The sequence below is a fragment of the Vulpes lagopus genome, chromosome 2 (genome assembly GCF_018345385.1).
Source record: "Vulpes lagopus strain Blue_001 chromosome 2, ASM1834538v1, whole genome shotgun sequence".
Lineage (NCBI taxonomy): Eukaryota > Metazoa > Chordata > Mammalia > Carnivora > Canidae > Vulpes > Vulpes lagopus.
Window position 1 is genome coordinate 106,317,065 of NC_054825.1, and position 119,813 is coordinate 106,436,877.

The following is a 119,813-nucleotide window of genomic DNA, read 5'->3' on the forward strand; positions in this document are numbered from 1 at the left end:
CATGATCTGAGCCAAAACCAAGAGTCAGGCACTTAACTGCCTGAGCCACCCAGGCACCCCAGATATTTATCATATTCAAAATTAACACTGAGAAAATTAAAAAACACAGGAATCCCCAAACTCTTTTGCCATCAGCTGAGACAGATACATCATCACACCTCAGGTATCCTTTGGAAAATAATACTTTACAAGTGAAAAAGGCAAAAGCGCATCTTATTTTTATAAAAATAGCTTTGACTTTCCCAGACACGTTGAAAGGGTCTCTGGTCCACACTTTGAGAACCTCTGATATAGAGAAATGCACCCCTTTGGAGACAACTGAAGAACTGAATTCTGTGTTCAGGGGATACTCAATTAGTGTTGTTTAGTTTTCAATCTATAGCCTGAAGAAGAGGGTGCAGCGCAAGGTGGAAAAGAAGATCCTCATTTTACAGGGGTTAAAAATATGTTCCCCAGAACAGGTTTGCAGCCAGTTAGCAGCAAAGTTGAATGCCAACTTTATTTCTACTAATTCTTAGTGTACTTTTTTTTAAAAAAAGATTTTTTTTTTAAAGATGTTTCTGCGTGGAGGAATTTTTTTTTTAAGATTTTATTTATTTATTCATGAGAGACACACACACAGAGAGAGAGAGAGAGAGAGAGAGAGAGAGAGAGGCAGAGACACAGGCAGAGGGAGAAGCAGGCTCCCCGCAAAGAGCCCCATGCGGGACTTGATCCCAGACCCTGGGATCACGCCCTGAGCTAAGGCAGACGCTCAACTGCTGAGCCACCCAGGCGTCCCTTAGTCTACTTTTTTATGTGCATTCAACAAATGTTTCGGTCACTGATATTTAAAAAGTGTCACAAGGCACTGATGAGAGAAACATTCTCTGAAGGCCTGATATATGAGGGGAGCCAGTTTAGATTTCTTTCTAAGTCAACAGGACTGTGTATAAATTTTGTTTAAACCAAAAGCCTGATTTATGGTTGCCGTGCATGCCCTGTATGTCTGCTTTGTGAATGAGCTGTCGAGAGGAAAACCATCTTGTCCTTGACATATGGACCAACACTCCTACTCCCTGCATTCCTTTACAATAAAACTTGTGATTCCTGCCTATACGCTCATCTATAATCTTTAGAACTGTTACAAGATGTAAAAAGTATATAACCCTGTAAAAACTGTTCATTCTCTGGAGCACCTTCTTCTCTGTGAAGAGCATGTTCCCAGGCAGCTGTCCTAACTTGGGCTCAAATAAAACTCTCTTTCTTACTTGTAGAGATTCTAAAAGGTGTGTTCAATTTGCATCGACAACATATACCATTTATTGAGCACTTAATGGGTATGAAGCATATGGAAGTTCTTTGTCAACTGCTCTCTGTGTGTTGAGGACAGTGCTGGGCACTTTACAGCTATTTATTATTACTCGTATTTTACAGATTAAGAAATAGGAGTTGGAGAAGTAAATCATCCAGATGGCCCAGCTAGAATGTAGGAGGGCAGGATTTCAAACCCAGGCTGCCTTTTTGAAAGTCCAGGTGCTTACCCACAGAACCATATTGTATCTCATAAACAGCTCTGTGCACTCAAGGGTCTGTGGGAAAAGGTTGGCACATGTAGACACATGTCCCCGGTCCATCTCTATTGTTACATCAGTCCAACATCCGGTGAGTATTATTGTGTGCTTGGCATCGTGCTAGATCCTGTGAGGGGCACAAAAAAATATGTACCATCAATAAAATAAAAAAAAATAATAAAATAATAAAATAAATAAAATAAAATAAAATAAAATAAAATAAAATAAAATAATAAAATAAATAACAGGCCCAAGGTGAAGTCACTTGTCCCAGGACAGAAAACCAAGACTTAATTGCAGTTTCAACCTCTCCCAGGAGTGGATTTTAAACCAATCCATCTGAAATTTCTGGTTCAGCACTAGGGAGTTCATCTGCCTGATAAGACCCCTTACCCTTCCCCCTAAGGGAAGGTGACCTTGACTGAAATGATCCTTTCTTCTGCTGATAATTTCCTTGTCCCACTCCCCTTCCTGCCTATAAAATCCTTCCATCTTCCTTAAAGAGCTCCTCAGAGCTCTTTTCTACTCCCTTCATGAGATGTTCCCCGAGTCATGAATATTGAATAAAGCCAGTTAGATCTTTAAACTCACTCAACTGAGTTTTGTTTTTTACAGTGGGCACACACACACAAAATCATAAAATACAGCTCCTGTCTTTGACTTTGCCAAAATAAATGCACATTAATGGAAAGCTAACGAACGATATAAGTTAATTAGTTATGGCAAATGCCAAATGAGAGGAGCGTTCTTGGCATTCAGAGTGGGGATGCCAGGGGGCCCAGAGGGGTCGACCAAGGCACAATGGAGAAAGGAGAGTTTTATGCAGGGCTTAATAAAGGGAAGGTGTTTTGTTGTTTTGCTTTTGGGTTTTTGTTTTGTTGGGGTTTGTTTTTGTTTTTAACAGAAAAAGGAATGGGATAGGAGTCAGGAGCTAGCCTTCAGTTGGCGTTCAGGTTCTGTCACATGTGAATTTGAGCCTGGTACAGAGCTTCTTGGGTTTGAGGTCTGTGGCACAGCAGGGAGAGCCCAGCCCACCAGACTCCCCCTGGGCAGCTTGCCTCCTTCCTCACTCATGTTCAGCATTTGCGTCTCCAGAGTCCTGCCGCCCAATGTGGCACGCCCACCCTTGGAGTGGTCTCAGCCAGGAGCCCTGCATAACATGAGCTTCTGGCAGACTCACAATTTTCAAGCTTTCTGAGTTGAGTTGTTTTCCCCAAATACCCTTTGTAATCCTCCAGGTGTGTATCCACCTCCAGGTCCCCCACTTTCTTGTTCTACAGCCTTGGGCAAGTTTCCTTACCCTCTTGGGAACCTCAGTTTCCTCACATGTAAGATGCAGATAATAATGCCTTACAAGGTTGCGATAAAGGTTAATGACTGTCAAGCACTCAGTGCCTTTCTTCAGACGTCCTTGGTACTTGGTAAATTAGAACAGCAACTTATTGACCACCTCTGGTATACCGTACCTATGACATAGTCACAAGCAGCACAGGTTATGAAATGTTATATTGGATATATTTATTTCCTTGTTACACATTTTCAAATCATCACAAAACTGGGTCATCATGGAAAGATAAAAAAAGCAATAGAAAAAAACATACTGCTGGTTGTGCTAAATCTCTCCAGAGGGAAGGAGAGAGAATAAGACTGTTTTCACTCTGTAAGGTACTCAGCATTTTTTATTTTAACAAATAACCACAAATCCCTGGTTATACCTTTTTGATACGAGATAATATTATTTATGAGGACTAGTAACATCTAGTATGTAAGAATCTACTTAGGGACAGAAGTTGGGTAGCCAAAGAAGACGAATTGTTCACTCCAGTCTGACATCCCTCAAACTCAAGTTTCTGCATTGCTACTTTCCAGAAAAGGAAGGGGGGGGCGGTGGAGAGAAAGAGAGACAGAAAGAAAGACTGCTTTGTAAGCACCTTCACCAGCCCCTGTGGTTGTCGTCAGGATGCCACTACTTCATCACTTTGACAAGCTAATAATTATTGTTGGTTTCTTTCCACTAAGTTTTTTCTTATGTGGGTTGGGAATCTCAATCTAAGAGAAGTGATAGTTTGCAGGGTTTTTTTTTATTATTATTATTATTGAAGAGAAATGAAGGGCTTTTCAATGGAATACGGGTCTCAAAGGCATGTGTATACAGTCAACATGACTGAGACCCAATGATGATTGGGGGAGGGGTTCTTGGCAATTATTCCAATATTAGCAACATTCATATGGTAGAATTTAAACTTACATGCCAGTCACACACATCTGTCCCACTTAGATTTCATAAGTATACTTGATGAGGTTTCCACTTAGGATGACTTTAGCTGAAATAACAGATGATCCAACCCAGAGTTTATAAGAGAGAGGTTGGAAATTTCTTTTTTTTTTTCAAAGATTTTATTTATTTATTTATTTATTCGTGAGACACACACACACACACATATAGAGAGAGAGAGAGAGAGAGAGAGAGAGAGGCAGAGACACAGGCAGAGGAAGAAGCAGGCTCCCTATGGGGAGCCTGATGCAGGACTTGATCCCAGGACCCGGGGATCACGACCTGAGCCAAAGGCAGACGCTCAACTACTGAGCCACCCAGAAGGGTGAAGCTCCCAGAAGGTCCCAGAAGTTGGAAATTTCTTTAGTTCTATGAAAGGAAGTCTAGATAAAGGCTTCTCTCTGCCATCCACATTGTACAATTGATCCTAAAGCTGTTAGTGGCAATTCAGCTTGTAGTTTCTTGTCCATGATTGGGGTACCGAGAGGCTATCCTTGTGCAGCAGGATTTTTCTTTTTCTTTCTTTCTTTTTTTTTTTTTTCAGGATTTTTCTAAGAGCAAGGTTGTTGATTGCCCTGAAACTTCCAGTAATCTCCTCATGTTTCACTGGCACAGAATGGCTTGGGCATGCCCACTTCTGAGCTAATATGGCCCAAGGGATCAACATCTTAGATCGACTTAATCAGCTGGGATATAATAGGTATCCAGCACTCAACTATAACTTTTTTTTTCATGTGTTTGTTTTCTAGATTGGGGGTTGGCAGACTATAGTCCTTGAAGCAAATCTGGCTAACTACCTGTTTTTGTAAATAAAGTTTTATTGGAACATAACCATGCTCATTTGCTCATATTTACAGCTGCTTTTATGCTGCAAAATTGTGTTGAATAGTTGTGTTAGAGACCATGTGGTTCACAAAACCTAAAATACTGGCCCTTAATAAGAAGTTTGTTGGCCCTTGTTCTAAATGAAGGAAGTGGAGTTGAGGTTAAATGACCTGTCTGAAGTCAAAGAGCTAACAAGACACAGAGGCTGGATTCTAACCCATATGCCCAACTCTTGCTACCCTCAGGAACTTGGAAAGAATTTCTTGGGATAGGCTTGCATTTTTTTTTGTGTTGTGTGCCAATTCAGCCTCTCATACACAGCAACATTGACATAGGCTTGATGAATAAATATGTTAATAATGACTAATACAATTCCTAGAAACAATGAATGAATTCACAGGCTACTATAAATAAAGGAATAGTTTGGGGCATGAGAAAATTGAAGGGATATTTTAATATCCCCGTTCACTCAGTAACCATCTGTTCCAGGTGTCTTAAGTGACACCCCACTTAAGAATACAGAAACACCAACTGGAATAGGATTAAAAATTTTCAATGACCATAGGGTTAAAATTATGGATTTTCAAAAAATAACTTCCCATAGATGAAATGTTGATTCATATTAATTTTAAATGAAGGGAAAACAGTGAATGACTAAATATAGTATTCATAAAAAAGACACAACTATGATATCTATTTTTTCTTTATTATATTTCAATACCCCCTCCTCATCTTCCTCTCTGACTTTCCATGGTAGCCAATCTCCAAGATGGCCCCCAGTCACCTTCACCTTCTGGCATTATGCTTTCCCACAGTTTCCTTCCATATTATATAAGGGTTGGTCTTTGTGCAGTGTTAAAGTGTGCAGCTCTAAAGCTTTGCCACAGGGGCGCTGCAACCTCTAACTTAGCTTCCCATATTGCTTGCTCTGGTGGAAACCCAGTCACTGTGCAGGGAGGATGCTCAAGGGGCCCTGTGGAGAAACCCCCATGGTGGGGAACTAGAACTTCCAACCAACAGCCACGCCAACTTGCAATCCATGTGAGTGCCATCTTGGAGGCAGAGCCACCTCAGTCAGACCTTCAGATGATGACGATCTTAGGAGAGAGCTGAGCCAGCCCTGCCCTGCTCACCCACAGAAGTGCGGGAGAACATTAATACCTATTGTTATTTTGAGTCGTGAAGTTTTGGGATGATTCACTAAGCTGCAGTAGATAACTAATATGTTTCATCCATATTAGGTCAAAAGAGTGGTGGTACATGGGGTACACAGGTCAGAATGAAGGATTAGCCATGAAATAAAGGACAAAGAATGAGGCAAGTAAGAAATAAAATGAAGTGAAAAGAAGGAAAAAAAGAGAAGATATGTCCAGGTTTATCAGAGAAGTACAAGTTCACTATTTAGATAACAAAATAGGTAACTTCTATGGAGCACTTGCTTTGGTCAAGCACTGTGGTGGAATCTGTTAAGTATGCTTTCGTTAGGGGATCATAGACCCTGATTTCTTTGGTTAGAGAATTTGCACTTTAGCAGAAGGGAAGAGGGAAAAGGAGGGAATGGTAGGTAGGAGGGCTAAAAAAGCAAGACAATAGAGAACACTGAAAAGAAGGCTGCACACAAAATGGATTTGTATGGAACTTTAAAAACTTGGTGGGGAAACATTGAAAATGTCTATACATGTGTTATAGACATAAAACAGATAATTTTCCTCTTCTCTCTATTTCATTTGGTTCCCCGTTCACTCAGTAACCATCTGTTCCAGGTACTGAGCTGTTACTGTTCTGGACACTAGGAGTCACACTGAGCAAAACATAGCCACTGAGCTTGTGTTCTGGGAGGATTTTCTCTTTTTCAATGGATGGTGCCAACAAATACTCAGTCCTCCTACAAGACTGGGGAGCTGTCCTAACTCCTCTCTTCCAACCTCCATAAGGAGCCCCCGAATCTGATGAGTACTTCCTGCTGCTCTCTGTCCTCAGTGTGACTGTCTTACCTGAACCCTCATTGCCCTCTCCAGGTGGATCAGTTTCCTGGGACTGCACAATAAACTATCACAAGGAGTTGGATGGCTTAGAGCAACGGAAATTTCTGAAGGCCCCAAGTCCCAGATTAAGGTATTGGTGAGGCCATGCTCCCTTTGAAGGCTCCAGACCTCTCTTCCAGGTTCTGGTGGTTCTTTGGCCCATGGCAGCAGAACTCCAACCTGCACGTGGCATCCTTCTTGTATGTGGGTCCGCCTCCCTCTGATTCCTCCTGGTTCAGTGAGACTTAGAGGAAACTCTGTTTCCTTTGGTTTCCTGTAGGCAAGTATTTCCCTACTTATCACGCTGAGTGGGAAATTGTTTACTTGTGTCTCTTCTTAAATCTGTGAGTCCTTGGAGGCGCGGACTGTGCCTTATTTGCTCCCCCAAGGCTGAGTATAGTTATCAATTGAAAAACATCAATATTCAATATGTGTTTGTTGAATTAACTTTACTGTCTTCTCTTGGGATTACACCTTTTGTGGAGAGTGAGAAGAGAAAGACGGTGGCCCAAAGAGTCACCTCGATCCCGTTCTAGTTCTGTGAGAGAATGCACGGAGGTGGATTCTTGCTAATGTGGATCCCATGGTTTGTTTTTATTTTATTTTTTAAAAAAGATTTTGTGTATTTATTCATGAGAGACACAGAGAGAGAGGCAGAGACACAGACAGAGGGAGAAGCAGGCTCCATGTGGGGAGCCCGACGTGGGACTCGATCCTAGGTCTCCAGGATCACGCCTGGGCCGAAGGCAGGTGCTCAACCGCTGAGCCACACAGGTGTCCCAGACGGTTTGTATTTATTCATGAGCTCCTAACTCTCATGGCAGGGAACATTACAAACTAAAGGAAAGGCAGCCAGAGAATGGTTTGTTTAAAAGGGCACTTCTATTCTCTCATCTCCTCACTTCCATGAGGTTGTCTTACTTCTTAGTAGGACAACCTAAAGAATGGATGTCTTTAATCTAAGGACTTGACTTTCCAACCACCAACCTGAAAGTAGAGGTTGCCCACAACACACCCACCACCTTCCATTTTCATATGTGCTTCTCATAACTGAACTCCACACCATCCTCACGTGGAACTTCACAGGAACTTTCCCTTCCCTCTTGGCTCTTGTGATTCCTCTCTGCTCTCTTTCTACACCTCCATTCCTTTTCTGGTGTATTCTCTCTTCCCCCATGAATAATGGTGCTTCCCAAGGGTGGCAAATTGCCCTTTCCAGAGATGCCCACTCCTTAATATTTATCTCATTCCACTTTCTCTTCTTGTGGTGTAACTGACAGTCTCCCCCTGAGAACGGGGGTCTAGGATTCCTCCCCTTGAAACTGGACAGGGTCTGGTGACTGCCCTGATCAACTGCGCATGACCAAACTGGTGTTAATGTGACTTCCAAGTTGAGTCCACCTCTCTCCCTCTTCTCCCCCTTTCTCTTTCTCTGTTTGACTTGGAGCCCAGCCACCATATTTGAAGGAGCTCAGGCCACATGTGGAGGCCACACACAGGCACTCCAGCTAAAGTCTCAGTCGACAGCCAGCACTGACCATCAGATGTGGGGGTGAATGAGTGTTCAGATGACTCCAGCATGAACCCTTGAATATTCCAGCTGAGGGCCAGAAGTCATGGAGCAGAAAGGAGCCATCCCTACTGGGCTCTGTCTGAATTCCTGACCCACAACAACTTGTGAGAATTAATAAATGATGATTGTTATTTTAAGTCACCACATTTGAGGGTAATTTGTTACATTCAATAGATCTCTAATATGCCAAGAATCTCTTTTTTGTTCTTTCCCTGGGTGATTTCATTTACTTTGCTGATGTCCAGTTATCTCTCCCATCACCAGCTCTCTTCTCTTTGCAAGTGTCTCCTCCATACTTTCTTCTGGGTCCAACTTCTTGTCCATGTTCAGCATTGTACTGTCAGCTTTCTCTGTCAGGGTACCTTTCTCTGGGTATGCCTCACACTCACTCATGCACAGAAAGGCACTTAGCCTCTTTCTCCTCAAGTTCATGTCTCTTCTCCTGTTCCCTCTTTCTGTTCTTGGCAGCATCAATCTTCCCATCTAGAAATTTTAATCATCATTGATGCTATCTTTGTCTGTCCTATCCAGCAAGGTGCTAAGGTGTTGCATTGGGTCAGTTGATACATTTTTGGCTACAATACAAAGGCCAACTAAATATGGTATAGCAGTCTGGGTCCAATCAGAAGACAGAAATAGAGATGTTTAATATAGAAACATATTATTATTTGTTAAAGGTTTTATTTATTTATTCATGAGAGACACAAAGAGGGAAGCAGAGATATAGGCAGAGAGAGAGAGGCAGGCTCCCTGTGGGGAGCCCGATATGGGACTCGATCCCTGGACTCCAGGATCATGACCTGAACCAATGGCAGACACTCAACTGCTGAGCCACCCAGGGGTCCCTAATATAGAAAATTATTAACTGTGACAAAAGAGCAGCTATGAGATAGGAAGAAACTCTCCATGGTACACTAGGGCTGAGGAAGAGGACCCAGGGAAAGACAGGCTTGGAAGGGGTTCAGATTGTATAGGAGGTGAGATTCAGGTGATTGAATTGTAGAGAAGTTCTCTGGATTGGCAAGGCTGGAGTTGGTCTGCAGTTGCAATAGGTCCTCCTTTAGAGTGTGTGTGGGGAGGGTGGCAGATAATCAGCAACCAGTGTCATGGATGTGCTGGAAAAGCCTGAAGAACCTGTCTCCCACAGCATCCCTCCAGGGTGCCTTCTACTCAGAAAGCTTAACAGCATGCTCCCTTTAAAGGAGGACTGCTGTAAAAAAATTCCTTTATCACAGAACATATATTAGACGGTGCCTTTGGAACTGAGAGGCAATAAATGATTAACTAACACAGATGGCTTAAGCAAATTTATTTATTGTGTCACAAAGCAAATGATCAGATACTGGCCAGTTCCAGAGTTTTCTTGAATGTCAATGTCATCAAAGATCCCGATGTTTTCCATCGTTCTCCCACTGTGTTGGACATATCTTCCCTCAGAGTTACAAAGGGCTATAGCACCTAAAGGTATCTTCAACAAAGAGCGTTCCATCCACCAAAAAAAGAGGTGGCGAATTTCCTCCTTTGTCTCGCTTTAACAGTTTTTTAAAAATATTTTTTTATTTATTTATGAGAGAGAGAGAGAGAGATAGATAGATAGATAGAGAGAGAGAGGCAAAGACACAGGCAGAGGGAGAAGCAGGCTCCATGCACCGGGAGCCTGACGTGGGATTCGATCCCGGGTCTTCAGGATCGCGCCCTGGGCCAAAGGCAGGCGCCAAACTGCTGCGCCACCCAGGGATCCCTCGCTTTAACAATTTTTAATTTTATTTTTTACTTATTTTATTTAAATTCAATTAGTTAAGATATAATGTAACATTAGTTTCAGTTGTAGAGTTCAATAATTCATCAGTTGTATATAACACCTAGTGCTCATTACATCATGTACCCTCCCTCCACTCACCTCCCTTCCAGCAGCCCTCAGCTTGTTTCCTATGGTTAAGAGTCTCTTCTGGTTTGTCTCCATCTCTGATTTCATCTTGTTTTATTTGCCTCTTGGTCTCACTTTTTATTGAAGAGGAAAATATTTTGCAGAAGGTCTTAGGAGACGTCCCATTAATTTCCATCTTAAGAATTGTGTTTTATGCTCTCCCTCTGATTGTAAGAATGGCTGAGATGCAGGGTCTTAAGCCTTCAGTGAAAGATGGGCTTTGCCAGTACAGAAAAGAATGCCTACAGGAAGATGGTAACCCTACCCACCTCACACCTCTATCCCCATTCCCCCTCCCTCTGGGTAGTCACAATGAACCCAGGTGCCCTGGATAGTGACAAGCCCTGAGTTCTACTCTTGGCCAAATGTTAAACAGTTCTTGAGGAAGGACAAAAGGCTTTCTATGGTCTCTTCATCACCTTAATTTTGATACTTTTACAGAAGCCATTTCCAGGGCATCCTGTAACCAGATGGATTTTCCTGAAGGGTTAACCGTGACCATCTCTCTCTCAGGCTCCAAACCTCTCAATGAGGGGGAAGTTTCTGAGTTAAAAAAATGGACTTTCATATCAGGTCATACAACTTACACTGAAGTTCTAATTGCACGACTAATTGCACGACCCTGGGCAAGGAATTTAATTTCTTTATGTCTAAATTTCTCATCTTTTAAATGAGGGTAATAAAAGTACCTATCTCATAGGTATGCTATGAAGAGTAAATGATATAATACAAAATGGCTTTTGGCACAGAGTGAGTCTTCAATAGATATTACTTTTGTCAGCTATTATTGTTCCTCACTTTATATCCAATTGAATCTAAATTTCTTAAGCGACCATTTAAAATCCTGTAGGAGCTGACCCCAATAAAATTTTTCCAAACTTACATTAAAATGGATGATCTTCTGTACTGTGTCATGGGCTACTTGAGGGAAGGATTATATTTTATAAGGCCAGGATTTAGCACAATCTTTGGCCAAAGTAGTTTCTCTCTATTCCTATGTGCTTCTCACTTGTGGAAAAGGTCTTGCTCATTATACAGCTTCTGTCTTTTTCTACCTATGCCTTGCTCTTGCTGTTGTCCTGTCTGCAATGTCCTTTCTCTGTATCCACATGCCCCCCTCACCCCATCCAACTTCCTTCCAGGCTCATCTCAGAAGCAGTCTCTTCCCTGGTGGGATCTCTTTTCCAACTCATGTTTGAAAAATGTCAAGCTTCTGAAAAACGGAAAGAATAGTGAAGAGCACTGATACACTCTTCACTTACATGTGGCAATTGTTAATATTTTTGACATATGCTTTTTTTTTTTTTAAGAGAGAGAGATGTGAGGAGGGACAGAGGGAGAGAGAGAGAATCTCAAGCAGGCTCCATACCCAGCTCAGCGTCCAATGCAGGGCTCAATTTCACCACCCTGAGATCATGACCTGAGCTAAAACCAAGAATCAGATGCTCCACTGAACCACTCAGGCACCCTGATACCTGTTTTCTCTCTATACATATCCTTCTTTTTAGAGCCATATGAAAGTTGCTGACATCATGATACTTTACATTCAGCATGTATCACGTAAGAGCAAGGATGTTTGCCTACAAAATTACAATATTGTGATCTCATCTCCCAAAATTTAACATTGATTTGATAATACTATTTACTGTACAGTCCCCCCCCCTCCGCCCCCCGCCGCCCGCCCACCCCGGAAAGCAGATTACTTCGCTTATTGTTGTGAGGATCAGGAAATTACAATGTGACTTCAAGGTCTTTTATTTAGTAGCAGCTGTAGACAATACATAAACAAATAGGTATGACTACATTCCAATAAAACTTTATTTACAAAAGATCTCTCTGGCCAGATTTGGCCCTTAGTGTGTTGTTTGTAACCCTGATTTGGAATAGTACTCTTGCTTTTTTTGGGAGGGGGTGCCTTACAGAGCATTGACTTTTTAATTAATTAATTAATTAATTAATTAGAGCATGAGCAGGGAGAGAGGCAGGAGGAGTGGGAGAGGGAGGATCTCAAGCAGATTCCACGTGGAGCACAGAGCCCAACTTGAAGCTTGATCCCACGAGACCATGACCTGAGCCAACACCAAGAGTCCGATGCTCAAGAGTCACTCAGGGGCCCTGAGCATTGCCATATTTTAATTGTCTAATTCAGTTTTCTTGTAGAATGCTTCATAACTGGATTCAATGGTTTTATTCTGATTTAAATTAAACATCATGATGAGAAGAATATACAAGTGATATTGCTTACTATAGGGGAAAATTATGGAAGACTTTGAAATAGACCAAAAATAATATGGAGCAACCTCAGCTGAAGGCTAAGCACCATCTAATAATGCTCCCTGCTGTGCTGATTTTATGGGGTTTTGTATCTTTCATTGTCTTTGAGCTATTTTACAGCTTTGGAAATTGTAGAATACTGTTGATAATCTATGATTCTTGTCTTTAGAAATGCAAATTATGTCCATTGAAATGCAATTGATTTTTGACTTATGGATAGTGACCAACCCTCCATCTATTAGGCAATTTAACTTCAGCATTCCTGACTACCTGATGTATGTGTTGGACTCTGTCTTTGGATTCCCAAAGTTAATTGAGTCAATTGTTACGTGCTACTCGTTCTTATGTTAATTAATGATTTAAATAACATCTTTAACACGTGTTCATTTTACATCTGCGTCTGAGTCATAATTATACTCTCTTTTAAATATTACCTTTAGCAGTATTTTTCATTGTGTCACTATAGGATGCATAAAAGGTTAGTTTTTCCACATATTGGTGATAGTAATTTTAATCACCTAAGGTGGATCTATCGGATCTTTCCATTGTAAAGATATATTTCCCTTGTATTCGGGAAATACACTTTGAGGGTGATACTTTGAGACAAAGTGAATATTCCAGTTGTAATAATTTTTCACCTGCTGGTTTCAGTATGCCCTGAAGATCTTTGCCCGTGTCAGTTATAACACTGGAGTTGCAAAATACGTACCCTTTCTAGATACCCACCGTTGGACACCCGAGCTCCTCCTTTGAGCCACTCCAGCATTTTCCTTTCTTAGGTTATATTACTCTTTCAAAAGCATGGTGAGTAAGACTGAGACTCGGGGCACTGCCTGACTTGGCTCAAACCCAGGCTCTTTCTTACTAGCTGCATGACTGGCAAGTCATTTACTCTCTCTTGTCTCGGTTTCCTTATCTGTGAAGTAGGTGCAATAAAGGTACCGTTTTTTGCAGGATCGTGTTGGAATTAAGTGAGCTGCACCAAAGCGCCAGAATGCTCCTTTGCGCGCAATTACCTGCTTAGTAAATGTCAGCGGCTATTGGGTCATAATTATATGTATCTATTTGCTTCCTTTTTATTTTGAGATTTTATTTATTCACGAGAGACTCACAGAGAGGGAGAGGCACGGGCAGAGGGAGAAGCAGGCTCCACGCAGGGAGCCCGACGCGGGACTCGATCCCGGGTCTCCAGGGTCACGCCCTGGGGCTGAAGGTGGTGCTAAGCCGCTGAGCCACCCGGGGATCCCGTGTGTCTGTTTGAGCCCCAGCTTTGCCACATCTCAGAGTGTCCCTGGGTAAGCCACTCGGCATCTCCGAGTCTGGGGCTCATCTGTCACGAGGGTGCAGCCTCGCGGTTTCCAGCCCATGCGTCAGGGCTGGCTCGTGGCGCCGGGCACGCAGTGAGCCTTGAAGACGAGCGGTCCCCGCCGCGGGAGTCGGGGTCGTGTTATTCGCTGTAAGGGGAGGTGCATGCTTTGAGCTCCGGACCGCAGACGTCTTTTCACTTTCGCAGCGAGCCCGGCTGGAGCCATCCACCTGGTCTGGGCTGGAGAGAACACGTGAACGGAGGAATCCCCAGGGCCTCGCCGCGGGGCACTCGCTTCCCAGCCGCACCTCTGCCTGCCTCCCCTCCGCGCCCCCGCTGGGAGCTGCCCTCCTGCCCGGGCAAGCGACCTTCCCAGGGGCGGCCTCGGGCGAGCCCTGGGACCCCGCGCCCGCGCCGCTGCGTGACGGCATCCGCCGCGCGGCACCGAGGTCCGACCCCTCTCCGCCCCCGGCCGTCGGCCGAGGCTGAGGTGCGGGGGCTCCCAGCTGGGGGGGCCGCCGCCGGGACGCGGGCCCCGGCCGCGCACCTGCGCCCCGCGCCCCGCCGCGCCGCTTCCTGCCCCGCGCGTGCCGCGCTCACGTGACCGGGCCTGGGCGGAGCCGGGGCGGGCGGGGATCACCTGAACAAGGGAGTCATGTGAGCGGGGCGGGGCGGGGGCGGGGCCGGCGCGGTCACGTGACGCGGTTCCGGGGCTGCCGCCGCCGCCGCCGCCGCCGCCGCCGAGCCCAGCCGAGCCGAGCCGCGCGCCCCTCGGGCTCCCGCTCCGCTCCCGCTCCTGTCGTGCTCCTCCGCTCCTCCTCGGCCCCAGCTCAGCCTCCGCCCTGGCGGTGCGACCATGTCCCGGGCGCGGCCCCCGGCAGCCGCGCGCCGCTAGCTCCGCGCTCGCCGCGCAGCCCGGGCCGGGCGCGATGGGGGCCGCCGCCGGCCGGAGCGCCCACCTGGGGCCCGCGCCCGCCGCGCGCCCGCTGCGCTCCCTGGTCCTGCTGCAGCTGCTGCTGCTGGTCGGGGCCCCGGGCGCCGCGCGGGCCCAGGGCGCCGACTTCCCCGAGCTGTGCAGGTGGGTGGCCCCGGCGGGGCGCGGGCTTGGCTCGCGGTGCCCGGGGCGCGCGGCGGGGCTGGGTGGGGGCGGGGGCGCCCCGGGGAGGGGCTGGGCCCCCCGAGTCTCCCGCCGTCCGGGGCTGGGTCCCGCGGGCCCCGAGGGAAAGTTGCCCGCGTGGTGGCGGGGACGGGGGTCGTGCGCGCGCGGGCGGGGGGCGCGGGGTTCCCGCCGCGGCGCTGCCCCGGGGGCGGGGGGGGGCGGGGGCGGGGGGGGCGCTGCCCGGGCACTTGTGGCTGTCACTGGGTCCGGGCGGCTTTGTGTGCGAGCCGCCGGCCGCCGCCACCCAGCCGGTGGCACGCTGCGGGCACCCTCCGCCCAGCCCTTGCCCTCTCCCAGCGGTGCGCCGGCGAAGTTGGAGGACGCGGGGCTGCAGCTTCGCTTTGTTCCCACTGCACGTTTTCCTCCAAGTTGCAGCAGCGGGACCTTGGCGAGGCCCCTCAGTGTGGGAGGACACGGCACGAGTGGCCTCAGAGTTGGGGGGCGTCGGTTTCACTTGCTGATTGGTTTCCTCCCTGTAGGTTTTCCATTTCTCTCTCTAAAGTGGCTTTTCTGCAGAAGGTGACTCCCCCCGCCACCTCCGCCCCGATCGGGAATGGAGGGTGGTCGCCCCGTATTGGCTTTCAAGACTTTACCCTTCACTTCTCCGAGCCTAACTTCCTGTCTAGTTGCTCACATGATGTCATTGTCTCTGGGGTGGATTATTCTAGTGGAGGCTTTCGCTCTGGGAATCATGATTGTATAATCGCGAGTCCCGTCGAGGGCTGAGAGTGCCCTGCGCCGGCGAGGATAGGAGTCCCCCGGCTGGGGAACCACCAGCCACCAGAGAATTTTCTGACCAACCTTTCGTGGACTGTTTAGGATGATGGAAAATCCAACTTATACTATTTTTTTTTTTTTGAACTTTGGTAAAAAGGAAGCAGGATGAAGGGTTCAGAAAGACCAGTGGACCGGCGCTAGCAAGTTACTTCTCAGAATGAAGTTGAGCCCCGCTTTGAGCTGAACTTTGAGCTTTTGGTGGGGTTTATGGGATTCTTAGTTTTTTCCTTTGGATCAGACATGGTCTGATTCGTACCCCTGAGTTTAGGACTTGCAGATACCACTATTCTAAGGAGAAAAAGGCTGAGCTCACAATAGAAATTCCTTGCAAGGTCCGTGTTCTTTATTTCTTTTCCCCTCTTTTGGGGAGAGGGGAGGATGGCAGGCTGGGGAATTTACTGCACATTAGTTTATAGTTAGTTGGCTGCCCTAAGATACACAGAAAAAGGGGGTCAATTTCTGCCAGGTGGAGGTGTGGCTTACATTCAAAGGAAGGAGGTTTTGGAATAATGGCTAATGTGACCAGCCCTATCCATGAGAAATTAGCTCAGCGGGGCTAGTGGTGTCGAAGTCTTGGTCTTGTTAGTTAGCAAATTGGAATTTATTTTTTAATAGTTAGGGTTAAAGTTGGCTTCGAGGGCAGACACATATTTAGTGGCTGATGCATAGGGGGGGGATGCTCAGTTTCGCATTACGTGAGTCCTCTCAGCGTCTTGAATTTGAATCTGCATTTGTTCACCTCATTTGCGAGTGGAACATGGCCTCTGGGTCCAGTAGGAAATGGCCTTTGTATCTTCAGCTTCGAAAATGCTAGAGAGCGCTCTAGGGGGATATGCATTGTTAGTGTGACAAATGTGTCTTCTGCAATCTTAGAATATCTTTAAAGTTGGCGCTTTTACTCTTTCTGCCAGATTTCCTTAGGACAGCAAATCTCCCAGTCCATTCAGGGGTGGGCTTGCACACATTTCTTTTCTCTCTCAGCACTCTGCGGTTTTGCATTGAGATTGCTCCAGAGCTGTGCATAATCTCAACTTTAAACTCAATTATTCCGCCAAATGAAATTCTTCCTATTTATTCCCATTTTAAATGAATACCTTGGCTTAAATACTTAAGTTTTTTTTTTTTTTTTTGGCTGGGGGGGAATGTAAAAAATCTGTGTTCTTTTATTAGGTAACCCTGGCTAAAAGTTCTTTAGCATATATTTGAAGAACAGGAATGTGAGCTGATAATTTTTTAAATACAGTATGAAAAGTTCTACTTAGTATCACCAAAGCCAGGATGTGTTAAGCTGCCTTTTTATTCTATCTCTGAGAGTCCATTTGTCTGAAATGTGAATAACCCACCCAGATCCACCCCACTTCTCCCAGGAGCATGAAAAGCAGACTTTACAAGTGTTAACGTTTGTGTAGTTTGGTCAAGTGGCAGCAGACCCCAGGTAGACATCCGCTGTAGACCCAAGGATCACATCCCAAATATTTGTAAATTGCTTGTTTGTAATACAGAACATATTTTTCTATTGAGAATCGTCTTGCTCGTTGTGGTTTGGTGCCCAGGGCAGTCACCAGAAACCCGTCATCCACACCACAGCTTTGGAGTGCCCAGACACTGCACAGCCTTAATTGGAGCCCTGGTGGTAAATGTTCATTGTCTCTCAATAATAGAGTTGGATCCTAGGAAGCAACTTCTCTCAAGCCAGCTTTCTAGAACCAAAGAGGTCCCTTAGAACCCACTGGAGGGAAGTCGAGTCTGCTTCAGTCGACCTGCTGCCTGCAGGTCACCAGGTGAGGGCAAAGCCAAGGGCCAGCTCTCTCCTGGGGTAAGGAGGTGGCAGGGGTGTGGTTTCTGGTGTGGTTAGTTATTGGGAGGGGTGAAGAAAACAGTAGAGAACTATTTCAGCAGCAGCTTTAACTATATTTGTGCACATGGAGGAGAGCACAGGTCTCTGAGTTGTGTACTGAAAAGCAGGGACAGAAAAGGTGATTTTCCCTAAGTGTATCTGGCCCCCTGCAGCACTTATTAGCACACTGTTTCTTAGAGTACCTCGGTCGTCTGTTCTCTAAGATACAAGATGACTGTGCCAGGTGAGACGTGTGCTGTAGAAGTTGGTGTATTCTTAGTCACCAGCCGTTTCTTGGGGAGGGTTGGGGAGGGTGGTGGGGTGGTGGTGGTGGTGGTGGTGGTGCTAGGAGAAGGAACGTGTTTCCTGAGGCCACTGTGCCTGGCTGTGGGTCTGGCGGGTACCGAGGTTCTGAGGAAGGAGGAGTGTTAGTGCTGGTGAGGGATGTCTGGAGGTCAGTGGGGCTGGAGCAGTGAAAGCCAAGTGGCCATGCAGAGTCACCAAAAGTCACCAAGGTACTCTCTGCTGGTCAGTAGCTTTACTTATCACTGTGTGATTTACACCTCAGAAAATATCATTTTACATCCTATGTAGTAGGTGAGTTTCCATTTTATTTAGATGTTAACATCATTGGTTAGGTGAGTGAGATCTTAACAGTTTGTACTAGTTATAAAATAGTGCACTGGACTGCTTGATCTAAGTAAAGTACTTTATAATTTATTCAGAACAAGTTTCCCCCCAATCATTTGGGTACCAATGCTGGAAAGTTTTTATTATATTGAGAACAAGAGAATAATGAAGCCAGCTGGGAGTTGAGGTTGGTTTAGTTGCTGTCTCTAAAGAGATTTTTTTTCCTGAGGTTTTTTTTTTTTTCCTGAGATTTTTCTGAAGGAACAATGCTTATATGCTTAATTTGGGCCACATGTTAAACCTGGACCACATCCATTTGTGTGTGTACATTTCTTGCAACACTAAGTGTGTGTAGAAGCCCACAATTGTTAATTATGGGTACATTAGATCTCATGCATTAATTCTTAGAAGAGTGTTCCTGATAAATTCCCAGAAAATGAATTCCTGAATGGATTTCACGTTTTTTATCAGTGTTACATAGAAGGATTTTTAAAAGATGGAGTTGAGAAAAATAATTCAGATGTTCTCATCTTTATTTTGATCTCGGCATGTAAAACTATTGCGTTGGTCAGAGGTTTCGTAGGGTCTCAGAACTGGGACTGAGTGACAGGAAGTAGCTCATTACTTTGCAGGTAATGTTCTTTCTCTTTCTTTTCTTCTTCTTTCTTCTTCTCCCCCCACCCCCCTCCTCCTCTTTCCCATTTCTTCCTTTTTGTTTTCCCAGCCACGGGGATCTGTCTCTTGGTAATGGCACCCGCCATTGTGGTGTGTGAGAAGGTGGAAGTAGCTGAGATTGGGTATGCCTATGGATCCTTTGTGTCTTCCTTATAGCTAACTCATGACCACTGAGGGACAGAGGCCTGAACTTATGCTTATTATGTTCTCCTCATCTTTAATCCTGGCAAGGTGACGCAGGATTCATTTATTCTCCAATAATTTCTTAAGCAGAGGGAACAGTGGGAGAGGCCAAAGCTGGAATTGGAGACCCCAGGAATGGAACATCATGTTGGAAGAAGATTGTGCTGGCCACGACAGCAGCAACCATGACACCCTTCTCGCGTTATGTTTGTTAATTTTAAACAGTGTAATCTTCCTATTGGTTTTCCCTTTGATTTAAAAATAATCTAAGATGTTAACTCATTTTTTGCTCTTTTGAATAAAGCTTTTGAGTACTTACGTACAAGATTTTGCGTGGACTTGTGCATTCCTTTTTTTCTTGAGTAGATACGTAGGAGTGGAATTGTTCATTGAATGGTGAGTGTTTAACTATGGGGGCTGTCAAACTGTATTCAGAAGTGGATGCCCATTGTGCATTCCCATCAGTAGGATAAGAGTTTCAGTTCTGCGTCCTTGCTAACACTTGGTCTTAAAAGTCTTTTTAATTTTGGCCATTCTGGTGGGTTTGTAGTGGTACCTCAGTGCCATCTTAATTTCCATATCCCTGACTTCGTGACGTTGACTATCTTTTTTGTGCATTTGTTGGGATGTCTAATGATGAGCATCTTCCATGTGTTTATTGACCATTTGGACAATCTTCAGTAATGTCTGTTAAAACCAGTCTTTTGCCACTCTCCTCTCCAGTTTTTCTGGGGGAAGGGTCATCTTAATGAGTTTTAAGGACTCTCTCTGTTTTCTGAGTACAAGTCCTTTTGTAGGTATGTGTAATGTGTACTATGAATATTTTTTCCCAGTTCCTGGCTTGCCTTTTTATTTCCTTGATGTATACTTTGATCAACAAATACTTTAAAATTTTGCTGAACTTCAATTTATTATTATCTTTTAGTGATTCCTGGTGTTTGTAGCTTAAGAAATATTTACCTGTGTTAAGGTTTCTCAATTTCAGCCCTATTGACATTTAGCCTGGGTAATTCTCTGTTGTGGGGACTGCATTGTGCATGGAGGATGTTAAGTAGCATCTCTGGCCTCTACCCATTAGATGCCAGGAGGGAACCACTTGCCCCCACCCTGGTCATGACTAACAGAAATGACTTCAGACAGTTTAAATGGCCCCTGGTGGACAAAATTACCTCCTGTTGAGAACCACTGATTGACTCAAAGCTCAAACAGACTTTCTTTTATGGTTGTCTAGAAGTTTTGTAGTTTTAACTTTTATGTTTGGCCCTGTGATCAATTTTTTGGGTTAATTTTTATGTATGATGTGAGGACAGGGTGAAAGTTTACTTTTTCCACGCATATATCTAGTTATGTTTACTAATATTTTATGTAGGATGCTTATAGCTTTTTTTTTTTAAAGATTTTTTTTATTCATGAAAGACACACACACAGAGGCAGAGACACACAGGCAGAGGGAGAAGCAGGCTCCATGCAGGGAGCCTGACATGGGACTCAATCCTGGGTCTCCAGGCTGAAGGTGGTGCTAAATCACAGAGCCACCTGGGCTGCCCACTTATAGCTTTTTTAAAAGTGAGATTGGACTATAATTTTCTTTGCCATGGTGGTCTTGGCTGAATTTAGCATCAAGGATGTGTTTGCTTTGTGGAAAGAGCTAATTAGCTTTTACTATTTTATATGCCATGGAATAGTTTTGTATAAGATAGATGTTTTCGCTTTCTTAAATTTTGGTAGAACTCACCAGTAAAACTATCTGGGCCTGGAGTCTTTGAGAAAGTAGAGTACAGTGGAGGAGTTGTTTTGATTATGGTTTCAGTTTTAGTTTCTTTATGTATCTCGTCAGATTTTCTATTTATTCTTGATCCAGTTTAACCAAAACTATATTTTCTGGAAAATTGTCATTTTAATTTTGCATTCACGTATAAATATGTAGTGTGCTACTCTTACATTTTTGAAAATACTCTTTGTATCTCTAGGTAAATTTTTAAAAACTTCTGATGTTTGTACATTTTTTTTTCTTCATCATTTTTATTAAAGATTTTTTTACCTTTGTTCACAAGCTCTATCACCATGTATTGTCAATTTTGTTAACTTTTGCTCTCTCCTAGTAACTTTGTCAAAAAGCTTAGATCTTTTATTTTAAATAATTTTACATAATATGAGATAAATTTAAAGCAATAGGTTTCTTTGTTCCAAGGACTGTACTACTCAGAGCTTTGTTACATAGTTTTTTATTTTTATGCTCTAAATAGTTTGTTTCAGGACCTAAATTCTAACTATTTCAACTCTCTGAACTCACTAATTTTTTAGAATCATTTTTTCCCTAGAATGGATCCCTTCCACCCGTGGTGGCTAGTAAATGTGGTGGAATTTATTGACATTTCCCTTGTGGCCTAGCACCTAGTCAAATTGGGAGTGTTCTGTGTTTGGAAAAACTGTTCTTCATTTGGGTCAAAGTTTCTATAATTGTGCTGTTCAGCTTTTCTTCATTGTAACTTATTCTTTGTCCTGCTTGACTTGTCTTTAATACTTTGTATCTGGCTACCACTTAGAGTTCCAGAAGAATGCCTTGTCTTCCATTCCCAGCTTAGCCATTCTGTTGCTCGTAGCTCTTAAACTTTTCTGTTTTTTTTTTTTTTTTTTAATTTTGATTTCAGCAAGGTCTCCAGTTGATGTATATTCACAGCTGCCTGTGAATCCATCTTTGTGGCTGCCACAGCTTTCATCATTCCTAGTAAGATAGGTTGTAAAGTTCGGTTCTGATTGCTCTATTAATTCTCTTTCCTTGGGCCCAGTTTCTTTTGTTGGGGGAGTTTGTCCTCGTTTTCATGGCGTTGGCGCCCTTTTGATAACTGGTGATTCTTGATTGTGGTCTTGGCGGTAAGTCTCCTTTTGGACATTTGTTGCCTGTCCTAGTGCAGCTGTGCAGGGTAGGGCTGGAAGCAGTTGTTGGCTCTTGGCTCTAAATGGTTTCTGGGGAGTCTGGGGGATGGGCAAGGCGGGCCTCTGGCTGATGCATCTCGAGCCTGCTCTGTGAATCTCGAATCTCTCGAGACTTTTCTGCCCTTCTAGGTATCACCCCTCCCAGCCTGTGCCTGCCCAGAGATATCTGATAAGCCCGTGTTGATCACAACTGGCCAAGTGCAACGTGTCCTGCTTGCAGCTGGACACAGGAGAGCTGGGTTGTTGAGTTGGCTGTGGCACATCTCCTTTCTCTGGATCTCAGTTTCCTCCACATGAGAGGGCAGTGGCTGTCTTGGGTTTGAATTTGGACCCCTCCCTTTACTATTAGGTCTCAGGCCAGGTACTGGTCCTGATAGACCTTAATTTCTGTTTGTGTCAAACCAGGGTGCTAGTCAAGCTTCTAGGGGTGGTGTGAGGATCAGAATGCATTTCAGTGCCTGCCCCTACCCTTCATGTTCATCCACTGGGGCAGTGACGGTGATTCCTTTTGTCTATAAGTTAGAGTTCCTGCATTAGCTTCCTGATATTTTTAGCCTGTTACCCTGTACCCCCTGGGCTCTCTATTAGTGCCTTGGGGCTTCTGCCTCAACCAGAGAGCATTTCTTCTTTAGCTGCTTTATACATTGGCACTCCACCCAAAGAGTCCTTTTGAGAAAGAAACGTTTCCATCATTTGAAAAAGTCTAGAAACCACTGGGCTGTGTGATTCTCGGGGTCCATTTTGCATCCAAAATTCTGTGGTTCTGAGGTATGCATCCTTCAGGATTCCTCCAGTTGTGAGTTGCAGAAAGCCCAACTCAAATTCCCTTAAACAAGGAGGAGTTTGATGATAGGAGGTGGAGGCTTTGGGCGGATGCCAGATGCCATATGTCAGGCCGGCCCTGGGCCCCTTCCTGCAGCTTTCTTGGCTTGTCTTCCTTCCTGGGGTGGCTGCAGCAGTTCCACCGTCCAAGGAAAGAGAGAGAGCCTCCTTGTTTCTCTCCTGTAGGGGTTAAGGAGCCCCAGCTGACTTGTGCATGGGTGTCAGTGGTCAGCAGGGGCCCCTTCTCTGCCCTCGCAGGGCTTCCCTGGAAGGGGGAATGGGTGCTGGATTGCAGGCTGTCTGTCGTAGGTGGGAACAGGGAGCCAGGAGGCAAGGCGGGGGTGGGGTGGGGTGGTGGTGGATGTGCAAGTACTTCCTCAGCTCCACCGTGCTGCTCAGCTTAGACAGCTGCTGCTGGAGAGGATTTGGAGGTGCCCGAAGCCCTGTGTCATCTGCCTATTTTCGTCTCTATGTTAGCCAGCGCAGGGGGGCGGCACGGCGCCAGCCCTTCACAGCAGGGGAGGGGGGGAGGCTGGTTGCTCCGGTCCCCAGGAGCATGAAACTTACCTTTCAGAGCAGCTAGAGACCTTTGGTGGGGTTTTTCTGTTAGCTTTGGTGTGCTCTTAGCTCTGCTGGGGCAGCTGTCCTTGAGCAGACATACGGAGGGTAGCTTCCTTGGATGGAGGGAGCGGATTCTGACAAGTATTTCGGTTTACAGAGGGCGAGGAGAGTTGCAGGAAGTTAGATGTGAAGGTGTTACTCCTGGTTTTATTTTAACCAATGGAGGGAAAGATGGTGGCATGTGGGAACAGTGGAAGGTGGCCTTTGAAATGTGGTTGGCAGTGGGCAGCCTGGGAGGAAAGTTCAGGAGCTGGCTTTTCAATCAGAGCCTTTGTGCCCGAGCGCTGTCAGTATCCTTCATGCACATGTGTGTGTTGCAGCAATGTGTGCATGCAGAGAGCCCTTCGAGGAGCCAGGGGACTGTTGGATTTTGGTTGTGTGTCACATGCAGTTGTTGCTGTCTGTAGGTTCTCTCCACTCTGCAACCAGTCACAGTTGTAAAATGGTGTTTTGTACCGAAAACCCAAAACTTCCCCCAACGCTCCCTGCTGTTTGCCCCTGGTCTGAAAATAGAAAACCAAACCACCAAACTGGAAGTGCCGAAGAAGTGAATTCCTAGAAGTGACAAGGGTGCATCTCCACTGAGTCACCCTTGTTGTCTCTCTGAAACTCCTTCACCTGCTGTGAGCTGTACATGTGTTCCTCACCACAAGCAAAGTGAGAAGCCGCGTAGCTCTTTTCTGTCTCTGTACAGTTCGCCTTTGGTTGATACCAAGGGAGGGAAGAGCTGTGGGCAGGGCCCTTCTCTAAGGCAGGACAAACTTTTCCAAGGCCTTTCTGTAGGATGATGTGAAAACATAGACCATGCAGGAAGTGGGTCAAACTGGGGACCCTGTATCAGGTGCTCTGGCTGGGAGCACGCTGGTGGGGCTAGGACATGGTAGAGGGACTCTTGTGGCTGGAAAAACATGAGTGTCCAAGGGAACAGAAGGAGGGAACCAGAGGGAAGGTGATGTAGCTGGGTGCCAGGTCCCATAGGCCATTGCAGTGACTCTGGCTTCTATTCCTAGGGCGGTGCGAGCCCTGGGAAGATTTTGAGCAGAGGAGTGACATAGGGTGGGGGTGGCCAAAGGGGGAAGCTGGGTTTTTTTGATAGACTGGGTAAGAAGTTACAGTAATTGGACCAGGGTTATAGCAAAGGGTGTGGTGAAGAGTAGTCAGAGTTGGATATTTTGAAGGTGGAGCTGATGGATTTTCTGACGATTGTGTCCGGGATATGAGGTGAGAAAGACTAGTGCAGGGTTTAGTTGGTGCAATTGGAAGTTGCATTGCAAATGGAATTGCTGTTTTCAGAGATGGGGGAAAAGCCAGTTTAGGGGGAAGACAAGGAGTTTGGCTTAGCCATGTTGATGTTGGGTTACATCTAGCATCTGAGTGGGAGCTCGGGTGGGCAGCTAGAGCAGTGTCTTTGGGTTGAGGGCAATGTCCGAGCCTGGGAATGTCAGTTTGGGAGCTGCTGTTGCATAGCTAGAAAGCACTTGAGTGAGTCCTTAGGGAGTGGCGGAGGCAAATTCTGAGGAACCCTGTTCTCAGAGGTCTGCCGGATGCTGGGAACCTGTAGGGGAAGCTGACAAAGAGCTGCCAGGGAGATGGGATGAGAATCAAGAGAGCGCAATGTCCTGGAAACCCAGGGAAGGCAGGGTTGTAGGAAGAAAGTGGCCAGGTGTGTCACATGTGGAGCACCGAGTACCACGACACTAAGCGACCAGTGGATTTGGCAGCACAGAGGTCTTTGATGAGGATACCAAGGTTTTGGTGGAGAGGTGGGTAAAAGCCCAGTTGGCTTTAAGGGAATGAGAGGGCATGATAGGACGAACAAACAGTACGTTTGGGGTTTGCTGTAAAGGGATCAGAGCAGTGTGTGGGGGGGTACTGCACTGGTGTGTGGGGTCAAGGGAGAGGGTTGTAAAAAGTAGGATCTATTATAAAGGGTTGGTATGCTGAAGGGAGTGAACCAGCACAGAGAAAGATTGGTGATCCACGGTGAAGGGAGAGAAGGAAGGAAAAGAGAGAGAGGACACAAAACCTGGGTGCTGTCCCCAAATAGGGGACAGGTCTGGCAGCCAGGGCACCAGGAAGGTTGGGCCTTAGTGATGGGAGTGTGTGAGGACGATGCAGGTAGACTGGTAGATATGATGGAAATCTGGAAGTTTCTATTTTAATTTCCGTAGTGAAGCAAGAAGCAAGATCTCTGCTGAGGGTGGCAGTTCAGCAAGTGGCTGCCTCTTCTCTCAGGCCATCATTCTGTGCCGGAAAGGGGAACGGCACCCCCCCCCCCCCCAGGGATTGGGGGCAGCTGAGTATTTGCAGACCACTCAGCAAAAGTGTGAGCCACGAAGTCGCTCGATAGATGTTTCCCTTATTCTTCATAAGAGCTCTTGAAGTTGAGGTGAGATAATGCTGTCATTTTAAAATGAACTCATAAAGGTGATACCTGTCCTGGCACTAAAGGAGTGCCCTGTGTGTTTCCTTTTCCCAGTTGGGTGTTAGGTTTTGCTGAGCTGTCTTCACCAGTCTGACATTTGACCCCGGCATCTTCAAAGCAGAGATTTTTCTCCTGTGTCAGCCTCACCAGCCTGGAGAAGATTTAGCACCTGAGAGCAGCCTCAGGGGCGTCACGCTGCAGAGGGCAGATCTGCCCTTGGGGTTATGTCTCTGCAGGAATTGCACTGAGTCTGGGAGGGGTTTCTGGGACACTGGTGACAGCTTACAAGGGGACTGAGCATTATGGTGTGAATTCTATGCCGTGGGCTGGTGGGTTGGCTTTAAAAGCAGTTGAATTCAGGCATCCATATAATTAAGGAGGTTTAGCCTGTAATCCAACTTTTCTTTATGCACATGAGGAACAAAGTATGGGAACATCCAGGTAATTACTCTGATTTTTAAAAAAATCCTCGCAGAGGGATTAGGGTTGAAATACAGGCCTGCATCCTGACACCACAGAGTTGACCTGAGCAAAAAAGTGCCATGGTCGTAGCAGAGGAAGGACAAGCAGTCTTTTGGGGAACTTTGTGTTGTGGAGGGGCCCTTGCCAATTTACTAAGAATTCCACCTCTTGCATTGCAGTGGAACCTCCTTAGGAAGGTCTCATGTTTTTTCCCCCTGCTCCTCTGCCAGAAATTCAGATTCATCAGACCTCTGTTCTGGTGGCAACTGGTGGCTATGGGGCCCAGGCATGTGTAGGTCCAAAGTGGATCTCTTGTCCTGAGAGAACCTAGGAGGCAGCAGGGTTTGTGTGTGTGTGTGTGTGTGTGTGTACACACATGCGTTGTCCTGAGGGACCCCCATCTCCAGCTCCATGGAGATGGCCCAAGACAGGGGCCTGTTCCCTCCACTTCCTGACCTGTGTTACGTGACATTCCTTTAGGAGGCTCCAAGCCAATGTACCTTTTTTTGTAAACTCCATTTTTAAGCAGCCTGAAGCTTTCTATTGATCAGATGAAAGCCTTAAATCCTAGTTTCTCAAAAGTTCTACATTCCTGGTCATGATTTTCCTCGCAATGACTTTGTGTAGCAGCTGAGTTTCATAGATGAGGAAGTCGGGGCTCGGGAGATTAAGCGTGTCCCACGCAGCTGCTCAGGGTGGGGTGGGAGTTGGAGCCATGTCTCTGGGCTCCTTCTACTTGCCATGGCACCTTTCCGAGTGCAGCTCACCTCCCTCTCTATTTCACATGACCTTTGTTAGTCACTCTTGGTGATGGTTTGAAAACTTTGCTGCCCCCCACCCCCCCAACCATCCCCTAGCGCCTTAGGCTCTGGTGTGGACTTAGAGCCTTGCTTCCAGCTGGATCCCTCTCTAGCCAACTGGCTTCTTGCTCCCGGACCCTGTGTAACCACCCGGGAAAACCAAAGACTAATGTCTGGCTTCGCTTCGCTTCGCTTCTTTTCTTTTCTTTTCTTTTTTCTTTTCTTTTCTTTTCTTTTCTTTTCTTTTCTTTTCTTTTCTTTTCTTTTCTTTTCTTTTCCTTTCTTTTCATTTCTTTTCCTTCCTTTCTTTTCTTTTCTTTTCTTTCTTTCTTGCAGGCCTCATATCTTTATCCACAGCTTTGTGGGTTTGTTAGAATAGGAAGTGAAGTACTTCCTATATATGCTTTTGCCATGCTGTGTCAAACTCATGTGTCTCCTGGCCTTCAGATCAGGGCGCAGATTTATCATGCCAAATCAGATTCTTCTCTTTTCGTGTCAGCCACAGAAAGGCGTCCACAACGGTGGTTCCATTAAGCTCTTGACATTCTGCTGCAATGTCCATTTTGGAAATCCTGCTTCTTTCCGCGCCCTCCTTTCCCCCCCTGCCTGCCCCCTCCCCCTTCTGAAGTTTGGGAGACTGTTCCAGATTTTTGAAGGTTAGCAAGCTGGATATACGAGCTGAGAAACTATCTGGTAATGATAAGGGGCAGAAGTGAGCCAAACGATTTCCTGAATGTTCTGCAAGAGGACTTGGATGCAGGCCAAAAATAGGAAAGTCTTTTTTTGATGTTCAGGTTGGAAAGACTTTTCCCTTGTCCCTAAAATTTTAGATTTGCTGCTCGCTCCGGATTCAGAAAAACATTCCTCTAGCCCCGTTACTGTGCTGTGTGAATTTAGCCTGTTTTACTGAGCTTTGTGTGTTTTTTTTTCTTTTAAGAAACCAAATTATAGATTCACACATGCTTATTAATTTTATTACCGATTCCATCATGCTTCTATACTGCTTTATAAACCAATAATTAATTGTAGGCCAGTAATAAAAAGTTTAATAGCTACATGACCATTACCATAACCCCAAGACTCAGGGAGTGTGAGGGAACTAAGGTATATTTCAAAAGTGTGTGGCTTTGTGGCAGTACATGTGAAGAAGAGGAGTGCATGGGGCTGTTTTGTGTTGGAGGGAGGGAACTCAAGTTTTCTAAGATTTTTTTTTTTTTTCTCTAGGAGGTTGGGCACATCTTACATTGTATAACTGAATTTTATATCCTTTACTTTAGACATTAGCAGTTTTAAAAATGAGAGAAACCCAAGTTCTATTTTGCAAGATATTGCAGTTTTGCAGATATTCAGTGATGACAGTTACGAAAACCTGAGAGGTGTCCCAGGAAGACATTACCCTCAAATAATTTACACATTTTGTCCAGTTGTACCTCTCTGGCTTTTTCTTTGGAATTTTCTTTCTTTCGGACAGACATATCGACCTCGTTCAGAGGAGATGGCCTTGCATTTCTTCATTAAGCTTTCTGAACTCTAGGCAGTTGTGTTGGCCAGCTGGCTTTGCTTCTTCATTGCTGCCCGTACATGGGTTTATTCTTGACCAGGATGGGTTCTGCCAGTGGCATTTGCTGGAGCAGTATTGGGAAAGTAGAAATGCCTTCCTGTCTCTGGCTTGGTTGACAGTATGCTACTTGTGTGCCTCTTTCTCGCTGGTAATCTGCCAACACCTTTCAGGATATTATGAAATTTAAACCAAATGAGGTTAAAATGGAACCTCTGTGCCACTGGACAGACACCGACTGACTTTCGGCAGAGGCCGTGGGATTGCAGTCGGGGCCAGACAGTTTTAAGCGTCCTTTAAAGGGAGAACTCAGCCTGTGTGCTCAGTTTTTATGGTGAAATTAATTGTCCATGTTTAGGGCATATTTCAGGCTCAGAATTCACTTTAAAATCAGAGACATCTTAAAGTCATTTGCCTTGTGTGTGACTTCTGCCCCTGCTCCCCACTGGATCTGCAGGAGTGATGGCACGGTGTTTCTGAGCTCCTGGTGACACTCTTGGACTCTGGGTTTGGGTGTGAAAGGGCTACTCGCTGCCGAGCTAAGTGCTCACTTTGAAGGAGAGTGAATCAGAGATGAGTCCCTTCTCCATGAAGTCCTCAACCGGCTCCACAAGTGGGGTGAGGGTAGCGCTGGGAAAGGGGGCTAAGGGGATTGATATCCTTTCCTTAGAAACCACTGGGTGAGGGAAGAGAGGTTGCAGAAGGTGGCACCTTTGGCATTTGGCCATTCAAACTGTGCAAGAGGGCAGCAGAAATGGAAAACGAGGAGAACTTGAGTTCAGAAAGTTACAGTCTCTTGGGCCATGTGGCACGGGGCAGCCTAGATCTTGCACAGGTTCCTTCCCAGCGTTTCCGCAGGTGGATTCGCTTACCCTGGGAATCTCCGTGATGCGGAATCTCTCATTTTAGTTCTGTGGGGTGTTTTGTCAGTTGTGGCATTGTAATTGAAACTATTTTCTGGGAAGTTAAAAAAAAAACTTTTAAGAATTAAAAATAAATGAGGCAATTCACGTTGGTGGTTAAGCACTTGCCCTTGGAGCTGAGCTGGACTTGGCACATTTCATAACTGCGTGACGTTGGGCAAGGAGCTTGATATTCTGAGCCTTGGTATCTTTGGCTCCCAGGCCGAGGTGCTCGGAACAGTGGAAGAAGGGTGGGGTGGCTCTGCTGGGAGAGCTGTGCTGTGCTGCCATCCTGGCCCACTGCAGCTTTCTTCCTAGTGGCCCAGGGGCTGTGGTCATCATTCTGGGAGGGGAGGCCCTGACTGCCCTGTGTGGCTGGGGACACCTAAGGAGATCCAGCATTGTGTGTGGGGCAGTGCTGGTGCTGTGGCATTACAGCTGTGGATCATGGGGGACTTTCTGGGTCTACGTGTGTATCTAGAAGTGTCAGGTGTGCATTGAAGTAAATTTAAATTTTTTTGAGAGTGGGAGGGGGACGTTGGCCTACTGCATTTTACACACTGGAAAATGCGGTAGAATGGCAAGGACCTTACTTACCTTTGCTAATTTTCAGAGCCAGGGTTCTCACGCAGATGGTGGTGTGTCCAGAAGAGCAGTTCAACTGGGAATTGGCTGCCTCCTCTGAGGATGTTGGCCGAATTTCGCAAGGCTAGTGGGCAGGGCTGCTGGATGCTATTTCCCATTGACCAACTGCTTCCTTAGGCCTTTGCGGGTCTCCCCATTCCACCTCCTTGTGTCCTGTCATTTCCTTCTGAGGGGCTGGAAGATAGCATAGAGCCACAGTGACCTAGAAGACTTGATACTGCTTTGAGTGTTACAGATTCAAGGAAATGCCCACTGGGCTTTCACACCTGACTTGATGCAGGAGATCTTTGTGTAGCAGATATATTTAAAACACACACATGAGCACTGTTGTGAGGGTGTGTGTGTGTGTGTGTGTGTGTGTGCGGAGTACATTTCTACGTGGCTTGCAAATACTTTTTTCCAGAAGTTTGGTAGTATAGATTAGAAACATGCTCTGGCCATTCCTTCATTTTTACGTGAGATGATGAAGAACTCTACACCCAGGTATTTGAGGTTGGGATTGTGAGTGGCATTGAAGGTGCCAGCATGGAGGGTCTATTCTGTGGTAAGTGGTTATATCAACCCCCGGCAGAAAGCCAGCACTCAAATACTTTCATAGGATCCTCTTTACTCCTCATTCCCATAACCACTGATCGTTTTGTTAAGTCTTGACTAAGTATCAAATGCAAATAGAGAAAAGAAAAGAATATTGAATAGAGCAACATTTTTCTTTCTAGGGACACTGATTAGATAAGACAGTATTCCCCAGTTTCTTTTTTTCATCTCTTTTCTGCTCCTGAAACACACACTCTTTACAGCTACCTTATTTAAATATCACTTCTGCAAAATCAGCAGTGGATTTCTGTTTTAAGAAAAGCATAGCATTTTAGGTCCTGTGTGGATTTCCTAGTTGTTGATTCATTCTAAAATGATACCTCTATGTACCTCTCTCATATACTTAGGATTGGGAAACACTTTCATGATGCCACTATTAAGGTTTTAGATTCAATGTCTAGTATCCCAGAAAAACATAGTCATGGCTCTTGAATAAGAGATTTAGCTATAATTAATAGAAAAGTTTTACTAGTACTCTGCAAATAAAACCCCTAGCTTAACATTTTAAAATAAGATCCACAGTGTCTTTGGCCTTCCTTTGTTTCAAGCACAAAATCAAAACTGCCTCGTTGAATCTGTGAAGCCCCCAGTGTAGGGTGTAGTCGGCTTTCCTCATCTCCTTGACCTCACCCACCTTGCTGCCCCCACACTGCCCTCTTTTCCATCAGGCTGCTAAGTCCTTTTTTCCGCAGGGCCCAACAGTGGCTAATCTATCTTCTGGAATATGCTTCCCACCATCTCTTCCCCTGAGTTGCCCCTTTTTCGTTGTTCGAGTCCCCGGGCACATGCTATCTCAGAAGACTTGCCAGTCTAAAGTAGGTCCTTGCTCATTTCCTAGTACAGGCGATCTTGTTTTTTTGCCGGGAGCGCTCAGCGAAGTATGTGAATTTATGTACCTGCTTATTTTCTGTAGTCCCCTGGAGCACACGCTCCAGGGGGGCAGGGATTTTCTGGTTGGCTTTGATCATCGATGCACCCCTCAGTGCCCCTGCAGGAAGTACTTAAATATTTGTGAAGCAAATGAATAAAGGTTAGTGAAGGTCAAAGGAAACAGGCCTTTATTGATGACTTTCTCATGCCTGGGAATACTTGGGTTATTTTCTTTTGCCTTTAGCCTTCCTGACTTTAGGAGATAAATCTAAAGGGTTGCTGATAAAGCAGCTGAATTCAAAACTGGTGGTTGCCAGACGGAAGAGGGGTAGGGGGATAGGTGGAGGGGAGTGGGAGGACTCCAGTTCCGGAGTGAAGAATCACGGGGATAAAAGGCCTAGCCTAGGGAGTTTGTGGTCAGTAGCCTTGTAGGCTGGCGGGCAGGGGCTGCACTTGTGAACACAGCCTAAGGAGTAGAGATATTGAATCACTATGTTGCACACTTGGAACTAAGGTAACACTGTGTCAGCTATACTTGAAGAAAGAAAAAGAAAAAAGAAACATAGTTCCATGGTCACTGCTATGAGCCTGGCTTTACCGCAAGGCCTGTACTGCAAGGCCTGCACTGTGCCCAGCACAGCAGCCTGTTTTTCAGGTTTTCCAGTAGTGGCTGTCAGAGCCTTCTAGGGGAGCATCCTGCCACCCTGCCTGAGTGCTTCCGTGTGCTTATGTCCCTATGCTTCCCCGGTAAATTCAATCATCCCCCAGCCCTAAATTCAGGAGAATGCTTGGCTCCTTGCCAGCCAACAACCCTACTTTTGGGGCTCCTCCCTTACTGGGGAGGAGGGGAGGGAGAGGCATATTGCCTGGTGTTCTGTGCTCTGTGCGGGCCTTTGTCCTGAGGCCCTGTGGAAATGGGGCCCTGGGAAGTGCGCTGCTATGCCTGGGAGCCATGCCTGGGAGCCTGGAGCCTAGTGCTTTCTAAGTTCTGTCCTCGAGGTGGTATTGCTTTGGGGGAGATACACTCCTGCTACACTTGAGTGGTCTCAGAGCTTAGCAACCTCAAGCACCCCCCCTTCACCCCCCACAACTCCTGACTAGGCTGAACCTAAGCAGTTCATATTTAACTTCTCTTCAGGGATGCTATTGAATTGATACAGTATCTTTGCATTTTGCAAAGGAGCTTTTTAGTCAACTTTCCTCATTTCCTGTCTTTAGCTTTGCTGAGGATATGACCCCTATTTTACAAAATGGACAAAACATTCTCCCCAGGAAGAGTGGAGGATTGAGAATAATTGTTTTGACAGAACTGACAAACCATTATTTTGTCCCAAGTATGCATGCAGATCAACTCCTTAACAATTACTCAGTATTTACTTTGCCCGAGGCTTGAACGGAGAGTGAGTTTTAATGCATGTTAAATGCTTGATTGAGTGGATCAAACTAAAGTAAATTTTGTCTGATTTTGAATCAGATAGTGGATCCATTGCACAAGTCTCTCTTGTCAGCTTGGGTCTCAACTGTGGCCGTAAAAGGTAAAACCAGAAGAGAACTATCTTTCATGCTGTAACTAGTTTTTATATAACATAAAGTTAAAAACGGTCCTTTGGTTTTTCAGCATTCCAGTGTGATTGGAAAGGTTACTATCTTATATTCAACATGATTCTTGAGTAGTTACTTATGTGAGTTGATATTCTTAAATTAATGGTAGAATTTTTAAGTATTTTGATGATGGTCAGTCTTGTGGCAGCTCAGGGTGGATGGAACCAGAGCGAGGAGGTATTTAGTGGTTTCTGCCCTGGCTTCTGTTCAACGTAACATAGTTTGCGTTTAGATTTTTGGCGAATGGAAGTATGTCTTCTAGGTTGTGGTAGTCCTGGAGTAAATGGCTTGCATGTGAAACTAGGGAGAAGTTTAATTATTGGCAGATCAGTGACAGTGACAAATTGTTTTTCTTCCTTTCTAGTTATACATGGGAAGCTGTTGATACCAAAAATAACATGCTTTATAAGATCAACATCTGTGGAAACATGAATATTGATCAGTGTGGATTTTCAAGTGCTGTTTGTATGTACGACGTGAAGACAAACAGCTATCGTTCCGTGGGTAAGTACAACTACCCTTAAATCACTGAATGTACAAGATCCCAATTTTTAAAAAATGACTCTAGCTATCTACGTGCAGGCTTATATATCGCTTATAATATATACATTTCATTTTTGATGGTTACAAGTGGTAACAATTTAAATGTGTGCAACATGAGATTAAATTAGATTACTTCCATCTAGTGGAATAGTAATCATGAAAAATCATGAAGAATTATGCAACTTTCTATTCATTAGTATGGAAGGAGGTTTCCTGGATGACTCTTCTTGCCCTCTCATGTTTTTCTTGAACCCAGTCTTTACCTTTCTCCCTCCTTCACACTCATTTCTTCCAGTGCTCAGTCCCTCTTCACCCCCTCCTACGATTCTGCTTTATTCTGTGCTTGAGTCTCAGGCTGTCAGTATTTACATGGGATCAAAGATGGTCATTGGTTTTAAGCTTACCTTAAAAATTTAATGGTCCTAAGGACTGCCAATCCCAGAGGAAAAAAAGTGCAAACTTTCATTTCATTTCCCCAGATGCCCTCTTTTTGGGTTAGGATCCCTTTCTTCTGGTGAGGATGATGGGTTCAAGTTGGCCAACAGCGGCAGGCCTACTGAGTTATGTGGAGCAGGCAAGGGGGAGATGCATAAAGGATGGAGGCGGAGGGCAGACCTAAAAGCAGTGGGTATTTCCCTGGGTTTGGTGGCATGAATGTCTGTGGTGACCTTTGACCAGCGCAATTTGAACAGTAAGATGTGATGGTGAAGGATAGTCATGAAGTGAAGATGTGTGTGGTAGCTGGGAGAGGCTCCTGGGCAGGTTTTTGGAGTTTGGGAGGGTTGTCTTGCTGTGGTAGTTCTGTCTGTCATTTTGAATGAAAATTCCTAAACACGGCTAAAAAGGATTTTGAGGAAGTAACGTTTAGAGGGTTAAGAGTAAGGTCAGTGTGACAAGTGACTTCTCTTGGCTCCCCTCTCTCCCGACAAGGGCATTGTCTAGACTAGAAACAGTGGTAAAAAGGAGTTAAGGCTCAGGACAGAGATCTGAGAAAGCACCAGGTTTTTCTGAACTCTTGGGTGGGACAAATTTCATTTTGTGTTCTGCTTAAAAACATGCAAATGAGGTGGCCAACGTCCTGCTGTAGGACACAGGTGGGCCTGTTGGTCATTGTTCCTCAGATTTTCAGAGAGAGAAAAGGTAGTCTTCCTCTTAACTTGATTCTAATATTTGACTACAGTATTTCTGGCTGATGAAAGTACAGATGGACACTGAATGCAGATAAGTCACTAGGAGGATGATTTGTGAAGTTGGGGTGGCTGGACAGAATTTGAGAATAACCAAGTTGGGGTGGCTTTGAAAGCCAGGCAGGAGAATTGATATCTTCTGAGATGTAGGTAGTGGATCCATCATAGATTCTTTGTGACAGTAATGGGGGAGGTAATCCGGCAAAATGCCTTTTTTGTTTTGTTTTGTTTTGTTTTGTTTTTAAGAAAGCTGGGTAGAATGGAATAGGAAAGGCTGGTTAAAGGGAAGAGGCCAAAGGTAACTAGAGGAGTTAAAAGCTAAGTTACAGGTTGATGTCACGTAGCAGTTTCTAGGCTCGTTTTACTCACACTTTTCCCAGAGTTTCACACTCCTGAAGGGAGAGAATGGTGTGCTAGATGGTGGCTACTTCCCACACTGACCCACTTCTTCAGCTCAAGAGAGCAAACTCTCGTTTAGAATGAATGCGAATGACCTTCCAGTAAGACAGTCTTGAGTCAGATCTAATTTTGCTAGTTTGTGTTGTATAATAGAAATAATGGAATTTGTTATTATAAATTTGGTTTCATAACTAAATAATAACTAATTTTTTGTGCATTTATGTGCCAGCCATATTTTTAAGTAAAATATCTTATTTAGCTTATTCACCAACTTCTTGAAGTACATGACTTCATTTTCTCTTGTTTTTATAAATGGAGAAACTGAAGCACAAAATGGATACAGAAGCTGGTTAGAGGTTGCACGATTATGGATTCGAATGTTGACAGGTGGACTCCAGAGCCTGGGTACTTATTCTGGGCTAGAGTCATAGGGTCATGTTGGACAGTTGCAGAGCTAAAATGGGAACCCTGATGGGAAATCTGAACTCCTGGCTGTGAGAGGACAACTGAGAAACTAACTTCTTATGTATGAACTTGCTAGAAAGGAAACAATGTGAATTTTGAAAACAGCCACAAAAATTGGAGCTCTCAATAGGTCAGAGGAATGGAAAAGCTATATAGCTGTAGTAGATTAAAATACATATGAAAACTTAATGTATAACCAAAAGTTGGGGTGCAGTTTTGCTATTTATCTGCTACAACAGCTTTAGACCTCTCCTTCATACCCTACAACAGAAATTTCATATCAGTTAAAATTAAAAGTAAAACGACAATAGAACATTGGGAAGAAACCTGGCAAAACAGAAATATAATCTAGGGGAGGTAGGAGTTTCTCTTAGTAAATGATAACGAAGACAGACAACCCGAGGAAAAATGGCAAAGTCTGAAGATAGGCAGTTAGTTCACAAAAGAAGAAATCCCATATGGTCAATACAACTTCATTAGTAAGCCAGGTGTAAATGCAAATCAAAGCAATAATGAAATCTCATTTTTCTTCTATCAAATTGACAGAAGTTTAAATGGTTGAATCAGAGAGTGTTGGCACAGAGCCTAGAAAGGGCACATGCCTGTATTGCTACAGGAGGATGGTTGTCTGTAACTCTTTTGGGAAGATCATTGTTGATAGGAGTTTTATGGTGCCCACAAAGGCTGTTTTTGTTCTTAGAAATGAATATTAAGGCCTCAACTTTGGTTTAAACAATACTACATTATTTTTAATTTAAAAAAAGTCATGTGTTCTTCCTTAGGCAAATTATATTGTTACAAATATCAGTCTAGCAGAGTTTAGCAATCATTTTTCTGGGACCTGTGAACATTTGGTTCTTTTTACTACCTAGTGGAGCCATCTTCACCACAGTTTAAGATGGTTTTTACATTTGACCTACATGATTTCCTTTTAAAGTGCTTCATATGTCTGATCTGACCATTAGAGCTTAAGTACTACTACTAATAATTATAAATTTAATAGTTTAAACATAAATATAATAAGCCTGAAATTCTCTTAGGTGTTCTAAATACTGTGTCACAAGTTTCAATCAATTGCTCAGTTATAACCTGTGGATTGATTGCAGTCCTAACATTGAACATTGCCATTATGTAAAAATACTGAATATATTCACTTTCCTCCTGACATCCTAAATGTTAATTCTTTGGTCTTAATGTCATTAATCTTTCTGAGGGTTAAAAGCTGTAGATCTACTTCAGGAAGCCTGTTACCTGCCCACAGAACTGAGGTAACATACGCATCAGGAAAGACTGGTCATTGTGGTTACTTACCGCCAAAGCCTGGGGTTCTGATCGGCGTCTTGTTGGTGACCTGGATAGGACACAGAGGATCCCGTTGTAGTTGCTGCATCAGGTGACTTCATTTACTGTACAGAGGCTGGCCCCTGACTTTAGATGACATTGTTATTTGTTGATTCTTGTATGTGGTCAGAGAAATCTAGAACAGCCATTCCAGGTTGTTCACGGGGTTCAGTTTTGCATCTCTGACTCTTAAGATGTGAACATCTCTTTTCCTTTCAAGCCGTGTATTCTTTCCTTTTCTTAAAACCATGTAATTCTTTTGGTTATTTAAGATGATAATCTGGTTGAGACTTAGATATAATTTATGTCTCTCCTGATAGTCTGGCAATAGCTGTTAAATTTTAAAGCCTCTATTCCCATAACCTACTTTTGTAAGTCTTACCAGTAGAGGAATTAGCACTGTACACAGATTTTGATACACGGTAGTTTTTCTGGTAGCATTGGTAACTGTGGCAGATATGCTGGCACCACCTTACTGCTGGAAGGGTTCCATAAACTGTAGTATATTGTATTCTGATTCACTTGGTTAAGTCACATCTTAAAAGATACATGTATAAATTATATTTTGAAACAGCCAACATTTAATCATTTATTTATTTATAACAAATACTTGAATGACTCACTCAGCACTAAAACAGACAAAAATCCCTTTTCTTGTGGATCTTACATACTAATAGTGTTGTGGGGGACAGACCGAAATAGTGACTAGATAGTGCGCTAGAATGTGACAAGTGCTGTAAAAAAAGAAAAGGAAGGAAAATCAGGAGTGCTGGAGGTCTCAGGAGTGTGTGTTCAAGAATATTAAAGGGGGTAAGTATCGCTGAGAAAGTGACATTTAAGCAAAGACTTGGAGTGGAGGGAGTGAGTCAGGTAGCTCTGGGGGGAGCAGCCAGTGCAGGGGACAAGGGGCAGTATTTGGGGAGGGTAATTGGTGGTAGCAAGAATAGAAATCTCTCTCTCTCTCTCTCTCTCTCTCTCTCTTTTTAAAGTGTTAATATAAAGAGGAGCAGAAAAATGAGGCAGCAGCTGGAGGGAAAAATTGGGTGGAGAGGATTCTTTTCTTCATTTGGTGAAAGAACACGTGAATAGTACACGTTGAAGGACACGACACAATAAAGAAAGGGAAGTGGGGAAGAGGGAAGCCTTGCTGGAGCACATTGGTGACTAGCACGGGGAGGGCTGCCTGCCTGCCTGACAGGCTCTGAGCGATGTGTTGGGGAGGCCCGGTGGCCGCACGGTGGGCCCTGAGGCTGCCTGCGAAGTCGGGATCGCCAGGGCTTGCAGCCTCAGCGAGGCCGAGTTGCGAGCTCGGCTGGGCTCGGCCGGGGACGCCGAGGGTTGCAGGCGAGGCCTGGTAGGCCTGGAGCGTGGCCTGGTCTGGCGGGCTCTGGTGAGTGCGGCCTGGCGCGCAGGGTCTGCAGGACCCTGCGCGGCCTGGCCTGTAGAGCGTGGCCGGGTCTGGCGGGTACGGGCGAGCGCGCCCTGGCGGGCCTGGCGCGCAGGGTCTGCAGGACCCGGCGCGGCCTGGCCTGTGGAGCGTGGCCGGGTCTGGCGGGTACGGGCGAGTGTGGCCTGGCGGGCCCCCTGGCGCGCAGGGTCGGGAGGACCGGGCGCGGCCTGGCCTGTGGAGCGTGGCCGGGTCTGGCGGGTCCGGGTGAGTGCAGCCTGGTCTGGCGGGCCCGGGTGAGCGCGGCCTGGAGGGCCCGGCCTGGAGAGCGCTGTCTGGCGGGCCCAGCGCGTGGTCTGGTGCACCCGGTGCGGTCTGGCGGACCTGGCCTGGAGACCGAGGTCTGGCAGACTCGCCACGGCCTGGCGGGCCCGGCAAGCGCGGTTTGGTCTGGCGGGCCCAGGCGAGCGCGGCCTGGTCTGGCGGGCCCGGCCGGGAGCCCGCGGTCTGGCGGGCCCGGCGCGCGCAGCCTGGTCTGGAGGACCCGGCCTGGAGAGCGCGGCCTGGAGGACCCGGCGCGGTCTAGTCTGGTGGGGCCCCGCCAACGCGGTCTGGTCTGGTGGGCCCGGGCGAGCTCGGCCGGGTGGGGCGGACCTGGCCTGGAGAGCGCGGTCTGGAGGACCCGGCGCGGTCTGGCGGGCCCTGGTGAGCGTGGCCTGGCGGGCCTGGTGCGCAGGGTCTGTAGGACCCGGCGCGGCCTGGCCTGGAGAGCGCGGCCCGGTCTGGCGGACCCGGCCTGGAGAGCGCCGTCTGGTGGGCCTGGCGCGCGCGGCGGGGTTTGCAGGACCCGGCCTGGAGACCGGGGTCTGGAGGGCCTGGCGCGCGCGGCCCGGCGCGGCCCGGAGGACCCGGCGCGGTCTGGCGGGCCCGGCGAGCGCGGCCTGGTCTGGCGGGCCCAGCGAGCGCGGCCTGGCCTGGCGGACCCGGCTTGGAGAGCGCGGTCTGGAGGACCGGGGGCGCGCGGTCTGGCGGGCCTGGCGCGGTCGGGCGGGCCCGGCGCGCGGCCTGGAGGACCCGGCGCGCGGTCGGGCGGGCCCGGCGCGGTCGGGCGGACCCGGCCTGGAGAGCGCGGTCTGGAGGACCCGGCGCGGCCTGGCGGGCCTGGCGGGCCTGGCGGGCCTGGCGGGCCTGGGCGAGCGCGGCCTGGTCTGGCGGGCCCGGCCGGGAGCCCGCGGTCCGGCGGGCCCGGCGCGCGCAGCCTGGTCTGCAGGACCCGGCCTGGAGAGCGCGGCCTGGAGGGCCCTGCGCGGTCCGGTCTGGTGGGGCCGCGCCAGTGCGGTCTGGTCTGGCGGGCCCGGCCTGGAGAGCGTGGTCTGGCGGGCCCGGCGCGCGGTCTGGAGGACCCGGCGCGGTCTGGCGGGCCCGGCGAGCGCGGCCCAGCCCATTTGGCGCCGTCCTCGGGAGCTGGCCGTGGGCCTGGCGTGCTGGCCGCCGCCCCGCAGTCCTCGCCCGGCGCTCGCCCGGGGAGGACGGCCAGGCTGGCCGGTTGCCGCGGTTGTCTGCCGCGGTCCGCTGCGGCCTCTCCCCGGGCCCGGGCCGGCCGCCGGGCGGAGCGGGCGGAGCAAGACGGCGAGGCGGGCAGGCGGCTGCGGTGCTGGTGCGGGCCGGCGCCTGGGGATGCCGGTGCCCCGTGCCGCGGCGGCGGAGGTCGGCTGGATCCCGCCCGCCCGAGGCCAGGGCCCTCCGCGGTTCCGTCTCGGGCGGGCCCAGCTGCTACGAGGAGCCCCGGGAGCTCTGGGCACGGGCCGGCAGGGGCCGCCGCGTGGGGGGCGGGGGCGGGGGCGGGGGCGGGGGCGGGGGCGTGGGGGAGGGTCTTCACGGCGGGGGGCGCGGCCTGTGGGCGCCCCCTTCTGGCCGCGGCGCGTGCCGCCTCCTGCCGCCTCCTGCCGCCTCCTGCCGCGTCCTGCCGCGTCCTGCCGCCTCGCCCGCCCTCCGCGGCTCCCGGAGCGCGGCGCTGCGGGCGCGCGTGGAAGCCCCGCCCCCGGCCCCGCCCCCGGCCCAGCCCCGCCCCCGGCCCAGCCACGCCCCCTGTGGGCGGGGCCACGGCGCTGTCCGCGGGCGCTGTCCTCGGTCCCGGAGCCTGCGGGGCTGCTGCGCTCCCGGCGACAAAGGGATTTCCGGATAGATCTCGGGAGTTTTAGGGCGAGCGATTCGCGCAGACCTTTGCGCAGTGGCGGGCGGGCATCGGGAGAAAGAGCCAGTGGGCGGTGAGCCTGGTGCTGCGGGGGCAGCCCCGGACCCGTGACTCCCTCTCCGCTGGCGCCTTGATTTTGACCCCTCCTCCTCCTCTTTCTTTCTTGGAAAAAAAAAAAAAAAAGATCTCAGGTGTTTGTATCGGCTCGTGATACAGTCCTAACTGGTCCGTGGACTAACCTTTTCCTGTTTTCTCCCCTGGCTGTTCTGGGCGACGTAATGAGCCCCATCCCTGATGAACCTAGTAATCTGGGAATAGCCAGGATCTGTGTGTCTCCCCCATCCTTAGCCCGTGTTTAAATTTTTCTTCCCTTTCTTTGTCTCTTTCTCAAAAGTCTGCGTGTGTGTGATTTTTTTTTTATCTTTATAGAAAATGTGTGCACATGCTATGTGTGATTTTCTGGGCCTTAGAGTGGTTAACAGCAATATCATGTTGCTAAAGATCCACCATGTTGTTACCTGTCACTGTGGTTTGCTCCTGTGAACTCTGATATAATGTTGTGTCGGCTCTCCCAAAGGTAGGTTGTCCACCCTTCTACTGATGGGCATTTGAGTTGTTTCCAGGTTTTTTGCTCATGCTTCATGTGTTTCTTGCTTTTTACGTTTATGATTTTTGTATGTAAAACCACATATATGGGTACATTTATAGAGTCATGTGTATGTATGCGTATTGCATATATGTATGTACACATGCACATGGTCTTCTTTTGTGTGTATACCTGAGACTTGAATATGTAGCCCACGAGGTACATGAAAGTTCAATTTTAGGACCTAATGCCATGCTGAAGCAACAAAGGAGAGCTAGACCATTTCTCCTCCAACACTTGGTATTTGACTTGTGTCCGTGGAATGGTTGTAATTGGTATGTCATGTGGTCTCGGTGTGCAATTCCTTGATTACCAGTAGTGTTGAACATCTATCACTTCATGTATTTACTGACATATCTTTCTTCCCTTTGGTGGCATCTTATCCATTTTATATTGAGTTATCTATTGCGTGTGACTGTTCTATCTCGCTAGAAGCCTTAGAATTTTCTCTTTGGCTTTGATATTAAAATTCACCGAGACATGACTAGTTGGTGGGTTTTCCCTTATCTCTTCATTTTGTGTGTGTGTGTGTGTGTGTGTGTGTTCCTTCAGTTCAGAGATCATTTTGTTTCACTTTCTAGTAATATAAAAAAGTTTTTAATTATTCTTTTGTGTGTAAGTGTCTATATTCTTGGTGCCAGTTCTTTGCCAGCTCTGTATATCTCCCAGCTTATAATTAGTTTTTGTTTTCCTTAAGCTATTTTTTTAAAGAATGTAAACTTTTAGATTTAGGAAGTCAAATATACTGATAATTTTGGAGTTAATGGTTTTTAAGTCTTAAATATTTTTTCTACATTAAGGTATGAAAGATACACTATTTTCTGAAAGTTCTAAAGTTTGATTTTTATGTCTTTAATTGTTTTAGAGTTGATTTTCACATATAGTGATAGGTAGGGAAGGATCCAATTTTTATCTCTTTTTCATATAGGTTGTCATTTTGTTGTCAGTTCCTTTTATTGAGTAGTCTCTTTTTTGCCCTCTGATCTGTTACTGTCATATAGTAAGATTTGATTCACACATTATATCTCTGTGCCTCTGTTCTAATCTGCTTTCAGTTTATCTGTTCCTATACCAACAATCACTATATTGATGTGATGTAGACATATTATACTTCCGTTACCTACGGTGACATACCAGGCAAATGAGTTGTAATCACCCTCGTGCCATTCTTAAGAGTTTTGATTTTATAGCCTGTATGATGGGAAGTCATTGAACTTCAGCAGTTGAGTTAAATATTCTGATTTGTGTTTTCAAAGGTCACATTGGTTGAGGTATAGATTGGGTTGGGGGGTGATGGTGAGGGACAAGAGTGGAGCCAAGGGGACCGATCCTACGCTATCACCAGAGTATAGATGAGAGGTAATAGTGGTTTTAGTAGTAGCAGTAGTAGAGGTGGAGAGATGTGGATGGATTTGACATGGAGGTAAAACCATTAGAACTTTCTGATTTATTGAATGTGGTAGATGAGAGAAAGATAAGACTCACATGTAATGTATTTGGGGCTTGAAAAGCAACTGGGTGGATGGAGATGTTGTTCATCAGATGAGAATTCTGGGGAAGGGACAGTTTGTAAGCTTATAAGCTTTAGATGAATTATGTACCACTTTTAATTTGCTTATGCTTGGAGATGGCTTTATGGTTATGAATGTTTTATCACTGGTTCATGCTTTTCCTTTCCAAATAGGTGATTTTTCTTCAAAAACTGCAACCAGATCCCTGCTGGAATTCAGCACAACACAGAGTTGTAAGCAAAACCCAAGTCACAAAATCCAAAGTAGCATCACCTTCTTATGTGGGAAAACCTTGGTGAGTCCACAGCAAGTACTTTATATAATGTTCCTTTTGTTAAAAATGTTTGCCTGTTAGGCATTCTTGCTATAGTGTTTTTCCAGGAAGAATAAGTGAGCAAAGTTAAAAATACAAACAGAACCATCAAACCAGCAACCAAAACACCATCACCATTACGAACCAATATGTAAACAAACCCTACCCCATAGTTACAACTTTTAAGTGAAACTTGACCTACATCCTGTATAAAACTACAATTCAAGGTGATTAGTGTGTTTAAATTCAAAACACTGTTGAGTGTTTACATTGTAGGCCTATTTTTTTTTTTCTTTTTAAAACTTCTTTTCTTAGCGTTTTTATCTTGGTAGTTTTTAGGGCAATGCATTTATTTTTTTAAAAAATTGTTTTTGTTTCCTCGTTTATATTAAATTGGAGAGACCAACATCTATCTAGGAGAAGTCTTGGCCAGTAGGTAATGGCCCCTAATCATACCTTTTTTGAGTGCAACAGCTTTGGAGCAGTTGCAAGAGGGCATCATTACTTAAAGCATGTTGTTTGTTCTTACTCGTCCATATTGCATGTGAGTTGTTGGTTTTAATCTCTGGTATTTAGAAAGGGACTTTCAGTAAATAATTGCTAGCTTTTAGGAGAAGCAATTTACATACAGATCCTGTGAATGTTCTCTAATCAGAGTAAGAACCCAAGTGTTTAGAAAAATAAGGTTGAGTGAGCTCGTGTGGGCTACCAGATTGCTTTAAAGTATCTTTTTAGAATTTGGTGCTGTGACTGTGGCATCTTCAGGCCCATTCTGTCTCCTCTGAAGAACTTTAAAAATAGAACTTAAAATTGTTAATTTTGGACCAGCCTGTCAGATACACTCTTGTCTATGTTGAAACCTTAGAAAACGATCTGTTTGTAGTGGTATGAAATATGGAGGTCTGTGTTACAGAGTAAGCTAGCTGCTGCTTTAATTTTAACTGATTTCCTTCAAGAATTCTGTATTCATCACACAAGAGCCAGAATTGCAAAGAACCCCCTAGATTTGCACACGGGAGTGTGGAGGTAAATTCAGTGTCACGTATCAATCACCCGGCAGCGCTGTGGTTGACCATTTTGGAGTCGACCCGGGTTGCAGTCTGTGTGGAGGGGCTTCCCTTGAGTGTGGGGGTGTCTAAAGCGAGGCTGGTGTGTGAACTCGGTCGGGTCCAGATGGGCCTCCGTCCTCAGCTTACAGGAAGTATGAGGTCACATTTTCTGGCTTTGATTTTGTTGGCATTTGGTTAAGAGAACATTTGGAGTTTGAGAGTGGAAGGGCTCCGAGGATTGCATCCCATGAGTTTACTGTGCTTGCATAGTTGGGGCAGTAGAACAGCTTTGGACCAGTTATACCAAAATTCCAACGTGATTTCACGAAGCTTTTGTCTCATAATTTCTGGGTTTGGGAACTTCTTGATGACCTTGATTAACTAAAACAGTTGGTGTCCTCCCTCCTCCCCCTTCTTGCTGCTTTTAAAATTTTCATTAGCCCTTGCTGTTTCTAACTTTAAAGGGAGGGGGGAACCCTTACAATATGCAGTATGGTAACTTATTTTTACTTTTTTTTAAATAGGGAACTCCTGAATTTGTAACTGCAACAGACTGTGTGCATTACTTCGAGTGGAGGACTACTGCTGCCTGCAAGAAAGACACATTTAAAGCTAAAAAAGAGGTAATAAGGGGACTCAAAGTCATGTGCTTTATAAAGGACATTCTGAGACCCTTAAGAATTGAAATCCTGGCCCAAACCTGTTGGGGTGAAAATCTTTTTTAGTTTTCAAATTCCATTTGAGTAGAGATACCATGTGATATAATTGTTAAAATGTGGCTGGGTGGTTTTTATTTTTAGGACAGGGCATTTAAAATCACAGGATGTGATTGGATGTAGACTAGCTCACTGTCTACTCAGTTAGTTCTTGGTTTCTGGTGCTGTGCAACCCAGTGGCTGACATGGTTGAGCTTGTGTTTATATTATTCACTCTCCGTACTGGCACCCATCTCCTCGGCCTTGGAGTGGCTTCTGGATGCTTTGTGAGTCTAGGCCAGGTGTCCCTAAGCCATTCAGTTCTTTGCTGTTCACCTTGGAGACTAGATGTCTCCTGGAATTCCTTCTACTCTTTTCCTGGTGTTTGGTCAAGTCATCTTTGGTGATTAATGAACCATCCTCTCCCCGGGCCCAGGGCCTCTGAGGTTGGCTCCGCTGTATGGCGTTTCCCCTCTCACCACCTCAGGTCTGAAAGTGGTTTTCTGTGCTGGCTTAGACGACAGGCTTTATGGGTTGGTTATTCTCACATCACTCCATTAGTTTTATGTTCTGAAGGGTTGATTTCAAAGACTCTTTTAGGATCTAGGAACTGAAAATGGGAGCAATCCGTTATTTTCACTGATGGCCCAATACGATGTCATTTAAGAAGGGTAAAAAGGGAGGAGTTTGTTTTTAAAAAATAAAGCTAAATTAAGTTATAAATAATAAATGATCAGTGGTTTTTCAAATGTGGCAGTTTGATACGGGAGTAGAAGAGGCAAAATGTTGCCTCCCAGAAAAGAGCATAAGGAACATTCAGTGAGAAAGAAGTTTCAAGTGTGGAAAGGGTGAAGGTATAATATACGATGACACCGATCTGGAGGTGACAGTGTCAAATGAGACCTTGAATTTTAACACTTCGGTTAATGAGTCTCCTGGTATATGGTTAGTGGCAGGAAAAGCATCTGAGAACCACGGAGGGGTGTGCTTCCAGGTCTCCTGTGGGACCTCAGACCTCTCCGTGCCCCACAGATGTCCTCCTGGGCACTGGTTCTCCAGCTCGGTAGTGAAACCCATTTTTCCTGTTTGGACTGAGCGTCCCGTTGCCTTGCTGCTTTGCTGAACTGACAGTTGTGTCTCCCACTACCTGGGGGGTGGATATTGCTTTGCAAAATAAATCCACAAATAGTTACTTGTTTTCTCTTTCTTTGTGTTGGAGGTCAGAAGTCACAGACTACAGCCCCTGGGCCACAGCCTGCCCCTTGCCCATGTTTGTACAGCCCTAGAACTAAGAACACTTTTTACATTTTTACAGGATTGTGAAAAAAGCAAAGAACAGCAACAAGAGAGACCTGTGTGACTCACAGAGCCTAAACTAATTTACTTTGTTGCTCTTTGGAGGGAAGTGAACAGGGGCCTCTTGCTCTAAATCAGTTTTTGGTATATGAGGCGAGAGAGATGGTCTGTGTGTTTTCTCAAAACAGTGACATTTAATTTCTCTTCGAAGCTGACCTAAAGATGCACAAGAAATGTGTGCTTTGTTCTCAGGGATACTCCCTTTAGGTCTGCGGGGCAACCGGGGCTCTTTATTCCTGCAGTTTTCATTTATTGAGGGCCTGTCGTGGGCTCAGAAGTAGGATTTTCATTAAAGTTGGAGAGGGCTCTTGCTTTTGGAGAACCCACAGACTGAGGCCACAGAAGGCAAGTCCTCGCTCACGACCTGGGTCCGTTCTGCCTCAGGGACAGAGAAATTGAGCCGGGAGGAGCCGGAGAGCGTGGTTGCCGCTGAACAGCCGCCCGGCACCCGCAGCAGATCGAGAGGGAGCAGATTTCCTCTTGTCTGTCTTCAGCAAGATTTGGTTACATCGTTACACCTCGCAGGCTCTGGTAGCACTTCAAAAACTGTAGTAAATGTTTTATGTTAGAAAAAAAAAAACCAAACAAACCCAGATTTGGTTTAGTGTCCCTAGAGTCTTGATTTCTGCACCTCATTTCTGTTGTCAGTGGTTTTGTCCGATTTAGAGTAATTGGGCGGGCAAAGCTCGTGATGGTTCCAGACGCTGCCTTTACAGACTGCCCGTATAATGCTTGTTTAGTTGATTCTGGTAGGGTTGTTGTTGTGTGTGTTTTTTTGTTTTTGTTTTTTAAGATAATAATTTCTCTAAAATATTTTGGACATACGTCCCCTTACCGTAGCGCTCTGGGGAACACAGAGAATTCAGGACTGACATGCTAGTGTTCTTACCAGAGTTACATAAATACAGTTAATATACGTACAGCACTAACTAGGTTGATTCACTGTGTGGTGTGTGAAGCTGGCAAACGACCTCCTTCCCCGGCGGCTACATTCCTGCTCTTATGAATGTCTCCATTGCTCTACTCAGTGGAGCAGGAAGTGGGGAGGACTTTCCCCAGGAGCCTTGACTGTTTTTCCGATGCATGCTCCAATTCTGTGGGGTGCTGTGTTAGGCGTGTCTTCTGTTCCTTCCTGGAGGAGAGAGCCGGCCAGAAGTTGCTAAAACTGCCTCGAGTGGGGGGTCTGTGGACCTTGCTTACTGGAATCTCTTTAAGTCTTTTGGTGAAATCGAGCTAGTTTAGAACTACGAGCTCTTTCACACGTGGTCCCGGCTTTCCTTCCCAGCCTGCTCCCTCCTCTCAGAGGCCTTGGTCTTGTAGCTAGAGACTTGCTCCTTGCATTGTGTCCCACACGCCACCCGGGTCGGGTCGCTCCCTGCTGGAGTTGATGTTTCTGTGTGATGATGGCAGACTTTACATTTGCAGGACATTGGAACCTGGTCCCAGTCTGCAGTAATACCTTTAATTTTGGTTGCTTTTCTGCAGGATGCAGTGTTAGGCTTGGTGCCTGGCTTTCTGACCTTGCTGGCTTTGTGTGCCTGTGCACCCCCCGCCCTGGGATAGACGCCAGCCTCTTCAGTCATCCTCGGGACCACTGATCCGCTGTGGATGTTGGGAGAGATTGCTTTAAGGGTCTGGTTGAAATGAGTTCATGAGTCCCCTGGGGCCGGGAGGAGGTGCCGGTTGACTCGATCCATTAGATCACTGTGAAATCGCTGAGAACCAGACTGCGGAAAAGGGTTAGTAGGTCAGAGCATTCCTGCAGATTTGATAGCATCTTTCTAAGAAAAACTTGTTAGCTAAATAGTAAGCAGTTAACTTTTGTTATATATTTAGATCTGCCTGTGAATAGCTTCAGTCTAACAGACAAAATTTTAGGAAAATCATCCTTAGATAGTGATGAAACAAATTAGTTTGAAATGATTGCTGAGAACATGAAGTTTGGGATACCCTCTGGCAGGGTGATTAAAATGATAGTGTATTATTTTTGAAATAAGATTTAAAGGGATGTTTCCCTAAAGACATAGCAGTAGGTGGTGTTAACCACATGAGCAGGGTCTTTTTTATTCTTGAGCACATCTCTGGACTTGACTGCTTTGCCTTCAGAAATAGACTTTGTAAAGCATAGGCTCTTCCAACTGTGATGGGTTCCTTGAAATTTTAAAAATGAGAGGACAATGTCAGTTCATAGAGCTGAGAGATCATAAGTTGGAATCCAGTAAGGGCTGGATTAGATGACCAGAGGGGGAACTTGTCTTCATGTGTTACTAAACAGGTGTTTGAGGCACCCCTGTGAGGTTCTAGGCATTATCCTAAGCCCCTTGCTTGGGACTACAGGAGTGACTAAGTCCCTGTCTTCAGGGAGCTTACCCACTCGTGGGAGGAAGCTGACAAGTCAGCAAATGGCAGTGCCTGGAAATACACATCAGTGCTATGAAGGAACATCGCAGCATAGCCGGGCCCGCCTTGAACATGCTCAGGACACTTACATTAGCCTCTAGTTGGGCAGAATCATCTAGCACAAAGCCTATTCTATAGTAAAGTGTTGAACATCTGATGTAATTTATTGAATGTAGTATGGGTGCAGAATCGTTGTCAGTGTGCTGTTTACCCCTGTGGTCGCCCACTGATGGAGCCGCTGCTGCCCAGAATCAGAGACAGGGTCCACCTGCAGATCATCAGCCTGGAGACAAGGCTCAAATTCAAAATTCCAAGTATGGTTTCTACTGAATGCATATCGCTTTCATGCCATTGCAAAGTTGAAGAACCATAAGGTGAAGCACTGTAGGTCAGAGACCGTCTGTTGATCAAGGATTCAGAACTGACAGGACTTGCTGATGGTTTGGAAGGTAGAATGTTAGGGTCTAGGGTGATCTTAAGGTTTTAGCTTGAGCAGCCGGCTGAATGCTGAGATGGAGAACCCTGGAGTAAGAGTAGGTTTTAGGGGAGAAATCAAAGGCCCATTTATTTTTTTAATTATTATTTTTTGGTTTATTACTTATTTTTTAATTTTTATTCAATATTAGTTAACATAAAATATATTATTAGTTTCAAGGGTAGAATTTTTTATATTTTATTCAATTTAGTTAACATATAGTGTATTATTAGTTTCAGGGGTAGAATTTAGTGATTCATCAGTTGCATGTAACACCCAGTGCTTTAAATGTTAAATTTAAGATGCTTTTGGGTATGTAAGTGATAATGGGAAATAACAGTAACAACAGTTATGTGGGCTTGATGGGAACTGCACCCAGAATTTTACAGACATTAACTCATTGAGTCCTTACAACAACCCTCTGAGCTATGACTGTTATTTCCATTTGACACATGGGGAAGCGGAGGCACAGAGGTCAGATTGGCTCATGGTCATGTTAAGTGTCAGCAACCAGAGTTTGGATCCAAGCATCCTGTCTCCAGAGTCTGCTGATAAACAAGATCTACTGTGGTTGGCTAGGAAGTCTGGAGTTGGGCAAGAGACATACATTTGGGAATCATTGGTTGCTGTCAAATGCCATGCAGGACATCACTAGGGGGATGGGTGTAGACAGGGAAATGGCCTGAGAAGTCAGGTGTGGAGTGCCTGCCTCTGCATTAAGAGTTAGAAGGGAGATGAGGAACGTTCCCAGGAGGATGAGAAGGAGCAGCCAGCAGGTGGAAGGAAACCAGGAGTCTCTAGGGGACCAGGCAGCAAAGGGAAGAACTGGGATGGGTGGTAGGGAAGGGCCAGTGGCATTTGAATGCTGCTGTGAGCAAGGCCAGGGGGAGGCTGAGAATGCACATCAGGTCTGACATCAGGTGGTCAGTGGTGATGTGGTGGGAGTGGTTTTGGTGTGGTGGGAACAGCAACCTCCCATGCCCACGTGCAGGAGAGAATGGAAGAGAAGGAAGGGGGGTGGATGAGGAGGAACCAGTCAAGTAATTTCACTGTAAATGGCAGATTTCTGGCATGAGGGCCATGGGCAGTGTAGAGGGGAGGGAGGACATCCGTAAGCTGGCAGTTACTATAGCATGCCAGTGGAGATGGGACAGAAGGGAGGGAAAGATGGTGGTGCTAAATGCAGAGCAGCTGAAGCTCTCAATGGCCTTTGCTTTGTTTCTTTTGTCTCCGGGTGATCTCATGGCCTCCCCTAAGCAGTGAAGACTGGTGTTAGATGACATTGGTCAGAGGCTCTGCCGAGCTGGTAGCCCAAGGAGGTGCATATTGAAGACTCACTTTTTCTCTTCTCTTCTAGGTGCCATGCTATGCATTTGATGGAGAGCTCAAGAAGCATGATTTAAATCCACTGATCAAGATTAGTGGGGGTTACTTGGTGGATGACTCTGACCCGGACACTTCTCTGTTCATCAACGTTTGTAGAGACATAGGTAGGTTTGGCAGTGGTGGTGGTGAAGGATTTCTTAGAAGGCTTTAGTATCTTTGCCTTTCCACTGTTATTCCATTTGGATATCCATGTCCCTGAGTAGGTGCTCTAAGGAGGCAGGAAGATACTCTTTGTGCATAACCCCACCCCTCAGCGCCCAGTCAGTTTTGGTTCCAGTGCAGATTTTATGTAGTCTGTTGGTCCATTTCAGTGAGTTCTCTTTGCCAGACATTTTGATTCCAGGATTCTCAGGTAACTGACTTCCAGTGAGATGGTGGGAGAATGAACCCGGTGGGTGTGCTGGGCGCCCCAGACCTGCCACAGCATGCTGAGTCAGCCTTCCAGGGAGGGGCCGTGAGGAGGATGGCTTAGAAGCTGGGCGTTGTGTAACTTATGTCTGTGGGCTTTGAGTTGCAGGCCTGCCTGCGAAAGGGAGAGAAGAATGGTCGAGGGACCTTGGGAACTTGGTTGTGTTGCGTATTTTGGCCTAAGCCAACTTCTTGCCTGGCATTCTCCTTAGGTGCTAGAAGTGGTGGGAGAAGCTTGGGTGTCTTTGCTAAATGAACTGAAGACTGTAAATGATCTTTATCTAAATAGAGCCCTAAGGAATTTTACCAAGTCTTTGTTCTGTCAGAACTTTCTAGAACCTAGCTTTATGTGTTTTTTCAGGGCTAGGGGTTGTTAGTCCCGTAGGCCAAGACTTTCCATTACTCTAGCAGCAGTTGTGTCACAAGTCAATCTTGCTGGTAATTAGCAAATAAAAAGATCATTTTTAGTGTTTTCTTTATGTCCCTGTTTCTCACATAGTACATGGAACTTTGGCCTTAGGAAAGTTTGGAAAAAACACTAAAAATAAACTCAGTACAGGAGGGTGTGGCTGGGTGGTAGGTACAGGAGTTTACAGTGATTCTTTGAATTGTACAAGTACGTTGTGTACCATTTTGATTATTTCTTAACAGTTTTAAAACGTGAGTATACGACATACGTGGTTCAGTAAAAGTGACCAGTGATAATCTTAGATTTTTTTTTGTGTGTGTCAGCTCTTCGCATCATTCTTTTTTTCTCCAAGGACAGCTTTTAATGTTCTTTTGGAAAAAAGCGGGGAGACAAAGTCTGTGTCTTAAGTGGGTCCATAGCTCAAATTGGATTATAAAGCTGAAGAATCTTGCAGATTATTGGATTCATTTTAGTTTAGGAAACCTTTAGATTCCTGTTTTTTTTTTTTTTTTTAAATCATTTTGAAGATTGTCTGAAATTGGTGGAGATAATTCTTTTTTTTTTTTTTTTTTAAGATTTTATTTATTTGTTTATTCATGAGAGACAGAGAGGCAGAGACATAGGCAGAGGGAGAAGCAGGCTCCATGAAAGGAGCCTGATGTGGGACTCGATTCTGGGACTCCAGGATCATGCCCTGAGCTGAAGGCAGACGCTCAACTGCTGAGTTCTCTTTGCCAGACATTTTGATTCCAGGTGTCCCTGGTGGAGATACTCTTATACAAGTTTTTTTGTTATTCTGATTACTGGCAGTTTGGATTGAACTTTAGTGATTTTGACTCACAGTAATTTTTTAAATTTAAGAGTTTGAAGTTAAATAAAGTTAATATACTAGTTTTTGTCTAGACATTCTCCATCCCCAGGAAGTTGTCTTAGGCCTCAGACCCTGTTTGACAGTGACCCTGAGAACCTCACAAGCAGCTGTGGGTTTGCTGCTGTATGCCTAACTCTGCACACTCAGGGTTCTTTCTTGTCTCCTATTTTTGCCTTTAGTAAACTAATGCTGTGGGGGCAAGCGGCACAGCAGGTACTCAGTATGGACTAAACCCACTCATCCTTGTGAAGATTTGAAGTACAGCCTTGACCACTGCAGGGGGGCACTTTCCTTTTCATCAACTGGTGCCGCCTCCTGTCAAACGAGAAGATATGGCAACCCTCCCCCTCTGATTGATGAGGCTTTTGTTATAGACCGGGCTGGGCCATATTTACTCATTCATGGGGGAAATATTTTTTGAGCTCCTATCACGTGCTGGGCACTGAGTCACAGCCCTGGATGGAGCTTATAGTTGGGTGGCACATGCCTGGTAAACCAGTAAACCCTCTACCGTGGTAGATGCCAGCCATGGTGCAAGCAAAGCCACGAGTCATCTGGAATCTGGGCATCGTTCTAGGCACATCTAGATGTCCTTCCCCAGACCTTGGGCGGGGGGATGCACCCCGAATTCTATAGCTGTATAATTAGAGCAAAGTTACAGAGATAGCAAGTGGTGGTGTTAAGAGATTTCAACCCAGAGCGGTCTCTAGGTTCTTTCCATGAATTTCCTCATCTTCCCACCAATCCATGGAGTACCTGCATCTTCTAGTTGGTTTATAGTTTGGAGAAGGGGATTATGCTCAGGTTAGTGTATCTTTAGGAAAGGGGGTACCGGCATTCCTTGAGTACAAATTACATTATAGTCCCTGTTTCTTTTTTATTTCTTTTTTTTTTTCCAAAGATTTTATTCATTTGAGAGAGGGAGAAAGAGAGCACGAGTGTGTGTGTGTGTGGGGGGGGGGAGGGGTTGGGGGCATAGAGAGAGAGGGAGAGAGAGAGAGAAAGACTCCCTGCTGAGCAGGGAGCCTGATGGGAGGCTCCATCCCAGGACCCTGAGATCATGACCTAAGCTGAAGGCAGACACTTAAAAATCTGAGCCACCAGGCATATCAATAATAGTCCCTGTCTCTCAGGCACCTCTTCCCTACCAGTGCAAACCACTGGTGCTTTCTAGTCTTGCCTTCACTTCCCAGCAGCTCTGCAGGGCAGGCAGTGCTGTTCTCACTTCATGCATCTGAAGAGGTCATGGTGTGCCCAGGGCCTCTCTTAGAATGGGGCTGAGTCCTAGCTCCTGTTTGTTTCCAAACTTCTGCTACTTTGTGTTATTTTGAGGACCTTCAAAAATTCAGTAATTGTTTTAAAGGGACTTCTGTGCCTTAGGTTAAGTGTGATTGATTAGCAGCCCTGATGTCCAGTCTGATCGATGTTTTATAGACTCACTACGGGACTCAAGTCTACAGTTGCGTGGCTGCCCCCCCGGCACTGCTGCCTGCCTGGTGAGAGGGGAGCAGGCGTTTGACGTCGGCCAGCCCAAGGGAGGACTGAAGCTCCTGAGCACGGACAGGTGAGTCTGCACTTGCTGTGTGCTGCCTGAGCAGACCTTGCTGATGCTTGTGACATCATGAGTCATTGCTGCTGGTCACATAGGCCACTTTGCTTGTTGATTTTCTAATCATTTGTCTTTATAGCCCCCCCCCCCCCAAATGTATATTGCGATGCAACCGTATGTATACGTGTGTTCAGTTCATGAAATAACCGCTACCTTATGGTGTGTTCTGGTATTTTCCGTGTCACTCATGAAGTTGCTTTTGTGTCCTTAGTTCTGTTCTTGGAGAACACCATCTCCCTAGTCCTCTGTTCTTGGAGAACACCATCCTGGAGGGGCAGTTTGCTGGTGTGCCTTCTGACTGGGGCACCACCTGCACCCTAGTTCCAGCAGGGGGTGGGGGGGGGGTTGTTTCTTATAATAAGCTGTGTTTTTGGCACATGCTCTTCTACTGCCTTCATACCTTGAATTATCAGAGGGATGTTTTTCTACAGTGTGTCACACCAGACCACGTCTTAGATCATGCTTTAGATTCCAGGGGGCTTTAGTGGACGCCTTGTTGTGGCTTGTTCTAGCATGGAACGGGTGATGTGTCAGGGCGGGTGCTTCTGTCCATAGAAGACACTGGAGCATAACCTAAATTTAAAAATGTTTGGGAGGTTTCTATATGTGTGTCTGTATCAGTTTGCCAGGGCTGCCGTAACAGTACCATAGACTGGCTTCAGCACAGAAATTTATTTCCTTTTGGTTCTGGAGGCTAGGAGTCCAAAATGTCAGGAGAGCTGTTTCTCCCTAATTTGTAGACAGCTGCCTTCCCCGAGGTGTCCTCTTGTGGTCTTTTTCTCTGTGTGTCTGTGTCCTGGGCTGTCCTCTGATTATGGACACCAGTCATTTCTGGTTAGCTCCATGCCCCTGTCCCCTGTGCTCCCGTGGCCTCATTTTTGCTTCATCACCTCTGTATAAACCTTCGAATACAGTCATATGCAGAGGTACCAGGGATTAGGGCTTCGGAATGTGAATTGTAGGGGAATACAGTTCAGTCCATCCCACTGTTCTAAGTGGCAAATGGGTGACTCCTCACAGGGGAGAGGGGACTTTGCAAAACACAGGCATTGAGTGAGAGCTCAAACTTGTCTTCAGAGAAAAGGAAGGTCATTGTTTTCGGCTGTTCTGCGGCTGGCGGTCGCCCTGGGAGCGGCAAGCACGTCCTGCAGGGAGACCCACACGCGCTGTGGTGGCCCAGGCTCCTCCTGGCTGTGGGAGGTCACGGTGGCCGGGGCCCTTGGCTGTCTTCAGGTTAAAGGAAAGAAGATCTTGGCTTACACTTACGAGTTATTGTTTAGAGAAGTGGTCGTGCAGCCGTGTGGCCAGAAATGTGCTCGGCCTGCTCGGCTGTGTTTATTTTGTTTTCTTCGATCGTTTATAGTTTTTTCTTGTTTGTCTTACTCGAGCAGCTTTTCTTAGTATTTAAATTTACGTGTTGGTCATTTTATTTATTTTAAAAAAGCAATTAGCATTCATTGAAGTTTACTTAAAAACAGATTTTTTTAAAATAAAGTGAAAATTGAAGGTATTTTGTACTACAGTTTCCTTTATATTTTAGTGTTCATTCTGTTACCCCTTCCCCTCAAATGAGCGTGCTGAATGCCCAGGGCAACAGATCAATTTGAAGGGAACTCATACTTCTATAACACTCTTTTTCTCAACATGTGTCATTCAGGCTTGTCCTGAGTTATGTGAAGGAAGGGGCTGGGGAGCTAGACTTCTGTGACGGTCATAGCCCAGCAGTGACGATTACGTTTGTCTGCCCGTCGGAGCGCAGAGAGGTGAGTGTCTTGTCTTGGGAGGATTAATGGCAGCTCACGTTAGTGGGGGCTGTTGAGGCGAGCACATCTGGGGGGTGGGTTGGGCAGTGGGTCTGGAGGCAGGAGGGGGTGAGCCGAAAAACGATGTGGTGATGGAATGTCTGGGAAGACGTGATTCCTGGGATGGACTCTCTGGCATGTGTGAGGGTCTCAGGGGCAGCAGCTTGGTGTGTGCTCTTTCTCAACAACCTGGAGGGGCCCCTACGTTCGTCGAAGCAGGATGGTGTTTTGTTCTACTTTGTGTGAGATGATTTTAAGCGGTTCGTGGAAAGGTTTTTAAAAATTATATAGTAATGCTGGTTTGAATGAATATTTGAAAAGCCATGTATATAATCTTAACCTGTGATTTCCTAGCTACTTTGTTAGGATGAGGCAAGGTAAAAATAGCTAATTGGTTTATAGAAACAGTAAGAAATGAGTGGAGCAGATGGTATGCAGGCTGAGTGGAGCTTCTGCAGGCCAGTGACTGGGGTTTGGGGGCCATGCAGGTAGAAGCGTCCCGGCCAGAGGGAAGGTTCTTATTTGAGGGTCTTGCAGTGGAGTGTTTCATCCCCTCCTCCCATGCTCACAGGCGGGTCCCTGACCCTGTCCTCGTCCTCTGGCTGTTCACTCACTTCCAGCACACTCGTAAACTCCTTGAGGGTAGGGCCGGAGTCTGCTTGTCCTTGGGCCCGTGCCCGGCACATTGCACGTGTCCGTGGCTGTTCGAGTGTTCTAGCAGGTGCGGGGTGCTGATGGAAGGGAGATAGCCCCCGGGGAGGAAGGGCAGGGCTTTCCTCTAATTTATTTCTGTCTCCTCATAATAGAATGATGGAGGAGGAGCTGAATTCTTTGGCGAGGGAACCGTGCTCCCCTCCCCACAAACAAACATGGAATTTGGTCTGGTTTCGGGCTGGCAGCTGGCCCGTTTCGTGTGTGGGGGATGTGGAGACAAAAGTTAGTCCAGGCCAGCTTTCCATTTTAGGTCTGCAGACTTGCAGGGCCACGTGGCGTCCGCCTAGTACAGACCAGCAGTCGACGTTAGTTCTGAAGTACACGTTGGGGGGATGTTTACGGGCACTTGCCTTTTGTGCCTGCAGACGTGACTTGAAATCTTTCAAGCCCGATGAGACGTCCTAAGCTGCTGGGGGTCTTTAGTGTTACCCTTTCCTGCTTGTCCGTTCAACAAATGGTTCATCCCACCACAGCGAGGGGAATCAGGACATTCCCTCCCTTCTTTTCCGTGGGATGCAGGGCACTTTGTGGCATTAGCAAAGGAGGCCGGTTTGTGATATGTGGAGCCAGAGGTTCCATTTCCAGCCTCGCCGTTTGCAGACAGACCTGGGTGACACATGACACCTTAGCACTTGCGGGTTCCTTTAAGCCTTTACTCAGGCTCATTGAATGCCCTTAGGAGCTGGAATTTGAGTAAATGTTCCCCATATCATATAGATCTTTTTAAGAAAAGCTGTGTTGAATTGACATACTGTAAAATTCGCCTGTTTCAAGTACAACGAAATGGTCATTATTAACAGAACATATTAACAGAATTGTGCAACCTCCAGTACAATCCAACACGAGCACATTTCCATCACCCCAGAAGAGACCTTGTGCCCGGAGCGGTCACTCCCCACCCCACCCCCAGCCCTGGCGACTGCACTGACTGCACCTTGCCCTGGGGGGAGGGAGGGGCTTTTGTACCTGGCTTTGCTCACTTAGTGCTCGGCACTCCATCACTCGGGGTCCCACTGCCCTAAGCCAAGTGGTTAAACCTCGATTTTGAGTCACCTGGACTTGCAGCTCTGTATCATACTAATTTGTGGCCCGTGTTTGTAGCCCTGGCACTTTGTACTGTGCTTGGCACATGGCAGGCACTCGGGAGATGTATGCCGCGTGGTGTTGCCTGGAAGCAGCGTGGCTATTCCTGGTACTAAGACTAGTGAGACCTTTCTCCCGAGGATGGTTCAAGGGTGACACTACTCTGTTCGACAGTGATCGCCTCCTTCCCCATCACACCAAAGACTAGCATCTGAGATCCTGTTTGTAAAAGCAGATCTCTGGCAGCAAAGTGGCATAAGTCGGGTTTGTAGTGGGTGATGCCCTGGCGTTCCCCAGGGGCAGGAGCAGATTTAAGGGTAGGTGAGGTGTGCCCAAGACCCCTCTGACAACCTGAGAAAAGGGGTTACAGACCATTTCCCCAGATATACTCACGCACAGTGATTTCCACTCAGCTTGGGGGTTTGACCAGCTCCTTTCAGCTCTGGTTGAAAGGAGAGAACAGACCCAATGCCTTCACAAGTCATGGCTGCTTGCAGAAGTTGTGGCTATTGAGTTGACGTTGAGTCCAGGCAGGCTCACTGGCTGAACCTTGAGTGTGACTCTGAAAGAGACGAGAATGGTTGCAGGTAAACAGGGGTTGTTTTACACCAAGTGAGCGAACAATGTGAGGGGCAGTTATCATTCAGAAACAGCAACAGAAGCACATAAAACCCAGCAGCGTACCTTTGAGCTTTTCAGAAGCATGGAGAATTTGCATTTAAGAACATTAATTTTGCTCCTTTCAAACTGTTTCTAATAGGGCACCATTCCCAAGCTCACAGCAAAATCCAATTGCCGCTATGAAATCGAGTGGGTCACCGAGTATGCATGCCACAGGGATTATCTGGAAAGCAGAACCTGCTCTCTGAGCAGCGAGCAGCATGACGTCACCATTGACCTCCAGCCACTCAGACAGGACGGAGGTGAGGGGCGCTTTGAAGGGGAAGTTGTGGGGGGTGGGTGCACCTAGCCTCTGCCACTGGGTGAGTGTTTCAGAAGGGGGTTCAGGTGTGCCCGAAGTGTGATCCCCTCAGCCTCTAGCGCTTGTGCACGTAACCGAACCTCTCCTCCTCTGTTCTCCTTTCTTTAGCTTCATTGTCCCCTTACTACACTTCGGATGGAAAGGAATATATGTTTTATTTGAATATCTGTGGAGAAATCCAAGTGCCGTTCTGTAGTAAGAGAGACGCCGCCGTTTGCCAAGTGAAAAAGTCGGAATCCTCTCAAGTCAGAGTAGCAGGAAAATACCAGAATCAGACCCTCCGGTGTGTAAACAATAATTTTCAAGTGCATTGTGTCTGTTCTTGTGAAACATAACCGACTCTCCTTGTCTTCTTCCTCCTTCCAGTTTCCATAAAGTGCAGGCAGGTCCCGTGGAGCCCACATTCCTGCATGTTTGACGTAGGCGAGTTGCCATTTGTCACTGATCCTGGCTTTCCCAATAAGACTATTTCTGTGAAAACTGCTCATTTTATTATCTATTGTGTGTAGGGAACCATGGTGTAGGAAAGGTATTTGATTAGTTTACAGTCGATTTGGCCTTTGTATTTTAAAATGCGTGTTCCTGAGGAGTTCCGATTTTTCTCTGGCAGTTAGAGAATCTAAAATGCCGTTAGCATTACATAAAAGTTTGAAATGACTAAAAAAAAAAAATACATTCAGTACCATTCCTGTTGGTAGTTATCTTCGCAAAAGCGTTAGGAAAACGTAGCTCTCTGCAAATGAGTATTGTGCAGGATTCCTCAGGTAAGACTGTTTATGGCAGTTGCTAGATAAACTCTGTGTTTCTTGGGTCTTATTTTGTACAAAATCCAAAACAAGAGTGGAAGAGTTTTCATGCTCACAGCAAAAACTTCAGTCCTTTCTTCCAGCCAGCTATTACTTTGAAGTACGCGGACGACAAGCCCATACATTTGGAACTCATTTCCTCTAGACGTTTTTCCCCAGCTGGCCAGAGAGCTTGCTGTTTTATGTCAGTACTGATTTGTTGATGGTATGCAAAAGGCTTAATGTAGAAACGTGTAACAATTCAAGGTCCTTTCCTGGTTCTACCAAACCTGTGTGTGTGTTTGTTGCAAACATCTAGATACTCTGATGGAGACCTCACCTTGATATATTTTGGAGGGGACGAATGCAGCTCAGGCTTCCAGCGGATGAGCGTCATCAACTTTGAGTGCAATAAGACCGCAGGTGAGTGCCCGGTGATTGTCCTCGCCATGGGAGCACGTGTGTTCATGGCATGGACCAGGCAAACATTCTCCTTTGGACAGGGCCACCTCTGGTCCCCAGACGAGGTTGCTGTGTTGTAGCGGGTAGGAGTACCCCTGCCACCCCGCCCCACCAACGACACACACATCCTGTTTCCATTTTCCCCTGCTCTCTTGTTTGTTTTGGGAATGGGCCCGGCACTGGGCTTGCTGGGAAAGCATTTCTGTCTTGAATTCTGGCTTGCACCGAAGCGTGTGCGGGTCCAGCAGTGTGGGTTTCCTCACCACCCTCGAGGGCTGGTCACTAAAAGAGCTCTTCTTGACCGAAGTGAGTTTCAAGATGACCCTTTCTGCAAACGGGCAGCCCCGTGGTAGAGGCTGGATGTGGGGATCGCAACAGGTCACAGGGCAAATTTAAGTGGAACGTTTGGTTTTTCTGAGCGTTGAAGAGAAGCTTTCTTGCCGCTTGACTATAGCGGCATTAGCATTTCAAAAAACTGTGCTGCTGTCTGTATCTTGGAAGATCATGGGCACAGTCCACGTCTGGAGGGAGGTGGTGGGGGTCCCATCGTCACCAGAGAGCCGGCCTGTCGGCCTCTAGGCTGTGAGCCTAGGTGCATGCAGGCGGACCGAACCTCCACGTGGAGCTCTCATTTCGGAGCTGGCCCTGTTCCAGTCTGGCTGTACAGCTCGCAGGAGCTCGAGAGGCTGCCCCACCCCTGAGGGTCTTTTTGGCTATTCGTTCTGTTTGTTTTTGTGTTTTTGTGTGTTTCTATGGCAGAGCTTTGACCAGTGGTCATGAGGCAGGTTCCTATGTGATTCACCAGGGGCTTGGGGAGAGGCAGCTGCACACGACGTGGACTGTGCTCTAGAAGCTCACGTCTGCGATGGTGAAGGGCGGTTGTGATTGGCACCGGGCTCTAATAAATTGCCTTGGGAGCAGGCAAAGAAGGGTCCTGGAGTAGAGCAGTTGGGAAGACTTTAAATCAAAGTGCCGTTTACTCCAGCAGCCCCCTGCTGTCCCTGGCCCCCTGGCTCCCCTGCCCCCTCACCATTAACTCTGCTTATCTTCTTGGAGCGTGCGCTCTGGTCTCACTCTGGAATTTCTTTGCTGGCTCTTTTTTTTTTTTTTTTTTAAAAGATTTTGTGTACTCATGAGAGACACAGAGAGAGGCAAAGACACAGGCAGAGGGAGAAGCATACTCCCTGTGGGGAGCCCGCTATGAGACTTGATCCCAGGACCCCAGGATCACACCCTGAGCTGAAGGCAGACGCTCAACCACTGAGCCACCCAGGTGCCCCTTTGCTGGCCCTTTTGATAACTTCCACGTTCAAATGGATTTGTTCCATATACGTTTGTCTTGTATATCTGCTGAGACCCTGAGGCCTCAGGATACCGTAATGGCTATACCCTTTACAGGCATTTAGACTGGAAGCCTAGACGGGGAGACAACATGGGGCCTGTGGTGCGGGTCACACAGGCTGGACCAGGGCTGTGGACAGGTTCTGCACCCAGGACTTTGTCAGGAAGGTGGCACCAAATCAGCGGTTTGGGGGCGAGGCAGTGATGAGGATCGAGGCTGCTTGGTGAGCTCTATGGGGCCGTGAGGAGAGGAGTAAGCCAGACACTGAAGTAGGGCAGCTGTGGGGAACTGTCTTTGCAGCACAGGGAGTAGCTCGTGCATAGGCCTGAGTGTGGGCAGGTGTGAATAGGTCAGAGCTTCGGACTCAGAACATGGCTAAAGAGGACTATAGACTGGAGAGTGAGAAGCTTGTATGTCCTGCAGAGTAGTTGGATTTTCTGTAGAAGGTAGCATAGAGCCCCAAGGCCTTGGGGTGGGGGGGTGAATGACTGTATTTTGGGTGCATCTCCCATGTTGTTTGAATGCCCTGCTGCCCTCTCCAGACTCCCCATCTTTCTTCCACCCTCCTCACCTCCTCAAGCTCTTAGAGGAACTGTCTCTGAAGTCCAGCTCTCCTGTGTCCCTGGGCCTGGGATGTGCCCCCTGCTTCTTACTCTGTGTGCCCAGGCCTTGGGGCCCCGGGGTCCTCACCCTCCCCTGCTGGCCAAGCTGCTTTGCTGTTGGCCAACTTCTGTGCTTCATGTCCCCCTCCGACCTTGTCATTACCCCTTTTGGCTCCGTTCTGTCCTGGGCTTTTTATAAATGACTTGGCTGAGATCTTTGCGCGCGCACTGATCTCATGTGGGCATGCTGGGAAGATAGAATAATGATCTAAAAAGATCCCAGCAGGTGAGGAGGATATTGAGAAGGGTACATAGTCTGCGACCGCTAGGGGAGAGGCGCCGACACTCAAGCCTTGTACTGGAACATGCCGACGCCTCAATGAGCCAAGGCTTGAAAAAAAAAAAAACGTTAACGGCCATTTTTTCCTCTTTTATCTTTATTACTAAAGATTTTTCAAACACACAAGTAGAACATTACAATGAGAATTTATCTGCTCGTCACTTTTTACTGAACAGTTGCTAATATTTTGCCAAATTTGCTTCATATAAACTCTACGTCACCACTGATGGTTCATAACATTCCACCCCACCTCCATTCCTCCCCGTGACCTGGGGCCTTTGTCAGACCTGACAGGATTCACAGAGATGTCCTCATGCCAAAAACCCAACGTCTTCCAAGGCTGTTCCAGTTAGGATGGTGGCAGGAAGGCCAGATGGGGATGTTAGATGTTTTGTGAGAGGTTTTGAGCTTGTTCTCACACTGGAGTTGGAATATAAAATATTTACTACTGCTCCCAGCTCTGTGATTCAGTATTTCAAATTTCAGAGCAAACTGTATGTAAAGTTATTTCGTTATTATTTTGTTCAGGCTTACATTTAGAGTTCTTATTGAAAAATCCCTCGGTGGATTTTGTTTGGATATGTGTAATAATGTAATTTTGGTATATGAATGAATGTTAACTGGTTATATAATATACTGTGGTTTATAGTTTAACTTGGATGTTCTAGAATTATTTATGTTCATAAATCTAGGGCTCACATGTTTTGAGACACAAAGGTGCATACATTTGTTCTTTCAGCCTGTATGTGCATACAACTACATACAACTTTTTGTTTTAGCGACTTACATCTAGTTTGCTGTAATGCAGTACTTCTTGGTGATTGTATCAGATAAGGACATTAAATTGTTTTTTTGGAAGAGCGATATATTGGAGCTACCCACAAATTTAGCTGACTCATTACGTTAAAGATTTCTTTAGTGCCAATGCAGGTCACTGGAGGGACTGGCAGCAGGGCTGCCTTGTGTTTCCTTCTCATCTCGTGTTGTTGCTTTCTGTAGACTTGTCCTTGAAGGACTCTGCAGAATGGGAACAGCATTTTGTCAAAAATGAGCTAGAAATAAGTGGGATGTCCCAATCTCAGAGGCAGGGAGGCTGGGAAATGCAGCTTAGCTGTGCACCCAGGAGAATTAAGACATTTTGGTGAGTAGGTATCTTTGTCTTCGCTGCAGCATGACGTGGGATGGTGCTGTAGGCAGAGAGTGACTTGGTTCCATGGGAGGAATCCATTTTCCCTTGAGCTGTGGAGTTCCAGCTTACTATTCTTCTAAAACTCATTGAGTAACGAAATAAGAATACAAGTAAGATGCACACCAGTGGTTATTGAAAACTGGCTCTCCCTCATCAGTAGATTTCAGATGTAGAACCAGCTCCCAAATGGGGATAGATGATACTAGAACCTTTCCTAGCGTTATTTAATGATTTGCCGGCTTACCTGGTGAGAGAGAAACACAGCAAATACTTCACGTTTGTGGGAAACAGAAATCTTTTCCAGATAGCAAAATGCAAACCCAGACAAACCCGGTCGGAGTAGGCTGGTCGTCCTTCAGTCACACAGGTGGGGTGAAGAGATGAATAAGTTCCATTGTGGTGGGGGGTGGTGGTGGGGTAGCACATGTGGAGGGAGTGTGGGGGGTTCCCAACGAGAGAGGATGGGCTGTTTGTTGTCGGGAGGGAAGCTGGGAGTGCTGCATCTGAAAAAGAAGGGATTGAAGTACATATGTTTAAGAGGAAAAAGAAAAGAAAAGAAAAAAAAAAAAACCCACAGTAGTATAGGGAAGTATTGCCTTGTGGTTATGGTTATGATCCTGGCTCTGGGGCCAGACTGTCTGCGTTTGAATCCTGGCTCCTCTGCTTCCTAGCTATGAAACCATAGGCAAATTATTTAACCCCCCCCTTAATCTATAAAAATGGGGTTAAAACTGTACCTGTGCCATAGGGCTAAATGTGCCAACGTATATGAAGTATTTACCCCTGACCCTGTTTTCTGCAGACCCCCTATAGCACTTAGATGCTTAGTGCCTGGCTTAGATTGTGCTCAGTACAGGTTAGCTACTCTCGCTGGTATTATAATTATAATATTTATAATATTAGAGATTTAAGAGAAATTGCAATCAAAACATCATTTGCCCTTTGTACAAAATATTTTTTCCCTTTCCTTTAGAACATTGTGCACTTCAGGGCACCAGACCTCAAGAAAGGCAAATCATGTAGGAGGTCCAGAGGAGGATTATTAAACCATCAAGGGGTGGAAAACAGAGCTCTGTGCCAGCGGTCCACCAGCCTGGAAAGACGAGGGGATAGTATTTCTAGTAAGGGAAAAATTACCAAAGTTTGCCGAATCCCAGGCTACGTGGATCAGGGAAGTGGCCCATGGAGCGCTGGCTTTCAGACCAGAGCTGACCTGCCAGGGCTCCTTGGAGGTGGGGTGAGCAGAGCACAGAGTAGAGTAGGTGTTGGAGGCATCCATGTTGATGAAGGAGTGATGGTCAAGGGTGCTGTAGTGTCTGGAGGCATGCCTCTGACCTTGTGAGGTGGTGTAGTTCTTGGCATACTTCGATGGGGGTAGTTGTACGTTACGACTCTTTCTTTTCAGTTTAGGTATGAATCTCAGGGACTCCCTCGAAATCACATTGAAAGCCAGTGGTGCTCTTAGAGCTCGAGCTCTGGTCTGTCCCTCTGCCTTTTGGTGAATCCCTATTTAACACAGAAGATATTCACCAGCCTGTCAGGGGCTGACCACAGCCTTTGTGCAGCAGGCCCTGCCTGGTGGCTTACACAGTCCTCATTAGGCACCTCATTAGTTTCATGTTGTTTTTGTTTGTTTGTTTATTTATTCATGAGAGACACAGAGTCAGAGACATAGACAGAGGGAAGCAGGCTCCATGCAGGGAGTCCGATGCAGGATTTGATCCCAGGACCCCTGGATCACCCCCTGAGCCAAAGGCAGATGCTCAACCACTGAGGCACCCAGGCGCCCCCTCCCCCCCCATTTCATGTCCTTGGTGAACGTGTTATCAACAGCCTTATGTCTTAATGAGACCATCTTATCAAGGTGGAAGGGACATAGGCCTGCCGTGGATGGGTTTGTGATTACCTAAAACTCAAGAATCCTGTCTCATCTCTGACACCTCTGATGTGTGGGTTTTGGGACTTGAGTTTAACTGCCTAGTTGGCATTGGTGTCACTGGTTGACATTCCTAGGCCTTGGTCACATCATGGAGTGTTTTTGTTTTTTTGTGTGTTTCCTCCTTAAATTGCACAGGTAATGATGGGAAAGGTGCTCCTGTGTTCACTGGGGAGATGGACTGCACCTACTTCTTCACATGGGACACGAAGTACGCCTGTGTGAAGGAGAAGGAGGATCTCCTCTGCAGCGTCATTGACGGGAAGAAGCGCTATGACCTGTCTGCCCTGGCTCGGCACTCAGGTAGGGCTCTTGGGCCCCTTGGGGCTCTGTCCGTGGCTTTGTGGGAAAATTCTCTTGCCTCTTTCCCTGTGAAGACATTTGGAAATGTTCTGGCTTTTTTCTTTAACTGTCAACTAATTGTATCCTGGCCTTTTCCCCCTTCTCATGCCACAGTCGTATAAATTATTAGAAATGACACCGAATTAGGAGGCAAAATATCTGAGTCTGAGGTTGGCATGACTCTTCTCATTGGGATGCCTGGGGCTAATCTTATTAAAGTTTAGTAAAAATTGCCAAGACCCAGGCCTTGTGCTTTGTGATTAGAAAGTTTTTTACTTTAGATTTAAATTCTTGTTGTTAAGAAGGTAGATCTTGAAAGCTTCTCCCCCAACACACAGACTTATTATCTGTGTGTGGTGATGGACGCTCATTAAACATGGGGATTATTTTATAGCATTTACACCTAAAATGAGTACTGTATTCTATGTCAGTTACATCTCAATTAAAAACAATAAAAAGGGTAAATTTAAAGTCTTACAGCAGCCTTCAAGGAGGCATGCTTCCACCTCACCCCTGGCCTGTCGGGCTCTGATGGTTGAACATGCGGTGTGAAGGGCCATGTGGCCGGCATCAGTCTTTCTTTTCACCCTGTGCTTTCCCCCTTTATCTCATGATCTCTTTTCTCGTCTCTAAAGTGGGGTCAGCATTTCCTCTCTAATCTCAGATGCTTGTGGGCCTGAAAGGAGAATGGGTTGGGAGCCCTTGGGTGCTGTGTCCCTGGCCGTATCAAAGTGACGAGGTCTGTCACCAAGGCCTGGCTTCATGGTAAAGACTTGCCGAGGTGGAGGTGGAGTGTGCTCAGCTGGTGTCGTTGAGCGTTGGTTATGCAGTAGGCGCCAGCTGAGGTCCTGTGGATAGGGCAGTGTACCCGACTAGCATGACCCCTGCCCCAGGCCTTCAAACCTCGCGGGGGGGCCCAGACACTGAGTGCTAAGAATCAGGGTTCCCAATAGGGAAACTGAAAATAGTTGGGACATTTTTAGTTTTACCCTTTTAGCGGCCCTGGAATTAGCTGTAAGTAGAAGTGATTTGCATCTGTAGAGATAACATCTAAGGTAGAGAGAATGCTTGCGTAGAGTCACAGAATTACCCATGCAGTAGGAGTGATTACTCATGTGTTCTGAGTCCCCATCTGGTTTGGACAGTATAATATTAGAAAAAGGAATTCCTGTCGTGTAAGGAGTGTTGAAGAGCTGCATTTTGAACACGAGACCTCTATAAATGTTCAGTGTTGGTGAACTGTCTCAGAAGCTAATGTTCTTTGTGCGTTAGTAGTTCACCCGGTAAGCTGGGAATGGTGCCACAGGTCAATGCTGGTGCCTGCGTGTTTGTGAAGAGGTGGGCTTTGTATAGTGGAAAGAGAGTACAGTGTTGTGTGTTGTCCTCAGTGAGTTGCCTGCCTTCTACAGGCCTCAGTTTTGTTAGAGTAAACTGAGCCATGCTGGTAGATCCCTCTGTCCAGCACTGTTGTTTTAAACCTCATGCGTACAGGACACATGCTGGGGCCCGCATGCCGTGGCTCAGGCTCCGTGGGCAGCTGGGGGATTCCTACAGGATTCACACCGACCACTGAGGATGTGCTCAGAACTCCTTCCTAGCTTGCTTATACTGTCCACCTGTCTTCCAGCTGGTCAGCCCACCCCTCTCCCCATATCCTTGTCCATTTGTCTTTGCATGGCCACCTCTGGGTTCTTCCTGATGGTTGACCTTGGCACATAGCTCTTCAGAATAACCGTTACCCCTGATGAGTGGTGGGGCTTTCCCTTTAAACCCTGGCATCCTACCTGTGTAAGGAGTGCCTTCAATCTCTGTGCACCCTTCACGCACATTTCTAAGGCATCCCTTTGGCCATGGCGTCTGGGACACCTGTGATTAGTGGTCCTGCTCTTAGTGCTTGCGTGCGTTCCCTTCCCATCCTGTGGAGTTTTGATCCTGTTAATATATTACTGGATCACAAGCTGTAGGGGCTTAGGGGCCAATGTGTCTTATCTTCCAGAAACAAAGCATGCCCTGCATCCAGTCTGCCAGTGTGTAAGTGGTGGCAGGTGTCCTTAACCTCCCTGGTGGTCGGAGGAGGGTGCGTTACTGATGGTGTATCACCCTGCTGCTTCCAGGCCAAGGGCTACCATCCTGATTTGCTTTTGCATCTCTGATTTCACACTTCAGTGCTTAGGAAAACTTTGCTGTGGGATTCTGTGTCCCTATTCCCCTGTGAAGCCTGCTCTTCTGAGGAGGTATTGACATGCTTTGTTTCTACCACATGAAGGGAGAAACCTTAAGATTTTGGTGAGTCTGTGTCTCTGGTATGTCTACATCCAGAAACGTGAGTGCCTGAGGCTTACGGACTACATGCTTGCTGAGCTTGGGATCTTTTCCTTGGGTGTAATCACCATTGATGGTGTGACTCATGGACAAATAATCACTGCCTTTGGCTAAGAGAAGTGTTTTGTTGTTTTTTAATTACAGAACGGGAACAGAATTGGGAAGCCGTGGATGGCAGTGAGGAGGAAATAGAAAAGAAGCACTTCTTCATTAATATCTGCCACAGAGTGTTGCAGGAAGGCCAGGCCAAAGGCTGCCCTGAAGATGCAGCTGTGTGCTCCGTTGGTGAGTTGTGCCCAGAGCAGGGATCCCGGTGGTGGTTTTCCTGAAGGCGTGCAGAACTCAGCTGCATCCAGTTTGGAGCAAATGAGAAAGTCTTCCTGTGGTTTATGTAAATCTCCTCTGAGTTCAGCAGATATGGGATGGGGAGGAAAAAAAGTTGATGACTCAAATATAGGTAAATGTAGCTCTAGAAACTGTAGCATGTCGTTGTCCTAAAGCTGGCCAGAGACTCCTGATGGTAGGTAATGCCGTAACTGGGAGCAGAAGGAATCAGGCTGGAAGTTGAGTATCTTTTCACTTTGTAACTTGAAGAACAATGTTGCCAGTACCTTGTATAAAACTGATTTTGGGTTTTAACAGCTCTACTGCCTGTAACTGTTAACAAATTACGGCTTTAGGCAAGTGGCATCTCACTGAACTCTTCCTAGAATACTTGTACCCCTGGGGTGCCTGTAGCTGTAACTCTGTTGGTCCTGTGGCTTTCTTGGCAGAAACTGCTCAGTCACATGTTTCACACGTTACTTGTCTGCCATGTAAGGCTCACCTGGAAAACGAGGGGCAGTGAGAGTAATTAGGATGTTTACAAATATTAGATACAGAATTGTGCACCTAGGCTGGGTTTTAGGAATTACCCTGGCATTCAGAATTGGTGATGTGTCTTTTGAAGCGGGTCCAGGCATGCCCATGCATCTGTGTAAGCAGGACTTGGGACAGAGTGTCAGTGCTTGATAGTAAAAGTCAGCTGAACCAAGAGAGAAGCAGTCACCTGCCTGGCTTGCTGAACAAGTTCAATTAGTTTCTGCTTTGGTCCTGGACAAACTCTAGCCTCTTGGCTGTGCTTTCAAAAGACCCTGTGTCTCAGGGGAGCGGAGACCCAGAAACCAGGGGAACAATGTTACTCCATGGGATGGCTTGCTATTGGCCTCGTGCCCACGGAACAGGACGTTGTTGATTATCACTGTGCTGTCTCATTGAGGCTGGACGTGGCCGTGGTGTCTAGAGTGGCAGCCACTGCCCGCCAAACCCATCCCTCAAGAAAACCCACCAACCACGGGGCCAGGCCAGGCAGGCTGGGGATGGGGGCCGCAGCACCCTTGCTGGGTCCTGCTGATATGTTCCTACCTCTTCTCCTGTGTCATCATCACTTTTAATCGTGTCTTCTGTTTTTCCCCCTTTCTTACCGCAGATAAAAATGGATTTAAAAATCTAGGCAAATTTATTTCTCCTCCTACAAAGGAGAGAGGGAATCTTCAGCTCTCATATTCAGATGGTAGTGACTGTGGCCACAAGAAGATAACGAGTAACATAACACTTGTCTGCAAGCCAGGTGAGCCGTTTTGAAAAAGGGAAGAGGCTACATGGGGTAGTGGTTTTTGCCCCAGCTGAGCCCGCATGCTTCATTTCTGTTTCTCACGGGCCGCTGCCAGGAGTGGGAGGTACGAAGGGGTCGTGCCACACCATGTAGGTTCTAGAACCTTCAGTGGTGGTCTGTGGGATTGGAGCCCCCACCCCCCCACCCCAAACCAGTCCAGAAATGAAGAAACCATATGGTGTCGAGAGAGTCGTGTTGCAATTTTCCAAATGAGTTATGAGTCTCCGCGCGGCTTCCTCTTCCTGGGGACTGATACCGAGTGGCCGTGCCGGCTGCTTAACTTCCTCCAAAGGGGGAAAATCGTAAGTGCTTGAAAAATGTTGTCCGTGATCTCACCCTTTAAACACAATGCTCTTCTTCGTTTACCTTTATTTATAGGTTTACTTTGTTTTTACAGTCAAAATCTATATATATTCATACATTTTTTTCAGTGTTCCTCAAAACATGGCATTTTGTGAATATTTTTCTGTTTCGCAGTTATATTAATAATTTGTAGGGACTTCCTTGTTGCTAATGGCTTGGTCTTACTATTTTTAAATGTTTTCCCTATTGTTGGATTAGTAGCATGTTTCCAGTGCTGGTGATTGTGCTGTTACAGATATCCTCTCTCTCTCCTGTTGAAATATTTTTTTTGGAAAAATGCCCAGCTGTGGGATAAGGTCAAGGGCTAGGACTAATTTTTGTTTTTGAGTGTTTTTTGAATTGTGGTAAAATATATGTAAGGCAAAAATTGCCAATTTTAAGGAACTCTAGTAAAATGCACAGAACACGAAATCCAACATTTTAACCTTGTTAAGATGTCCAGTTCAGTAGCCTTAAGGACATTCACCACCATCCGTCTCCAGAACTTTTCCAGCTTCTCAGACAGACACTGTCCTTATTGAACACTGACTCCTCACCCCGCCCCAGCCCCTGGCAACCACCCTTCTTTCTGCCTCTGCAGGTTTGATTACTCTCAGAACCTCATGTCAGTGGAATCACAGTATTCATGGGACTATTTTTAGTTTAGGAACGATTAGTGATACATTTTTCTTCTTCGTTGACAGGTGATCTGGAAAGTGCTCCGGTGTTGAGGACCTCTGGGGACAGTGGCTGCTTCTATGAGTTTGAGTGGCATACAGCCGCCGCCTGCGTGCTGTCTAAGACAGAGGGCGAGAACTGCACGGTCTTTGATTCCCAGGCAGGTGTGTGTCTGCATGGCACCTTGTTGGTGTGGTGCCACCTGGAACTGTTTAGGGTTTTTTGTTTTTCTCCCCTTTAATATTTTCTATGAGTTTTAGACATAACCTGCTTCAGAATTATATTAATGCTGTTTCACCAAAAATTTGAAAGTCTGACATTTGAGGTTGAGATAATGAGAAACGTACCTCTTAAATGCATGGTGGAGGTAGGTGTGCCGAATGCAGAATGTGAGGATCACAAGGAAATTGTGTTTGAAAGGGCTTTTTGTAGAAGTTAATGGCCTAGAAACCCTACCTTAGACTTTTCAAGAAGGTCATCTAGCTTTGAACCTACTGGTTGTTTATTCACCCAGCAGTTTAGGCTCTTTGAACAGGGTTTTTAGGTTTACACAAATGGGAATGGTGGTGGTGAATCCATTTTCAGGGAAATGTCCATAAGTGCAGTTCTGGAGGCCTGAAGGGAAAAGCATCTTTCCTGCCACTTTATGGCTCCTCACCATTGGCCAGTTCCTCAGAAGACTTTTCTCTTTCTGAAACTGCGAGCTTGGGGCCACCCTTCTTGCCTGTGATCCAACTGACCTTACATATTGCCATTGTTTTTACTCTTAGGGTTTTCTTTTGATTTGTCACCCCTCACAAAGAAAAATGGTGCATATAAAGTTGATACAGAGAAGTATGATTTTTACATAAACGTTTGTGGTGCGGTGTCTGTGAGCTTCTGTCAGAAGGACTCTGGAGCCTGTCAGATAGCAAAAAGGCAAGTAACTCTTTTTTAGTTATGGGCTTTCCTTAGGTATCTCATACTGACAAATACTTTATTCTGGAATAGGTGTGTTCTCTACTGACATCATTGCTTTTCAAGGAGCAGTAAACTCAAAGAAGACCTGGCTTAAAAAGAGGATGCTAAGAGTCTAATTCTCTGGAAGAGGAGCAGACTGCACCCTTAGAATTTACATAATACCTTGCTTCTGGGTAGTTTGCATTTCTTAGTTGTTAGAAACGCACATGTTTCTCTGTTCAGTGTAGTAATAGTTCAGGTGAGATGGTCGTACCTTAAACCAGCCATGCTCAGCGTGGCCTTGGGTCCTGGAGTGGGGGGTCGGCCTGCCCTTCTACTCTACTGCAGACCCTGGTGATCCTGGACATTGTCCCCACCCCACTGCTCGGCGGCCCTTCCTTCTGCTTCTGGGTTACAGCATCACAGGGTTTCTGGCCTTGCCGTCTTTTCTGAGAGACATTTGTGTGCTTGTTTTAGTGATGGAAAGCCTTGGAACTTGGGAGTGAGTAATGCAAAGCTGTCATATTATGATGGGATGATCCAGTTGAACTATAGGGATGGCACGCCTTACAATAATGAGAAGCACACACCAAGAGCTACACTGATCACCTTCCTTTGTGACCGAGAGGCTGGAGTCGGTCGCCCTGAATATCAGGTAGGAACTGTGCACCGTGTGCACGTGTGTGGGCTTCCGTCGCTGATGAGAGCCAAGAGTGAGAAAACATCAGTCTCGTGAGGACAGGGGGAAAGAACACAGTGGGTGGAACGCGGCTAGTGACTTTTCTGGAGTGAGATGAGGTTCTGACCAGAGCTGAGGTGTGATCTGTGGTCTTTCCTGGGGAGAAACCATCAACTTCTCTGGCTCCCCAGGACTTACGCAGGAGCCGGTCCCGGCCCTTATTTTAGAAAGCAGAGCTATGATTAGTCTGGTTTCCTGGCCAAATCATCATCTGCTGTGATTTTAATTAATCCTTTTAGATTTGCCTGGGTACCTAGGGCACTCACTGTTCATCTGAACTGGTTATTCAGTGGGCCATACACCTTAATGGTAGCCGACCACCCTGTTGGTTTTGTCTATGAAGCTTGCATCAAAAAATCATCCTAATGGCACTTAACTGAGACTAGATTTCTATCTTAATTTATTACTGGGGTATATTCATTTTAATAAGACACACGTAGATGAGCAAAGTAGACTTACTTTCTTATAGTTCTCATTTACAGAAATTGCCCATAATTTTTTAAATGCTGGCTTAGTATAACATTCCCCTTTGTCTTTGCCACCCTGCCTGTTCCTCTTCGTGCCATGTGATTAGGAGGAAGATAACTCTACCTACAACTTCCGATGGTACACCAGTTACGCTTGCCCAGAGGAGCCCCTGGAATGTGTGGTGACCGACCCCTCCACACTGGAGCAGTATGATCTCTCCAGGTGAGACCAGAGTCCACCTTCCTTGGCCCTGGCCCTGACCCTAGTCCAGTGTAGTGATAATTAGCTTAGGTGAGCACATAACTGAGTTGAAAATGGAGAGTCAAGTTCTGGGGGTGCAGAACCAGACGGGGAGTTTTAAGCAGAGTAAATTCTAATAATAGTCTGGTGGTAGCCTTTGTGACACCCACTGCTCTTTGCCACAGCAAAGTGTCAGACTTCAGCTCATTGTGTAAAACAAGGACTGTCAGTACAGAGGTGTGGGGGAGTGGGCCCATGCAGGATCCACTGAGTACTGAGGGTAGTGAAGGTTGAGATGTTCATGGGTATTGTGAGTCACGGTGAGCCACATTCCATAGTTTAATTGGTAGTGTGTATTTAATTCTGAATGTCCTTAACTACTTAGACATGAACTGTCAGATTGAAGTCTGTTAAAATTAAGAGTATGCATTTGCTTTCAAATTCTAGTCTAGCAAAATCCGAAGGTGGTCGAGGAGGAAACTGGTATGCCATGGACAATGCAGGCGAGCACAGCACGTGGAGGAAATACTACATAAATGTGTGTCGACCTCTGAACCCCGTGCCGGGCTGTGATCGGTACGCGTCGGTGTGCCAGATGAAATACAAAAATGATCAGGTGAGTCTCGCCCTCGCCCTCCCCCTCCCGGAGCATATGACTTAGTGGGTGGAGGCAGTTATTTTGGGACTTCCAGATCAGAGTAGGCCTGGCTGCTGAGGCGAAGCCCTCTGAGCAAGAGTGGGGGCCCCCCACAGATGTGATCATGCTCGAGTCATTGTTCAGATTTAGAACTTCATGAGATGCTTTGGTGCTGGTGACCTCTGATCACAGCACAGGGGAGACGAAGCTCCTGATGGCACATCTAGCCTGCGTTCAAAAGCATCTTTCAGACTAGTAGACATGTGTAAAGAATAGTTTTCGCTTCCAGAGGCTCTTGCTTCTGGCTTGTTAGTGGGGAGGGAGCTTGGGAGAGTAGATCCAAGCATTAGCTTTTACTCGGGGTGCTGGGCTGCACCTCATCATCGATCAAATGCAGTTACTGCCGGAACTTTGGTACGTTTCCCTGTGTTCCTCGTACACCGTGAATCTTAAAATAAGATGTATGTGTGCTTCTTTAAAAATAGCATGTCGGGAATGTACTTTTGCTGGCGCGTTTTCCAGCTTGGAGGTATCTTCAGGAAGCTGACGAGCGCACTCTGGTGGTTAAGAATTACATTCCTTGCTGCATTTACACGTGCACAGACTTGTGTGTGCTCTTTGTTCGAGTGAGGATTTCAGAGTCAATCCTTATTATCCACTGGTTCTGTGTTTGAGAATCATTTACTTGTCAGCACTGATCTGTGGCCCCAAAATCAAAACCTGCAGTGCTGTGATTCATATGTGGATGTGTGTAGAATGGCCCCAAAGTGCACGTTCCCAGAGAAGGTGGAGCCAGACAAAGCTCTGCCTTCTGAGGGTTCTCCTCCCGAGATGACCATGGAATGGTCATTATTTATTCATGGGGCAGGGTGGAGGAGTGCCAGAGGTTCTTGGTTCAGGGCCAGGTGCACAGGGGGTGAGGCCTGTCTTGGATGCCCATTGGCGGGGCGGCCTCCAGCAAGTTACTTACCACATCTGAACCTCCTTTCCCCTATCGTAAGGTAAAGAAAATAGAATCTGCCAGCATGCGTTGTTCTCAGGATTTAAGGTCATCATCTCTATGGGATAGTGTATAGGGACATATTTCCCCTGGGATGATGGGTCATTGTTTGTGATGACTTTGTGGACTGCAAGTGCTGTTGCTGAATAATAAGAATCAAAATATATCAGTAATGAAGAAGTCTTGTTTTCTCCTTGGTGGGAAAATCTAACAGACACATTTGTTTGCAGGGTTCCTTTTCTGAGGTAGCATCAATCAGTAACTTGGGGGTCACAAAGACAGGCCCTACTGTGGAAGACAGCGGCAGCCTCTTATTAGAGTATGTGAATGGCTCTGAGTGCACCACCAGTGATGGGAAGCTGACCACCTATACCACGAGGATCCATCTTGTCTGTTCCAGGGGCAGCATGGTAAGGCACACGCTGCCTGTGACCTTGATGCCATCGAGGTCTTTGTGGCTGAGCACCAGTCAGTGTGTCTGTTATAGAGACGAATGAGTCTGGGGGGAGGTGGGGTGGCATTTTCCGTCTGGGTGGTATGGACCCTATCCTGTCCCTTAGTTCTTGTCAGCTGGTGATGGAGGATCCTGACAAGCACAATGGTCTTAGGACAGATTGGCCCGAACCCCTGATGTTCGTAGGTAAGGAAGCCTGGGCTCAGTGCCACACAGGGCCATAGGCGAGCAATGAGGGCTACGTGTGTAACACGTGGGCAGATCAAGAATAAAAGATTAAGGCCAGAACATAGAGAAAGCAACAGAGATCGCTTTTGGCCATGAGTTTCTCAGTCAGGGCAAAGCAGAAGAGGAATCTCCAGATAAAAGTGCTTTGGGGTCATTATGAGACCATCCCAACTGCTTTCTTAAAAAAAAAATGAAGTTGGTAGAAATATATATAACAAAAAATGTATCATTTAAGCCATTTTTAGGTATATAGTTCAGTGGTATTAAGATCCCTCACGGTGTTGTGCACTGTCCCTGGCACTTGGCTCTCCCAAGTCCACTTGCTTTTTCACCGAGAGTTTCACATTTATACCTGGATCGTGGTTTTTTTTTTTTTATTTAAATTTTATTTATTCATGATAGACACAGAGAGAGAGGCAGAGACACAGGCAGAGGGAAAAGCAGGCTCCATGCAGGGAGCCCGACATGGGACTCGATCCTGGGTCTCCAGGATCAGGCCCTGGGCTGAAGGCAGGCACTTAAACTGCTGAGCCACCCGGGCTGCCCTGGATCGTGTGGTTTTTGAATAATTACTACACTCTAAGGTGGATACAGAGTGGAGATAATGAAATTCAGGTTTATTATCAAATTATTGAGGACAGTCAGGTACACATTTTAAGGGTCTGTTACAGCTTCCTGTAGCTTCACTGAGACGAAGAGCCGAAGTAGGCAGTGCTAGCAGTCTGGGGACTTTGTCACACACGTCCCAGTTGCCTTCAAGATCCCAAGTTGTCTGTCATTTACCAACACACGATTTTTTCCAAGAGATCATTTTTTGGAGGTGAAGAAAGGGTCTCTGATAAGGGGATGAAATTACTAGCTGGATGAGCATGGGCCCGTGTTGTGCAAGAAAGGTGTTCCATGACCGAACAGTAAACCCACTCCTTGATTAGCCTGGGGTGGGTTTGCTGTTGTCTTCTCGGCCTCGGGAAGAACTCCCAGCTGCTCAGCCCCACCCTTACTGTCCTCTGGGCATGTCCATGTCCCCTCCTTAGAGCCTTGCCCCCTTTCCCACTCTAGTTTCTTGTTGCCGTGGAGATAGTGGACTGTTCCAGGAGGCTTTCTGGGATCCTTAGTTTTTCAGCCTTCCTGGGACACCTTACTTATGTGGACAGTGTATGTTGGCTTTCAGAGCAGCTTCATGTGGTGACTATCTCTGAGTGCCTTGTAGGGCCGGCCATGCACTGTGCATGCAGACACTGTGAACAGAAGTCTGTCCACAGAGTTCAGCAGGCCACAGAACTTCCATGCCTAGAGCAGCTCCTTTTCACAAGTGCACTGTGGGGCAGAAGGGAATGATGTGTTTCTGTTTGACTGTGAGAGATGCCGAGGCTGAGAGGCACTCGGTGGGCATACTGTGGGCTTACCATCAGGTGGCCAGCACATCCTCATCTTGTGAGTCTGGGCGGGTGTCCAGACTGTCTTGCGCCCCTGTGTTCTCGTCTGCATACACCCAGTGGATGAGTACAGACCCTGGTTCCCAGGGGTCATTGGGAGTCTCCATTGAGAAATGCTAACAAAACTTCATGGAGCAATGAGATCTCTTGGTGCAAGCGGCTGTCAGCCTGCAGTGGGCAGGCCTTGCATAGAACATGGTGTGGCACACATCTGGGGGTTTCTTACAGGTACACAGCCAGAAGAGTGTGTAGAGTGTAAGTTGACACAGCGAGCAGAGCTGTGCAGCCAGACCCCACCTAGAGCAGCATCCCAGGAGGCTCCCGTTGCTCCTTCTAGTCCCTTCTCCACCCTCATGCTGGTCTCTAACGCCACGGGGCAGTTCCCCAGTTTTGAGCTTACACAGGACATCATGCACACTCTAGTCTGCTGTGTCTGGTTTCTTACGCCCTATACTCTTGGCGTAGAGTGTTTTTCAAAAGCCTGGACTAAACACAAACCCAGATTTGGATCCCAGTTCTCCTGTTTACAACCATGTGACCTCAGGTGAATTCCTTGACACCCAAGCCTGAGACATACCATCCCTTTAGTAGGAATACTGAGGACATTACATTTGGTAGTGTACATGAAGCAGCTAGCCTGTCACAGACGCGTACTAAACTTTCAGTAGAGTTGGCTGTTTTTAGACACGATGCCAGTATTGTCTTGGTGAGATTGAGCTCAGTCTTATCATATTGACTGTCACCCGGGGTTTAATTTTTCAGAATACCCACCCCATATTTTCCCTCAGTTGGGAGTGTGTGGTCAGTTTCCTGTGGAATACAGAAGCCGCCTGTCCTATCCAGATAATGACGGACACAGACCAGGTACGTGTGCTGCCCCGGGGCGTCTCCCCAAGCTGCCTCTGGATATTCCCACCCAGGTGTCACCACTCTGCACTCACACCTCCCCTTGTGCTTCCAAATCTGTTATTGGCATCACCTTTTCCTACACATTGACAGCAGGCCTCTGGGAATCATCCTGCATCGCACTTCCTGACCCCAGTTCCCAGGTGCTTGCCCAAAAATCAGGCCCTCAGCTTTGCTGCCCAGTGACTGCACATTCCTACCTTCTTCATTCCCCTGTCCCTTTGACATTGCAGTGGCATCCCAGTGGGCTCTGGGGGTTCACCACCACTGCAGAGATGCAAGTGGTTAATACATTACCCTAACACCTAAAATGTATTGGTGCCCTGTCATCTATAGGATTTAGCCCATCTGTTTCAGTACATTCAAGGTTTTAAAACTTGGATCCCACATTTATTATGACCATTTCTTGTATGTGCCTCGTGCCGTCCTGGCTCATCCTACTCTTTGGCCTTGGCATGTATTCTTGACCTTGGGTGAGCCCTCTCCTGTAGAGCGTAGCAGCAAATGACTCTGTGATGTGTTTTCTGACTCCAGAGGGAGGCTTGTGGATTCACAGCCCTGCGTGTTTTCTTTATGGTGGGACTTACTTTGCTGCCTCCCCTTTTAAAATCTCCGCTTCGACAGCAGAGCCCAGACTCACCGAAAGGAAAGGTCTCTGCCAGGGTCCTGGGCTTGTGGAGCCTGGGGAAGGTGGGGATGACAGGGGTCCACACTCCATCCACATTCCTAGTTTCTGGGGTTGGGGCTGCTGCTCCTTTCCCTGCACCTGGCAGAGTGCGCAGAAAACAGACATGGGGAAGGGGAAGGTTTATGATGTCTCCTAGAAGAGGAGGGGCGGTGAAATCCCTTGTGCCTCCCATCATCGTTACCTCTAATGAATGAGACAGAAAACAGAATACTTAAACCAACTTTCTTGAGTTTTTTGTTTTTGTTTTTTAAAAATTATTTATGAGTTGCTTATGGTTTCCACTTAATTTTTTTTAATTTAAATTCAATTTGCCAACATATAGTACACCATTAGTTTCAGATGTAGAATTCATTAATTCATTAGTTGTGTGTAACAGCCAGCGATCATCACATCATGTGCCCTCCTTAATGCCCGTCACCCAGTTACTCTATCCCCTCACCTATCTCCTCTCCAGCAACCATCAGTTTGTTTCTGAGAGTTAAGTGTTTCCTAGGGTTTATCTTCCTCTCTGAATTTTTCACACTCAGTTTCCTCTTCTTCCCTTTTGGTCCTTTGCACTATTTCTTATATTCTGCATATGAGTCAACCTAACTTTTCCTTCGGGGGTCAGCTTTGGTGGTCTTACTCAGGTAAAAATTGTAGTCCTAGGAGCTTTCAGGTAAGTTTAATATTTCTAAGCCCAGTATCACACTTGAGCAGACAGCAGGGGCCATGTCTGAAGGGGCTGGTGAGTACCCAGAGGGCTGCTCTTCTGATAGGGGTTTGAAGTCCATGAGAGGCGCATGTTTTGTGAGGTCCATACATGCAGGCTGTGGAGGTGCTGTGTATTTGCTGAGCTCCTGTGGAATTGGATTGAACATGTCTCTTTCCCCCATTGCTCTTGCAGGCCTGTTCTATCAGGGACCCAAACAGTGGCTTTGTGTTTGATCTTAACCCACTGAACAGTTCCCAAGGATATGTGGTCTCAGGCATTGGGAAGACTTTTGTGGTAAGAGTTCTGTGATGAATTTCCAGTTTGCTTTGAAACCAGGAGAGAGTGCACTGGAGTCACCTGCAGCTGGTGCAGCTGGTGGCAGGTGTCGTTAGAAATGGCCCAGGGCACTGTGGTGGCAGCTCTCAACTGGAAAGAGAAGAAAGAATCCAAATTTAAGGGGAAACGGAGATAAAACACACTCCCATCCTGCTGTACTGCAGACGTGTGAGGGTGCCATTCTTTTGAAAATCCATTATTCCTGATCTGTTGCTGTGTGTCTAGAGCAGTGGTCCTAGGCCGGCAGCATTGGTGTCACCTGGAATTTGTTAGAAGAACAAATTCTGTGGGGTGGGTCCTTCAGTTTGTTTTAACCAGGCCCCGGATGATTCTGTTGTCTGCTGGAGTCTGAGAACCACTAGTCGAAAGGAAATGGTACTTATGTTATCCTATAAAAGGGCAACGACCTGGGTGGCTGTGTTCTAGAATCTTCCGACACCACTTCCTTCATCAATAGCCTTGACGGAAGGAGAGAATAACCTTTGAGAAAAGGAAGTTGGGATAAGACCGTCTTATGTAAACTTGATACCGAGGGGAACTTTGTAGGTACACCTCATGCGGAAGAGCATATGGCTCGTTCCATAGCCCAGGAGAACACCCAAACGGGATTTGTCCCTCAGTGGCACAGTGGCTGGTCATCCACCCACCCTCAGCCCCCAGATAGCTTTTATGGAGTTTGGTTTAAAATAGGTGAGAGCGTATGTGGCCACATGTAAGAGTGAGAGGCAGACAAAGTATTGGTGCACTAGAAAACACGCTGGAAGATGCTCTTACACAGAACATGCTAGAAGCAGGTCAGACAGGCTCTGCCTCAGGCACACTAGCAGAGGTGTTGGGAGATGGCAGGTGTGTCTGGTCTCCTGGGTGTGGCATGGCCAGTGTGCCGCCAGAAGAGCTGTCTACTGAGCACACCACCACCCACCAGCTGACTGCCTGGCTTTGTACCCTCGTCACCTAGTCCTGCTGGGCTCACTTGCCCTCGGATACACCCTCCTCGTGCTGCTGAAGCTGCCTAGCGAGTGAGACCTCTCTGGGGGTGCCTGGACACCTCCAATTGGAGGGGCCTGCAGATGTGGGCGGCCAGGATGGCCAGTGCCCACAACACAGCAGAGCAAGCCCAGGCTTCTCTCAGCTCTGTTGTTAATTTATGGGCATTTCTGTGAAAGAAGGAAAGGGAGCCTGTCCCAGAATTTCATCCCCAGGCCTCGTGCACACAATCCACTCGGCTGCTGAGCACCTGTGTGCGGTATCATCCTAACTGGCCATTTCCTGAGTCGGAAATTGGTCTTTAAGAAAAGTACTTTCTGTATGTAAACCTTGACTACGTACACACTGTCCATGATCATTTAACAGATGTAGAGAAGTCTTCTCTGTGTCTTCATACCACAGAGTGTATTTAACTTCATTTTCATGGCAGAGTGATATCAACATCTTATTTCTTCTGTTAGAGATGGTGTGTTGTTATATGCAATGTATCTCTTGCATTTAGAGGCACAGGGCTGTATAAATAAACCTGTTTATTTTTCCTTAGAAGCAGTGTATGGGCATTGCCATTTGGACTTAAATGTTGCATTATGTACTGTTTAGAATTTTCCTGAACATGTAAGTTGGTAACCTGAATGCAATCTAGTTAGTCTGGCAGGGTTTAAGTTCCTAGGGCTCTTGTTTGTGGCGAGTTATGTGGTCTGAGTTAACATGTACGGCTCTTGCTGTCTGGCCTGCAGTTTAACGTGTGTGGCACGATGCCGGTCTGTGGGACCCTCGATGGAAAACCGGCCTCTGGCTGTGAGGCGGAATTTCAGACAGAGGATCTAAAGAACCTGAAACCGAAAAGGCTGGTTGGACTCGAGAAAACCCTCCAGCTGTCCACTGAGGGCTTTATAACTCTGACCTACAAAGGGCCTCTCTCCCCTTCCACAGGTGAGCTCAGGACCATGTTGTTTTGCAGCTAATGAGCATCCTGGGGGCTCTGACTTGTCTAGGAACCTTCTGAATGTGCACTGTAAGCGATGGTGCAGTCCTGTCACCTCCCTCCTACCTCCAGGCCACAGCACCGCACTCCAGAATTGTCCCGTGGCTCGGTCAGGCCCCTGACATGCGCTCCTGTAACTAGCGGGGTTGTGCTGTTGGCTCTCCTGCTGCCTGCCCTGTCCCCCAGTCTCCCAGCATCGGGCCCCTCGGTGGTCTGATGACATGAAGCTGTGTGACCTCCGAGACTGAAGCAAGTCTCTTTGCTTGGTGAGAGCGTATGTGGCCACATGTCTCCTCCCTCCTAAACTGAACAGGGATGATGCTATTACTTGCTGCTTCTGTGGACTGCTGTGGGTCCTTGGCACTGCGCCTTGGGCCCCCTGGCTGCGGGAGCCCTTTGGCGGTCTGCCTGCTTGTGTCCTTAGCCCCCTTCACCCTCCCAGTATTCTGTGTTCAACACAGAGTGGTATTTTTTATTTATTTATTTATTTTTATTTATGATAGAGAGAGAGAGAGAGAGGCAGAGACATAGGCAGAGGGAGAAGCAGGCTCCACGCACCAGGAGCCCGATGTGGGACTCGATCCGGGTCCCCAGGATCGCGCCCTGGGCCAAAGGCAGGCGCCAAACCGCTGCGCCACCCAGGGATCCCCACAGAGTGGTATTTTAAGTGTTAGATCATGTCACTCCCAGCCACATGCACCCAGTGTAGAAGCCGGCACAGTCACAGCGGCCGGAGGGACATCATCCTACTCCTCACTCTGTCCTGCTCTGGAAACCGTCAGGGCTCCCTCATGCTCCCTTGCGTGCCCTCCCCTCCTGAGCCTTTGTCCTTGCTCTTGCCTCTGCCCATAGTGCTCTTAACCTCGGGATGGCCCCATGGTCCCTTTCTTCCCTTTCCTCAGCTGTTGGCTCAGATGGCCACCTCCTTCAAAACCCTCAGCCCTGTGGGGTGTCCCCTGCCTGGGTCTACTGCAGCTTCTTTCCTTACACATCTTGCCATCTTGTGTGCCCTTGACTTTATGGCATGTGCTCGGTATTGGGGCCCCTGGATGGGGACGTGAGCTCCTAGAGTGGGGTGGGTGAGGGTTTCTTCTGTTTCTTTCACTCCCACGTGTGCTAGGAACTTAGTATTGTCCAATAAACCAGCGACGTCAGCTCCCGTTTGGGTTGAGAAATGGATGCTGTGTTTGTTTTCTGGGGTATCAGGGTGGAGGGTGTTAGGCTCACCCTGTACACCTGTTGTTGTGTGGGTGGCCACTCTGCAGCTCACGTCAGGCCCCTTGAAACAAACCCAGTGCTGTGATGTCGTCTTAAAGGATGGCTGGGAGGTTAGTTCCCAGGGGAGCTGCTGCTCTGGGCTGAGCTGTGATTGCTGCTCTGTTTCTTCAAGTTTGGCCTCCTTTCTCCCCAGGGAACTCTTATGCCTTTATCATCCGCTTTGTTTGCAACGATGATGTTTACCCAGGAACCACCAAATTCCTGCATCAGGACATTGACTCTGGCCTGGGAATTTGGAACACTTTCTTTGAGTTTGAGACTGCACTAGCTTGTGTCCCTTCTCCAGTGGATTGCCAGGTCACAGGTAAGCCTGAGAGGGCAGGGTTTAGGAGGCTGGTCGAGGCCCCTGTGTGTAAGGGTATAGATGCACATGTGTGAACGTGTGGTGGTCTGCAGTGTGCTTCGTTTTATAGGCAGCATGTTTTTGTTATGTGCTTTTTTGATCCTTCAGATATTTTTCTTGAAGAGAATCAAGATATACAAATAAGATTTTTTTTTTTTTTTTAGATTTTATTCATGAGAGAGAGACACACACACAGGCAGAGGGAGAAGCAGGCTCCCTGTAGGGAGGCCGATGCGGGACTCAATCCCAGGACCCTGGGATCACGACCTGAGCCAAAGGCAGATGCTCAACCACTGAGCCACCCAGGTGTCCCAGAATTAAGGATTTTAATCTATATTTTGGAATCAGAAGCTACTTAAGAACAGAAGAAAATTCTCAGGGGAGGAAATACTATTAGATCTTATTTGAGGACCTAAAAGAAAGTCTTCAAAGCTCTATAAGGCACACCTTGGATGCTGAACAGTGTCTCCAGGATGCCTTGTGCTCTGCAGGTGGCCCTGTACCTCCACATCAGTGGTGCTTCATTGCAAAGGGCAGCATCCAGGGGGCAGAGCTAGTGTATGCATCTGTAGGGAAAGCCTTCTAGCTGTGGCTCTCCTAATTGCTTAGTAATGAATGTCGAGTTTGTGAATCATGAGTCTTCAGGCGCGGTGAGGGTGGTGCTGTAAGGCTAACGAGAAGGCAGGGGTAGCTGGAGTGTTTCCATATATTTCAGATGTTGCTGGAAACGAGTATGACCTGAGTGGCTTAAGCAGAGTCCGGAAGCCCTGGACGGCTGTGGACACTTCGGTTGATGGAAGAAAGAGAACTTTCTATCTGAGTGTTTGCAATCCCCTCCCTTATATTCCTGGATGCCACGGTGAGTTGAGAGCATTTGTCTTGAGTTCCATTTGCCTTTTTCTTGTCCCCCTGCCCCGGATGAACTCCTGGCTCTTGCAGGCAGTGCAGTGGGGTCCTGCCTGGTGACAGAAGACAACAGCTGGAACCTGGGCGTGGTGCAGATCAGCCCCCAGGCTGCAGAGAATGGGTCCCTGAGTCTTGTCTATGTCAACGGTGACAAGTGTGGGAACCAGCGCTTCTCCACCAGGATCACGCTTGAATGCGCACAGACTTCGGTGCGTGAGCTGATGACACGCAAGTGTCCTGCCTGTGGGGCTTCCGTTTCCCGCTTCCTTTCAGTGTCTCAGTCTCTCAGAGTTCAAACCTGCCTGTGTTTTCATGGGTTTTAGGCCTCTAGTAATGCTCAACCACTGAGCCACCCAGGTGTCCCAGAATTAAGGATTTGCCTAGAACGTATGATTTTCGTCAAGGTTTTACATGTTTAGTAAGTGCTGTATGTTTTTCTTGTGGAGGTTGAAAGTTGGATATTGATTGTAGCTATCTTTTTTATTTCATATTTTAAAGATAAAAACATAAGTTGTTGGTTTCTATCGTAGGGATCACCAACATTTCAGCTTCGGGATGATTGTGAGTATGTGTTTGTCTGGAGAACGGTGGAAGCCTGTCCTGTCATCAGAGTGGAAGGTAAGACCTGGGGCCTAGCCCACCCATAGCTGTGGATTAAGTAGCATATGTTCCAGACAGCATCCTAGCTGCAAGACCCCATAGTAATGGCCACGTGCATGATGATGAGATGCTGATTAGCAGAGGGATAATTTCTTATCCTTGTGTTTTCACTCCACTGCACTGCTAACCTTGACCAGGACATTCTCCACACATGCCTGGAGTGATGATAGGCTATTGGCTTCTCACATTTGAGAATCTTAATTTGGAGTTTTATTTGGTTAAGTAGATCTTCACCCCGTGACCTCAGCTATTCAGAAAGCTATTTGTTAGGCAATCTGAATTATGTGTACAGACACAATGAGAGAATGTAGAAATGGCATTTAATGCTTATTTTGAGGCAGTACTCACCTGACTAAAAATTGGAAGACTTTTTGCCCCAGAGAGTGAGTGCAGGTAGGATTGCAGTTGCACTTCACTTTCTGTGTGTTCTTGAAGGAGACAACTGTGAAGTGAAGGACCCAAGGCATGGCAACCTGTATGACCTGAAGCCGCTGGCTGTTAATGACACCATTGTGAGTGCTGGCGAATACACCTATTACTTCCGGGTCTGTGGCAAGCTGTCCTCAGATGTCTGCCCCACTGATGACAAGTCCAAGGTGATCTCGTCATGTCAGGAGAAGCGGGGACCCCTGGGATTTCACAAAGTGGCAGGTACTGTAGGTTTTTCTTCTGCTCTTGTGCCAGAATGGAATTACGTATTATGGTGCTATGCTGAAGGATGACATCTTTCTAGAGTAGAAAGAAAGTTATGTTCTGGTGAAATACTTCTGAAGTTTCTGATTTTCACTTGATTTTCTTAAGCTGAATGCATACCAACAGGTGTCATTAGAGCTTATTCTGTTCTTACTTGGCAGTTCCAGGTACTGATTGTTTATTGCAACCCAGGGCACACTGAAGTAGCCAGTAATGGGTGTTCTGGGGTAGTACTTTCTAGAGTCAAGTCAGAGGGGAGGCATTTAGTACAGGGTTTGGCTATGAATGTACAGGACAGGCTGTTGGTCATCATGCTAACTCAGCAGTTGGGTGACTGATACTACAGTTAAGAACTACTTAAGAGACAGAGTGTGCACAAGGAGGGGAGGGGCAGAGGGAGAGGGTCTCAAGCAGATTCTGTGTGAGCCCAGGGCTCGATCCCATGATGCTGAGATCAGGACCTGAGCTGAAACCAAGGGTTGGACACTTGACCAAGCCACCCCGGCACCTCTAAGTTTAAGAACTTTTAAACAGAAGTAGCTGATGTGATGAGTGTGTGGGCGGCCCCTACGGGCAGTCCTCCTAGGTGATGAGGCTGAGATGTGGCTGCTCTTAGTTACGTTATTTCACGTTAGTCTGTAACATTGTGGCCTTGGGCAAGAGGAGGCCTGGTTTTATTCATCCTGCAGCACAGTGGGTCAGGGAACAGGCTCCAATGCCCTGGGGGCCAGGCATACTTGATCTTCAGCTATTTATTCAGGGTACATGATGTGACGTGTCTGTTAGGATAAGCATGGCGGTACCAATCCTTTTATTAATCGGGTTCTTTCTGAACAGGTCTCCTCACTCAGAAGCTGACATACGAGAATGGCTTGTTGAAAATGAACTACACCGGAGGGGACACCTGCCATAAGGTGTACCAGCGCTCCACGACCATCTTCTTCTACTGTGACCGTAGCACCCAGAGGGTGAGTGTGCTCAGGAGCTGTTTCAGCACTCCTGCTGCTTTTGGCTTTATAAGCACTCTCTGCTCTGGAGTTTCAAAATTCTCTGTTTAGGTAAAGTGTAAATGTAGTAGTTACAGAAGCTATGTTGAAACCTTGGTCAATTTGGATTTTCATGAACAGAACCATCCTTTACTATTTTCATTGCTAAGATCTAAGGTGTAGTAAAACCAGCTGAAGTTTCCTGTCTGACTTGTCTCTGTTATCTCCTCCAGCCGGTGTTCCTCAGGGAGACTTCTGATTGCTCCTACCTGTTTGAGTGGCGAACACAGTATGCCTGTGCACCTTTTGACCTGACTGAGTGCTCATTCAAGTAAGTACACACGTCTTTTGAGTCCTTTGGACAGCTAGAGGAATGTGGCAAGGTTTTGCTCTAATGATTAACAGTTGGGGGACAGGATGTTAGCTTAGGTGGGCTCTAAGCCTTCATTTCTTCATATTCAAGTGAGCGGTTGGATGAGGTTACCTCCTGGATCCTACCCAATGTTGGATTTTGATGATTTTTTTTTGTGTTAAGATGCATACAAGGAGGTGATTGCACTTGGAACAGCAAACTTTGCATGATTCATGGATGTAAGGCGGGTAGAGTGACCAGGATGTCACCTGGCCTTCGCTCCACCTTGCACGCTGCTTGTGTCTGAGGACACCACGGTGAAGGAGGTGTAGAGAGGATGAGGGGCTGGGGTGCTGGCGACAGTGTGGGGGAGGGGACCCCCCCCCCAACTGCAGGTTCTCAGGGGCTATCAGTGGTTCTTTTGATCTCTTTCACCTGTGGCTCCCAGAATCAGGTGGCCGGCAGCTCCTGAGGGAAGGTAGAGGTCTTTGTGTGAATGTCAGCAGATATTCCGAGTTGTCCTTGGAACTACCACAAAACACATCCTATGTCCTATCCCTGGAGGTTTTGTCTGTGGTTCTGAATGGTTAAGGGATATGCTCTCACTTCTGCTGTGTGAAAACCCTGAAAAGTGTGGATCAGAGCATTACAGCATCTAGTCCTGGGGGGAAGTGTAGTCATTTCCAGGTTTTCCTTCTTTCCCGCTCTATTTTGTTGTATTCTCTCCTTTCGTTTAGGTAAAGTTGAATTTTTTTAAAGTTTTAGTAACGAATGGAAAAGTATATGTTCAGGGATCTGTGTTTAGTGACATTACTTTTCCTACCTAACACTTTGTGAGCGTTTTCATGTGAAACAAATTCCTTTCTCGTTTCCAGCAAGCTTGAACGATCCTCCCGAGTAGATAGCCTAATTGACTTAGCCATTCTCTTACTGCCATTTGAGACTGGCTTCCACTTTTTGAGATTTGTGTACAAAGAGTCTTTATTTTTATGTTTTTTTGTCCATAAAGCTTTTCCTACTAGATTTCTTTATGCTCCATTTTAAAAAGAGTTAATGAAGTTGAAATGAATGATCAGTTAAAATGGAAGTTTGCTATGCATATTCTAATAAATTCATGGGGATGTAAGAACGTGTGAAATGAGGTCACCTTGTCAGTAAGGTGTTCTCTGACCACATCATCTAAAATCTCCATCTCCCCCCACCACCCAGCCCCAGATTTCATATCTCCCTTGCTTGCCTTTTTTCCTCCTTAGCTTTAATCACACTCTGACATATTGGTTACTTAAAAAAATTTGTATCCTGTTTATGGTGTTTTTATTCTGGTAATTTCTGTAAATTTCATAAGATAAGAGATTTGTATATTTGGTTCAATACAATACCCTCAGTTAGCACGTAGTTTTTGAATGAATGAATGCTTTCTGTTTCTCCTCTTCTGGCTGAGACCTTGTGAAGTAGCATCTGTGATCGTGCCTGTCTTCACCCGGACCTGGTGCTCCCTGGGGACAGTGTGCATCTTGCTCCCCATTTAACGCGGCACCTGGTATGGGGTTGGCTGTCAGTAACACTTGTATGTGGGATTTGTGTAGTGAGTAAACTTCAGCCTGAGCAGACCTGCCCACACCAGTTCATCTTTATCTCGGTGGCTGTGGTCTTGTCAGGGTTCAGTAGCAGGTGGCTGCTCCCGAAGGTGCTCTGTGCCGCAAGCACTCCCTGTAGCCCACTGTTTGCTCTTGTCCTCTCACTGGTCCAAGCAGGGGGAGTGCTTACTTTTCAGGCCCAGTCTTTGCTCTTTTTTGGATTAATACCTGATTTTGCTGAACCAAGTCTTGAAGTTTCCTGAACTTGGGTTCTGATTCTGCCAGCAGGTCGGCGGTGGGGGGATGGGGGTCCAGTCTGAAGTTCTGTCCCTGGGTGAGAGCTGAGGCCCAGGATGCCAGGCACAGACCACACCTTTCTCTCTCTCTCTGGATGGACTGTAACAAGTGAGCCTGAGCCTAACCACAGTGTTTTCCTCCCTCCAGAGATGAGGCTGGCAACACCTTCGACCTCTCATCCCTGGCAAGGTACAGCGACAACTGGGAAGCCGTCACGAGTACTGGAGCCACCGAGCACTACCTCATCAATGTTTGCAAGTCTCTGTCTCCTCAGGCTGGCTCAGGTGAGAGACAACTCTCAGTGGGCTCATGGCTTGGGGGAAGATCGAGTAGGAGCAGGATTCCTTGAGGGTGCTTTAGCCATGAAGTGGCAGAAGGAATCCTATAAGGGTCTCATGACTGATCCCTGGGATGGTCTAGCCGAAGTCCCTGTGGAAGGTGCTGCTGGGAGCATAGTAACCTTGTGTGAAATGAGGAGTCAGAGGTGGGTGGAGGTAATCATCGTGGTAGCTGATTCTAGCAGAACAGGAGACTCGGGGGGTGAAACGGAGGTTGAGTGCATGCCCTCTAGGTTTACCAAGAGTAATGTGGGTCGTGCCCTTTTACATGTGAGGCCATGGGCCCCCCTCCCCTCACTGCCTATGCCGGGCAGACCAGTGACAGTGTGGTCTGCCACTGGTCTCTCCTCATCCACGAGGTGGGACTAGTTCTTCATGCACGGCAGGTGGCATAGATGTTTTGAGGACTGGGAAATTGGCAGAGTTTTTGGTAATTAACTCTTAAAGACGGTATGTGAACAGGGCCCATTTAGAATGCCCTGTTGGCTTAATCTAGATATCTTAGCCTCAACATATTTGGGGTTCAGAAATAATTCAGGCTGTGAAACCTTGGGTTCTCCCCACACCCCATTCCACCTATGGTAAAACAGCATTTAGGGTAAGTCCTGTGGCATCATTGTCATCTCATGGGAAGGAAATAGTAGATCCTTTGGAATGGCTGTTGGAATCAGATATGTAGCACATCTGATGTCACTTGCCAGGTAAATCCTAGACTGGAAAATCAGCAAAGGTAACCCTTGACCATGTCTCATCTTACAGAGCCGTGCCCTCCAGAAGCAGCTGCGTGTCTCTTAAGCGGCTCCAAACCTGTGAACCTTGGCAGGGTGAGGGATGGGCCACAGTGGAGAGAAGGCACCATTGTTCTGAAGTATGTTGATGGTGACTTGTGTCCAGACCAGATTCGGAAAAAGTCAACCACTATCCGATTCACCTGCAGTGAGAGCCAAGTCGTAAGTGACACAGTGTTTCTGGCCCTGGGTGCGGCAGCTGGGGAGCAGTAAGGAGCCGAGGGCCAACGAGGCTGTCTTACCTGCCCTGTGATGCGAGCAGAGGCTGTGATCCTTCAGACACCTGGGCCTACCAGCAGGTGCTAGTGGTACCACTTCAGCCCTGTGGCCTGTGGGCACCTCCTCTCTTTTCTGGCTCTTGGGGTGCCTGACCTGGCAGTTCTAGTCTCAGGATTAGTTGGTTCTGCTTGGAGTTTGGTCCCTGAAGATCTCCCAAAGGCCGTAGGGCAGACGGCTATTTGACAGCCCGCCCTTTCTCTTCACGGATGCATCTTGGGAGAAGCAGAAGGTTTGACAGACCTCATTCAGGGCTGCTCTTCACTTCTAGCTTGGTTACTGAACTACGTTAAGCTGTCTCTCCATGAACAACATGAGCTATTTGCATGTGACCAAATCACTGTGAGGTTTAGCAAGAAGAGGTTGGAGGTGCCGGGCCCCACTGCTGCTGTGTGGTTGGGGCCTGTAACTGGGGGCTAGTCTCATTTCTGTGGTTGGTGCCTCTCTCTAAGAGGTTGCTGTGGTTTAACAGCTGTGAGACTGAATTAATGGTTCCTCTGGACTGTTTTTCTACCCTGGAGCATCTCCACACGCGAGATGAAGGTGAAGCCCTGTGTGCTATTGCCTAGGATTAGGGTTGTAGCTAATTTTAGGAATAAGATCAAGCTGGGCCGGTGCACTCAGTGTTAGGACGGAGCGCCCACTGTCTCCACCTGTGTTTGGCCAGCAGTGGTAGGAGGAGCCCGGGGAGTCTGGGAGCCTGGGGTCTGCCCTCTCGACAGCAGTAGCAGCTGGGCCTTCCTCCTCCAGGAACCATACAGAGGCTTGGTGTAGACATGAGCCCCTGGGGACTGGACACCTCGGCCCTGATAGACCTTCTCAGCTCTGTAACTGGGCAGAGGCTCCTGGCAGAGGAAGAAATTGCTGACAGACATGTGGGGGGAAAAGTGAGGGTGGTGTGTGAGGGTCTCTGCGCGTGGGTTGCCCGGTAGGTTGGGCTGCAGGGTGGGCTGTGGCCAGGTGACAAAGACGCCAGGGGTTTTTCTGGAAAGGAGTGTGCTGCTGAACCAGTCTGAGCAGCTCTGTGATGGACAGGAAGCGTGGGGGTATACAGAGCAAGCCTTAGCCAGTGCAAGCATCAGTAGAATAAATGAGTTCTCTGGGTGGAGCTTCTTGTTTTGTCTATAATAACAGATTTGAGTTCATTTGCTCTTCAGAGTGTTATCAAGTATTTACTCTTTCCTGACCCAAAAGAGCCTCTGAGCCTCCTTCTTCACCCTGCCCCCAGCCTGTCTTTCCCTAGCCTTAGCTGTAGGAACATCTCCATGGTCTCCCAAGTGGATTTCTGGCTCTGCGTCTGTCTCACCCTATGTGTGTTAAGCCCCTAGTGAGATCCCAGGAACAGATCCCTTTGCTTTCCTAAGTCTGCTCTGACTCCATAAAGACATTGGCAAAAATTCGACATCGCAGAGGAGCTCTCACTTGATGGAAGTTGATGTTTCGTAGATCTTGTGCCCTATTGGCAACGCTCCGTTCTTTGCTCGTAGAACTCCAGGCCCATGTTTATAAGTGCAGTGGAGGACTGTGAGTACACCTTCTCCTGGCCCACGGCAGCCGCCTGTCCTGTTAGGAGCAATGTGCACGACAACTGCCAAGTCACCAACCCTGCCACAGGTGAGGGATGCTGCCAGTCATGGACCACCACTCCCACCCCACCCACACACAATGAGGACCAGTAACTGACCCTCCCCATGGTGAAGACTCTGTCAGTCACCAACCCTCCACAGTGAGGACACTGCCAATCACTAACGTCCCCCACAGTGAGGACGTTGCCAGTCACTGACCTGCCCCCTACAGTGAGGACACTGCCAGTCACTGACCCTCCCACCCATAGTGAAGACACTGCTAGTCACCAGTGCCCCATAGTGAGGGGCCCAATGTGAACCTGGGGAGCAAGCCACCCTTGGGCAGCAGCATTCTATCCTGTGTGTGCATGCTGGCCTCTGGTTTGGCTCTCCACAGTTGTGTTCACTAGGAGTTCTTCTTCAGTGGGGAAGAGATTGGTCCATCTCCCTGTGAGCCTACCTGTCTGTAACTCCTGCATCCAAGGGTACCAGTCATGCTGGCTGTAGGCTTGCAGGATGGGTTAGAATCAGGCTCCCCGTTAATCTTCCAGTGGTGATGGGAGGGCAGCTAGGATACTTTGACTGCATGTCTCTGCCGAGCACCCAGGAGGGTGCAGGTAACATGCCTTGACTGTGGGAGAGATGCCATCGGGCCCTCCTGAATCCTACCAGAATCCTGGTGGCTGCTATGGCCCAGCCCCAGGAGGAGGACAATGCTATGAGCTGCTGTCTTCTGAGGAAAAGATGAGCTATCATGTAAGTTTGGAGACTGCAACCTAATGAGATAGACTGGCTAGCCAGGAGCATATTTAGGGCCAGGTCAGTGCACTAGGCAAGGGGGACTCACTGCAGGATGCCAAAAGGCCTGATGGCCAGCATGGTCTGTGAGCACACTGGCATCACTGTGTGTCTGTCCCATTCTCCCTTGCAGGACATCTGTTTGATCTGAGCTCTTTAAGTGGCAGAGCTGGACACACAGCCGCTTACAGTGAGAAGGGGCTCGTGTACATCAGCATCTGTGAGGATAATGAAAACTGTTCCCCTGGCGTGGGTAAGTGCCATGGCTTCCTGCCTACCACCTGGCTCTCCTGTCCCCATGACTGTCCCCAACCTGTGCATTCCTGTGGCAAAAGAGAGGAGTAGATACGAAGGTCAATCACCTTCTATGTGGAAGCAGCCCGCTCATGCAGGGGGGCACATGGTGATGAAATGGTAAATGAAGGACACTTGCCAAAACCACATTGCACACTCAGAATTACATATTAGCTCTGGATTTGCAGAAAGCAGTCCTCATAAAAGTGGTCATTTGAATACACAAGAATGTGTTTTCCGTCTCTCTTTACGTTCGGTACAGGGGCCTGCTTTGGGCAGACCAGGATCAGTGTGGGCAAGGCAAACAAGAGGCTGACCTACGTGGATCAGGTCTTACAGCTGGTATATGAGGATGGATCCCCCTGTCCTTCCAAGTCCGGCCTCACCTACAAGAGCGTGATCAGCTTCGTGTGCAGGCCTGAGGCCGGGCCCACCAACAGGCCTATGCTCATCTCTCTCGACAAGCAGACGTGCACGCTCTTCTTTTCCTGGCACACGCCTCTGGCCTGCGAGCAGGTGGTGAGTCTGCGGCTGGGTCTGTGTGGCATCTGTGAAATGCCTGCCTGATGCCTGGGGGTCCCCACAGCCCAGGTGGGCCCTGGTTACAGCATCAGTTTTACTGTTCACTGTCCTCCACTGCCCTGCCCCCCCAGCAAACACCCAGCATGTTTTATTCACCCGATGTTCCCAACCATGAGTAGTTGTAAGTGCCCAAGCATTTGGGGACGTTGATCCATCTTTCGTGCTTCTGTCCTGCTTTTAAATTCTTCTGGGTGCTCAGTGGTGGTAAGGAAAATGTTATGGGATGCTCCAGCAAGGCCCTTCCTATCTAACAGACGGAGTGCTCTGTGAGGAATGGAAGCTCTATTATTGACTTGTCCCCGCTCATCCACCGCACGGGGGGCTATGAGGCATATGATGAGAGCGAGGATGACACCTCCGACACCGGTCCTGACTTCTACATCAACATCTGCCAGCCGCTGAACCCGATGCATGGGGTGCCTTGTCCTGCCGGAGCGGCCGTGTGCAAGGTTCCAGTTGATGGCCCCCCTATAGTAAGTATGGGAAAGGCAAGGCAGAAACAAGTTTTGCATGATTTTTAACAACCATCATGTTGAGTTTCTTTCTTTCAATGGAGGGTTAGTGTAGCAGAGAGAGAAAGAGAGAAATGAGCTGGGGCTGTATATGTCCTGGGGCAGTTGGGGAAGAATCACGGAAGGATTTATGCATTGAGCCATCAGGCTGATGATGGCGGCCAGAAGGTGTCTCTGAGTTGTGGAAGAAAACTGTGAACACCTATGAATAGATAGACTTTGGTATCATGTTAGGACTCTGAAGGTTGACCCTGATCAGGAAACTTTTATGTGAAGTGGCAAGAAAGAACACTGATAAGAGGTTGGTTTCTTTCTTTGAAATGCATGTCTTGGGTAAAATGCTCGGGAGATGCAGGAACTTTCTTTGGTAAATGAGTCATTCAGATCTAATTGCTGGATACCCTGCCTTGAAAGTTTGAGTCTCCTACTAGCACTCTCTAATACAACTTTGGCTCTTTGAAAATTGTCTTCATGAGTTATCTTCACATTGTGGGTTTTTTTTTTTTTTAAGATTTATTTGAGGCAGAGAGAGGACGAGTGGGGTGGGGATGGGGGGACCGAACCAGACTCCTCACTGAGCAGGGAGCCCAACTTGGAGCTCCATCCCAAGACCCCAGGATCATGACCTGAGCTGAAGTCAGACGCTTAACCAACTGAGCCACCCAGGTGCCCCTGGAGATGTCCTTTTAAAAATGGACATTATCTGCAGCGTCGATGGGGAGAAATGTTGGGAGTAGGTGGGGAAATTGGCCATGATTCAAATCTCACAAAGTCGTAGTTCCATGAGGAGCAGAAGGCCTGCGTAGACCACATCTCAGTAGGAAGCACCTGATACTGTCCTTTCTGACTGTGCAGACTGGGACCCTGATGTGAATCCCTTTCTGAGAGGTTGGATCTGCTGCATTTTTCTGCCTGGCTATCCGATTTTAAATTTTAAAAACTGTCACCGGTTCCCTACTCAGAGCAGCTGTTGCATCATTGTGGCCTGAATGTGCCCCACAGTGAGGAATAAGAGCCTCGCAGCTCACTCACGCATGCACTCATCATGCACACTGCTTCTGGCCATTCATCTTTCCTTCATTCTTGTGTTTATTTGCTCAGAAATATTTACTGAGCAGCCAGTGTGTCAGACATTGTGCTAAGCAATAAAACATGTTGGAGAACAAAGCTGTGCCCTCCCTAGGTTGTACTGAGGTGCACTGCCAAGATGCCAGGCAGTCCTGAGATAATGTGAGGTGCTGGTCATGGAGGCAGGCCGGAGTGGGGGCAGATACCTCCTGCTGCGCGCCATCAGGTGATAGGAGACCACGCAGCATCCTTGATGTGCCCAGAGAGAGTTCCTATTGCTGGGAGTCTTTGAAAATTGCCCATGATTAGAAATAGAATCATCGTTAGAAATTGTAGGATCAGGGCTGGCTCAGGAGTTAAGAAATAGAATCATCGTTAGAAATTGTAGGATCAGGGGTGGCTCAGGAGTTAAGCGCTTGCCTTCAGCTCAGGGCATGATCCTGGAGTCCCAGGATGGAGCCTCACAACAGTCTCCCTGCATGGAGCCTACTTCTCCCTCTGCCTGTGTCTCTGCCTCTCTCTCTCATTCTGTGTCATGAATGAATGAATGAATGAATGAATGAATGAATGAATGAATGGTCTTAAAAAAAGAAAGAAATTGTAGGATCAAAACTAATGACTGCTAACAAACTGAATTTTCTGAGTAGCAGCTTATTGTCAAGACTTGGCAAGTGAATTACTGTTAACCTCGTTTTTTTAGGTGCTACTTATTTTCAAAACAGATGAAATACTATTTTTACAGTTCTGTGTCATTCTTTGTTCTGCTAACCTGGGGAGCAATTTCCTTAAATGTTTTTTTTTCTTTGCTTAGGATATTGGCCGAGTCACCGGACCTCCGATACTCAACCCTATAGCAAATGAAGTTTACTTGAATTTTGAAAGTAGTACTCCTTGCTTAGCAGACAAGCATTTCAACTATACCTCACTGATCGCATTTCACTGTAGGAGAGGCGTGAGCATGGTAAGTATGCACGGTCTGGGTGTGCAGCATCATGGATTAGTGATCCAGAGCTCCCAGCCCAGGAAGCATGCATCAGTTAAGGATGCCCGTATTGAAAATGAATGCAGTCATCTCTTATGTCAGTGGTGCATTGAATAATGTAAAACCATTAATTTAACAGTGAGTAAGCCCACACTGAATTAATGGGGCAGACTTTGCACATCAAAGCTTGCTATGATTTAAAAACATGAAGCACCTGAGCACAGGAGTGGTATTCAATGGTGTCTCCCAACATATAAAAGTGTCATCTTTCTTTTTCCTTTTTAATACTATAGCATTAGTGATTTTATTCCTATTGGGAATTTGGACTGACTTTTGGCAGCTGTCATCATTCATGATACAACCTCAAATTTAGAAGTTAGCAAACAAAAGAAGGCCTCCGGAAGCAAAATGGCTCTAACAAAGTTACACATGTTACCTCTAAGGAGGTTATCCACTTCTGTTCTATGTGCACTTAGATATAACACGGCTCCCATCATGAGTACCATCTTGTTATGGAAGGTTCCCGTGTACGTTTTTTTTGCTTTCTGTGAATGGGAGATGAATGGGTAGGTCGTGCCCCTGTTTCATAATGACTCGGAGCTGCTGGGTGATGCATGTGACTCATACAGCCCTGCAGTGGCCGCTGCGACCCTCACCGTCTGCTCAGGTGGAGAGCTCTTTGCTCCAGGCAGCCTAGCTTCACAGCACAGAAGCTGTACTCCTGAAATCCATGAAGCTCTGAAAACTTGCAGACCTCTGACATGAACAAGTGGAGGCTCCTCATGCTATTTGTCCCACTTGATATAAGAATATTCATACATTTTGCTGCAGAAATACGAATATGCTTGACTATAGGACTGGGTGTGTGTGCATGTATACGAGACAGAGGGGTAATAGAAATATGTATCTCAAATTACCTCTTAAAATCCTGAAGAATGAATTGCAAGGCTCATCTGGCCCTAGGAGCTCAGTAGATGGATTATAGTTCTGGAATGTGTCTCTTATGAATTCACTAAGATGATTTTCTGACTTCCTGGCTTGTAGCAGATTTGTAAGGGAGAGAGAACTCTGGCTGCCAGATAGGGGTGGGTTGACTGTGGTAGGAGGGGATGTGACAGCAGCCTGGCGACGATGGACAGTACAGTAAGTAAGAGCAGGGAAGACACAGACCATTGCTGCCTGGGGCCTTCCTGTATAGTGCCACATCACAGCTCAGGGCCCTTGGACGTGTCCCTGTTCACAGATTGTCCCTTGGCCGTCAGGATAATCCTGAGTTATCAGGGCAGGCGGAGCTGTGATCAGTGAACCCTTTTTATCTCTTTGTATGTGTGTCTGCACGTTTGCATGGGTGTGTCTGTGCAGGCATCTGTCAGCACACACAGCATAAGGCAGCCTGGTTTTATCTGTAGAAAGGCGACACTATCAGCATTTCATTCTTCAAAGGGGATTGTTTTGAAGATCCACCTCCCTTGAGCGCTGGTTATCTCACCTTCCCACAGAGAGAACGTGTAACGGCTTAGCTCTAAAACTGCTAACCATGTGTGGTCGGATGTCCATGGGGCTTGTGCTGATTCTCTGAGCAGCAGCAGCAGCGTGTTGGAAGTGAGCAGTGTTCACTGGGTTTTAGAGAGGCATCTCACACTAAATGTTCACTCAGTGTTGGAAGGATTTTAGAGATTTTCTTCCCCTGTGGTTTTTATCTTTAGCGGGAATACTTTTTCCACATAAGTTTATAGAAAAACAGATTCTCAGCGGCAACTAAAAATGAAATTATTGACCAGCTGCCCCATCTGTGTTTTTGTGGCTGTTGCTGAGCAGGGAAGGGCATAAACACATGGATCCAGAATACTTGGCCAGTGGAACGTCTGGCCATGTTGTGTGTGGCCCTTATGGTGAATATCCTCAGTTTGTACAAACGGGACCGCTGCTGGCCAGCATACCAGAGCCCTCGCCCCCCTCCTGTGCAATGCCAGGAGCTCAGTTTCACACCCTTCTCTGTCATATTTGAAGAACTGGTAGTATGGACACAGAGACTCTGTGTCTAAGGGCAGGGTGATGTCCTGGAAGTAGTGAGGGGTCCCATATGTGTAGGCAGGGCTACCTGGCAGTGGCATGAGGGCACAGCGGGTGGTGATGACTGGCCCTTCCTCCCAGAGGGGGGCTGCTGCAGGTCACCCAGAGCACCCAGCAGCCTCACAGCCATGGCCATGGCTCCCTCCCCTGCCAGGTGCAGGGATGGTACCCACTGTCCCAGAAGCAAGGGTTTCTCTGTGGTGCCAGCAAGGGGAAGGAGAACTGTGTGAGGACACTGTACATGACCCATGTGGGGTTTTTTTCTGATAGGGAGCTCCCATGCTGCTGAGGACCAGTGACTGTGACTTTGTGTTTGGGTGGGAGACCCCGCTGGTCTGTCCAGACGAAGTGAAGATGGACGGCTGCTCCCTGACGGATGAGCAGCTGCACTACAGCTTTAACCTGTCCAGCCTTTCCAAAAGCACCTTCAAGGTAATGCCACTCACCCAGAGCCCGCTGATCTTGGGGGACACCGCGACCTGGATTCTTTGTGTTATCCACTTGTGTTGTAGATAATGGGGCACCTGTGACCACTCAGGCACGGTACATGGAGGGGTAATGGGTTTAGCCCCCATCCTGGACATGCACAGGATTAGCCGGTTGGGGGTTCTAGATTGTGTAGCGAACAAGGTACAACCAACACTTGAGCTCTGCCCCACAGTTCAGAGTTTCACTCCTTAGGGCTTTGTAAAGATTAAATGGCGCAACAACAGAGATCAGAAGGCTGCTTGGGGACGTGCATGTGACCAGGTCCCTCAGAAGGACAGGGCCAGGTCTGGTGCACCCCGCAGAGGCCACGTGTAATTCCCCTGTGTCTCCTTCCAACCTGGCTTTAAGATACAAAGAGGCAGCTATTTTGCTGAGTCAGAGGCGATGACTGTTGGTGATATTGATGAGGCCATGGGCATCTCAAGTCACTGGTGTCTGGGGGACCTTCCACCTCTGGGCCTGTAGTCTAGATGTTACTGAGTTATACACTGGACTGTGCCCACCTGATCCCAGCACTTCCCAGGGGGTGGTAGCTGGGGAGTAGTGAGCCCAAAAGCCAGTGGTGCTAGCTCCTGTGATGGAGACCTTCCACAGGTGTGACAGGTGTGCAGCAGGTGTGAGCCCACAGAAGGCGAGGCTGAGCAAGGAAGGCAAGATCCAAGCTTAGTTAGGCTGTGTCTGCTTTCTGCTCATCGACCCAGACCTCAGCACTCCTTGGGCTTTGGGAAGGAGGATGAGCAGCCAGTAGGGGCCTGGAGGGAGGAGGAAGAGGCTGGGCTTGGGGTGTAGGTATGGATCCTTCCAGTGGTTGGAGGGAAATGCTCAGGTGGTGGGTAAGGCATTGCCCTGAGGAGGCAGGTCAGGATTGGCGAGAAGGTGGAGAGCACTGAGGCACCTGTGCAGAGCCCCCAGCAGCCTCTGCTTTCTGGCATAAGTGCACCTCCCTGCAGTGATGGCTCTCTCTCCACCTCCAGACTTCTGACCCCCCACGTGTGCTATTGTCTGTCCAGGTGACTCGAGACTCACGCACCTACAGCATCGGGGTGTGCACTGCGGCGGCGGGCCTGGATGAAGGAGGCTGTAAGGATGGGGGTGTCTGCCTACTTTCTGGGAGCAAAGGGGCATCTTTTGGACGGCTGGCGTCGATGAGACTGGATTACAGGCACCAGGATGAAGCTGTCATTTTAAGTTACGCCAATGGAGATAATTGTCCTCCAGGTAAATCTTTGGAGCAGGATGTTTTAATGTTCCTTTAAAATGTGGTGTTAGACCCGGCCGCAGGAAAAAACTGAGGAATGAAGCTCCAGATGCTATGAAAGTGGACTCCTGGCTTGGACCACATGGCGTTCTGTCCACACAGCCCTGAGTGTGAGTGCTCGGGCCTCGGACACACCCTGGCCTGTGAGCCACTTGTTACACTGTGACCAAGAATCCCAGTGGTCCCATTGTTGGCTTAGGGTGACTGCTTCCACACGAGATCCTTTTGAGCATTCCTAGGTGACCGTGCCTGGCAAGGAAAGCACAGCTGATGTGTTGGGAATCAGGGTCATCCAGATGTTTTTCTTTTTTCCAGAAACTGAGGCTGGTGATCCCTGTGTGTTCCCCTTCATATTCAATGGGAAGAGCTACGAGGAGTGTGTTGTGGAGGGCCGCGCAAGGCTTTGGTGCTCTACCACTGCAAACTATGACAGAGACCACGAGTGGGGCTTCTGCAGACACTGTACGTAGTGGAGCATGCCCCTGGGCTCTGGCTGCCACTTAGCCGGCAACCTTCCCAGGCTGGCTTCATGCTCAGAGCTTTGTGGATGTCTGGGTTAATTCTGTCGCATATATTTTTTCCATGTCAGGCCTATATTCCATAAAGAAAGGATATCTCAAATTCTCCATGGGATGTGTTACGTGACCATGACCTAGACTGGAGTAGAGCAGGGCTGAGATGCAGATGCCGGGTGGTCAGAGAGGTCCATTCAGTAACATGGGGGGTTGGTGCCCTTATGCTAATTTGCAACATTGGCGAGGCCCATTCCTGCCTCTGTAGAGACCTACGTGTCATGGGTCTGCAGGCTGGGAGTGATGAGAACAGTGGTGGGTTCATTCACTGGCTCTCGGCTCTATGGCGGGCCCAGGACAGGGGCCGGGCCTTCAGGGTGAGCCAGACTTCGTGCCTTCGCTCTGATGATGCGTGGAGACCAGGGCTGTGAGCGAATCCTTCTCAAATGTGTGACACCAACAGATGGGAGTTCTCAAGGAAAGTGATGAGAAAATGCATTAAAAAAAATTAATTTTTATAAAGGAACAGGAAACAAGATGATAGAAACTATAAAGTGTTAAATCTTCAGGGTGCTGTTACGTATGTATATATTTATTAATTTAAAGATTTTATTCATTCATGAGAAACACAGCGAGACAGAGAGAGAGAGAGAGGCAGAGACACAGGCAGAGGGAGAAGCAGGCTCCATGCAGGGAGTCTGACATGGGACTCAATCCCAGGTCTCCAGGGTCAGGCCCTGGGCTGAAGGCGGCGCTAAACTGCTGAGCCACCCAGGCTGCCCAAGGACTATCATAGTTTTGAGGCTTAAGATCTTTCTCCTGGTCTGTTGGATGACACTCATGTTTTTAGTTAATTCCAGGTCTCTTACTGTTGCTGTTTTTATTTTTTGTCCTCATTCATGCGTGACCAAACGTTGAATACCATGAGGGATTGAGCTAGTGCCATGGGGTCATTAAGAAGCACAGAAAGAGACAGACACTGGGCCCTAAGGGGCCTTGGTCTGTTCGGGGTCAGGGTAGGCGTGAATGAGGCAGGCTGAACTCTGGCTGGGGCGCAGGGGCAGTGGGCACTGACAGGTGGAGTCATCAGCATGGAGCACAGAAGAGTGGGTGGGGGCTTGAGAGCCGGCCTGGGGCCACGCTGTGGTCTAAGTTTCCCTGCGTCGTTCCCCAGCAAACAGCCACCGGATGTCCTCGATTATCTTCAAGTGCGATGAGGATGCTGATATCGGGAGGCCACAGGTTTTCAGTGAAGTTCGTGGCTGCGAGGTGACCTTTGAGTGGAAAACAAAAGTTGTCTGCCCTCCGAAGAAGATGGAGTGCAAGTTCATCCAGAAGCACAAAACCTATGACTTACGGCTGCTGTCCTCGCTCACCGGGTCCTGGTTCTTTGTCCATGAAGGAGTCTCGTGAGTACCTGTTGCCACTTGCTGGCCATGTCCTTCAGGTAGTAGGCTCATGGTGGTCTACCCCCTTTGTCCTTGCAGAGCTGGGGCTGCCACGTAAGCCTGGTGTGCCCCGGGAAGCAGCCCGCTGGCATCAGGGCCAGGGCGTGGGGCAGGTTTTGAAGGCAGAGGTGGACGTTTGAAAGGGAGCCTTTGGAACCAGAAGCTGGAGATCAGTGGTTGGTTCCATAGAATGAGTCTTAATCAGCATTGTGCTCGTGAGGGACGTCTGTCCACTGCTGGGTGTATGGGTGTGTGTGTGTGTGTGTGTGTGTGTGTGTGTGTGTGTGTTCTCAGCTCTTTGGCATGAATCCCTTAGGCTTTGTGTGGGTCCGAGGTTTGTGGGCTGTGGTGGCCACTCCATGTGCGATTCCCCCTCTGCCAGGGGCCCCCGGATTGGGAAGTCCTCTGTCTGGACTTGCAGGACTTTGGTCCTAGGGTTACCAGCTTGCTAGGAGTGGAGCCACTGCTGTTCTTCAACTCCAGCTCTTTAAAACCACAGCGTCTCAGGGCTCACCCCCACCTGCCTGGGTGACATACTCCCTTCTCCAGTAGCTAACTACTCCTTGGGCCTTTATTTGAAAGTCTGTTTCAGTGCTCCATTCAGAGGTGCTGCGGGATACTTGGTTATCAGAATGAGTACTGTTCCTGGAAGTTATGCACAGAGCTGCACCCCAGTGTGTCAGGGCAGACTGACCTTGCACCCCCACCCCCGCATCCCTTTGGATTGTTTTGCAGGTACTATATAAATCTGTGTCAGAAGATATATAAAGGGCCTCTTGACTGCTCTGACAGAGCCAGCATTTGCAAAAAGAGTGCATCTGGAGTCGTCCAGGCCCTGGGGCTCGTTCACACACAGAAGCTGGACGTCTTAGGTAAGTTCCTGGGTCCTTGTGGTGCTCAGGTTATAGGTGTTGCATCAGAGTTGGGAAGGTGAGGGCTTCCTCATAGGACCAGGAGGGCAGCACTGGCTTTAGTTGAAACTGACACATACTCTTCCCAATGACTGTTTCTAAAGCATTTTGGAAATTCCTGGAACATTAGAATAAGTACCATTTTGTATTCTCAGAGATAGCAGTTCTGGCAGGTGTATGTGGAGGGGTGACCTCTCCTGGGAACGTACTTCTACCCTGGGAGGGTCACAGTGGTTAAGGTTCCCCTGAATCCTTGCTCCCGTTGTGGGTTGAGTGTTGAAGTCTGCGTATACATGTGCCAGCATTTATTTGGGAGAGCTGAACGGCAGTTACATAAGTCTTTTATTTTTATTTTTATTTTTATTTTTATTTTTATTTTTATTTTTATTTTTATTTTTATTTATAATAGTCACACACACACAGAGAGAGAGAGAGAGAGAGAGAGAGAGAGAGGGGCAGAGACATAGGCAGAGGGAGAAGCAGGCTCCATGCACCAGGAGGCCGACGTGGGATTCCATCCCGGGTCTCCAGGATTGCGCCCTGGGCCAAAGGCGCCAAACCACTGTGCCACCCAGGGATCCTACATAAGTCTTTACCAAGACTATCTTGGTAAAGATAGTTCAGGGGTACATTTTTGGAATGTCTTAATAATTTAGAATATAATGAAAGTTTTAACGTTAGTAGAAAATTCAGCTTGCAATTGGTTGTTGAGTGGAAGATTCTCTTTCCTTATTGAGAGAGAACGAGTGAGAGCAAGAGCGTGGATGGGGCTGGGGAGAGGGAGAGAGAGAATCTTTAGCAGGCTCCATGTGCGGAGCGTGTCATGGGGCTCCATCTCACGACTCTTGAGATCATGACCTGAACGAAAATCAGAATCAGACACTTAACTGACTGAGTCACCCCAGTATGCCTATCTTTCATTATTTACAAGAGAAGGTAGGTCTTTCTTAGATAGAAACAACTGGGGTGTGTTTGGGGTACCAGAAAGAACAACACCTTTACCTAGCTAGAGTAGAGCGGGGCCCCCAAGTTGTCCTGATTAGGCCACAGGGTGACTTGAGTCTGCTGGAGCTGTTGGGAGGGAGAGCAGGTTTCCAAGGGAACCCCTGTCACTCTTGACGAGAAGTACACCAGGTCTTGCAGGTCGGTCACATCGCCTGGAGGGGCCCTCCTAGCCCACGGGTTCATGGCCGTCCCCACACAGCTCACAGTGAGGGTGAGGGTAGCTCTCTGTTCCGCAGTCTCATGATTGTATGTGGACACAGGATCAGCCCTTCCCTCAGTTTCCCACAACCAGCTGAAAGAGGTTTGCTTCGTGAAGGACTCACTGGAGCTTCCATTAGCAGGGAGCTCCTGGTCCCCAGCACACTGGGGGCCCCAACAGGACAGCTGTCTGAGGACAAACACCATGACCCCCATCTCAGTGAGGGCTGCAGCCTTTTGGGGTGGAGAAGTTGACTCTCTGTTCCAGTTGCTAAACATTGATCCCCAGCTGTGCTTTCTGCCTGTGTAATCCTCCTGGTGTCATGAGGTTGGGCTTGGGGTTAGAGTCCAGGTCATAGGTCAGGGGCACTAAGCCGCAGAAGGTCGAGTGGCTTGCCTGATAGCGCGGGATGTTTACCTTATGACTTGCACTGGTTTGGTTCCGTATTCTAGCAGTTTAAGAATTTCTTTTTAAAGCAATAGAATTCTTTCTTCTAAAATTTTACTGAGGCGCCTAATATTTAACTCATCCAGTACCACTTTGAATTTGGGGAGGGCCAAGAGCCCGGGCCTCTGGCCGAGCCAAGTCCCCTGCGCTTTGACCTGGGTCCCAGGTAGGACATGTGGGAAGCTGGTACTAAGGCCCGTATTACCCTGGCCTCTCCTGTCTTGGGTGTGTGTGGCTCCTGAGGGCCCCTCCCTGTGGCTCTGAGCCAGGCTGGCTGGGCTCAGGCAGCCCCAGGACAGCTCTGGGCAGCCCTACACAGTAGCTGGCAGCAGCGCGAGAGCTGAGCTGGTTGCCACACTGGCTTCTGTGCACTTGCAGCCAAGAACCAGTGCTCACTTTCCTCTTAGATCCTGCAGGTCAGGGTCTCAACTCTTTATCTGTGTTTTCAGAAGTGGAAAAGTTGAATGCAGAGCCAGAAGACCCGAGAAAACCAGAGTCGTTCTGTTTCTGGTTTTTCTCGTAGTTTGGAGGTCTAGCACCTCCCATTACTACCGGGGCACTCAGATGAGGGGATTTGTTGGGAAAGCACCTAAATGACACTGGAATTAGAGCAGCCATGACAGCTGGCATTATGTGAGGTTCTTCTCTCTGTGCCCGTCGCACTGGGCACGTGGCAGACACTTTGGCAGTATTGCTCTTGCGCAGGTGAGGAGATAGGCTCAGCAGCTGCATAGCCCAGAGTCAGGCAGCTAGTGAGCAGGCGGGCTGGGATCTGAACCCAGGTCTTCCCTAGCTGTGCAGGTTGTGGTGTGGACCAGGAGGCGGTCACCGAGCTTGGCAAGGCTGAGAACCCAAGACTGAAGACTTATGAGTCTTCAGAAAGCTGAACATTTGTTCTGTTTGGGGTTTTAATATAGATGTTGACTTCTGACACTGAAGCTTTTTATAACCAGAAATAACGTCACCTCCATCATTTGTGTGTTTCAGATGACAAAGTCATCGTAACTTACTCAAAAGGTTATCAGTGTGGGGAGAATAAGACGGCATCTGCCGTCATAGAGTTGACCTGTGCGAAGACAGTGGGCAGACCTTCGTTCATGAGGTGAGAGAGTCGGGGCCTCCACGGGAAGCGAGCATGGAGCAGGGCTCGCCAGGATCTCTCTTCGCTTGTGGCTATGCAGACGGGTGTGCAGGGAAAGGGTGTTTGGGTGGCCGCAGTGAGGAGGGGCCCAGGGCTGTTAATTGTCCGATAGTGTGTAGAGCTGCTCTGCACCAGGAGGGATTTCCTGGAAAAGGCTGGGACACCGTGGTCCGTTGACTAAAGCGGTGATGTAAAGCGGTGTTTAACTGGCCTCTGCCTTCAACATCATTGTAGACCCAAAGGGGCAACAATGGGTGCCACCCAAGGCCAGCTGTTCAAGCGGCCTGAGACCCCCAAGTAGGTGGGGCTGGCACCTGGGATGCTCTTGGATTCTACTAGAATTTTCTAGGCAACTCTGCATGTAATGCTAGGAGGAGTTTGGCCAACAGAGGGAGCGTATGAGCTGCTGTTTGATTCTTCCAGAAGCTGGGCTGGAATTTCTGGGGAGACCTGGGAATTGTCTGAGGATTTAAATCAATGTAGGAGTCAAAAAGCTTGTAAAATAAAGTTCAAAAATTTGGGGGCAAATTTTTCCAGCTTTTAGATGTCACACAGTGTTTTTGATTTTTTTGTTTTTTATTGTTTTAAGATTTGATTTATTTATTGGGCTGGCAAGGGGAGTGGGGAACAGATTCCACACTGAGCAGGGAACCCGACATGGGACTCTCCATCCCAGGACCTTGAGATCATGACCTGAGCCGAACATAGACACTTACCCAACAGAGCCACCCAGGAGCCCCTAGATGTCACATAGTTTCTTAATTTAAACAAACAAGCCCATATTAAACAGTTGCGTACTTTTTCACATTGCTGATGAGCTAGACCATCATCTTCCTTATTATGCTGTTGAGAAGTGTAAATAATAGCCATCCTAGTGCAGAGGTGCTGGCAAGCATCCTGGGGGCAGCAGGGGCACAGGTGGGGGGTTCCCAGAGCTCAGAAGCGCCTGGACCCCTGAAAGCCAGTGGCCGTCGTCCAGGCACACAAGGTCTGCACGGCCCCAAGTCAGTGGGCGTGACCGCAGTCCATGCTCCCCTCCATCCAGGTTTGACATCGACAGCTGCACTTACTACTTCAGCTGGGATTCTCGGGCCGCCTGTGCGGTGAAGCCTCAGGAGGTGCAGATGGTGAACGGCACCATCACCAACCCTATAAATGGCAAGAGCTTCAGCCTTGGAGATATTTATTTTAAGTAAGTGGAACATTTTCCTTTAGAACACTGACATGTATTCAAAATTAAACTAGCAATTTAGATCTTTCCCTGGTCGGGGGGAGGTGGGGAGCTGTGAGAAAAATAGGCAGTGTGTTTTAGTTACTGTTTCTAGGTAGTTGTCATATTTTGCTTAAACTGAGGGAAAGCATTACTCAACTATGAAGTTTCAGCACCAAAGATGGTGAATTCTCTCGAGTGTAAAAATAAAGTCGCCCCTCCTCCTTGCCTTCCTGATAGTCCCATGGGTTCGAAGCTGGAAGATGAAACCTGAAACAGTTTTTGATCAGGAAGCCTTGGGCTTACTGGTTTGTGAAAAAAAGAGTTTCTCAGTGGTCTTCCCAGAGGGGTTCCTGAGGTCAGGGGGCCAAGGTGACTGGCCATACACCTGCTGGCTGTGCGGGGGGGCAGCCTGCGGGGGGCATGGTGCGGGGAACGCCACATCTAACTGCACACCAGCTCTCAGAGTGCAGGGTGGGAGGCAGGAAGCTGATGGGGTGGAGGTTGGTGCCCTCAGGTGTCTTCCTAGGCCCCCCAGGCTGGCAAAGCAGGAGCAGGGCCGCGACCTGCAGCCCTGCAGCTGTTCTGGGTGTTTGGGTGTATGTAAGTGGGTTTCTTGAAGGACTGGAGGCCCTGCCATCTTTTTTGTCTCTTCAGGCTGTTTAGCGCCTCTGGAGACATGAGAACAAATGGGGATAAGTACCTGTATGAGATCCAGCTTTCCTCTATCACGAGCTCCAGAAATCCCGCATGCTCTGGAGCCAACATATGCCAGGTTAAGCCCAACGACCAACACTTCAGTAGGAAAGTTGGAACTTCTGACAAAACCAAATACTACATTCAAGGTAATTGGTTTCCATTAACATTCCCTGTTCAGCTTCTTTGAGGGAAGAGCTTAATATCTTTATGAAGAAACTCCCTTAGTTGAAATCCCTGATTTTAAAGCAGGAGCCCTGGTCTGATTCTGTGTCTTGGTACCTGGTCAGCTCAGTGGGCTGAAGAGTTGTGTGAGATGAGCATTTCCCTATAGGAAGAAGGCACCTCAGTTAACAGAGAAACACCTGAAAGCCCAAACCTTGGTGTGAACCAGAGGTTGTGAAGTGGGGGTGAAGGCAGAAGACAAAGAGTCATGCATGTCCAAGAGTCACCTTCCATTTGGTTTTGTCATGTTGGTTCTTGGCAACTTCAGATATTGTTAGAGAAGAGGAAGACATTTTATGTTTGTGAAAAGGATGAAAAGAAAAAGATAGACACCCTTTAAAAAGTTAAACATGTTTAAAAACCCAGCCGACTTTGATGTAAAAAGGACTCCTGAGCGATTCCCCGAGGGGAGAAGCAGCCACTCCCTGAGTGGTAGAAGCCCAGATGTCCATGTTTCTGCGCTCGGACACTGAGCCCAAGTGTCACTGCACTTAGCCTTGCCCCTCGGGCCCGCCAGAGGGACCTGCCAAAGGTCAGCCTGATTTGCTTTCACAACTCCACATCATGGTGTAAATGCCCATGGTTCTCTGTTCTTATCCAGTAATTCTGAGTTGGGTTTATTTGGATCAATGTGTTTATTTATTCGTAGTTAATAAAACCCCTTCCAGACCTATTCACTTCGGTATTCATCAACACAGGAAAGTCAGTTTAGTTTGAAGACCACTCTTTGCATTTCGTGAAGAAATGCAGCTTAAATCTCTTCCCAAGTCTTCATTCACCACAGAGGGCAAGAGGAGGAAACCACGGAGCCCCATCTCACTGTGATTCAGAGCTGCCATCCCGGCTCCCCCATCTGCTCGTGGACGTGTGCCTGTGTGCCGGCCTGGCAGGATGGTCTGTTCGGGTCATACCTCAGCCAGTTATGAGTGAGAACACATGGGGCCTTCTTGGGCCCAGCCCGCAGAGCCCGGCTCTCAGGGCTCCCTTCTGTTTGTGGACGTGTCCACTTCACACACTGAACGCCCTGGCTCTGTAGCTCGGCTGACTGTGGACTTCGAGCCACTGGCAGTTTGGAGAAGGCACCGTCCGCACATGGCTCCCTCACTTCTGACACAAACTACAGGTTTCAGGGAGCTTCCATCACTACCCTGAGGTTTGAGCATTTGCTAGACTCAGGATTCATTTGAGCTATTACAGTCACAGTTAAGGATAGAAATTGGCCAAGGGAAGAAGCACATAGAATGGCTCCCCAAAAGGGAGCTGGATGCTTCCATCGTCCTCTCCCTGTGAATGAGGATGTGTTACATTCCTAGTGTCTGTGTGTGTGTGACGATACACACGGAGTCTCACCAACCAGAGACGCTCACCACCACCACCCCCAACACTCAGGGCTCCATTGTGGAGGCTGGTTTAGTTGATGGGCTGCTTGGTTGCCCTGTTGGTCCATTTCATTGTCCAGATGAGCTGATCCCGCATGGCCGGTCCCTGTTCTGAATCCTGCTGTGAGCTGAGGACAGAGGCCAGACCTCTTCTAGGGCCAGGTTCAAGTCATTCCTGCTCCTTGACTTAAGGCAGGGCCTCTGTAATGTGTCAGGCATCTGTGAAAGAAGGTCTTCAAAGAAGACCTTTGAAGAAGGCCCTTCACGTATGATTTTAAGTCTACACCAGCTTTTTAGAAATGTTGGTGATAATGTGGCGTGGCTGTATTGTCTTCCTTTCCAACAGATGGTGACCTGGATGTGGTGTTTGCCTCATCCTCTAAGTGTGGAAAAGATAAGACAAAGTCTGTGTCTTCCACCATCTTCTTCCACTGTGATCCTTTGGTGAAGGACGGGATCCCCGAGTTCAGCCACGAGACCGCCGACTGCCAGTACCTTTTCTCTTGGTACACCTCTGCTGTGTGTCCCCTGGGGTGAGTGTGCTGTCCTGGCACGGACGGCACTTTTGGTCACTTCCCCTTTGGATGGACACTTCCCAGCTGTACCTCCAGCCTGCTCTCAACTTAGCTCAAGCTTATGTTTGTATGTGTCATCCCTACACCCCCACCAGGTGTTGTGGGAATATTCGAGCCTGCCCGAGAACCAGGGAAGCAAACATATAGCCAGTACCCAGCTTCAGGGGCTGTCCAAGCGTCACCCTTCCTGGTCCCTGTCCCCACCACCCACCACTCCCAGTGCATTGGCCGTCCACCTGCCGGCTGCATGCACGAGGCCTGACCGCCCTCACTTTCCCCTGCGCCCCGGCCTTCCCTGGCCGACGCGTCCCCTCACTGGCTTGCGGGTGGCAGATGCTCAGTCTCATCTTTGTGCTCCCAGCACATTTTTCCTTGTGTTCTAGTGCAGGTTCTTATATGGTAAATGTCCCTTTAACTTGAACAAAGTATTGTTTATGTTTGAATGAACGAAAACTTGTTCTACAGATTTTGACAATCAGCCGTAGGCCAGGTTTTCATGAGAAGTGTGCATTTCTGTGCTGAGGGCTTTCCAGTAAGGGAACCTACATCTTCTCATGCCCCACAGCCTTCGTCTCTCTGCCTAGTTCTTGGCCAGGTTTAGAGGCACTCATCTAGAACAAAAGGCTACAAGCTTCTGTCCTCTTGGATTTCTTCTTTGGGTTCATCCAGGTCGGTTCTTACAGGAGTTTCTCATCCTCTGTCCCAAGACTAGGATCAGGAGATAAAGTTCTGGCCTTGCAGTTGTTTCTGTTGTTTCCTGAAGAGGGATTTCACTGTAGTCTGGAAAAACTGTGCTAGGGGATGGTGGTGGGGATTCCACATCACATCTGTTAGATCTTAGATTGGTTTTCATTTTTAAAAAGAGTCCACTTTATCGTGTGTTTTCTAGAAAAATGGATGTAAGGCAAGTCTTAGCAAATTTCTAAACATTGGTGCCATATAAATAACACACTCAGTGCAATTAAGTTAGGAACCAGTAATGAGAAATTAAGTGAAAAATGGAAACACATTTAGGCACTAAAACACACTTCAGAATAATTCCTGGCTCACAGGAGAGCCCGAAGTAGAAACGAGAACACACTTAGGAGTCTGATGAGCAGTGGGGTGACCCAGGGATGTGCGTGTGGCCCTCTGTAATCGCCGCCTGCCTCACTCCAGGCAGCACCTTCCACCTGTACTCCTGCTTGTGCACCTGTTTTCCATACTCGTACCTCATCTCGCTATCCAAGGACTCTGTCCTTTGCTGTTCTCCACACCCTGGGTTGGGGACTGCAGGGGTTGTTGCTCGGGGGGATGTGCCACCGAGTGATGTGGCTTCCTTTCAGGGTGGGCCTTGATGGTGACAATGCAGGCGAGGACACACAGGAGCACAAGGGGCTGTCGGAGAGAAGCCAGGCCGTTGGGGCGGTCCTCAGCCTGCTGCTGGTGGCACTCACTGGCTGTCTGCTGACCCTGCTGCTTTACAAGAAGGAAAGGAGGTAAGGAGACAGAGGCAGGTGGGCCGTGAGGTCAGTGCTTCAAAGTTGGAGTCCTGGGATCTGAGCTTCTGTGTGTGTGTGTGTGTGTGTGTGTGTGTAAATTATGGAAGCTGTCTTCAAAGCTGTGTTTTTTTAACTGCCTGAGTTCCTGTGACAAGGTGTTCTATTTGAGCAGGGCTGTGGAACCTGTCCCCAGCCTGTGAGCCACATTCTGGTGCTCACGTCACATAGCAGATGCTCTGCAGGCTCTCGGGCTGGCCCATCTGTATCTAGGACATTGGTCTCTGGATGTGTCCTGAGATGGACAAAAAATTAGCACCTTTTATGAGCAGACTTCCTTTTGATCCATTGACCCCTCTACACTATCCTCCCCGCCCCCTTCCTCCCATTGTAAAAGTGAGCATTTACTAGAGCTTGCTGTGTGCCAGGTATGACACCATCCCCTTGGCTCACCTTTTTTGGGTCAGAGGGCTTGTCACCACGTGTGGCTGTCCATCCAGCAGACTTCCACATCATGCATGAGTGAAACACAGAGCCTAAGAGCCCTGTGTGTGGTCAGCCCTGGCAAATGAGAGAGGGCGTCCAGAATCTGTGTGCAGCCATCCCACCCAGAGAGGCATGTGCTGGAATGAAGAGTCAGGGGAGAAGGTCTGGGTGTGAGCTGGCTTAGTTATTTGGCACGCGTAATCTCAGTGCAGCCTTGGGGTGGTAGGAACAACGTGGTCTTACCGTAGTCACACAGCACAAACATAGGTAACTTGCTCCTGCCCTCGCTAGACTGGTGAGAGGCAGAGCAGGTTTCAAATCCCCTTCTGTCTGATTCCAGAGTGTTCTTTTCACTGTACTGACCCAGCTGCCGTGGGTTTAGTGCACCTGTGCCATGGAGGGCCATGCCTGTGGTCGCTGTGGCTTTTGTCAGTGAGCGCTCGAGGTGGTGGGGCTGGCCAGGTAGGCCTCCTGCCCTGCTGGTCCCACCCAGCAGTGACCACTTGCCTTACAGGGAGATCGTGGTGAGCAGGCTGACCAGCTGCTGCAGGAGAAGTGCCAACGTGTCCTACAAATACTCGAAGGTAATTTCCCACCTCCCCTGCCCCCAGTATCGGGCTGTCCGTATGATGATGACATCAGTCGGTGATGACAAGAAAAACACAAAAGGGGAAACATCATCCATTGCTTTGAACCGAAACATGTCTTGTCCTTTTTTCCTATAACTTTTTCTCATTGTGATTATAGCCGATTTTCTTAGAACATTTAATACTGAAGTTGTTTCTACTTTTTTGGCTGTATTTATTTGGGGGAGGGTTTTTTTTTTTTAAGATTTTATTTATTTGAGAGAGAGCAGGAGAGAGAAAAAGCATGAGCTGGCAGCGGGGGGCTAAGGGCGGGGGGTGGTGTTGCAGAGGGAGAAGCAGGTTCCCCCCTGAACAGGGGGCACCCAACTTGGGGCTTGATCCCAGGACCCTGCTGAGATCATGACCTGAGCTGGAGGCAGATGCTTAAACGACTGAGCCACCCAGGAGGGCTTTTGTTGGCTATTAAAAAAAAATAATAATAATGAAAATTTTTGTGTATTTGCCATTTGGATGGTTGGCTTTCAGATAAATTTCCCCCAAACACATTATTTGTTTAAAGAGCTTATGCATGCTCGTGCCTCCTGATACAGCCACCATACTGCTTTCTAAAAGGCTTATTTCAGACACAGTCACCTGCTTCCTGAGGCTTGTCTCACCACTTGGCCCCTCCTGTCCCCTGAGGGCACCTAGCTCAATGTGGAGGCTTTCCTCCTGGCCCTGTCTGCCTTGGCGGGCTCTCAGCAGGAGCTGACCTTGCCAGCTGACCCTTCCTCTTCCTGATGGGGGAGCCTGGGAAAGGGGTGACTGTAGGGGACAGGGAGGGGTTCCCAGCTCATGGGTAGGTCCTGGAAGGGAGGGTGACAGAAGAGCAGAACAGGCTCCAGGGTCTCGCTTTGTCTCCTGCAGGTGAACAAGGAGGAGGAGGCAGATGAGAACGAAACCGAGTGGCTGATGGAAGAGATCCAGGCACCGACCCCGAGGCCCGGGAAGGAAGGACAGGAGAACGGGCACATTACCACGAAGTCCGTGACGGCCGAAGCCCTCACCTCCCTGCATGGGGATGACCAGGACAGTGAGGATGAGGTCCTGACCATCCCGGAGGTGAGGGTGCACTCGGGCAGAGGGACTGGGGCTGCGAGTGTGCCGCATGGGAGGATCCCACAGAGGAGGGGGCTTCGGGAGAGCGCTGATGGTGCAGGGGGGCTGGTGACAGGGGACAGGGTCCGCAGGGGGAAGCCACGGCCTGTGCCACAGAAGACCGGGACCTCCGGCGGCCTGGCATCCTTCCACGACGACAGCGACGAGGACCTCCTGCACATCTAGTCTCCTGGTGCCTACGGGAGACGCGGGTCCGGCCTCGCCAGGCACCTCCAACCAAATAAGACTTCAGCTCGATGATGCTTCTATCATTTTTGCCTTTAACAAAAACTGTTTCAAAAGGGAAGAGTTTTTGTGCTGGGGGAGAGGGTGAGGAGGTCAGGTTTACAGTCCTTGGAACGAGGCTCTGCTCCTGTCACTGGGGGCGGGGCCAGGGCCCTGGGTTTTGTCCCCAGCCCTCACTTTAAAAGCGTGGCAGCTGGGCGCTTCATAGTGTGCGCCCGGGCCAGACGCATCTTGGAACCGAGGGCTGCGTATTTGAGAAAAACCCTTGCTGCTTTAGGCCCTGTATGGTTTTGACCATTATATTTTAGCATTTAATTCTCTCCTCCTATTTATTGACTTTGACAATTACTCAGGTTTGCGAAAAAGGAAAAAAAAAAAAAAAAAGAACAAAACAAAAAACACACAAAAAAAACAAACAAGCCAACAGCCTTTTTCCCCTGACGGCAGGGGTGACGTCAAGGTTCATCCCCTGCCCGGAGGAGAAGCTGTCGGTGTGCTAGGAAGGTTCCATATGAGATTTTTGAACTGGTCAATAATGTAGCCTCTAAGTTAGAACGCTCCATTCTGTCCTTCCTCTTTGCTTCCTGTTTCCTAAGGGAACGCGCACGTGCACGCACACACACGTGCAGAGGTCCCCGAGTGCCTAGGCTCTGGAGGCCTGTTCTCTGCCTCTTCAGTCAGTAACGGCTGCAGCTTTTTGCATGACGTCTTCAATCCTAGGTGCGCAGAGCACATTTATCAGTATTTCTTTCGCCGGCTGGTGAATTCAAACAACCCACCCAAAGATTATTTTTGTGTGTGTGTGAGAATGGAGTTGAGATGTCAGAGAAAAATAACTTTTTTCCAGATTTGGGATATAGGTCTCACCTCTTCAGGTTCTCATGATACCACCTTTACTGTGCTTATTTTTTTAAGAAAAAAAAAAGTGTTTATCAACCATTCGACCTATAAGAAGCCTTAATTTGCACAGTGCGTGACTTACGGAAACTGCATGAAAGCCGATGGGCCAGCGTTTCGCCCTAGCGTTGCACTTGGGATTCCTGCTCTGGGGGTGCTGGGTTGGCCTCTCAGTGCTGCAGGACGGGAGGGCGTGGCCACTGTCCTTCCCTGGCTGTTGGCACCTTTCTTGAAGTGTTTAATGAATGACTTTTCTCGAATTATAGAATTGTATATAGACTCAGTGGTATTCATATACTGAAAAGCAAACTACCCTACAGAATTCCTTGGTTTGTACTCGGTTTGGCTGGCTAATTTTGATTTCAACATGAGTGTATTTTTTAAAATTGATTTCTTCTCTCATTTTTTTCAATCGAATTTACTGTAATATAAAGTATTCAATAATTTCAATAAAAGATAAATTATTAGTCGAGTGTTATGTTTTCTTCGCCCCCCCCTCGATGTGAAGAGTCGCTGAACCCATCGCCAAGTCTGGGAGCCTGTGTGCTCTTCTGTGGAGTCCCCAAAGAGGTCTGCATGTGGGTTTCGGCGGTGGGGTCCTGCTGGCCCTTCGTGGGCAGCGCTGGGGCTGCCTCGCCTGCTTTCAGCTTTCTGGGGGTCTGACATGTCAGCCCTCTTTTTCGAGAAAGCAGACGTCACGGTGTCCCCAGTTTGCCAAAGCGGACACCTAGGAGTTGGTTGTCCTCAAGCTTCATGTCCAGGGGGCTGTTCTCTCAGGTCTCTCCCGCCTGCTCGCTTCCCTCTAAGACACACACAGGAAGGCTCTCCCCACCCCTGTTGGGTCAGGAAGGCCACTTGCAGGCACCCACTGGCCGTGTTGGTGAACGTGATGGCAGAGGTCTTCATCTGAACCCGCGGCCACCTGCCAAATGCTTCTGGGTGTTTGCTTGGACTCTTAAGAACCTCAACTGTCACTGCCCTGGGCTCTGAAGACAGTCACCACCCTTGCCAGCTGTTGTGGGTAGTATTAGAAAAATGTGACCTGACAGCAAATAGTAGGAACTATGATGTTTTCAGAGAAGTGATTTTATTGGTAAGAGGACAACCCTGATACCCAGTTACCTTGAACCAACTATCTCATGCCCTTTTGTTTGAGACTGTCCGAGTGTGGCAGAGGAGCAGAGTAAGTGGGGGATGAGCATGATGAGGCAGCCCTGTGTCAAGGAAACCCTAGTAAAGTAGAAGTCTGCTCTTAGAACACGTAAAACCTATTCTTCACCAACCACTGAAATAGTACAGTGCATACGATGATCCCTTCCAGAAGGTTGATTGGCACCTGGGCATTTAAAACAACATCGGGGGATAATCCAGTCCTTCATGAGAGTCAACTGATGGACATGTAAGTCTCTTCTTGGGGTTCAGGTCACTAGGGGTGATGAGCATTTTGGGGACAGGTGGTTCAGATGAGGTTAGATGTAAATCCCCATCAGCTTCTGAAGACCGCTCATGACTCAGGTGTGCTCACACGGCTTACTTCTCCAGCTGCATTCGCTGGTCCAATTTTCACAAACGTGAGAATCCCTGGCAAAGGGAACAGAACTGAACCGGCTTTACCAAACTGCCGCTGAACTTGACAATTGTATTGCAATGGCGTAGGCTGCGTGATGTCACCTCCGGCAGTGTCTCTGGTCTCCCTGTTTTCCAATTAATCACATCCTTCTGCAGCCATGATCAAGGGAATGTAACTGCTAAAAACTAGCTCGTGATTGGCATATTATGGAGTTAACGGGTGAATAATAAGAGTATATATATATATATATAAAGGGTAAGTCGGCCTTACCCTTGAGCGAGCCTGTTGGGTGGCCTGGGAGCATGGGGCGAACCAGTGATCCCTGCAGAGAGCATGACCCCTGGCCCTGGGGGCGACCTTGGTGAGCACTCCACCCTCTGAGCTCTGGAGGGAGGGAGGGAGGGTAGGAAGGTTTCCAAGAAGGTACGGTATGCAGCGCTTTCTAAATGTTTGCCGGTGAGGTCAGAGGTGGGTCCTCATCCACCAGGACCGGTGTCCTTACAACAAAGACAGAGACAGATGTGCACGGAGAGAGGAGGATGTGACGACATGGGGAAGACGGCCTTCCACAAGCCAACGAGAGGCCTAGAACACATCCTCCCTTCATAGCCCTGAGAAGAAACCAGCCCTGCCACACTGTGGTTTTGGGTTCTGGTCTCCAGGACTGTGACCTCTAATACATGGCCTGTTATTTCAGTTCCCCTGGCCTGGCCTGTGGCCCTTTGTTACGGCTGCCCCGGGATGCTAATCCAAGGATGTGAGGCCCGGTCGGTCCCCTAGAGGGTCCTGGTGGCCAGCAGACACAGGGAGGACCCACAGCTGTGCCTGGAGCCCTCATTGAAGCTGCCCCCTGTGACCTGTGATCGCCATTGTGCCGGTCAAGGAGTGAGTGGGCGAGTGAACAGGTGGTTTTGTGGGCTCCTTTGCGGGGACAGGGTGGGTGGGTCACTGAGAGCCCAGTAGGTTCTCATGGGCTGGACTTCGACATAAGTATCCTGAGGCTACTGGGACTTGGGATGCCGGCATCCAGTTGGGGATAGAACTGGAACCCAGAGCCCAGTGATGGCTGGCTCCAAACCCGTCCCCAGTGTCCTGACTAGTCTCTGCTCCCAGGGACCCCTGGCCCCGAGGGTGACCTTGGTGAGCACTCAGCCCTCTGAGCTCTGGAGGGAGGGAGGGTAGCAAGGAATATGTGTGGCTTCTGTTTCCTACGTGTGCTGGGACAGATAAGGACCAGAGGTTGTCAGCGGCAAACCAAGCAGGCACACACAGGCTGTTGGGTCTGGATGGTCCTGGCCCCGGGAGATGGAAGGTGGAGACAGGAGGCTGCCCTGTGGGGCCTCTGGCCGAGCTCTGGGGGGTAGGCTCCTGCGTCGGTGGGTTTGGTGTCAGCAGAGGGGCCCTGACATGGGGCGGGCGGCAGCCTGCGGTGTGAGGACGGCCTGGGTCACAAGGAAGGCTGTGCCCTGATGGCCCTGCCGAATCTCACCACGTTTCCCGTGCTGGTTCCTCGTTTCTGGTGGTTTCCATACTCCCCACTGCAGTTTCCCTATCCCTTCAGGTCCTTAAGAGAAAGCTGTTGTTTTGGAGAAGGGGCTGGGGACTGAAGGCTGTGAGGAGAGGACATGGTGGTGCCCTCCTGGCAGCACAGAGAGGGAACCAGCAACCCCAGAGCTGGTGAGGAGGCCTGCGGCCTAGGACAGGCCTGGGACTCAGCCTTGGGGCTGAGTGCAGCCAGGGGAGGGGCCCCGACGAGGTGGGGGTGGCAGGGGTGGGGAGTTGCCATGGGTGGTTTGGTGGTTGATTAGAGGGTCATAGTGCCTGGTGCTTCTCCTGTTTTCATTCTGATCCCCAAGATGTCCTCGGCCACCCTCGCTGCACCTGAGCCGGGGATCGTGAGATGGGAAACAGTCCCTGGTCCAGGCAACACAGCGAGTGGGCAGCCCTGGCTGGCTCGAGTGGCCACTCGTTTTCCTCCTGTGTAGGTAAAACCCAGCTCTCCCTTCTCCTGTGTGTATCTCCCTTGCTCCTCACTCAGAACGTCTCACTTCGGGTCACCAAGTGTGTGGGGTTCTCCCCACACCAAGCAGTGCTCTGGAACACCACCTGGGGGTCCTATAATTTAACTGGATTCTGACACTGTCTACCTGGAGATAGCCTCAGACCCCAGGTAAGGGGCCCAGTCCCACAAGACCACCCCCCACTTCAGACACCAATTGTAGATCGAGGGTCCCCAGGTCACCCATATTTCTGTCTGACTTGGATGCAGATCTGGGTCCCATGACTGCTTCCCCTTTGAATTCAATGGATTTGCTGGAGCAGCTCAGAGAACTCAGGGAAACACTGATATTTACCAGTTTACCAAGGGATACGATCAAGGAAACAGATGAGCAGCCAGATCAAGAGGTGCATAGGGCAGCACAGGGGCTTCTGTCGCCGTGGAGTTGGGGTGCGTCATCCTCCTGGTGTGGATGCGTTCACCAGCAGGAAGCTCTCAGACTCCTTACTTTTGGGATTCTTTCTTTTCTTTTCTTTTCTTTTCTTTTCTTTTCTTTTCTTTTCTTTTCTTTTCTTTTTTTTCTTTTCTTTTCTTTCTTTCCTTTCCTTTCCTTTTTTCTTTTCTTTTTTCTTTTCTTTCCTTTTTTAATTTTCTTTTCTTTTTCTTTTCTTTTCTTCTTTTCCTTTTCTTTTTTCTTTCTCTTTCTTTCTTTCTTTCTTTCTTTCTTTCTTTCTTTCTTTCTTTCTTTCTTTCTTTCTTTCTTTCTTTCTTTTCTTTCTTTCTTTCCTTTTTTAATTCATGAGAGACACAGAGAGGCAGAGACACAGGCAGAGGGAGAAGCAGGCTCCCTGTGGAGAGCCCAATGTTGGACTCTATCCCAGGACCCCGGGATTATGACCTGAGCTGAAGGCAGATGTTCAGCCACTGAGCCACCCAGGTGCCCCACTTTTGGGATTCCTACAGAGGCTTCATCACATAGGCTTGATGGATTATTAGCTCTGTTTTCAGCCCATCTTCCTCCTCAAGAGAATTGGGTGGGGCTGAACATTCCAAGCTTCCAAGCATGGCTTGGTCTGTCCTATGACCAGGAGCCATCCAGGAGTCACATCATTAGAACAAAGGACACGCTTGTCACCTAGGAAATTACAAGGGTTTCTGGAGCTCTATGCAAGGAAGTGGGGGAAGAGACCCTGACACATTTCCTATGAACTCACACCAGTAGAAAGGACTGCCTTTCAGCTGGGAGTGTGTGAGGTCCTGGCTCTGGGGAGGCTTGCCCAGGCCCCCCCTTCCTCCCCACCCTCCCAGCCAGTGCTCAGCCCTCTGGCAGCAGCCCGCATAGGCAGGGGGATCGCAGAGCTGCAGCCCCGTAATGTGGGCCTTACTTTGGCCACAGCAGCTGGGCTTGAGGCCGGCTCCGAGTGCCCACGGAGCAGAGAGAGAAGAGTCCAGAAACAAAAGGGTGCCGTTGGCACCATAAACACTGCCCCATCTGCCTCTCCTGTGCGCAGGTGGAGGGACCTGTCCTGACGTCTGTGTCTGTGTCCCGGGGCTGAGATGGGGTCGGGGAAGATATTTCCCATCTGATGCCGTTTTGATGTCTCCTGTCAGCAGCTCCAGCCAAGACTCCTGGGGTCCCGCCCGGTGTCCAGTTGGTCCCCTTGGCCCAGTGACCCAGGCGTCAGCTTGTTGTATAGTCAAGTAGCTGGGAGTCTACTGCCTGGGCAGGCTGGGAGGGCAGTGCTGGGTCAGGTCCCATGGGGTCCTGCAAAGCCCGGCCGTCCTATGTTGGGGTGAGGATGTGGGGGATGAGTGTGTTAGGGAGCTCAGCTCTCCCCTCACCGTGTGCCCAGGCTGAAGGCCTGGTGAACCAGAAAACCAGAGGCTGCTTCCTGCCAAGGCGCCGCTGCCGCACTACGATCAGTTTGCAGCCAGCTCCTGGCCCTGCGTGCTCAGCCTCAGTCCCTCCCGGCGAAACGCAGGACCTGAGTCTCTGTCTGAGAGGCCAGAGGACCTGACGGCCCACTCCCAGCTCTGCCCCATGATGAGCAGGCCCCAAGCTCTGATTTCCCCCCACAGGAGGCCAAGGGGGAATCAGGGTGAAGGCCTGGAGGGGCCGGGGACCCCAGGCTGCCCCTCTGCCCCCTTCCCTGCTCCGAGGATGGCCACAGAGGGGGTGTGTGCAGTCAATGGGCCGAGGGGAGAGCTGCTCGAGCCCGGCCTTTGCTGCCAATGCCTGGCCTTGGCTGTCGGTCCAGCAAGTGGGGTCCCAGGGGGGCACGCGTGGAGCACAGGCCTTGGGAGCGGGGCGGCTCTTAGGCCCCCAGGCCCTTCAGGG

General features: G+C 48.0%; 1 protein-coding gene across 1 annotated transcript; it reads left to right on the forward strand.

The window, feature by feature from the left end:
- Positions 1-14,496: 14,496 nt before the first annotated feature.
- IGF2R (insulin like growth factor 2 receptor) lies at positions 14,497-114,373 on the forward strand. Its single transcript, XM_041743476.1, has 48 exons — positions 14,497-14,835; positions 33,621-33,760; positions 43,103-43,224; positions 44,816-44,914; positions 50,575-50,707; positions 53,726-53,855; positions 55,558-55,663; positions 58,260-58,422; positions 58,590-58,764; positions 59,586-59,689; positions 65,276-65,440; positions 67,946-68,086; positions 69,270-69,410; positions 70,502-70,639; positions 71,246-71,393; positions 71,892-72,069; positions 72,728-72,843; positions 73,309-73,477; positions 74,729-74,908; positions 77,379-77,480; positions 79,097-79,198; positions 80,965-81,160; positions 82,624-82,794; positions 83,549-83,692; positions 83,773-83,948; positions 84,270-84,357; positions 84,835-85,050; positions 85,930-86,060; positions 86,312-86,409; positions 88,452-88,588; positions 89,402-89,592; positions 91,194-91,320; positions 92,203-92,322; positions 92,626-92,882; positions 93,200-93,418; positions 95,337-95,486; positions 97,851-98,012; positions 99,080-99,287; positions 99,643-99,789; positions 101,014-101,248; positions 102,023-102,159; positions 104,837-104,951; positions 106,036-106,182; positions 106,858-107,045; positions 108,847-109,033; positions 110,401-110,553; positions 111,554-111,623; positions 112,533-114,373. Exons 1-48 carry the CDS (start codon positions 14,687-14,689, stop codon positions 112,947-112,949), a joined length of 7,488 nt encoding a protein of 2,495 aa, XP_041599410.1. The 5' UTR covers positions 14,497-14,686; the 3' UTR covers positions 112,950-114,373.
- Positions 114,374-119,813: the final 5,440 nt, after the last annotated feature.

Excerpts from the sequence above, each read along its gene's own strand:
- IGF2R (XM_041743476.1), top strand. The coding sequence starts at position 14,687 with ATGGGGGCCGCCGCCGGCCGGAGCGCCCACCTGGGGCCCGCGCCCGCC. Across the intron at positions 79,199-80,964 it reads GCATTGGGAAGACTTTTGTG|TTTAACGTGTGTGGCACGAT; the intron begins GTAAGAGTTCTG and ends TCTGGCCTGCAG. Across the intron at positions 110,554-111,553 it reads CTTTACAAGAAGGAAAGGAG|GGAGATCGTGGTGAGCAGGC; the intron begins GTAAGGAGACAG and ends CTTGCCTTACAG.